The 144179-nt window shown below is 42.9% G+C and overlaps 2 protein-coding genes across 4 annotated transcripts; one reads left to right on the top strand and one right to left on the bottom strand.

The window, feature by feature from the left end:
• Positions 27763–60205, top strand: SDCBP (syndecan binding protein). Of its 2 annotated transcripts, none has more exons than XM_018058483.1 (9): positions 27763–27889; positions 43764–43829; positions 50099–50177; positions 51398–51507; positions 54178–54336; positions 55955–56130; positions 57364–57535; positions 58229–58320; positions 59104–60205. In XM_018058483.1, exons 2-9 carry the CDS (start codon positions 43779–43781, stop codon positions 59156–59158), a joined length of 894 nt encoding a protein of 297 aa, XP_017913972.1. In that variant the 5' UTR covers positions 27763–27889; positions 43764–43778; the 3' UTR covers positions 59159–60205. The 2 variants fall into 2 exon arrangements, with proteins under 2 accessions (XP_017913972.1, XP_017913971.1); XM_018058482.1 differs by having other exon boundaries at positions 54175–54336.
• On the bottom strand, positions 60716–126630 carry NSMAF (neutral sphingomyelinase activation associated factor). Of its 2 annotated transcripts, XM_018058481.1 has the most exons (31): positions 126428–126630; positions 107535–107624; positions 101399–101477; positions 101233–101300; positions 101098–101134; positions 94165–94215; positions 91579–91650; positions 91249–91296; positions 91093–91145; positions 86906–87035; positions 84103–84174; positions 82214–82322; positions 79950–80126; positions 78238–78317; positions 77616–77706; positions 77459–77522; positions 76163–76214; positions 75943–76063; positions 75074–75205; positions 74043–74085; positions 73113–73276; positions 71591–71699; positions 69845–69903; positions 67192–67259; positions 66327–66394; positions 65636–65759; positions 64444–64527; positions 63474–63624; positions 62767–62869; positions 62545–62654; positions 60716–61408 (listed from the first exon to the last, which is right to left on the bottom strand). In XM_018058481.1, the coding sequence occupies exons 1-31, from the start codon at positions 126484–126486 to the stop codon at positions 61314–61316; spliced, it is 2763 nt and encodes a 920-aa protein (XP_017913970.1). In that variant the 5' UTR covers positions 126487–126630; the 3' UTR covers positions 60716–61313. The 2 variants fall into 2 exon arrangements, with proteins under 2 accessions (XP_017913970.1, XP_017913969.1); XM_018058480.1 differs by lacking the exons at positions 101098–101134; positions 101399–101477; positions 107535–107624; positions 126428–126630 and having other exon boundaries at positions 101233–101283.

The following is a 144179-nucleotide window of genomic DNA, read 5'->3' as shown; positions in this document are numbered from 1 at the left end:
CTGTAATACTGGGAGACATGAAATTTTTATAATGATTCATTCATTAGTGTACAAGCTGAGCTACTGTGAAGCTTTCCTATTGAAGCAGTCATATTGGTGCTTCTTCCTTGAATCATTATGCTTGTCAAAAATGTGACAAAGAAACATTTATCTTTTATTTGTGACGTCTAGTGTTAGTGATACATATAACATACAGTGTTTTCTATCATATAAGACAGTGTTGATATAGATACTGGCAGTTGATTCATTTCCTAAGCATAGGACGTAAACTTACTGTACTGATAAATAGAGTGCAGGGTACTTCCCTGGTGGTCCAGTGGTTAAGACTCTGCACTTCCACTACAGGGAGGGCTGGTTCAATCTCTGGTCAGAGAACTAAGATCTTGAATGCCTCGAGGCACAAACAAAAAATATTAAAAAAATAAATGTTAAAAAAGTACAGTTCAGTTCAGTTGCTCAGTCATGTCCAACTCTTTGCAACCCCATGGACCTCTCTGTCTATCACCAACTCCTGGAGTTTACTCAGACTCATCTCCATCGAGTCGGTGATGCCATCCAACCATCATCCTCTGTCGTCCCCTTCTCCTCCTGCCTTCAATCTTTCCTAGCACCAGGGTCTTTTCAAATGAGTCAGCTCTTCACATCAGGTGACCAAAATATTGGAGTTTTAGCTTCAACATCAGTCCTTCCAATGAACACTCAGGTCTGATCTCCTTTACGATGGACTGGTTGGATCTCCTTGCAGTCCAAGGGACTCTCAAGAGTCTTCTCCAACACCACAGTTCAAAAGCATCAATTCTTCTGCACTTAGCTTTCTTTATAGTCCAACTCTCACATCCATACGTGATTACTGGAAAAACCACAGCCTTGACGAGATGGACCTTTGTTGGCAAAGTGATGTCTCTGCTTTTTAATATGCTGTCTAGGTTGGTCATAGCTTTCCTTCCAAGGAGTAAGCGTCTTTTAATTTCATGGCTGCAGTCCCCATCTGCAGTGATTTTGGAGCCCAGAAAAATACAGTACAGCACTATAAGTGTGTTTTTCCTTCCTTATGATTTTCTTAGCATTGTCTCTAGCTTTATTGTAAGAGTACAATATATCAATATGTAACACATACAGAATATAAAACATGTTCATCTACTGTTTATATTACTGGTAAGGCTCCCTGTCCGGAGAAGGCAATAGCACCCCACTCCAGTACTCTTGCCTGGAAAATCCCATGGACAGAAAAGCCTGGTAGGCTGCAGTCCATGGAGTCGTGAAGAGTTGGATATGACTGAACGACTTCACTTTCACTTTTCACTTTCATGCATTGGAGAAGAAAATGGCAACCCACTCCTGTGTTCTTGCCTGGAGGATCCCAGGGATGGTGGAGCCTGGTGGGCTGCCGTCTATGGGGTCGCATAGAGTCAGACACAACTGAAGCGACTTAGCAGCAGCAGCAAGGCTCCCTGTCAATAGCAGGCTATTAGTTGTTAAGTTTTGGGGGTGTCAAAAGTTATATGCAGATTTTTTTAACTCAATGAGGACCCCCCCAACATTGTTCAGAAGGTCAACTGTATTTATAAGGGTGATTGTAAAGTTTCAAATGAAGGAAGTGTGTTTGTTTTTATTATTATTCTGTTGTGAATTTCCACATTTTTGCATTCTGGTCAGAAAATGTGATCGTCTATGAACTCTGCTTTTAGGGCTCTTTCTGAAATTTTCAGTGTGACCTAATAATATATTATCAGTTTTTGGTGAGTACCTCATGTGGATTTCACAATTAAGTACTACATATTTTTACATATTAAGAGTAGGTTTTGGTTTGACAGAAAAACACAAAATTCTGTAAAGCAATTATCCTTCAATTAAAAATAAATAAATTTATAAAAAATAATTTCTGTATACCTTTTTAAGGAAGAATTATTACCTATACAAAATTTTTTAATATCCTTTCTGTTCTTAGTTTGATATTTTCATTTCTGAGTTATAATAAACTTTCCCACTATGGTTGAGGATTTGTCAGTTTCTGCTCATGATTCTGTCAGTTTTTTCCTTTTCTTTGTTGTTCACTGTATGTTTGAGGTTGTGATGATAGGCATACACAGTTAGCCCTCAGTGTCTGCGGGATTTGCAGATACTGTAGAACCAACTAGCCTGGAATAAAAAATATTTGAAAAAAAAAATTTCCAGAAAAGTTCCAAAAAGCAAAACTTGAGTTTGCATGCCTCATATCACTTAGATTGTATTTGCAACTATTTACATATGCAGATGACACCACCCTTATGGCAGAAAGTGAAGAGGAACTAAAAAGCCTCTTGATGGAAGTGAAAGTGGAGAGTGAAAAAGTTGGCTTAAAGCTCAACATTCAGAAAACGAAGATCATGGCATCCAGTCCCATCACTTCATGGGAAATAGACGGGGAAACAGTTGAAACAGTGTCAGACTTTTTTTTTTGGGCTCCAAAATCCCTGCAGATGGTGACTGCAGCCATGAAATTAAAAGACGCTTACTTCTTGGAAGGAAAGTTATGACCAACCTTTATAGCATATTCAAAAGCAGGGACATTACTTTGCCAACTAAGGTCCCTCTAGTCAAGGCTATGGTTTTTCCTGTGGTCATGTATGGATGTGAGAGTTGGACTGTGAAGAAATCTGAGCGCCAAAGAATTGATGGTTTTGAACTGTGGTGTTGGAGAAGACTCTTGAGAGTCCCTTGGACTGCAAGGAGATGCAACCAGTCCATTCTGAAGGAGATCAACCCTGGGATTTCTTTTGAAGGAATGATGCTAAAGCTGAAACTCCAGTACTTTGGCCACCTCATGCGAAGAGTTGACTCATTGGAAAAGACTTTGATGCTGGGAGGGATTGGGGGCAGAAGGAGAAGGGGACGACAGAGGATGAGATGGCTGGATGGCATGACTGACTCGATGGCCGTGAGTCTGAGTGAACTCCGGGAGTTGGTGATGGACAGGGAGGCCTGGCATGCTGTGATTCATGCGGTCGCAAAGAGTTGGACACGATTGAGCAGCTGAACTGAACTGAACTGAACTGAACATAGCATTTATGTTGTATCAGGTATTATAAGTAATTTAGAGGTGATTATGACAACCCACTCTAGTACTCTTGCCTGGAAAATCCCACGGACCGAGGAGCCTGGTAGGCTACAGTCCATGGGGTTGCAGAGAGTCGGACACGACTAAGCGACTTCACTTTCTTTCCACTTTCGATAGTATATAAGGGGTCTTCCAGGTGGCACAGTGGTAAAGGAGTCCACCTGCCAATGCAGGAGATGAGGGTTTGATACCTGGGTTGGGGGTCCCTCCTCCCTGGAGAAGGAATGGGCAATCCACTCCAGCATTCTTGCCTGGTAAATCCCATGGACAGTGGAGCCTGGCAGACTACAGTCCATGGTCTCGCCAAAAAGTCAGATACAGCTGAGCAACTGAGCACACACAAAGTATATTAGAGGAGGTATGTAGGTTATATGCAAATACTATGTCATTTATATGGGACTCGTCATTTTATATGGAATCTACCTCCAATGCAGGAGATCCGGGTTCAATCCCTGGGTGAGGAGTATCCTCTGGAGAAGGAAATGGCAACCCACTCCAGTACTCTTGCCTGGACTCCAGTATTCTTGCATGGACAGAAGAGCCTGGTGGGCTACTGTCCATGGGGTTGCAAAGAGTCAGACACGACTGAGCAACTAAAACACCACATGTCATTTTATATGGGACTTGAGTATCCGCGGATTTGGGCATTTATGAGGGATCTTGGAACCTAGAGGGATAAATGAAGAGCTTCATGATTAAGGAATGACTCTCTCATTAATAAAGCCTTCTGCTGTGCAGTCTAATTAGTTTTATATTTATGTTGTTGTCTTCTATATGTTAGTATCTGTCTTGAATATCTTTTCCATTCTTGTAATTTAAAAATTTTTAGTGTGTAGTTTTTAAATACCAAAGAGCTGAAGTTTTGTTTTTTTTTTTTTATTTCAGTATGAACATGTTTTTTTTATGGAATGAAACTATCCTTTTCATGTTTATTTTGCTTTCTTATATCTGTCCATCCTACTTTTTGTTTTCCAGTTATCATTTTCTTATTTCTCATTTCCTTCATACTTCTGTTGGCTTGAGGTTTCTTTCTCTCTATATTTTATTTTCATTCTCTTGTGGCATAGAAGATACACATGTATATGTGCACATATATGTATTTGAAATTACATATATTTGAAATAATGTATATATTATTCAAATTATATATAAGGAGAATATATACATAGAAGCAAATCTTCTATGTCCTAATAGTTCTGTAGTCCAATTCTTATACCTAGAAATAACCTGTTCTCTCAGATAATCAGTTACATTCCAACAGCTAATATATATTAACTGTTAGCGATTAATGCTTCAGTGTCAGTGTGCTCTTTTGCTTCTTGTATTCACTTATTTGGGCTTGGAGTTGCTGTGAAAATGAACTTGCCTCCTCATCTGCCTGTCTTCAGGGCTAACATCTCCTTCAGGGCTTTTTTTCTGGTGGAGCAAAAACCCACCTCAGCACCTGTGCACATTGTCTAAGTGCTTCTCAGTGGAGGGAGCTGTTCCCCTAGGACCCGCCTCAGTGAGCTCCCAGCAGCAGAGTTGCAAGCTGAATCCCATGAGGCCGTGGGGAGTGTGGTGTCCAAGGCAGGAAGCTAAACAATCTCTTGTTTCTTGAGGCCACGTGTGCTAGGGTGGCGCAGTAGACAGAATAATGACCTCCCAAAGATGTCCATGTTCTAGTTCCCAGAACTTGAAAACATGTTGACTTACATGGCAAAAGGGACTTGGCAGGTGCAATTAACATTGATCATGAGATGCGAAGGCTGTCCCATAATCCCAGAGTCCTTGGAAGAGGGAGGGGAAAAGTAGATGTGGTCCTGGATGCAGAGTTTAGAGGGATGCACTTTGGAGATAAAGGGTCCCTGGGCCAAGAGGAGGAAATGAACTCGCCCCTAGAACCTCTAGGAGGGCCGCAACTTTGCCAACACCTTGACTTCAGCCCATAAAACCCACTTGTGACTGCTGATCTCCAGAACAGCAAGATGATATATTTGTCCTGGGTAAAGTCACTAAGGGCTCCCCTGGCTCAGTGATAACGAATCCACCTGCCAATGCAGGAGACATGGGTTTGATCCTGGGGTTGGAAAGATCCCCTGGAAGAGGAAATGGCAACCCATTCCAGTATTCTTGCCTGGAGAATCCCATGGACAGAGGAGCCTAGTGGGCTACAGTCCATGGGGTCTCAGTCAGACACAACTTAGTGCCTGAACAGTAACAATAACAGTCACTAAGGCTGTTCTACTTTGCTATAGCAGTAGTGGGGGAACAAAGGCAGGTGATGTCTTTCCCCAGCAATAGTGACTGTCAGGTGTGGGTTTCCTTTTCTCCAAGCTATCTTCAGTGAAGGGCCGTCCCAGCCAAGCCCGCCAAAATTCCCTAAGTCTGCCTCTTGCTTCCCTGCCCAGACTCAAGAGAAGGGACAGGCACCAGCAGGGAGTGGGTAGGGAGTGGGTGGGGGGGGGGGGAGGTTTGCACTTCTGTGGCACAATGCTATTGTGTTTTGTTGGCTTCTGGGAAGGCAAAATGGTCCAGGCGTGGAATGGAGACTGGTGAAAAGTGAAATATATATTGTTCAGAAACATGGCGGAAACACAGCAAGGAAAAGAAGGGTCCTCTACCCTGATGGAACTGCGCCTGCGAGCCAGGAGGAAGGCGTGGCTCTACGCCTCACCCCTCTGCTCCAGCTGCTCCCCTCGAGACTCTTGGCTGTGGCTCTCAGGGGAAGGACATCTCTAGGATTATGATACTACAGTTCTGCACCCCAGCTCTTACATCTAGAAGCAACATGCTCTTTCAGATGTTTGAGTACCTCCCAAGCACAAGTTGTTGGCTGGAGACTGGGTGAATTCAGTCTCAGGACTCAAACCTCACCAGCCCCAGATACACTGTCCCTTCGCGTCTCTCTCTGACTCTGTATCCCAGCTGGTCCCCGCTCTAACTTTATAGTGACTCTCTCTGTGTGTGTTAGTCGCTCAGTCATGCCCGACTCTTTGCAACCCCATAGACTATAGCCCACCAGGCTCTTCTGTCCAATGAATTCTCTAAGCAAAAATACTGAAGTGGGTTGCCATGCCTACCTCCAGGGGATCTTCCCAACCCAAGAATCGAATCTGGGTCTTTTGTGTTACAGGAGGATTCTTTACTGTCTGAGCCACCAGGGAAGCCCTAACTATTTGGGTAGCCCCATTTTACATAGCTAGCCCTGAAATTTTATCTACATCATCCTTTTTGATTCTGGAAGATCTCCATAACTTCAAATCTTCGAGAACTAGACTATAGAGTCCTCTCTTCCAAGAAATCTGACTTCTTTAACCAGAACTGGTTCTTCCTCCTCCTTGTGTAAGAAAAATCTGCTTCTTCAAGATGACTTTTACATCCCTGGCTGTGACTGTAAAGCAAGTGGCAATGTCTGTATGTGTAGTCGTTCAGTCTGACTCTTTGTGACCTCACAGATTTTTTACCATCTGAGCCAAAACTTAAACAAATATGGCTTTTGGTGGTGTACCCATATTTGGGCTTGAATCCTTGTCCTGTGACTTACTGTGAATTTATATCACTAACCTTACACATCATTCTTACTATCTCTACTGACAGAAATCAAGCTTTACTTACCTTTGACAGTTTCTGGAGTACTAAAAATTCTCAATACATTTTAAATATTTTGAAATAGTACTGTGAAGAATGCTAATTGCCTGTCAGTATGCATTCTTCCTTCTTCTTTAATATTGAAACCCCAGGAATTGTGCATAGCTAAAGGATGCTATTTCTTAGACCTTTCTTCAACTAGATGTAGCCAATGAGATACAATGTAAGTGATCTCTGAAGCTTCTCACAAGGTCTCTGCTGGGTAAATGTGCCTCAATGGCATACTGACCATTTTGAATTAAAATTATTTAAGAAATGGCCAACACAAGAGGAACACTCTGACCCTCCCTTCTGTCTCCCCAAAAGCAAGAAATAGATCTCTCCTGTGAAAGATCCTCTCCCTACATCTGGAGATCGAAGGATACCCTTGTCCCCAGAGACTGGGAAGTTGGGGCCAAGAAGCCTATGTGAACAAACCTCTTTACTTCTTCAATTCACTACTCGAAGCCTAGACCAGGTTTACAGTCTTCACAAATTGGGCACCCCGAATCAAGTTTTTTTGTCCTGTCAACTCTTCACAGATTTGTTTCTTTGTCTAAAAAGTACAAAAGCTGCCTGCTTTGATGACTTCTTAGGTCCTATTTCTAGGAGGCCTCTGTGCAGATGATTAAAATATCTTTCTTTTTCTCCCATTAATCTGTCTTGTACCAATGTCATTATTGTGCCAAGTTCCAGCCACAAGAGCTTGAAAGGGAAAGAAGGGGAAATATCCCCTCCCCAACACTTCATTAAAAAAAGGGGAGCTTTTCGGCGCATAGGCTGGTCCTCTTCTTGCTGTCTGGGATGGGGTGTGATGGCTAGAGTGCAGTAGGAATTTTATGGTATGAGACACTCTTCTGAATTTCTTTCTTTTTTTAACATATTTTTTTACAACAAAAACATTTTGTTTTGGGGTAAAGCAAATTAACAATGTTGTGGTAGTTTCAGGTGAACAGTGAAGGGACTCAGCCATACATATGTATGTATTCATTCTTGCCCCAACCTCCCTCCCATCCAGGCTGGCATATAACACTGAGCAGAGTTTCATGGGCTATACAGTAGGTCTTTGTTGGTTATCCATTTTAAATACAGGAGTGTGTATACAACCTACCCAGCTATCCCTTCTATCCATAACTATCTATTGATAGTTAGTCCCTAACTATCCCTTCCCCCTGGCAACCATAAGTTCATTTTCTAAAAGTCTGTGAGTCTCTTTCTGTTTTGTAAGTTCATTTGTATCATTTCTTTTTAGATTCCACATATAAGGGATGTCAAATGATACTTCTCCTTCTCTGTCTGACTTACTTCGTTCAGTATGACGTTCTCCAGGTCCATCCATATTGTTGCAAGTGGCATGATTTCCTTCTTTTTAATGACTGAGTAATATTCCATGGTGTACATGTATCACATCTTTATCCATTCCCCTGTTGATAGATGTTCAGGTTGCTTCCATGTCTTGGCTGCTGTAAACAGTCTGCAATGAACATTGGGGTGCATGCATCTTTTCAGGCCAAGTTTTTCTCTGGATATATGCCCAGGAATGGGATTGCAGGGTTATATGGTAGCTCTATTTTTAGTTTTTTGTTTTTTTTTTTTTTAAGGAGCCTCTATACTTTTCTCTATAGTGGCTGTACCAGTTTACATTCCCACCAACAGTGCAGGAGGGTTCCCCTTTCCTCACGCCCTCTCCAGCATTTGTTGTTTGTGGATTCTGGATTTCTTTTATGTGAGAAAAAATTTATGTCTGTCTTATTTAAGCTACTTTATTTTAGATTTCTTTTTACAGCTAAACACAACACTACTAAATCAAGCCCATTTTTTCTTGCTTGTTAGAACAAAGAAGAAAAACATGGAGGATTGAGGAAACAGGGATGAAAAAAGCAAAACAATCTTAGGCTTTTAGGGGTGATGTTTTCCATAAAGTCTTTCAAAGAACAAAATGTTGTGCCATCACATGTGTTTTGTGAATGGGAGTTAGGCCATGCACAGTTGATAAATGGGAGTGATGTCAGTGTAATGATGCTGATATGGGATTTCCAAGAGATTAGGAGCAAACTCTCTCCATAGCTGGAAAGCAAGCCATAGCAGTATACAGAATCCTTATAATATAAAGAAATCCTACTGCAGTACCTTTCCTTAGTGAAAGCGAGGACTGGGTTAGCGGCTTCAAGAACTGCTCTACATTTCCCAATATTAAGCTATCTGGTAAAACCATGAAGACAAACAAGGAAGTTGCAAAAGAATTTTCCTTTGTGTTGGGGGGAAAAAAAAGATAGAGACTCCTAGATCAGATTTCCGATTTTGAGAAACTCATCTCTTAGAAACACATGCCTCTATATCTCAAAGTGGAAAATGCAAGCCCCCAAGTTCAAAGGCTGCCTAAGGGGACTTCGTGGTGCTCGAGTGGTTAAGACTCCATGCTGCCAATACAGGAGGCACAGCTTTGGTCCCTGATTGTGTTAGGGGAAGCACACTGACTGAAACCGCCCACCCTGGCCAGCCACCATAGTAACCATTTGCATGAGTTGTTTTATGACACGAGATCCTGATAAGGAATACAGAACTAATAAGCCACCACCAACGGGAAGAGTTCAGGAAAGGTCGAAAGGAGACACTGCGTGTCCGTCCACTTCCCAGAATCCCTCTTGCTAGCATCCATCTTGGCTGAGCGATGTGTGCACCACCAGGAAAGTCTCTGAATTAGAATGATTAGCCAAAGACCACCTGGAAATTAATCCCATCACCAAAAAACCCAAGACTGCAAGCCATGCAGCAGAGCAGTTCTCCTGGGTTCCCTCACCCTACTGCCCTCATCAAAGGGCACCCGGGTGCCCTTTCCCAATAAAATCTCTTGCTTTGTCAGCACATGTGTCTCCTTGGACAATTCATTTCCGAGTGTTAGACAAGAGCCCAGCTTCGGGCCCTGGAAGGGGTCCTCCTTCCTCCAATTGAGTAAGTAAGATCCTGATGCTGCATGCTGTGGTTAGTCGCTCAGCTGTGTCCGACTCTTTGCAACCCCATGGACTGTAGCCTGCCAGGCTCCTCTGTCCATGGGGATTCTCCAGGCAAGAATACTGGAGTGGGTTTCCATGCCCTCCTCCTGTGTCATACATAGTTCACCCAAAATTCACCTGTAATTGGATAACTGGTAACATCTGTGTTAGCTAATTGCTTTTATCCAAAGGAGAAATAAGATATCTCTTATCTCTGTGACAAGCATGTTGCTACAACTTGGGGCCAGGTGCCTAAGTGAAACTCCCAGAAGACCTGGAGATAGGGATGCTGCATTGGTGTGGCCAAAAATAAAAAACTACTAAGGAGGGGCGGGAACGCTACATAGGGCAGGCTCTAGTGGAGGTTGACTGAGCATTTTTTTTTTAAATAGATGTTTATTGTTTTTCTTGTTGCTCCTGTTACAAAATTGGGTGGTGTGTTCTGCCCTAAATCTATTTATTCCATGTGCCCTGTTATTTTTAGTGTATGGATTTGGAGAATGAAAAGCTTTAAGTGAATGCATATATGACTTTATAAAGAGCTGGTTGTTTAAAGGAAACAGTAAGAATAGCATCAGGGCAAACTAGAAGCAAAAATACACTCCTTTTTCACATCTTAACACCAATGCTTCAGTAAGGGTTGGCTTTCCAAACTGCCTCTTTGCATAATTTTATTTTCTTTTGTCATTGAGAATAAAATCTTGAAAAATGGAAAGCTTTAAATGTTTTTCCTTTCATGCTCTTCTTATCAGGAAGCTTCTCATGTAGCTCTTCCAAAGAGGAGCCTGAGGGGATACAGGAGTTGGGGGTACAGGAGACCAAGCAGGTGAGGACTAGATGATGGGGATGGAGAGTCCCCAGGCTGGCAGAGGAGCAGATTAGTCAGATGGAGCTCAGGAAGGGAGGTTCCAGGGGAAATGGGGTGGAGAGGATATGATGCATGTGGAAAAGTGACGTCAGTAGGTCTGTTGCAGCTCTGTTGGGGAAACCAGGAAGAATTAGCCGTAAGACCATGCAAAGCCAGTTCTAACTTGATTCAGAAACAAGAAACAAGACAGTTCTTGCACCTCCCACAAGGCAGAGCAGGTCACCTATCCTGCATCAGCTCGTGTTATTTAAGAATAAGAAAACAGCTGAGTAATATTCCATCGTGTATATGTAACACATCCTCTTTATCCATACCTCTGCTGATGGACATCTAGGTTGTTTGGCTATCATCAATAGCACTGCAATGAACACTGGGGTGCATATGTCTTTTCGAATTGTAGTTTTCTCCAGGTTTACAGCCAGGAGTGGTACTACTTGATCATATGGTAGGCTGTGGTTTTCATTTTTTTTTTTCTTAAGGAACCTCCATACTGCTCTCCATAATGACTGTATCAATTTACATTCCCACAACTGAACCAAACTGAACAACAGCAAGAGGGTTCCACTTTCTCCACACTCTCTCCAGCATTTATTGTTTGTAGATTTTTTCGATGATGGCCATTCTGACCAGTGTGAAGTGATGCCTTACTGTAGTTTCGATTTGCAATTCTACAAACTAACACAACATTGTAAAGCAACTATGCTCCAATAAAATACTAGATTAATAATAAAAGAATAAGAAAACAGGATGTCATCCTCTTACTTTTCAAGAGTTCTAGTAACAACCCTGAACTTCAAATAGATTTACCTGCGGCGTTATTGTTGTTCAGTCACCCAGTCATGTCCGACTCTTTGAGACCCCATGGACTGCAGCATGTCAGGCCTCTCTGTCCCTCACCATCTCTTGGAGTGTGCCCAAGTTCATGTCCATTGAATTGGTGATGCCATCCACCCATCTCATCCTCTGATGCCCTCTTCTCCTTCTGCTGTCAGTCTTTCCCAGCATCAGGGGCTTGTCCAGTGAGTCTGCTGTTTGCATCAGATGACCAAAATACTGGAGTTTCAACTCCAGCATCAGTCCTTCCAATGAGTATTCAGGATACTGAATTTCCCTTAGGATTGACTGCTTTGATCTCCTTGCTGTCCAAGGGACTCTCAGAAGTCTTCTCCAGCACCATAGTTTGAAGGCATCAATTCTTTGGCACTCTGCCTTCTTTACGGTCCAACTCTCACAACCGTACGTGACCACTGGGAAGACTTGACTGTATGGACCTTTGTTGGCAGAGTAGTGTCCTGCTTTGTCATAGTGTTCCTGCCAAGAAGCAAACATCTGATTCCATGGCTGCAGTCACCATCCACAGTGATGTTAGAGGTCAAAAAGGGAAAATCTGTCACTATTGCCACCTTTTCCACCTCTATTTGCCATGATCTTAGTTTTTTTACTACTTAGTTTTAAGCCAGCTCTTTCACTCTCCTTCTTCACCCTCATTAGGAGGCTCTTTAGTTCCTCTTCCCTTTCTGCCATTAGCATGGTATCATCCACATATCTGAGGTGGTTGTTTCTCCCGCCTATCTTGATTCTAGCTTGTAACTCATCCAGTGTAGCATCTCTGATGATGTGCTCAGTGTATAGATTAAACAGATGACAGCAGACAGCTGTTCTTTCTCAATCTTGAACCAACCAGTTATTCCATATGGGATTCTAACTGTTGCTTCTTGACCCGCATACAGGTTTCTCAGGAGACAGGTGAGATGGTCTGGTATTCCCATCTCTTTAAGAGCTTCCCACAGTTTATTATGATCCACAGAGTCAAAGGGTTTGGCGTAGAGGATGAAACAGGGGTAGATTTTTTTACCTGCAGTAAGCACATGAAATTCTTCCTGCTTTTTTGTTGGTGACCAAGCACAGAGGGCCGCTAGACCTCCCAAAATCCTGGTCGGAGAGCCTCATCATTGTACCTTCCTATGGGCGTAAAATTCCAATCGTTCATGTTGCTCATCTCAGTATCCTTATCCAAACCTTTGGCTTCAGATAACAACAGGGGCTTCCCTGGTGGCTCAGTGGTAAAGAATCTGCCTGCAATTCAGGAGACTCAGGTTCAGTCCCTGGGTCTGGAAGATCCCCGGAGAAGGGAATGGCAACCCACTCCAGTATTCTTGCCTGGAGAATCCCATGGACAGAGAAACCTGGTGCGCTATAGTCCATGAGGTCCTAAAGAGTTGGACACGACTGTGCAAACACACACAACAGCAGAGCACCTGTTTCTCCCAGTTTCCTATGTCAGGTCTGACACCTCAGAGTCCCCTGCTGATTTGATCTACCTCTCTTACAGATGCTAAGTCTACAATCATGTACCTACCTCCCCCTCACTCCACCGGCCCGAGAGGGTGGCCTGCTTAGAGTCAGTCTCTGGAGAAGAGGCTAGTTCTCAGGGAGGAAAGGAGAACTCTTGAAAACCAGGCAGGGCAATGATAAGAAATTCTGTCTCTCCCTGGCCTTGTGATTTTGCCTTTCATTGCACAAGCCATTTGTTTCCTCCCTCGTGGTTTTGAGTTCATTGCATAACTTTCTGAAAGCAGTTTTCAGTAACAACAAGGAATGCAAGCTTAAGATGAAAGTGTAACAGTTGGAGTGCAAATAAACCAGCTAGGTGACCTCTGTTCATGAGGTTGCTGGGGAGCTGAAAGGAACACTGAGCCTGCAAAGAAGACTGTCTCAACTTCCTCTTCTCCTGACAGCTGAAATATTCTACCAAGACCGATTATTATAGAAATCTTTAGTTCTGAGTTGTTAAAATGTGGACAACAACTTGGCTTCTAGAAATAGGAAACTACGGTACATTCTAGAGTTTCATAATACTTTTCTGTTCCTCGGGCATTGTGCCAGGCATCAGAGACCATTTAAAGCATAGCTCCAGCCCTTAGGAAGTAATGATTAACACAGAAGAAACCACAGGGAAGAAAAGCAAAGCCCTCTTCTATAAAATACAGTAAGGTGCCTGTCCAAAGGTCAGATGAATACAATTGCCTATTATTCACACACTCCGGAAGCTAAAGGAGTGATAGAAACTCTGGTAATTTTCCATAGGACCAGGCTTCAGAAGTTATCCATTTTCCTGGCTACGTAAACACAGCTAATTGGGTTGATTCGGATCATCTGGAACACTTTTGGCCACGTGTAACTTGGAACAGAGCATTTGGCATCCTTTCTAAGGGTGTGTGTATTCACAGCTTGGTGAGGAATCTCAAATAGAATTCCACAGTTACAATCTAATACATCTTTTAGCAAACTGAAAAAGTGCTGTCCTGTGTGGAAGAGAAACAGCCAGTGATCAGTGGAACCCAGGGCAACCCAAATGTCCACGTGGCACATCTCCTGTGGAATGTGGGTGTATTCAGAGACTTCAGTGATTTCATGTTCTTAACGCAACCTGAGGTACCTAAGTACTCCAGATACTATTAAAAATTAAGCTGAATAGAAGTGGCCACAAAATATGGTAGTGTTCATATACTAGTTTTGAATACTGATGTGCAAAGAGCTGCATCCTTTCATCAGGATGATTCTTTCAAATCTCTTTAAGTTTTATGTATTATTGATCACTTTTTAATATTTTCTGTTATAAAAATCCTGTATCAATGGGGGTAAGATACATTTAAATTTCTTGCCTTGTAGTTATTAATAATATCATCATGGTCAGTGTAAGAAGGTAGAAAATAGAACCTTGAAAATAACCCAATGGACAATTGAAACTCCCTATTTTTAAAGTCACATGTGATTTTACCTTTGTTTTAAAGTTTTTTAGCAGCCCCACAAATTATTTTGTGGAGGAAAGAAATCTCTAAACATCGTAAAATGTGTTTTAATTTTTAGGAAAGCAGAACTCAACATACACCTTTGAAAGGGGGGCCGAATGCCATACTGTAAGTTAATTTAACTTACATTTGCAAGTTATATTTAACTCAGTGGCATGTCAACCAACTATGTTTTTATCAAATGTTAAGAGACATGGCTCGTGACTGTGATGGAATTTTTGTTACAGATAATCACTTAACTGTGGGCAAAAGAACCTCTGATGAAAGAACTGTAAAAATAGCTTTGTAAAAATGGTAAACACCTAGGGGAAGGTAATTTAGCATCATTTACACAGGAATGTTCTATTATCAGATAACCACTTTCACTAAATGCAAATGTGAAGAGTAATATTTACCAAGGAATAATTATTCACATTTCACCAATGTTTAGGCTTAATTAAATGATTTCTTTCAATGTTCTTTTTATATATGAAGCCCCCCATAGGCATTTAAAAAGTGATCAAGTTGACAAAGTAATCATTTACTTTTTTTTTTTTTTTTTTTGCAAGGACATATTCCCTTTTAAAGTGAGATCGTCTAGAAGGTATACAGACAAATTTGTCCCAGGAAAGTCAGCTGGGGAGTGTGCTGAGTGGCAGTTTCACTCCTCAACAAAGCATTGTTCATAACCTTGTTGATATAATATAAAACCCTGCAAAGGGAAGCGTATCCGGAATGAAGGCTAATGTCACGAGTTTAGAACAGTCTGGTCTGTCATGTGGCTGGGATTTTTAAAAGGAAGAGGAAGTTACATAATTCAGTAGAGCAAGTGGCCTGCAAGGGTTTGACTATTTTTGGTCTTCAGGGTGAGGTTAAATCTTTAGAAATAACAATACTAATTATGATAGTACTATTCATATTTCAGGGACGTTTAAAAAGACAAAATTCTCAATGCTGAAAATTGAATAAAAATGCATAGTAATTATTTGCTTCCTTACTTCTTCCTATGAGCAACATTATCAACCAGAAAGATATCTAAGAGGCATCCTTTTAAGTCAGAGTACTCACTGTACTTTAGGTTTCCACTGTACATGGAATACTAAAGAGATTTTAATGTACGGTAATATCTTTGGGTAGAGTACTCAATTGGCCACATAGTGTTCCAGGACAGTTTCAGAGACAACATTAGAAAACAGAGGCATTACTTTGCCAACAAAGGTCCGTCTAGTCAAGGCTATGGTTTTTCCAATGGTCATGTATGGATGTGAGAGTTGGACTGTGAAGAAAGCTGAGCGCCAAAGAATTGCTGCTTTTGAACTGTGGTGTTGGAGAAGACTCTTGAGAGTCCCTTGGACTGCAAGGAGATCCAACCAGTCCATCCTAAAGCTGAAACTCCAATACTTAGGCCACCTCATGTGAAGAGTTGACTCACTGGAAAAGACCCTGATGTTGGGAGGGATTGTGGGCAGGAGGAGAAGGGGATGACAGAGGATGAGATGGCTGGATGGCATCACTGACTCGATGGACACGAGTTTGAGTAAACTCTGGGAGTTGGTGATGGACAGGGAGGCCTGGTGTGCTGCTATTCATGAGGTTGCAAAGAGTTGGACACGACTGAGAGACTGAACTGAACTGAACTGAATATCTTTGGGTCATACCCTACCAAAAGCATATACTCGTATTTGTGAATCTGTTTTTACATCAGACAACTGAAAGTTCTAAAAAAAAGTAACATGTTCTGGAAAATAGCTATCAATACATTCATGTTATAGCTAACGTATGATCATGGTTTAATCTTAAACCAATGATATTTTGATCTTACTATGTTTTTATAAATATCATTCAAAAAGATAAATCATGTAGAGTAATGTGATTACATTTCTTGGTTAATTTCCCTCACTTCTTTTGCAGTGATTTATACTCTAATTTCTTATCATTTTCACCTCCCCACCTCGAGAAGCAAGAATTCTTCACTATGTTCAAATTACTACCTTTTGAGGAATTCCCTGTGAGGGCCAGTGGCTAAGATTCCATGCTTTCACTGCTGAAGGCATGGGTTCAGTCCTTGGTCAGGGAACTGAGATCCTGTAAGCCACATGGCTCAGCCAAAAAAAAAAAAAAAAGATATGAAAATAAAGCAAGGCAAAACTCCACAGTTAACTACGACTTTTTGTGGAGATATTCATCCTAGAGTGTCTGTCACCCAGTTTTCTCTGGGACCGCATACACCACATCCCAGCGTCTCCTGTCAACATCATCTGTCAGCTCTTTGGGACTCTCTGCGGTGCTGAAGCCTCTTTGTCATGGGAACCTTCTCATCCCATTTTCCTTTCTTCTTGTATTCCTGTTAAGTGCAGCACAGTGCGCCTGTCCTCTGTCATTTACAGGGCTTCCCTGGGGGCTCAGATGGTAAAGAATCAGCCTGCAATGCTGGAGACCTGGTTTCAATCCCTGGGTTGGGAAGATCCCTGGAGGAGGGCATGGCAACCCACTCCAGTATTCTTGCCTGGAGAATCCCCATGGACAGAGGAGCCTGGCAGGCTATAGCCCAAGGGGTCACAAAGTGTGGGACACAACTGAGTGACTAAGCACACAGCACATTTGTCATTTACTTCATGACAAAGGCAGCTTGGGAGAGAAGCTTGTGGATTCTTGCTGGTGTCAGAATGTCTTCATTCTGTCATACAGGAATGATCTAGTTTGGCCCAGTAAGATATCACTTTCCTTTATCATTTTGAAGGCATTGTTCCATTGCTTTCTAGCTTCAGGCATTTCTGTTGAGAAGTCCAGTCTCTTCTGATTCTCAATCATGGGTATATGACCTGTTTCTTCTTCCTGGGAATTTATAGGATCTTATCTTTAACGTTTCAAAATATTGCATTGTGGTGTCTTTCTGATGATGAATTGTTCTGGGTTCCTAGTGGTGCTGGTGGTGGTTTAGTTGCTAAGTTGTGTCCAACTCTTCACAACCCCGTGGACTGTAGCCTGCCAGGCTCCTCTGTCTGTGGAATTCTTCTGGAAAGAATACTGGAGTGGGTTGCCATGCCCTCCTCCAGGGGACTTTCCCAACCCAGGGATCAGACTCGTGTCTTCTGCCTTGGCAGGTGGATTCTTTACCACTGAGCCATCAGCTGCTGCTGCTGCTAAGTCACTTCAGTCATGTCCGACTCTGTGCGACCCCATAGACAGCAGCCCACCAGGCTCCCCCATCCCTGGGATTCTCCAGGCAGGAACACTGGAGTGGGTTTCCATTTCCTCCTCCAATGCATGAAAGTGAAAAGTGAAAGTGAAGTTGCTTAGTCGTGTCCAACTCTTCACGACCCCATGGACTGTAGCCCACCAGGCTCCTCTGTCCATGGGATTTTCCAGGAAAGAGTACTGGAGTGGGGTGCCATCGCCTTCAGGAAGCCCCAAAACAAAGATGGGGCTTGTTAACTGAGGGCCTACATTACAGAGTAATTAGGTCAACTGTGGGTATTTTTAGGTCTTTCCTCCTGAGTTTCTCCTGAGAGGAATCTCTCAATCAACTGCATACTGGAGGACAGGGATGGCTTCAAGTCTGACTGTGGGTGTTCTTGAAGCCAATGGGCAGATGGACAGGGGGCCTGGGGGTTTCACTAGTTGGTATATAGATTTCCATTCCCTCTCCCCTCATTCACTAGAGAGCAGGTCTTCAGTTTCTCCAGACTCAGGTAGTGGACACATCAAGATCTGTGTAATAAGATGTTGACAGGGCTGATTCCTTGTGGAGCCTCCAGGGGAGAATGTGTTCTTTATCTTTTCTGGAGTCTAGAGGCTACCCACATGAGTCCTCTGACCCACAACCACATAGTTTCAATCTTTACTCTCTTCCTTGTATCATCTACTGCCAACTTTGATCCTCTAGCCACTCCCTCACCCCACCAAAGGACCCTTGTGATTATAAGAGACCCAAGTGGATAATAGAGAAAGATCTCCCTATCTCAAAATGCTTAACCTAATCAGCAAAGTCCCTTTACTTTATAAGGTAGCATATTTACAGGTGGGGGGTTAGGACATGGGCATCTTTTGGGAGGGGTCATTATTCAGCCTACCACCACTGGGAGCTCATGTCACTTCAACTTTAATAAGGGCAAAAACAGTCCTCCCATCTTCCCACCTTCTGAGTCTGCTCATCTTACTGTGCCACCTCAGCACATATTTGCTCATCCCACCAACAACTAAGTCTTCCTGAATTTCTTTATCCTAACATTTTTTGGGATTTCTCTGATTTTCTCCATCTCTTCTATAGTTGACATCAGGACTACTGCAATAGTGTCCTAGTGTGACTCTGCACATTCCAGACTTATCCACACATCCTGTCCATCCTCAAGCAGTAAGCAGAGTAGTAGTCATTTAAAAGACCAAAGACCCTGATGCTGGGAAAGATTGAAGGCTGGAGAAGGGGATGACAGAGGACGAGATGGTTGGATGGCATAACCAACTCATTAGACATGAGTTTTAGCAAACTCCAGGAGATAGTGAAGGACAGGGAGGCATGGTGTGATGAAATCCATGGGGTTGCAAAGAGTCTGGCATGGACACGACTGAACATCTGAACAACAACAACAAACAACAACAACAAAATCATTTAAATGCAAATCTAATCACCTCTTTTTCCGGAGCTTCTGAACATCCCTGCCTCCTTCTCCAGCTTCATCATAAGCCATCCTTCTCTTCCTGTTGTGTGATGGCCAAAATGGCCTTTCAGCTCCTGAAATGCATCAAGCTTCATTTTAACCAAAGTGCTTTTTTGATTGATCTTCTCTTTGCCTGAAACACTCCCTCCATTTGTCACTTGGCATACTCTTACTCTTCAGCTTAAGACACATCTTCAAAGATGGCTTCTTTGAACTCTTAAGACTAATTTTTGTTCCCTTATAATATATTTCCTTGACCTTTTTCTTTTCAAAATTTATTGATGTATAGATGATTTACAATGATGCATTAATTTCGAACCTACAGCAAAGTGATTCAGTTCAGTTCAGTTCAGTCGCTCAGTCATGTCTGACTCTTTGTGACCTCATGGACTGCAACACGCCAGGCCTCCCTGTCCATCACCAACTCCCTGAGCTTACTCAAACTCATGTCCATCAAGTCGGTGATGCCATCCAACCATCTCATCCTTATCCCCTTCTCCTCCTTCCTGCAATATTTCCCAACATCAGGGTCTTTTCCAATGAGTCAGTTTTTGGCATCAAGTGGCCAAAGTATTGGAGTTTCAGCTTCATCATCAGTCCTTCCAATGAATATTCAGGACTGATTTCCTTTAGGATGGACTAGTTTTATCTCCTTGCAGTCCAAGGGACTCTCAAGAGTCTTCTCCAACACCACAGTTCAAAAGCATCAATTCTTTGGCTGGTTCCAAATCGAGAAAGGGGTACGTCAAGGCTGTACATTGTCACCCTGCTTATTTAACTTATATGCAGAGTACATCATGCAAAATACCAGGCTGGATGAAGCACAAGCTGGAATCAAGATTGCCAGGAGAAACACCCAATAACCTCAGATATGCAGATGATACCACCCTTATGGCAGAAAGTGAAGAGGAACAAAAGAGCCTCTTGATAAAAGTGAGAGAGGAGATGAAAAAGTTGGCTTAAAACTCAACATTCAGAAAACAAAGATCATGGCATGCAGTCCCATCACTTCATGGCAAATAGATGAAGAAACAATGGGAACAGTGAGAGACTTTATTTTGGTGGGCTTCAAAATCACTGCCAATGGTGACTGCAGCCATTAAATTAAAGACGCTTGCTCCTTGGAAGAAAAACTATGACCAACCTAGACAGCATACTAAAATGCAGAGACATCACTTTGCCAATAAAGGTTCGTCTAGTCAAAGCTGCGGTTTTTCCAGTAGTCATGGATGGATGTGACAGTTGGACTATAAAGAAAACTGAGCAAAGTGATTCAGTTGTACATAAATATATTTTTCATATTCTTTGCCTTTATCATAGGATATTGAATATACTTGCCTATGCTATACAGTAGGACCTTGTTATTTATCATTCTGTATAAACCCTTGAGCTTTTTCTTAAACACTCATCACCATTCTATTTGTGTAATTATTATATTTTAATTTTTTACAACAGTTTTAGGTTTGTGGAAAAATTGAGCAAATAGCACAGATTGTTTTCATGTACTTCCATCTCCCTAATCACAATTTACCCTCTTCCTAACCTATAGAATTAGTGGTGACTGCAGCCATGAAATTAAAAGACGCTTGCTCCTTGGAAGAAAAGCTATGACCAACCTAGACAGCATATTAAAAAGCAGAGACAGAATTTTGTCGACAAAGTCCTGTCTAGTCAAAGCTTTGGTTTTTCCAGTAGTCATGTATGGATGTGAGAGTTGGACTATAAAGAAAGCTGAGCACTGAAGAATTGATACTTTTGAACTGTGGTGTTGGAGAAGACTCTTGAGAGTCCCTTGGACTGCAAGGAGATCCTACCAGTCTATCCTAAAGGGAATCAGTCCTGAGTGTTCATTGGAAGGACTGATGTTGAAGCTGAAACTCCAATACTTTGGCCACCTGATGAGAAAAACTGACTCACTGGAAAAGACTCTGATGCTGGGAAAGACTGAAGGCGGGAGGAGAAGGGGACAACAGAGGATGAGATAGTTGGATGGCATCACTGACTCAATGGACATGAGTTTGCATAAGCTCTAGGAATTGGTGATGGACAGGGAAGCCTGGCATGCTACAGTCCATGGGATCACAAAGAATTGGATGCAACTGAACTGAACTGAACTGAGTATGAGTATTGTACATCTGCCACAAATGATGGGCCGGTACTGATACATCACTGCACATCAGGGTTCTTGGCCATTGTACAGCAAGCTCCATTCCATCAACAATTATTTGACACCAACTGGGTGTCCTGTGGTTTCATCCGACCTGACACTAACTACCCAGAGTTATTGTTAGATCCTACAAGTCAAAGGACAAGATCTCTAACAAGTGCATTCACATCACACAAGAGCCCAAATAGCATCCTCAGGAGGTCGGCACTTACGTCCAGCTGGTTGCACATTCAAATTCCCGCAGTGCACCTTCAAGTTTGATACTTAGCTACTAGTCACTGGAAGCACTGTACTTTGGATTGTGGTTTTATTATAAAGTACACAAATAAATTGCCAGGTAGAGAGATACATAGAGCAAGGTCTGGAAGAGTCCCCAGGGCTGGAGGCTCTAGCTGTAGACTTGGAGGTGCTTCATTCTCCTGGTACTTTGATATGTTCACTAACCAGGAAGCTCCATCAAGCCCTGGTATTTAGGTTTTTTATTTGGGGTTTCGTTACATAGGTAGGATGGATAATGTTACTGGCCCATAGATGAACTCACTCTTCAGCACCCTCCCCTTGCCAAAGGTTGGGGAGTGGTGCTGAAAGCACCAACCCTCTATCTCAGGCTTGGTCTTTCTGGTGATCAGCTTCCACCATGAAGTTTTCCAGGGCCCCTTTTCACCGGAGCCCTGCTCCAATCAGGAGCCACCTTATTAGCATAACAATGACACATTGGTCATGCATGAAACTCCAAGGGTTCTTAATGCTCCAGTCACGGAACTGGGAATGAAGACTTAATATATATACATACATAATTATACTACCTGCTGTCCAGAATGTCATGGATCTACCATTATAGTAGCATACAGGATAGCCTCATCATCCTAAAAAAAAATTTCCCTCTGCTTCACATACCTCATCCTTCTCCTTATTTTCCAAACCACTGGCAATTGCTGATATTTTTACTGCCTTTATCATTCTAGTTTTTTCCGCAACATCGTATAGTTGGAATCATATAGGATGTAACCATTTTAGACTATCTTCTTGCACATACAATGTGCGTTTAAGTGCTTCCCAGGTGGCTCAGAGGTAAAGAACCTGCCTGCCAATGCAGGAGACCTGGGTTTGATCCCTGGATCAGGAAGATCCCCTGGAGAAGGAAATGGCAACATGCATTTAAGATTCCTTCCTGTTCTCCATGGCTTGGTAGTTCATTTTCATTTTGTTGCTGAATAATATTTCATTTATGGATGTAGCATGGTTTATGTATTCCTTTACCTATTGAAGGATATCACACATGCTTCTAATTTTGGATGATTATGAATAAAGCTGCTATGAATATTCCTGTGCAGAGTTTTGCATGGTTTTAAGCTCATTTGAGCAAATATCCATGAGCATGATAATTGGCTGATATGTTGAGAATATGTTGAGCTTTGTGAGAACTTCCAAATTGCCTTCCAACGTGGTTGTACCATTTTGTATTTCCATCAGCAATTGATGAGAGGTCCTGTTGCTCCACATCCTCCTTGGGTTTTGGTGTTGTCAGTGTTGTGGATTGTAGCCATTCTAAAAAGGTGTGCAGTAGTGTATTTCAAAGTGTTGCTTTAATTTGCAATTCCCTAATGTCATGCTGTGGACCCTCTTTTCATACACTCAGTTGCTATCTGTGTGTCATCTATGGTGAAGTGTCTGCTCAGCTCTTTTGCCCAGTTTTAAACTGGGCTCTTATTGTTGAAGTTTAGGTGTTCTTTAAATATTTTAGGTGCAAGTCTTTGATTAGATGTGTAATCAGATTTTTAATTTGCAAATATCTTCTCTGTTTGTGGTTTGTCTTTTCATTCTCTATAAGAGCTTCCTTGGTGATTCAGATGGTAAAAAATCTGCCTGCAATGCAGAAGACCTGGGTTCAATCCCTGGGTCAAGAAGATTCCCTGGAGAAGGAAATGGCAACCCACCCCAGTATTCTTTTTTTTTTTTTCATTTTAAAATCTTTAATTCTTACATGCATTCCCAAACATGAACCCCCCTCCCACCTCCCTCCCCATAACATCTCTCTGGGTCATCCCCATGCACCAGCCCCAAGCATGCTGTATCCTGCGTCAGACATAGACTGGCGATTTGATTCTTACATGATAGTATACATGTTAGAATGCCATTCTCCCAATTCATCCCACCCTCTCCCTCTCCCTCTGAGTCCAAAAGTCCGTTATACACATCTGTGTCTTTTTTGCTGTCTTGCATATAGGGTCGTCATTGCTATCTTTCTAAATTCCATATATATGTGTTAGTGTACTGTATTGGTGTTTTTCTTTCTGGCTTACTTCACTCTGTATAATCGGCTCCAGTTTCATCCATCTCATCAGAACTGATTCAAATGTATTCTTTTTAATGGCTGAGTAATACTCCATTCATGGAGTACATATACCACAGCTTTCTTATCCATTCATCTGCTGATGGACATCTAGGTTGTTTCCATGTCCTGGCTATTATAAACAGTGCTGGGATGAACATTGGGGTGCATGTGTCTTTTTCAATTCTGGTTTCCTCGGTGTGTATGCCCAGCAGTGGGATTGCTGGGTCATAAGGTAGTTCTATTTGCAAGTTTTTAAGGAATCTCCACACTGTTCTCCAAAGTGGCTGTACTAGTTTTCATTCCCACCAACAGTGTAGGAGGGTTCCCTTTTCTCCACACCCTCTCCAGCATTTACTGCTTGCAGATTTTTGGATCGCAGCCATTCTGACTGGTGTGAAGTGGTACCTCATTGTGGTTTTGATTTGCATTTCTCTGATAATGAGTGATGTTGAGCATCTTTTCATGTGTTTGTTAGCCATCCGTATGTCTTCTTTGGAGAAATGTCTATTTAGTTCTTTGGTCCATTTTTTGATTGGGTCGTTTATTTTTCTGGAATTGAGCTGCATAAGTTGCTTGTATATTTTTGAGATTAGTTGTTTGTCAGTTGCTTCATTTGCTATTATTTTCTCCCATTCAGAAGGCTGTCTTTTCACCTTGCTTATAGTTTCCTTTGTTGTGCAGAAGCTTTTAATTTTAATTAGATCCCATTTGTTTATTTTTGCTTTTATTTCCAGAATTCTGGGAGGTGGATCATAGAGGATCCTACTGTGATTTATGTCTGAGAGTGTTTTGCCTATGTTCTCCTCTAGGAGTTTTATAGTTTCTGGTCTTACATTTAGATCTTTAATCTATTTTGAGTTTATTTTTGTGTGCAGTGTTAGAAAGTGATCTAGTTTCATTCTTTTACAAGTGGTTAACCAGTTTTCCCAGCACCACTTGTTAAAGAGATTGTCTTTACTCCATTGTATATTCTTGCCTCCTTTGTCAAAGATAAGGTGTCCATATGTGTGTGGATTTATCTCTGGGCTTTCTATTTTGTTCCATTGATCTATATGTCTGTCTTTGTGCCAGTACCATACTGTTTTGATGACTGTGGCTTTGTAGTAGAGCCTGAAGTCAGGCAAGTTGATTCCTCCAGTTCCATTCTTATTTCTCAAGATTGCTTTGGCAATTCGAGGTTTTTTTGTATTTCCATACAAATCTTGAAATTATTTGTTCTAGTTCTGTGAAAAATATGGCTGGTAGCTTGATAGGGATTGCATTGAATTTGTAAATTGCTTTGGGTAGTATAGTCATTTTCACTATATTGATTCTTCCGATCCATGAACATGGTATATTTCTCCATCTATTAGTGTCCTCTTTGATTTCTTTCATCAGTGTTTTATAGTTTTCTATATATAGGTCTTTAGTTTCTTTAGGTAGATATCCACCCCAGTATTCTTGTCTGGAGAATTCCATGGACAGAGGAGCCTGGCAGGCTACAGTCCATGGGATAGCATAGAGTTGGTGTCTTTTAATTCTCTAAACACTGTCTATCACAAAGAAGAATTTTTAAGTTTTAATGAAGTCTAACTTATTAATTTGTTCTGTCATGGATTGTCCTTTTGGTGTTGTATCTAAAAATTTATGACCAAACCAAATGTCACCTAGATTTTCTCTTATGTTACCTTACAGAAGTTTTATTGTTTTGAGTCATAAATGTAGATCTATGGTCTACTTCAAGTTAATTTTTGTGAATGGTGTAAACTCTCGTCTAGATTAATTTTTTGTATGTGGAGGTCCAGTTGCCCCAGTACCATCTGTTGAAAAGACTACCCTTTGTCTGTTGAATACCTTTGCTCCTTTGTTAAAGATCCATTGAATGTACTTGTGTGAGTCTGTTTCTGGGTTCTGTATTCTGTTCCATTGATCTACATTTTTAGTCTTTTGCTGTTACCATACTGCCTTGATTGAGTGAGTGAATGAGTGAAGTCACTCAGTCGTGTCTGACTCTTTTCCACCCCATGGACTGTAGCCTACCAGGGTCCTCTGTCCATGGGATTTTCCAGGCAAGAGTACTGGAGTGGGTTGCCATTTCCTTCTCCAGGGGATCTTCCCGACCCAGGGATCGAACCCAGGTCTCCATTGTAGGCTTTACCCTCTGAGCCACCAGGGAAGTCACTGCCTTGATTACTGTTGTTGTTGTTCAGTTGCTAAGTCAAGTCCAACTTTTTGTGACACTGTGGATGGCAGCATGCCAGGCTTCTCTGTCCTTCATGATCTCCCAGAGTTTGCTCAAATTCATGACCATTGAGTCAGTGATGCCATCTAACCATCTCTTCCTCTGTCGTCCCCTACTTCTCCTGCCCTCAATCTTCCCCAGATCAGGAACTTTTCCAGTGAGTCATCTCTTTGCATCAGGTGGAGAAAGTATTGGCGCTTCAGCATCAGTCCTTTCAGTGAATATTTGGGGTTGATTTCCTTTAGGATTGACTGGTTTGGTCTCCTTGTTGTCCAAGGGACTCTCAAGAGTCTTCTCCAGCACCGCAATATTAAAGCATCAATTTTTTGGTGCTCAGCCTTCTTTATGGTCCACCTCTCACATCCATACCTGACTACATGATTACTATAGCTTTATAAAACATTTTGATGTTGGCACACACAAACCTATGACTTTGTTGTTTTTCCATTTTGGGTTGGTTCTTCTGAGACTTTTGCCTTCCCAAAGAAACTTCTAGATCATTTTCTTGACATTCAAGAAATACCTTGTTTGGATTTTGACTGAGATTTTGTCAAATCTATCCAGTTGGGGAAAACTGATGTCTTGACACTAGGGATTCTTCATTAGAATTTTAGCTTTTTCCGTATGGATTTTTTACACATTTTGTTAGTTATATCTAAGTATTGTTTCATTCTTTGTGTTGAGTGATATTGTGTCTTTAATTTCAAATTCCAGTTGTTTATTGCTGTCATATAGGAGAACAATTGGCTCTTGTATGTTAACCTTGAATCCTGCAACCCTGCTGTAATTGCTTATGAGTTTTAGGTTATTTTTGTGTGTGGGGGTCAGTTCTTTGGGAGTTTCTAAGTAACTATGTCACCTCTGAACAAAAGCAATTTTCTTTCTTTCTTTCTGTTGCAGTTGTTTTTACATGTCTATTACTCTCTGAAGTCTTAAGTTTTCATCTCATTGTCATTTCTTTTATGCTCAGATTTTTATTTAACCATAGGTTAAATTATCATTGCACTAAATAATTTAGCTAGAAATAAACTGCTTCTAAGTTAATGCTCTTTTTTCAAGTACTGCTACTCCATGGTAAGTATGGGAAACATAGGTAAAATGTGCCTCGGTGTCTTTGCCCCCTAAAGAAGATGGTGTATCTACCTTTGATGTAAGCACCAAATTAAGACTGCAGCAATGACACCCCACTCCAGTACTCTTGCCTGGGAAATCCCATGAACGGAGGAGCCTGGTAGATTACAGTCCATGGGGTCGCTAAGAGTCGGACACGACTGAGCGACTTCACTTTCACCTTTCACTTTCATGCACTGGAGAAGGAAATGGCAACTCACTCCAGTGTTCTTGCCTGGAGAATCCCAAGGACAGAGGAGCCTGGTGGGCTGCCGTCTATGGGGTCGCACAGAGTCGGACATGACTGACGCGACTTGGCAGCAGCAGCATACCTTATGTTCTTAGGACAGTTCCTAATAGTTTTTCAGTTTTTGATTAGGATACAGGTGTTACTTTTTTTTTTTTTTAGTTTTTTATTTTTTAAATTTTAAAATCTTTAATTCTTACATGCGTTCCCAAACATGAACCCCCCCCCACCTCCCTCCCCATAACAGGTGTTACTTTTGTGCACTACGACACATAACCTTCAACAACCAGCAAACTTAGATCAGACAGACAAACAGTAATAAAAACCAAAGAGAAATGTTGTAGCGCCAAGAAGGCAGGAGTCCAGAAGGGTTAGTGGGAGGTATGTTTAACAATCTGTGAGTGTGGTGGAAGTCTAAGGCTGGCCAGGAAATCGCCGAACGACAGGTTCTCAGGACTCTGTGTTGGAGGTGATGGGAACCAAGTGCGTCCCTCTGCCCGCCCGCATGTGCGGAGGTGAACAACAGCAGGCAGGTGGCACAGGGCCGAAGTGCAGGAGCTGTGGGGAGTGAAGAGCAGGTGGGCTAGAGCGGCAGGAGGTGAGAGCCGCCCCCCGCCCTGTTACCATGGGGACCGGGTCACCTGACCGGGCGCCGCGCGCCTGCGCGGGCGGAAGGCGGGGGCGGCGCGGTGACGCGCGGCGCGGGCGGTCCTCGGGAGCGCGCCGCCCTCCCTTTGGGTTTCAGAAGTCCGAGCCAGTGACCGGCGGCGGAGAGCGGGTCTCAGCGGTCTCGGTGAGCAGCCCTGGGGGACACCGGGGGACGCTCACGCGGCGTCCCGGGCGCGGGGACGAGGAGCGGGAAACCTGGGGGACTCGGGGCCGCTGGGCGGAGGGCATTTCGGCGGCGGCCTTTCCTCAGTGGGCTCCGCTCCGCGCCCCTCGCGGCGCCCAGCCGGCCCGGGGGCGTAAGTTTGCGCGACGGCGCCCCTCTGCCCGCCCGCGGCCTTGCGGGATTCGGGGTCCCCGTCCGGAGAGAGGGGCAGGGAGGGAGCCTGAGGCCCGGCCGGGGACGATGCAGGCAGCCCCCCGTCCGCCGCGACTCTTTTTGTTCGTGTTGGGTGGGCCCGCGGCCGGTGCGGGGGCACCCTCCGGCTCTGGTCCCGGGGCCGCGATCCCTGTGTGCGGAGTCGCCCTCGGCGGCGGCGGCGGCGGCGGCCGCGTCCGAACGTCCGGAGTTGGAGGGAGGTGTTCGGCCGGCGCAGCCTTGACTTTCTGGAAGGGGGTGGGGAGGCTGCTCGCGGCGCTAGTTTGTGGAGAAGTTGGAGGAAAGGGAGAAGAGCTCCCGGCTGGGTGAGCGCGGCAGGAAATGTTCCTAGAGGGCTCGCCTTTCAGAGCCTTCCGAGCTTTCCTTGCAGGATTTCCCTATAATCACGGGAAGGCGGAAACTTACAGCTACGGAAAGTTTCCCCTTTCCCCAAAACGGGCTTATTTCATCGTGGAGTCTTGTATGATGCCGATTTTAAAAAGAAATGTCTAGGTTTATCTAGTCTGTGTTGTGTATGTGGTCCGCACACCCATTTACTGTTATTTTTAATATCATGTACATTTACTGTTACTTTAAATATCATGTGCACTTCCTAGGAAGTAGGTTTGGTTTACCAAACTCGTAACATCCAGTGTTTCGAGGAAAAAAAGTCCTGGCTAAAAAGGAAAATTACAGGGAAGAAGAGCCACAGGCTGGTTAGCTGTATCTCAAATGTATATAAATGGTCAGTTTTAAGTTTGTCTTTTCCTTTAAGTTTTTCTGTTTTAGGTTGAGGGCAAACAGTAAAAATGTGTGTTTTCATTTGCTGTGTTACCAACTTAATTCTACAAACTTTTGTTCTTTAAATGGTGTGTAAACATTATAAATCAGATTGTGCTACAGAATTAAAATAAGGGAATGTCTTTTAATAGGTTCAGGAAATAGTCATCCTGTTACAGTACATATTTAACTTTGGCAGCATTAATTTTTCGTTATGTTTGGGCATTTTAAGAAAGGATGTGAAAATCGTGACTAAAAGAGGAAGCATTTACTAATAGTCGGCGGTTGAACCTACTTTTCAATAAACAGTTCCCTAAATTGAGCATGACTCAACTATATTTTTTCCTGTTTTTGCCGGATTTAGGTACTTTTAGATAGCAAATGCCAAAAGTCGCTTTTAGATAGCAAATGCCAAAAGTCTCTAAAAAGATTCCCACCCCTGCAACTGTTATATGTAGTAATAGATACATTCACAATTATTAATGTTTCCAAGTGCTGCCAAGGTTTTTTTTTGTGTATTTAGTCTTTGAGGAAGTAATCAGTTAACGTGACTCAACATTTAAGTAAAGAAAAACAGGGTCCGTAGTGTGTACTGTTCCCTTCCTTCAAGGTCCTCTAGCCAGCCAAATTCTCTTACTGTAGGAAACAGCTGTTTTGCATTTCTTAGGTATCTTTATAGGGATATTTTATACCTTACAAATATATATTTTCCCCCTTCTGTTACTTCTCTTTTTTTAATTGCGGTAAAGGACACAACTTGGTGACTAAACAGCAGGCATCACAAGTGCATGTAACATTACCATCTTAACCATTTTAAAGTGTACAGTTCAGAGGTATTAAATATACTGACGTTGTCATGCAACCATCACCGCTGTCCATTCCCTCAGCTCTTTTCATCTTGTTCTCATTAAACAGTAATGCCCCATTCTCTCCTCCTCTCAGCCCCTGGCAACCATTTTGGTACTTTGTGTCTCTTATGATTTTGACTAGTGCAGCAACCTCATGTAAGTGGGATCAGGGTGTTTGTCTTTTTTATATTTGGTTTATTTCACTTAGTGTAATGTTTTCAAAGTTCATTCATGTTATATATTGCAGAATCTCTTTCCATTTTAAGGCAGGGTAAGATTCCGTTGTGTATGTGTGCGCGGGCATACATTTATACACACAGTTATACCACATTCTGCTATCCATTCATCTGTTGATGGACACTTGGGTTGCCTCCAAGGTCGAGCTAATTTGGGGGGTCTTCTATACTGCTTTTATAGCACCTGTGCCCAGGGGGTGCAGTAGTAAAGAGTCTGCCTGCCAGTGCAGGAGACCTGGGTTCCATCCCTGGGTCGGAAGATCCCCTGGAGTAAGGAAGGGCAGCCCACTCCAGTATTCTGGCCTGGAGGATCCCATGGACGGAGGAGCCTGGTGGGCTACAGTCCATGGGTTGCAAAGAGTCAGACACGACTGAGCAGCTGAACACGCACATGTGAACACGCACCATTTTACATTCCCACAAACAGCAAATTAAGAGTTCTAAATTTTCCACATCCTCACCAAAACTTGTTTGGTTTTTTTGGGTAGTTGTCACTCTTGTGGATGTGAGGTGTATCTCATAGTTTTGATTTGCATTTCTGTAATGATTAGTCCATGGGAAATAGATGGAGAAACAATGGAAACAGTGTCAGACTTTATTTTGGGGGCTCCAAAAATCACTGCGGATGGTGATTGCAGCCATGAAGTTAAAAGACGCTTACTCCTTGGAAGAAACGTTAGGACCAACCTAGATAGCATATTCAAAAGCAGAGACATTACTTTGCGGACTAAGGTCCGTCTAGTCAAGGCTGTGGTTTTTCCAGCAGTCATGGATGGATGTGAGAGTTGGACTGTGAAGAAAGCTGAGCGCCGAAGAATTGAAGCTTTTGAACTGTGGTGTTGGAGAAGACTCTTGAGAGTCCCTTGGACTGCAAGGAGATCCAACCAGTCCATTCTGAAGGAGATCAGCTCTGGGATTTCTTTTGAAGGAATGATGCTAAAGCTGAAACTCCAGTGCTTTGGCCACCTCATGCGGAGAGTTGACTCGTTGGAAAAGACTTTGATGCTGGGAGGGATTGGGGGCAGGAGGAGAAGGGGACGACAGAGGATGAGATGGCTGGATGGCATCACTGACTCGGTGGACGTGAGTCTGAGTGAACTCCGGGAGTTGGTGATGGACAGGGAGGCCTGGTGTGCTGTGATTCATGGGGTTGCAAAGAGTCGGACACGACTGAGCGACTGAACTGAACTGAGCTGAATGATTAGTGATGTTGAGCATCCTTTCTTGTGATTGTTGCCTTTTCCTCTATATTCTTTGGAGGAATGATTATTCATGTTCTTTGCCAATTTTGTTTTTGTTGTTTTAGGACTTCTCTAAATATTCTGGGTATTAGTCCCTTATCAGATATGATTTACAAATATTTTTACCCATTCGATGAGTTACCTTTTTATGCTATTGATAACATTCTTTGACACAAAAAGTTTTTTAGTTTTCATGAAGTCCAGTATGTCAGTTTTTTCTTTTGTGACCTGTTCCTTTGGTGTCACGTCCAAGAAATCATTTTCAAATTGAATGTCAGGAATGTTCTGTCCCTTGTTTTCTTGTAAGAGTTTTATTGTTTTAGGTCTTAGGTGTAGATCTTTCATCCATTTTGAGTTTTTATATATATGTATGCACACACATATATATTTATATGGTGTTAGATAAGGGTCCATCATCATTCTTCTGTGTGTGGCTTTCCAGTTTTCCCAGTGCCATTTGTTGTAAAGATTGTTTTTTTCCATTGGATGGTCTTTAGACCCTTGTCAGAGATCATTTGACCATGTATATGAGGGTTTATTTTAGGCTATCTCTTCCATTGGTCTGTGTTTGTCTTTCTGCCAATACTATACCATTTTGAATACCATAGCTTTATAGTAAGTTTTGAAATCAGGACATGCAAGTTCTCCAGTTTTATTTCTACAATTGGTTTTAATTTCTTTCAGCAGTATTTTGTGGTTTCCATTGTACAAGTTTTTTACTTCCTTGATTAAATAAATTCCTAAGTAGTTTATTATTTTTGATGCTCTTGAAAATGGAATTGTCTCTGTTTTTTCCTGATTGTTCACTATTTATGTGTAGAATTGCAATTGATTTTTGTACCCTGACTATCCTGTTTCATTGGTGAATTTATTAGTTCTAATGCTTTTTTATGGAGTTGTTAAGGTTTGCTAAACTCTAAGCATATAAGGTCATATCTGAAAATGTAGATAATTTTACTTCTTTTCAGAGAAGGAAATGGGAACCCACTCCAGTATCCTTGCCTGGAAAGTCTCATGGACACAGGAGCCTGGTGGGCTGCAGTCCATGGAGTCACAAAGAGTCGGGCACAACTGACCGACTAACACTTAATACTTACTTCTTTTCTAATCTGGATATCTTTTATTTCTTTTTCTTAACCTAATTGCTCTGGCTAGAAGAGTAGTGTGGAAGAGTAGTGTTGAAAGTGGGCATTCTTGCCTTGTTCATGATCCCAGAGGAAAAATAATTAATCTTTCACCTTTGAGTATAACATTTGCTGAGGGTTTTGCATTATATGGCTTTTATTATGTGGCCCTTGCTTTCTTCTATGCCTGTTGTGTCTTTATCATAAAAAGTGCTGAATTTTGCCAAGTGCTTTTTATGTATCAATGAGATGATTGTGTTTTTTTTCCGCTTCATTATCTTGATATGATGTATTGCTTTGAACAGTTCTTATATGTTGAACTTTCTCTCCCGATAATGAATCCCATTTGTTAAGAAGTGTCTAATCGGTTTAATATGCTGTTAAGTTCTGTTTGTTAGTATTTTGTTGAGGATTGCATCAGTGTTCATATTGGTTTGTAGTTGTCTGGCTTTGGTATCAGAGTAATCCTGTCCTCATAGAATGAAAGTGTTCCTTCTTCAACGGTTAGCAAAATTTTGAGGATTTATACCAATCCTCTTTTATGTATTTAGTAGAGTTCACCAAAGACGCCATCAGATCCAGGGTTTTTGTTGAGAGACTTGACTACTGATTCAGTCTCTTCACTAGTTACTGGGCCTATTCAGATTTTCTGCTTCCTTGTGATTCTTAGTAGGTTTTGTGTTTCTAAGAATTTGTCCATTTCGTCTAGGTTATTCAGTTTTTTAGTGTCCGTTTGTTCATAGTGCACTCTTTATATAGTCTGTTTTATTTCTGTAGAAACAGTTCATTTTAACATATATATATTTTTTCTCTTAGTCCATTTAGCTAAAGGTTTGTCAATTTTGTTGATCTTTTTGTAGAACCAAATTTAGGTTTCAGTAATTTTAATTTATTTTTTCTGTTCTCTATTTCATTTATCTCTGTTCTCATCTCTGCTGCTTACTTCTGCTAGCTTTGGTTTTAGTTTGTGTTTTCTTTTCTGGTTGTTTATTCCCCCTTATTTTATCACAAATTTGAGCGTGCTTTACATACTGGCCTAAATAGGGCTGTATTTTTTCCAGTTAGTGATAATATTTTGGATCTCTTTTACTACCTTATCTGTTTAGTACTTCCTCCTTTGTTTCAAGAATTTTGCTATTACAGTTGGTGCTTCAGGGATTAAAATTCTACATATGTTGCTTTTTGTATGTAGATATATTTGTAGACTAAAACCTGAAGTGGTATTTGTGGGTTGGAGAGTATCTGCATTTACAGTTTTGGTAGATACTGCAAACTCACTCTTTATGGAAATTGTACTACTTTATACTTTTACCAGTAATATATGTGTTTCTCAAAGCCTCATTACCAGAGAGCATTGTCAGACTTTGTATTTTTGTCTGTTCAGTGGGTGGGAAATGGGTAAAAAGTTATTCTATTTAGAAGAGATGTCATATGACCATATGTCTCAGTGGCTTATCATAACAATCTCCCTGGATATTTATTGAAAGAATTCCTAAATTCCTAAGCCCTTTCATGAAATCTGTGTCTGTATTTTTAACTAGTGCTCAAATACTTCTGATTTGGTGATTTGCCAGGTTTAGAAACATAGCTGTGGAAGACTTTGCATCAAACTGTGTTCCTTGACACCATCTGGAGTCATCTGGAATGTATGATTGTATGATTCAGTGTATGAATCAACTTGAACATAAGAACCCCAAAATCTTATTCTAAATTTTTGTAGCATTTAAAGGTATATGTAGATGAAATGGCATTGTCTTTGAGGACAACTAATTGCTCATCAGATGTCTTCCATAAAGTTGAGAGAGAACACATTTTATAAATACTCTTCCAGATTTCAGTCACATTTCTAATACAGCTTGTTAGTGCGTTTAGTTCTTCCTGCAGTTGGTTATCAAAACACATTACTGGTTTTAGATTTCATATCCATTTCTAATAGGTTCTAACATTACTGTCTGGTAACTTTTGTACCTGCGTTGTCAAAAAGCAATATTTTTTGTGGGGATGACAATTTATATTTGCAGAGAATTTTTGTTTGTGGAATTTTGTGGGGATGACCGTCTATTTCTGTATTATCAGAGAATTTTCACTTATACTTTTATAAACACCAATTAAAATAGTCAGTGCAACAAAGTTTTAAAAATTTCTCTGCCTTGCTGTTGTAATGCGCATGTGGAGAAAAAGTGAGCCGGGCAGTCAGGCAAGAGAAGGAAATTTATTAGAGGGAAAACAAGAGGGTGACTGGCCTTTAAAGAAGTCCAGTGTCCTCCCTTTCTAATGGGGTCTTTCTTATACCCTGCCAATGAAAAATTCTCTGAAGGGATGGTTAATTTTTAGCCTGTAGCTGAGTCCTGTGATCATGTAGCTGGAGGTCTGGAATCCAGTGGTCTTATAGCCTTGAATAGGTAGGTGCCAATTCCTTTCTCCTTCCCTTATTCTTAAGAAAGAATAAAAATCTTGAAGTAGAACTTTTGAGGAAAAAAATCTTAATTTTAAATTGTATCCATTGGACCCTGATACAGAGGGTTAACGGAGAAGGCAATGGCACCCCACTCCAGTACTCTTGCCTGGAAAATCCCATGGATGGAGGAGCCTGGTGGGCTGCGGTCCATCGGGTCACAAAGAGTCAGACATGACTGAGTGACTTCACTTTCACTTTCCACTTTCATCCATTGGAGAAGGAAATGGCAACTCACTCCAGTGTTCTTCCCTGGAGAATCCTAGGGACGGGGGAGCCTGGTGGGCTGCCGTCTGTGGGGTCGCACAGAGTCAGACACGACTGAAGCGCCTTAGCAGCAGCACAAGAGGGTTAAAGGGCAGATTTCTGGACTCTGTTTCAGGCTTACTGTTTCAGTTTCTGGGTCTAGGACTCAAATCTCTGTTCTTAACAAGATTTCCAGATTATCTTTATGGACTTAGAAATTGAAGATGATAGGGCTTACATGGGGTCTCATTGATGAGATGGCTCATTATGGCTACCTCGCAAACAAAGAATAAAATCACAGTGATCCATGAGACTGACCAAATTGCCCAAATGGCATCTGTTTTCTCGCTGGCACCTATCTTCTCAAAGCTGTGAGACCACCAGATTCCAGACCTTCAGCTGCGTGACCACAGGACTCAACTACAGGCTAACAATTAACCATCCCTTCAGAGAATTTTTCATTGGTGGGGTATAAGAAGGACCCCGTCAGAAAGGGAGGACGCTGGTTCTCCTTAAGAGCCAGTCACCCTCTCTTTTTTCTCTAATTAATTTCCCTTTTATTGCCTAACTGCTTGGCTTGCTCTTTTTCTCTGCACTCGCCTTAAAGCAGACAAGATGTTTGAGGACCTTAAGCAGGTTTTTTACTATGGTAGTACTTTGGGCTACTTTTCTATAGAGCATTTCAATTGTTTCCTGTGCTGTGAGGTGATACCTCGTTGTGGTTTTGATTTGCATTTCCCTGATGGTGTTGAACACCTTTTCATATATCTGTTGGCTGTCTTTGTGAAAATGTCTGTCCAGCCCCTCTGCCCAGTTTTTAATTGGATTCAGTGTACAGGTCTTTCAGCTCCTTATTTAAATTGATACCTCTGTTTGATGCAATTGTAAGTGGAATTGTTTTCTCAATTTCTCTTTCTGATAGTGTATTTTCAGTGTATAGAAATGCCAACAGTTTTGTGTATTGATTTTGTATCTTGCAGCTTTACTGATTTTATTAGTTCTAATAGTTTTTTGGTGAATCTTAGGTTTTCTTCATATTCATAATATAAATAGTAACAGTTTTACTTCTTCCCTTCCTTTTGGAAGGGTGTCTTTTCTAACTTTTGCTTGCCTAGTTGTTCTGGCTAGGACATCTAGTAGTGTATTGAGTAAAAGTGGCAAGGTGGGATTCTTCTCACTGCATTTTACAGCGCCCCCCCCTCCCCCGTTTATGCTTTTGATGTCACAGTTTACATCCTTTTATCTGTGTTGCCCTTAACAAATGAGTGTAGTTATAGGTGTTTTTTGTGTGTGTGTCTTCAGTGGTTATTCTAGCTTTATAAGTAATTAGTCCACTATCTTTATAACTTTAGGCTATTGTGAATTTTCTATATTTACTTTTACCATTGGGATTTAAACTTTGTTTTCCTGTTACTAATTAGCATCTTTTTGTTTCAACTTAAATCTCTTTAAAATTTCTCTTGAGGCTGGTCTAGTGGTGATAAACTCCCTTATTTGCTTGTCTGGGAAATTCTTTACCTCACCTCCAGATCTGAAGGACTTTTCTGGGTGGAGTGTTCTTTCAGCTGTTAGTCCCCTGTCCTGGAGTTTCTGCTGATGAACTGCTTAGAGTCTTTTGGGGGTTCTCCTGTGCATAACAAGTTGTTCTCTTGTTAGTTTCTAAGATTCTTTCCTCGTCTTGACGTTTGAGTTATAACATGTCATGGTGTGGGTGTCTTCATCTCTTTTTGGAACTTCTGAGCTTCTGGATCTGAATGTCTGTTTCCTTCCTCAAGTTAGGAAAACTTTCAGCCATTATTTCTTCAAATTTTTTACCTCTTTTCCTTCCAAAACCCTTACGCTGCGAATGTTGGTGGCATGGTGGTGTCTCGTAAGTCCTCTCAGCTGTTTTCATCCTTTCTTCTTTCTGCTGCTCCGACCTGCACTGCCCTGTCCACTGGTTTGTTTCTTCTCTTCTTCAGGCTCATTTCTTCCTGCGTTCTGCTTCCTCTAGTCTGCTGGTGAACCCTCTGTCATATTTTTTCAGTTTTCATATTTTTTAGTTTTAAGATTTCTGCTTGCTTACATTTTCTGTATCTTTTGAAATTCTTTGTTCATGTATTGTTCTCCTGAACTTAGCCTCTATTGTAACTTAAAACTGTATCGGGTAAATCACTTGTGTGTACTAAGTCCCTTCAGTCATGTCTGACTCTTTGTGACCTCTGTCCATGGGATTCTCCAGGCAAGAATACTGGAGTGGATTGCCAATCCCTCCTCCAGGGGATCTTCCTGACCCAGGGATCAAACCCGGGTTTCTTATGTGTCCTGCATTGGCAGGCAGGTTCTTTACCAGTAGTGTCATCTGGGAAGCCCAATTTTTTTATTGAGGCTTTATCTTGGTCTTTTGTTTGGATTCTGTTATTTTGTTTCTTCATTTTTCTTGACACCCTTTGTTTACATAAAACAGGCAGCCCATCTGATCTTGAATGACTAGTCTCATAGAGGAGATGAACTTTCTCATTTAGCCCTGCACTTATACCTTGTTGTATCTCATACCCTTTTAATTTTCCAAGCAGCCTACTTTATTGCTTTTGGCTCTCAGTAGCTGAGGCTGTGCCAGGGTCTGTCACTGGCCCAAATGGGAGGATCCCAGTCAGCACCTAAATTCAGGTTGGTGCGAAGCCAGACCCAGGCTCTCAGGCAGTAGCTTTTAAAGTATACAAATGTTCCCTCTGCACTGAGCCTGGCAGGAGAGCCCGTTAGCTGTGTCTTTGTTTGCTGCAGTCCTGTTGAGCTGAGGAAGACAAGCCCTGCTGACTTCCAGAGCAAGGCTGTCCAGGGATGTTCCCTGTGGGTGGCAGACAACTGCCTTGGCACTGGGTCCTTTATCAGAGACACTGGCTACCTCGGATGGGGCAGAGGGAGATGCAGAGATGGGGCCTGCTGGCCCTTCCAGTCTTTGGAGAGAATTATAGCCCCTGGGTGTATATTTAATTAGCAGCCTGCTTCCTCTTCAGGCCACAGCTATGAAGATCAGGTAATAGATCTCTTCTGGAGAGTCTGGGGTGTGTTCAGTCTGCTGTCTTTACACTGTGCCCTGGAGAGAGCCTGTGAAGAACTGTTTTCTCAGGAGGCCAGCTGATGGAGCACCAACTTGAAATGGGTTTCACAGTTAGAGCATCACGGGGTTGCACCTGGGTGCAGCCAGGACCAACTGAAAGCCCTGTTGTCCTCCTCATAGACACAGCCCACTCTTGGCTTGTCAGTGATGGGGCACTCAGTTAGGGTCTCCCTGGATACCTGAAGCTGCCTTTGGGGTGAGTGTGTCGTGTGGGTTCCGTCCCTTCCGGGTGTCCATCATGACAGCCGCTCTCCAGCCCGGTTGCCTGCTCCTCGTCCGTAGGAGCACTTGCAGTCCTGTGGGACCCGTGAACGGACGTCTTGCCACCAGAGCCTGGCTCTCAGGATGTCCCTGGTGGCAGCTACAAAAACCGGGACACCTGATGTGTTGTGCTGTTTTTTTTTTTTTTTAAGATAAGTGTTCTGCAGTCCTGAAATTTCATCATCCTAAGATTTCTTGAAAAACAACTTAAGACTAAACAAGTAGACAAGTATTGTTTTAACTTTTAAATGATCGCAAAGTTTAAAAAATTTTATTTTTATTTATTTGGCTGTGCTGGGTCTTAGTTGCAGCACTCAGAATGTTTTAGTTGCTGCTTGTGGAATCTAGTGTCCTGACCAGGCATTGAACCCAGACTGCCTGCATGGGAAGTCAAAGGGGAGACCAGTTATAGTGGGTGATTTGAGGGAAGGAGTGAGTCAGTAACTCAGAAAATGATGAGTACTGCCATTTTAGGCGATGCCAAATAGATGACTTTACCAGCATGTTTCCTACTTCAAGAATCAAAGCATCACAGCTAGAAAGATGATCACAGATAAACCTTGAGGTGTTTGGTCTGTGTGCATATTTAAAGGAAGTTACTACAACATTGCCCTGAGGAGGTAGAGGTCAGAAATCTTAATGCTGAGGCAGAATCGTCAAGTATTTTTTGTCTTTAGATGTTCTGGAAAAACCCTGAGACTATTCCAAGCATTGAGAAGGTTCTTCAGTTCAGTTGCTCAGTCGTGTCCGACTCTTGGCGACCCCATGAATCGCAGCACCCCAGACCTCCCTGTCCATCACCAACTCCCGGAGTTCACTCAGACTCATATCCACTGAATCAGTGATGCCATCCAGCCATCTCATCCTCTGTCGTCCCCTTCTCCTCCTGCCCCCAATCCCTCCCAGCATCAAATTCTTTTCCAATGAGTCAACTCTTCGCATGAGGTGGCCAAAGTATTGGAGTTTCAGCTTTAGCATCATTCCTTCAGAAAAAATCCCAGAGCTGATCTCCTTCAGAATGGACTGGTTGGATCTCCTTGCAGTCCAAGGGACTCTCAAGAGTCTTCTCCAACACCACAGTTCAAAAGCTTCAATTCTTCGGCGCTCAGCTTTCTTCACAGTCCAACTCTCACATCCATACATGACTACTGGAAAAACTATAGCCTTGACTAGACGGACCTTTGTTGGCAAAGTAATGTCTCTGCTTTTGAATATGCTATCTAGGTTGATCATAGCTTTCCTTCCAAGGAGTAAGCGTCTTTTAATTTCATGGCTGCAGTCACCATCTGCAGTGATTTTGGAGCCCCCCAAAATAAAGTCTGACACTGTTTCCACTGTCTCCCCATCTATTTGCCATGAAGTGATGGGACCGGATGCCATGGTCTTCGTTTTCTGAATGTTGAGGTGTAAGCCAACTTTTTCACTCTCATCAAGAGGCTTTTTAGTTCCTTTTCACTTTCTGCCATAAAGGTGGTGTCATCTGCGTATCTGAAGTTATTGATATTTCTCCCAGCAATCTTGATTCCAGCTTGTGTTTCTTCCAGTCCAGCGTTTCTCATGATGTACTCTGCATATAAGTTAAATAAGCAGAGTGACAGTATACAGCCTTGACGTACTCCTTTTCCTATTTGGAACCAGTGTTAGAATCCAAATTGGGGGCCAGTGCTTTAGAAGACTGTCTTGAGAGTCCCTTGGACAGCAAGAAGATCAAACCAGTCAATCCTAAAGGAAATCAACACTCAGTATTCATTGGAAGGGCTGATGCTGAAGCTCCAGTACTTTGGCCACCTGATGTGAAGAGCCAGCTCATTGGAAAAGACCTTGATGCTGGGAAAGATTGAAGGCAGGAGAAGGGGACGACAGAAGATGAGATGGTTGGATGGCATCACCGATTCAATCGACATGAGTTTGAGCAAGCTCTGGGAGATGGTGAAGGACAGGGAAGCCTGGGGTGCTGCAGTCCATGGGGTCGCAAAGAGTTGGACATGACGAACTACGACAGTGGGATGCACAGGGGTACAGAGGCCTTGAACACGGCACGGAGAGATTCAAAGCGGCTGCAGAAAGCACAGGGTGGGCCAGATCTGGGCTGGGGTCAGTGAGGAGCACCAGTTCTTCCAGGAGTTAGACTAGTGAAGCCATGTTGTCACAGCGAGGAATGTTGTGATGGCTGGAGTCGATGCAGAGGGATGTGCCTGCTGATGCCTGGAGCAGTGAGAGCTTAGCTCCCGTCCTCCTCGTTCCCCAGGCAGCTGAAGGGAAGGCCTGGACCCAGACTCCTTTCTTCACTTGGTACAGTGTAGTGTTTATCTGATAGAGTCCTAAGTGAGAGTGAAGTGAGAATTTTGACACTGATGTAATGCAGGTATTTTCAGAATCCTCTTAAATCTCATTAGTGGTCATTCTGAAATTCCAACCATAATTGAAAGGATATACAGTAGCTTTGTGGTTCTTCACAGAGGTCTGAGTGTTTTTCACACTTCGCATTAGGTCAAAGGTCTAAATACGTCATACAAGTGATTCAGAGAAATAGTGCAAGAATTTATTGTTCTCATGGAAAGCTGTTAATAGTGTTGTTCAAAATAGTGGACTTGTTGGGAATTCCCTGCTGGCCTGGTGGTTGGGATCCTGGATTTTCATGGCCGTGGCCCAGATGCAGTCCCTGGTTGGGGAACTGAGATCCTATAAGCTGCATAGCAAAAAACAAAACAAAACAAAACAAAACCCAATGAAGGAGTAGACTTATAAGACAATTATTTTGCTCTCCCTTATTTTGATGATATTGTCTAAAATATTTAATAAACATTTGTTTTTTGTCAGAAGAAGGCATTGTGTTAGACAAATGTGGTCCTTGATCTCAAGTAGCCAGAGTTAAACATAAAAATAGCTATACTGAAAGGCAGAGGGAAACTGCTGAACTGAGAGAAATGTCAGACTTAGGTCATCAAAGGTGACCTCACAGAAGAGGCTCTTGGATAAGACTGTGATGGAAAAGCCCTGGAAGGACATTCCAGGGAGAAGACAAAGCTTTTACAAAGATACCGAGGCACAGAAGCACGTGTCCAGGGTGGGAAATGGAGCATAGTGTGGGACTGGAACATTATAATGCTTGGAATGAAATTGGATGAGATGAGACCACAAAAATCGTTTCAGGTAAAATGATTGAGGAATCCTTTGTATTTTATCAGAATAGTGAGATTTAAGGTCAGCTTACTTAAACTGACTACTTAAAGAGTGTAAGTTGGGGTGATACTTGCTGCTTTTTTTAAAGATGCTGTATCTTTTCTAGGCTTGACTGTGTGTGTGTTGATGGGAGGGGGAGTAACGAGTGACCTCCGAGCTGTTCAAACAACGTCAGTTAATAGTTGAAGAAAATATTCTTCAAATGGGGAAAAAAATTTTAGAAAACTACTCTTGAGTTTTAAACCATTCATCCAGTTCATTTTTCATGGGGGAAAAAAAAAAAAAGGGATCTTGTAGGTGACCAGTGGCAGAACCAAGAATAGAGCTAACGCCTGGATTGCTAGTTAGCATTAGCTTCAGTAAATTTAGAATGATTTTATTTATGATGTTGATACAATGGTGGAAAGTGTCAATAAAATGTGATTAAGGAGAAAACTTCTAGAGAACTGATCTTTGGAGACACAAAAGATAACTGTTTTGTTTTCCTGGATTAATAGAGTTAAGACATATTTGATTGTGCTTTTTCAAGAATTTGCATTTTATTCACAAACCGAGGCCCTATTCTCCTCTTCAAAACTGTATCATGCTACTTCTCTTCAGCGTTTTATTAGAGGTTCTATTCCAGGGCGGCTAGGCAAGAAAAAGGAATACATAGGCAAAGGATTTAAATAGATGTTTCTTCAGAGAAGATATACAGATTGGCCATCTAGGTTTATGAAAGATGCTCAGTATCCTTAGTTATTAATTAAGGAATTAGGAATCAAATCTACAATGAAGTGCTGCTGCACATCCACCCAGATGGCTGTAATTGGAAAGAACGACAATAGCAAGTGTGTATGAGCCCTTTTATATAAAGGGACTTGAGCATCCAAAGAGTTCTGTGTATGCAGGGGAGACTCTTAGAACCAGTGCCCTGCAGAAACTGAGGGACAACGGTATTGTATTGGCCAAGTTAGGGAAAAATTGGAACCCTCACACGTGTTGGTGGGAATGTAAAATAGTGCAGTCACTTCAGAAACCAGTTCCTCAAAAAGTTAAATACAGAGTCACCGTATAATCTAGCAGTTCTACTCTTAGCTGTGTATGAAGACAGTTGAACATTATGTGTTTATATAAAAACTGGGGTGTAAATGCTTGTTAGCATTATTAGCAGCATTATTCATAAGTTAGAAAGTGAACAGTCACCCAAAACATCGACTGAGTGGATCCCAGAAGTGAATGGGGAAGGGCATGGGGAGTGCTGTTGGTGCCCCTGTACTGGGAGCCTGCTCAGCAGTGCTGGGGACTGTCGCTGCTGCTCCCTTCAGTGGCCTGGCTGGAGGAGGACACTGGAAGCTGGGAGAAAGCACCCTTTCTTCTCACTGTACCTCCAGCTTCCCCGTTGACAAAGCTTAGCATCTTCCCAGCTGGAGAAGAGCAGCATTTAAAGGGCCTGTCTCCATCTTCACAGAGCAGCCAATTGTGGGTGGGTTTTCATTGGGAGGCAGTAAGAGTATCAACCCCTATACCAATTTAGAATATGTTCTGTTTTGTTGGGCTTCAAGGAAGTATTCATCTCAAAATACTTAAACAAAGTTTTGGAGTATATATGCCTGTAATACTTTGAGACTTTTGTTTTAAATCACTACAAAAAGCAGTTCATGGTCACTAAAAGTCATTGAACAATATGTTTATAAAAATTCCTTTCCCTTTTATTCCTCCTCTATTTCATTCACGTCTCCTATGGTGTGTATTATTTTATACTTACATAATGTGTGTGTATTTATATATTTTTTGTAATAATGAGGTTTTGTACATAGACAACATGTATCAGCTGTTGCAGATTTTTGTTAGAAGGATATAATTCTCGCTCAGTTGCTAAGCCCTTGTTTGTGTAAACTAGATGAGCCACATAATTGTTCTTTGATTTTCTAAACTATAGAAATGAAGGGATTTTTTATTCAGGGAAGTTTTAACATTTGTAATGGATGTAGCTTGAGAGAAAGGTAGTTGGCAACCATCAGTCAGCAATTTTTAGTATAGCTAGATGGTCATATTTATTGTTTTGCAATTTAAATCTTGTGTTAAACGACTTACATACGTTTATGTGTATGCTGCTGGCTCCATGTACTCTTTAAATTTCAATGAACTTAATCATAGACATTTGTTGTTGTTGTTGTTTTTCTTTAGAAAAATCCTGCAAAAATGTCTCTGTACCCATCTCTTGAAGACCTGAAGGTAGACAAGGTGATTAAGGTATGTTTTAAACACTTTTTTCCTTCCATGTCCTCTGCCATACATTCTGCTTATAGGTGAAGTGAAGCGATAAACTTAAATAGCAGATGTATTTGTTCAACTTTACACTGTATAAACTCAGTTTTTCTAACTAGAACATTAGAAAACTAGAGATTTCTTCATTTCACTGTGAATTAATGGGCGCGAGATATTTTTTCTTTGAAATGGGACTTTAACACACTTCGGAAATAACTTGGTTTCATGACTGGTTTTAATTTAAGTACATTTTAAAGTTGGTAATATATACTCCAAATTCTTAGATGTTCATTGTCTTAAAATTCCTGTGTGCTGTTGGGTTTTCAGGGATGACCAGTCTTTGAAGTAATTGTCTTCTCCAAAGTTAAACATTATTGAAACAGGGGGGCGCAAACTGCTTTAGGAGGAGGAGGAGTGTAAGAAGAGCTCAGTGAAAGCTGAGCAGTGTGTCTTCTTTTAAACGTAAGCAGCAGACAGTCTCTGCTACAGCAACAGAGTCCTGCTCCAAGTGGCTGTGTAAGACAAGTGATTCTAACACTTTGATTAAGTCAGGCATTTTTGTACTCCTTTGAGTATTAGCTTTGAAGATAGTTGCTTCTGCTTAAGAAAGTTTGGGAATGGGATCAAGTCTTGCTGTTTTGTAAATTTTTGTTATTGGTTTTAACTGGAGATAATTGTAGTGTTTAGTGAGCCATCCTGTTTCCAGTTTACTTTCAACTTGGTCTTTTATAAACTGTTTTTATTTCTGAACTTCTTCAGCTGTTATTTGTTTTTCTAACTTGACAAGATAAACTCCCTGTTACACTTTATTCCAGAAATCTTTTTGATATGATAAATGTGATGAAATTCTTTTCTGTTACAAGTTGCTAAAGTACTTCAAAGCTTCTTACCCTAAAGATCATTTTGTTAGAGGTCTTGGTCTCAGTTTACTCTACATGAGATTGACTTCCAAATTAATTAGCATAAAATGTTTATTACAAACTTGTGAGAAGAACACAGGAATACAAGTGTTTTTTAGACAAAATGTTCAAGGGTAGGAAAAAAAGTCAGCAAAAATAGTGGCAAATGTGTGGCTGAAGTTGTTAGCCTCGTGGCAGTGATTGGCTGAATGTGGGGGAGATCATGAGCGAGTATTTCTCATCCTTTCTCTGTGGCTATTCATGGGTGGTTTGTAAAATCTCTGCAGTCTGTTCAGTTGCCTAGGCTTTGATGCCTGACAGTTTTAAGTGGTTTATTCAGTCATCTCAAATCTGTTTTTTCTTTGCTATTGTGTCATTATTTTTCTCATGTGGTTTTTATTTCCACAGAGGTCATCTGAACAAGTATACTTTTTTTAAAAAGCTTTCATTTGAAATATTTACCTTGAAGTATAACAGCTAAGCCATTACTATGACATCAGAGCACTAAGTGATAGGATCTGCAGATGGGTCTGAGAGAATGACTCATTTCCTTTTTGGCCTTTTTTGTTAGTTTTTATGAAATTGAACCTAAACCACCGTAGACAGAGGTTTTTTCATCTTGAAAGCAGCATAAAAAGAAGGAAAGAGTTGATATTGGCAAATGTTGGATCAGAAAATGAAGAAGGCTGCAGTCCACCGCAGGCTGAGCTCTTCAAGGAGCAACTCTTCGTATGGATATTTCCATTTCAAAGCCTTTTATGTTCTGAGCACAAAGCTAGCTGCCTGGAGATGTGACAGAGAGTAAGGAGGGGGGAACACGGATTTTAAATTCTCACTGGATTTAAGAAGATTCCCAGCCTAGCCACTAACATCTTGGACTGCTTCTGTTTTATTTTTTGTTCATTTTCTGTGGTGGTGTTACTTGGGTGTTTGTTTTTGAGGCGCCTCTGTAAAGGTAGTCATTGTCTAATCTCACCTTTCACACCGCAGCAGTGACTCGCAGCTCATATTCTGTAAACTGCTTCACAGGAACCATTAGGCTGTGGCTTTGAGCATCGTGCAGCCCCTGCGCCTCTCTGTCCACCGTGAGTTTCAGACAGGAGCCACACCTGTGCATAGTAGACAGAGAAACAGTCGGCAGCGTCCCGACACAGTGAGCAGAGATTGACTCTGCTGGCTCCACGAGTACGGTGTCTTCTCATGCTTTCTGTAATGGTAGAAACAACACCCCCCCCACCTTTCTTTTTACTAGTTTGAGATTTCAAGTGAGTGTGGAATATTTTGCTGCATTTAAATGGCTTATAGTCCTTAAGCCTTTGTTGTACCATCTTTCTTTTATTTTTACTACAAATTATATAGTAATTAAATATGTAACTTTGTGTTCAGAGAGCTTACTTGAGTATTCCTTGGATAAGAACAAGAGCAATGAATGAAAGAATAGAAATAATAGACCGGTATTAAAAGGATACATTTTTTAAAGTTAGTAAATCCTGTTTTTCAGAGCGGTTTTAGGTTCACAGCAGAAGTGATGCAGGGCAGTTTCCATCGCAGTGGCCCTTCCCTGTGCGCCCTCCCCCACCTGACCTGCACACCACACACCTCTCGCCCGACACCAGCAGCATCTTCGCCAGAGCGGTACACCTGGGACAGTCACTGAGCTGCGCGGACACGCTGCTGCTGCCCCGCGTCCGTCCACAGCTGCACTTGTGTTCGCTCTGTGGGCTTGGACGAGTGTGTGGTGATGGGGAGCCACCATTTGGTGTCATGCAGAGCACTCTCACTCCCTCACAGTCCTCACGCTCTGTCCAGGCCTCCCTCCTCCTCTAGAATCTCAGGGGTGGACTCATACCGTAATTTGCCTTTTCAGATTGCCCTCGCTCTCTTAGTAACGTGCATTTTAGATTCCTCCATGTCTTTCCATGGCTTTGATAGCTCCTTTCTTTTTAGTGAGGGACAGCATTTTTTTTTTTTTCCTCAGAGTTTATCCAGGAAGCAATCCACTGTCCTTTAGTTGATAGTTGGTGAGAGAATTTTCAAAATTCAGCATATTTTGAGTTTGTGGATATATTTAAAATGATAAAGATTTGCGTGTAGCATTTTATTTGAATTTAGATTGTGACATTATGAAACAGTAATAAAGAATGACTCAATAACAGTCATATCAGAACATTTGGAGTCCAAATGAGTGATGTACTTGCAGTGCTTATGTGGACTTCCTTATGTAATTAATCTTCCATCTCTCCAGGCATCTTTGGGACTGCTCTTAGCATCAATTTCAGAGCTTGATGATAAAGAATATAGGTGTAAACTCCTATCACTTAATCAGTATATTTTTGATTAAAAAATCTTATATCTGGATCTTACAGCTTAACTGCCAACAGAAACATATGTCTGCTTGAGGAGCTCAGATGTATCTGTAAGGGAAAAAGGAACACTCCATACTACATGGGCTGTGAAGGCAGCCCTGAGGGGAGCTCCTGGCATACCTGCCCCTGACTAGTATTAAGTATATATGTTTTGAAAGTTTTGGCAAGTTTTAACACCATGATTGTTACGTCAGTGATTAAGTATGCATTTTGCATACTTTGTAATATTTTTGTACTTAGTATAACGTAACACCCTCATCCAACAACGCAGGAGAAGACTCTACACATGGGCATCACCAGATGGTCAACTGAAATCAGATTGATTATATTCTTTGCAGCCAAAGATGGAGAAGCTCTATTACAGTCAGCAGAAACAAGACTGGGAGCTGACTGTGGCTCAGATCATGAACTGTTTATTGCCACATTCAGACTTAAATTGAAGAAAGTAGGGAAAACCATGAGACCATTCAGGTATCACCTAAATCAAATCCCTTATGTTTATACAGTGGAAGCGACAAACAGATTCAAGGGATTAGATCTAATAGAGTGCCTGAAGAACTATGGATGGAGGTTCGTGACATTGTATAGGAGCCAGTGATCAAGAGCATCCCCAAGGGAAAAAGTGCAGAAAGGCAAGATGGTTGTCTGAGGAGACCTTACAAATAGCTGAGAAAAGAAATGAAGCTAAAGGCACAGAAGAAAAGGAATGATACACCCATTGGACCGCAGAGTTCCAAAGAATAGCACTGAGAGATAAGAAAGCCTTCCTCAGTGATCAGTGCAAAGAAATGGAGGAAAACAATAGAATGGGAAAGACTAGGGACCTCTTCAAGAAAATTTGAGTTACTAAGGGAACATTTCATGCAAAGATGGGCACAATAAATGACAGAAATGGTATGGACCTAACAGAAACAGAAAATATTAAGAAAAGGTGGCAAGAATACACAGAAGAACTACATAAAAAAGATCCCCATGACCCAGATAACCAGGATGGTGTGATCACTCACTCAGAGCCAGATATCCTGCAATGCGAAGTCAAGTGAGCCTTAGGAAGCATCGTTATGAACAAAGCTAGTAGAGATGGTGGAATTCCAGGTGAGCTATTTCAAATCCTAAAAGGTGATGCTGTGAAAGTGCTGCCCTCAATAAGCCAGCAAATTTGGAAAACTGAGCAGTGGCCACAGGACTGGAAAAGGTCAGTTTTCATTCCAATCCCAAAGAAAGGCCATGCCAAAGAATGCTCAAACTACCACACAGTTGCACTAATGCTAGCAATGTAATGTTCAAAATTCTCCAAGCCAGGCTTCCACAGTATGTGAATCATGAACTTCAGATGTTCAAGCTGGATTTAGAAAAGACAGAGGAACCAGGGATCAAATTTCCAACACCTGTTGGATCATCGAATAAGCAACAGAATTCCAGAAAAATGTTTCTTCCTGCTTTATTGACTATGCCAAAGCCTTTGACTGTGTGAATCACAACAAACTGGAAAATTCTTAAAGAGATAAGAATAACAGACCACCTGACCTGCCTCCTGAGAAATCTCTGTGCAAGTCAAGAGGCAACAGTTAGAACTGGACATGGAATAACAGACTGGTTCCAAATTGAGAAAGGAGTACAGCAAAACTGTATATTGTCACCCTGCTTATTGAACTTCTATGCAGAGTACATCATGAGAAATACTGGACTGGATGAAGCACAAGCTGGAATCAAGATTGCTGGGAGAAATACCAATAACCTCAGATGTGCAGATGACACCACCATTATGGCAGAAAGTGAAGACGAGCTAAAGAGCCTCTTGATGAAAGTGAAAGAGGAGAGTGTGAAAGTTGGCTTAAAGTCAACATTCAGAAAACTAAGATCATGGCATCTGGTCCCATCACTTCATGGCAAATAGATGGGGAAACAATGGAAACCATAACAGACTTTATTTTGAGGGGCTCCAAAATCACTGCAGATGGTGACTGTAGCCTTGAAATTAAAAGACACTTGCTCCTGGGAAAAAAACCTATGACCAACCTATATAGCATATTAAAAAGCAGAGAAATTACTTTGCCAGCAAAAGTCCGTCTAGTCAAAGCTATGGTTTTTCCAGTAGTCAGTTATGGATGTGAGAGTTGTAATATAAAGAAAGCTGAGCACCGAAGAATTGAAGCTTTTGAACTGTGGTGTTGGAGAAGACTCTTGAGAGTCCCTTGGACTGCAAGGAGATCAAACAAGTCCATCCTAAAGGAAATTAGTCCTGAATATTCATTGGAAGGACTGATGCTGAAGCTGAAACTCCAATACTTTGGCCACTTGATGCGAAGAACTTACTCATTGGAAAAGACCCTGGTGTTAGGAAAGATTAAAGGTGGGAGGAGAAGGGGACGACAGGATGAGATGGTTGGATGGCATTACTGACTCAATGGACATGAGTTTGAGAAAGCTCCTGGAATTGGTGATGGACAGGGAAGCCTGGTGTGCTGCAGTCCATGGGGTCACAAAGAGTCGGACACAACTGAGCAACTGAATTGACTGACTGAACACCTTATACTTCGTAAAACGTAGATAAACATTTCATTGGGATATGCTGAAATGGCAAAATAAATATTAGCAACTTAGGTATTTAAATTTTTAAGTGTTCTCCTGATATATACTTAGGTAAATATGGTTAAGCTTTTTTCTTTATGTAAAGAAGGTACTCTTACTTAGACTAAAGTGTAACTATCATTTCTTAATGCATTGTGAAAATATTTGCAGAAGCACTATGAAATATTAGTTATATGTAGAATGGTGTTTAGTTTTTTAAATAGTGTTAAATATTTATATTTTTTATTTTTCTTTCAAAATATATTGCTAAAGTGTTTGAAATTAGAGTTTCCTAAATAAAAGTAAAGGGTTTTTGGGTTTTTTTAAATTACTGGATTTAAGTTATATGAGAAGTCTTTTTAAGTGAGTCTCTATAGAGTGTTGTCAGAATTTTTTTTTTTTTTTTTTTTTTTTTTAGGCTCAGACTGCCTTTTCTGCAAACCCTGCCAACCCAGCGATTTTATCTGAAGCCTCTGCCCCCGTCTCTCAAGATGGAAGTAGGTTTATTCTTTGGGTTCCTTCTCCTTGAACAGAGATACCTGTTAAGCCTTCTTTTACTATAATAGAGAATCCAGAATATATATATATTCTAACATATACAGCATGAAATTGGCTGTTAAAGCTCTAGTAGTAAGTTTATTTCAAAACAACCTTTTAATCAAGAAAGTGAACTGTGACTATGAAAGTATGTTTATGACTTTATGAAAATTGTTACTTAAATTTCACCCTTTGCAAGTCCTTGACCCACTGAACTGTCCCCCGTCTTAGGGCTGTGGGGCTGATAGCGTTCTCCTTTAGGGGAACTTTCCAAATCCTGGAGTCTCTACTCTGACTCCATACCCTTCTCCTTTGTTCCTTTTCCTTCTCAATTCATAGGAATTCAGGACAGAACTCTTAAATAATATGACTTCAGATACAAAAGGTGTGGCAGTCTCAATGGGAGGGGAGTTGGGAGAGAATGGATGCATGTTATGTGTATGGCTGAGTCCCTTTGCTGTCCACTGCAACCACTACAACATTGTTAATCAGCTCTACTCCAGTATAAAGTGAAAAAAAAATGTTTTTTTTAAATACAAGAGGAGTGTTAAATAGGTTTTTATGGCCTGTCATCTTATAACACTATTTCCTTTAGAAAATCCATAACTCACATAAAGAGCTTTTGGAAATAGTATCTAACTCTACTGTTCAGTTAAATACTGTTAATATTTAAATGTCCTGTTGCAAAGATTTCATTGCTGTGTATTCTTAAACTGATATGATAATAAATTTACAAGCTTTTTTTTTTTTTTCTCACAGTTCATTTTTTTGGCTACATTTTATAGCTGTGTTTACTGAATGAATTAAAATGTAGCTGATTTGAAGTGTACATTTTGGTCAGTTGTTCTTAAGTGGAGAATCAGTGGTATGTGTAGAAAACTCCTAATAGGTTTAAGAGAAAGAAAAGGCAAGATAACTTGGAAAAATTATTTCTAGTCTTGAGTATTTAGAAGTCTGAGGTTTCAGTTAAAATGTCTTCATACTTTCACTTTTATTTTTCTGTTTTCCATTTCTAATTGTCATTACAGAGAAAGGGGTTTTCCAGATTACTAATTTAAATTCACCCTAGATTTTATAAAATCAATGTGATTTTTAAAAATACAAGTAAAAGTCCATAATAACAATGGTTTTTAAAAATATTCTACTAATTTTTTTTCTCTACTCATTCATTTGTTATTAGATCTCTATCCTAAGCTATATCCTGAGCTCTCTCAGTACATGGGCCTGAGTTTAAATGAAGAAGAAATACGTGCAAATATGGCCTTGGTCCCTGGAGCACCAAGTCATGGGGTATGTATAATGTAATTCGTTCTGAATTATATAAAATCATACTTTACACAGAGATATAAGCTAACTCGTCTTTGTGGCAAACTCACAAATTTATAGCCTTAGCATTGATCTTTTCTCAGGATTGCCTTCTAGGTATTGCTTTTTATACAGTCTACTTCCTTCTGTGCTGTTACCACTTTTCTGATTTATTAGGAGTTAAAGATTCAGGTGCCTTTAACTGGTACATTCTCCTTTGTCTTCTGCATTTAGTTATAGACCTAGTGACTCTGCTTCTGGTGTGTTTCTTGTATTCATGTTATGCATTGTAGGCTTGCTGTAGCCCTGTCCATGATTTATACCTCTCACCTAGATGTCACACTTGGCTCTTCTTCCAGTAACTCCTCTAGTAACTTGTTACATCAATGAATGCTGAGCTACTGCTAACTTTAATTCAGGTCTGTTATCGGTTTTTTTTTGCTCATAATCTTTTTAAGTTTAAAGCTTCTTGCAGTTTGACCCCAAATTCTTGGCTTAAATATAGTGTGTCTCAGTCTTTTGTTAAGCTTGTTGCTATAAGACTGTAATACCTTACAGTACTTGTCATAGGTAAATGCATAACTTCATGAAGACAGCCTTTATGTCTCTGTTGTTGCCATGACTCCTATGCTTAGTACAGTACCTGGCTTTCAATTTATTCACCAAATATTTATTGAAAACTTGCTTACATCAGTCAGGGTCCAGGTGGAACAACAGAAATCACACAAGAATTTTAACAGAGATAACAAGAAATCAGAGAGGTTGAAGAATTGAAAAAAGCAAAAGCGGAACCCAGAAAGCTGCTTCTCCTAGAACTGGGGCATACAGGATGGGGGTTACAGTTCGCAGAGCTGACAGTGTTGGTGGAGGTGCCCCGTGAGCTGGTCCTCAGGGGAGGGGCCCCTGTGATGGGTGCTGGTACCTCTGGGGGCTGCAGGGAGGCTGTTCTGCGAGTGTCTGGAATCTGGAGACTGGAGTCACCTGCTGCCAGCAGCATGAAGGGCTGGCCCCAGGCAGTACTGGCAGGAGCAGGAAGCAGACAGGAAGGGGCAGGCCCTGGCACCTCCTTCTCGCGAGGGGTCCTGACCGGAAAGCCATGGCAGAAGAGGGCTCACCACAGAGGGTGGGCTTGGAAGGCATGGACAGTCTGTGACGCTTGCTGGCCTCTCTTCTCTTCAGTGTGTCCACAGGCTTCTTTCTTCATATTTCTTCACATTTGTTGACGCGCAACAAATATTTTCTGGTAAGGGAACCATAGTAAGTACTTCCAGCTTTACTAGCCAGTATATACAGAGACCTTGAGAGGCTTTCGGGCAGAAATGAGCTTGAGAGGCCTGAGAGACAGGACCTCGGTGAGGGCAGATGAGACAGAATGTGGCGGCAGATGCACTGGGGGGTGACATTGGAAGGGCTGTCAGGCCAGGTAGTCTGCGGCCTTGTGGACAGGGTAAGGGGTTGGGGGTCTGAGTTGTGGGATTAACAAAAGGGTTTCAGTGCTTGCTGTGTGGAGGGCAAATAGAAGGGCAAGAGTAGATGGTGGTCATAGTAGCCTTAGCAGGAGGGAGCAGTGGTCATGTGTTGGTCATATGGATCATGGTAAGAACACCGAGTAAGCACTTAACTGTACTTGCTGGAAAAAAATTCTTTTCCAAAAGTTATACTCCAAAGCTCCTCCCTTTTGTCCTATGTTTCAGCTAAACTAAATTCATTTGCTTAATTTTTTCTATCCCATTGCCTGATTTTTATGCTTTTATAGCTGTAATCATTGAATTTTTGTAATTCTTCAAAAGTTGTATTTTCTGGTATTGTGCTTGATTTGTGGTATGGCTCTTTGTGTGTGTGTGGTGTCCTGGTGACTATGATTCTGAACGGAGACATTCGCAGCCTGTGTGTGTGCGGCTGAGGTTTCTCTCCCCCATCATGGCTGCTCTGAGCATCACGGTGTCAGACCAGAGCTTTTCATGACAGGTTCCGGTTAAGACGCCCTGGTAACAAATATGCTCTTCCCTCATTTTCTTTGGTAGAGGAAAGGGTCCACTTAAAACACTAAACTCATTTTGGTCAAGAAGAAAAAATTAGGAATGTGAGGCTTGGTACCTAACGGAGTCCCTAGTACAGCTATTCTCCATACAGTTGGTTAATCCACAGATGTTTACTAAAGGGCCGAAAAATAACGTTTGTCTTGTGTGTGTCAGCACTTGAATAATAGGTGCTTTTAGTCCTCGTAGTGGAGCTGTGAGGTGAGAAGTTTCCCTCTGTAATAAAAACTCTGAAAGGGTAAGTACATTGTTGAAGGCCATATAAAAGAACCCTCAGGAAGATGCTGTGTGAATTTAAAAGTAAAGTACAGCCTTTATAAAGTTCAAGGATAATATATTTGAGTTGAAAACAAGCCAGGGTACACATAAAACAAATGCCAGTGAATTCATCGGGCAACAGAGTCATTGAGTCTGCTGGAGATGGTGTCTGGGGGGGTAGTTACCTGCAGAATTAGTTTTAAAAAACAAAATAGGGTCATTTTTGCAAAACTCATATCTGGAGGAAATAATTGGCAGATTACATTTTAGGAAACCACAACAGAATATGTTCAATTTTGGATTTTCTCAGGGCGCGTGTTTGCGAATACTGACGTGTTGCATGTGTCTTTGTCAGCAGTTGGTGGCACGGCCTTCCAGCATGGACCACATGGTGGCCCCTGTCACTGGTGGCGACACTGGGATCCGCAGAGCGGAGATCAAGCAAGGGATCCGAGAAGTCATCTTGTGTAAGGATCAAGACGGGAAGATCGGGCTCCGGCTGAAATCCATAGACAATGTAAGCGCTTTCAGTACTCTTGTCTGATTAGCTGTTATGTGACCCAGTTACAATTTAAAATGTAAATCCTTTAATGAAGTGTAATGGTGCTCTCTGATCAAGACTACTTTTAATCTGCTTTTCCACGTGAGATGCTACCCTGTTCTGAAGAGGCAGAGCTGGGACTTGAGCATTACCCAAGATGAATTTTTTTTGAGTCCTTTTTCTGGAATAAAGTTCACTAGTCTGAGTGTATTATAACATAGTTCATACAAGGAGAATGCTGGCATTGAAATAGGGTAACGTGTGGAAGTTAAGACTGATAGGTGAGGGTCAGTGGTCTTGTGTATTTTTAAACTAAAAGAGGATCATGTGACTTGTAATGTGGTTTTGGGTTTGTTATTTCCATCCTTGAATTTGACTTTCATGGGGCATTTTCCAGGCAACAGTGACTTTCTAAAGTACATTACTTTACCTCTCACCTTACCAGATGGAAGAAATGAAACCTGGTTACTCTGTGGGGAAGCACTTAGGATCACTAAGGAGGTGCTGAGTCTTTACCCTGATTTGTGGGTTTCCAAGTTATTTATTGGGCTTCTTTTCAGTCTTCGGTCTCATAGCTCAGCGCAGCCAGCCTTTGCATGTAGAAGATGTGGCGCCTGGCGGAAGATGTTTGAGGCCAGTCCCGGGCCCCACCTGCCTCCCCAGAGGCTGAGGGCATTGTGTCTTTGCACACTTGTGGCTTGTGTGAGACCCTCATTGAGTGTGCTGCTCTGGGAAGCTCGCACTTCACTGCCCTCTCTTCATCCTAGAGAGAGACCACACTCTCCCCAGCTCCACCCTTGCAGCAGTTATCCTTGCAGTGGTTTGTCCAGTGGCTGAAGCTTGTAGGTGTGGCCACTCTGCTGGGTGCCACCCTCAAGTACAAGATACGCAGCACCAAATCTGAGGCAGCTCAGGATGGAGAAGGGGTGCAACCTGTGGTTGCTTTCATCTCTTACCTGGCACATGCCTTTTATACTTGGCTTGTTTATAGTGTTCAGCATCTGAAATTTAGTTTACATGAGTAAAAATAGCCTGTGGGTTTAGTTCTCAGTTACCTGTACTTGAGTTCTCTGTATTTACCTCGTAGATTTTTAAGAACGGGGATTGTATTCCGTGTACCCACCTTTTTAGGCTGTTTAATGGTAGTGATTATGCGTAATTTAGCAAGCGGGTAAAGGAATTCTTCAGCTCAAAAGGTAAACTTCTGACCTTAACCTATCACTTTTCTTAAATGAAACTTCCAACACTTTACTGTCTTTCCCCCTAAATAATGACCAGGTGCAGTAATACCTGTTTGGTATTCTATCAGACTCATGGAACCTTACGTTTCTTATAGTAATCTGACTTTATTTTCCTTAGTTTTTTTATTCCAAGGTGGAGGGGGTGATGGAAGTTGGTCAGGTGAGTCATGATGTGAGCTAGAAATTACCACTCAGATCTTCTGTTGCCTTGATAGCATTTCCAGTTTCCTTCTTGGGAGTAATGAAACACTCTTGTGTAGTTTTCCCTTTTTAAAAAAAAAATTACTAGAGTAGCTGCCTAAACAGTTGGTTCCTGATTTTCCAGCACTTACTTAGTGATTTCCATCCTCCAGGGTATATTTGTTCAGCTTGTCCAGGCCAATTCTCCGTCCTCCCTGGTGGGCCTGCGGTTTGGGGACCAGGTACTGCAGATAAACGGCGAGAACTGTGCTGGCTGGAGCTCGGACCGGGCGCACAAGGTGCTCAAACAGGCTTTCGGAGAGAAGATCACCATGACCATTCGGGACAGGTGAGCCAACTAAACGCCACATGTGGACATTCAGGACTAGTTTTCCACTTTCTTAGGATTTTAAGATTCTGGAAATACAGCATTTTGTTGCAGAAAATAATCAAATGTTATTGATTAGTTTTATATTTATACTCTTGTAGTTCTGTGTTGCTTTCACTTTCTTACATAGTTTGACTTTTTAAAAACAGTATTCTGGTTTTGCATACACCTTATTTCAGAGCTTACAGAAATTTGTCCTTTGAGAAGTTCCTTTCCTGTCTTAATCAGTTTCTCTGGAAAATGAAAGGTAACAGCAACAAGTGTCTGGACTTTGCCCCTGGTTTCCTGCTCAGAGTGGATACATGGGGGCCTAGCAGTTCCCAAAACCCAGCCTGGCCTTCTGGGTGGCTGAGGCTCGAGTCCTTGGTGGGAGCATCATCTTTAGCTTGTTTATAATGGAACTTGCGGTACCTATGCTACGGACACCACCACCTTCTTGGCCACGCAGGGGTTGAGGGGCAGACCTTGTAACACATTTTTAGCTTTGGCATTTTTGTTCATATTGGTTCAACTGGCTTTTATCTACCTTTGTGTTTTCGCTTTGAATAATACATGGTAGGTATTAAGTAAACATTTTGCAGACAAATGGCACTTTTGCTCTTATGTGAGCAAAGTTTCAAAAAGTAACTTGGATCACCAGGAAGACATGACTGCTGTGAACTTTATAATGTAAAATTCGTATTTATTTTGCACATGAAACGTGCAGTAACAGGTTGTCAGTGCTCAGAGTGGATGCCATCTTTCTGAAGCTCCTCCCTTTCTAAGGGACTGGGAGCTTCCATCTTACTGCTGCAGCAGCAAAAATACCTTTGTAAAGTTTTCAGAATCAAGATGTGAGAAATATTACAAAGGTTCTAAGTATTTCCTAAGAAAAATTAAGCTCCAGGAAATACTAAAAAGTTAATTCATTTTTAACACTGATTTTTGTTCAAACGTAATGTTAATGTAAAGGAAAAAGCACATTGATAAACTGCATGAAGCGTTGTGTTAATTCTTTGATTCTTAAAAGAAGGAAATCTTGATTAGTCCAGCCATAATGGAGAGAATTTTTAAACTTTTACACAAGATGTACATACCAAGGCAAATAGTTTTGAAATAATTTATGGTAACAAAGTATCCAGTACACCATAATGGAAATCCATTGACATGTTTACCTTGGAATTACAATTTTAATTGAAACTGTTATGCTCACAGGCCCTTTGAACGGACAATTACCATGCATAAGGACAGTACTGGACACGTTGGCTTTGTTTTTAAAAATGGAAAAATCACATCCATTGTGAAAGACAGTTCTGCAGCTAGAAACGGTCTTCTCACGGAACATAACATCTGTGAGGTCAACGGACAGAATGTCATCGGACTGAAGGTCAGAGCAGAACTTACGTCGTGTTGTTTAGTTTTGGAAGTCTCTTTCATTTGTCTGTTGGGGTGGTGCTGTTAGTGACCAAAATGGAGGCATTCTTTGTCGCGCTGGCTGTGCCCTCATGTTACATCTAGAATTGTGGCCTCTGTACCAGGGGTCAGGGTGAGATCTCTGAAGTCCCTTGAACTAGAATTCTGTGAATACCTGGGCAGTGAAGATGTTGATGAGATCCTGAATGAATGGTTGCTTTTTTGTCCAATTGCTTTTTTCAGTCCAGGGGTTGTAGGAAAAATATGAGTAATAGTTTATGGCCAAATTAGTACTTCATTTTTATGGTTTATGCCCTCTACAAATTCCTAAATAGAACTATTTTGAGGTCTAAAGGTTTTCATTTAAGAATTAATGTTAGCAGAGGGGATGTGGTAATATTGTATATGGGGGCAATTATTTAATCTCTAGAAAAAGAATGCTATGTTGGCTAATATATTCAACGTAGTTTACTTAGTTTTGTTGCCACTGATGAAGTTGTGATTCTAATGAATTAAAACTTGGTAAAGAAACTGGAAAAAATTTAAATAGCAGGAGTCAGGATTTTAGAGACATTAGCAAAACCTCAGAACATATATATTTCTTTACCAAGAATAACTTAGTTTTATATTTAATAGAGCCTCTCAGAATTTTCATTGTTTTCCACAGGACTCTCAAATTGCAGACATATTGTCCACAGCTGGAAATATAGTGACTATTACAATCATGCCTGCTTTTATCTTTGAACACATTATTAAACGGTAAGTAGAGAATTCTTTGACTTCATTCTGTGCTCATGTGATTTCATAGAGGCTCTGTACTTCTTGAATTCTCAAGCTTCTCAAACCTTTGGTTTTTTAGTGGATGACATTGGCATTATTTAGAAATTTGAAGTATTTAAATTATTTACATTTTGGAAGTCCTCAGGAGTGAGGGCTGGAAGCTGAGGAGAAAGAAAAAAACAGGGGTGGCTGGGGCTGTCTGCCCGGTAGCATCTTACATTCTGTCCTGGCTCAGCCAGCACAGTCCTTTCAGTATCTACATGAAAGATAAATGATATTTAAAACATTAAAAGATGTAACTCCTGTAATGTAATGTTTGTTTACCCAGAAGCTGGAATAGAATGCAGCTAGCTCCTTTTGAGGGTGGTTGTGGGGAGAATTGTCAGGACTAATCCATGAAGAGCTCACTTGTCTTAAATCAATGATAGCCTCCCCACCCCATCCCACCCCCGCCAAAAAAAAAAAAACCCACACATATTTCCCTCTAGTTCATAGCATTAACAGCATTGTCTTTTTTAACCATTCAGCCTTAACATACAAGGATTGAAGGACTTACCTGTGTCTTACTGGCCAGGATAGATAGCTTATTTGCAATCAGCTAGATTACCTGAGACCCTTAGAGCTGAACTCATTAAAAACCTGCTCTATTCCCACTTGATGCTAACAGTACTGAGTTTGAATTAGAGTTTTCTTGAATCATTGTAGCAGTTTTGAAAAAAGAAACCCAACCCTCAGTATCTAATAAAAGTAACTGTCTTGTAGGATGGCGCCAAGCATTATGAAAAGCTTGATGGATCACACCATTCCTGAGGTTTAGAAGTCACGGCACAGTGGAAACTTCCCGGAAGTTCTTCCGTTTACGTCTTGGGCAACTGACCTTTCTATTATGCACATGAAGCTTTCTAGGAGCCAGCGAGCATATGCTGCATGAGGACTTCCTGTCTTACAGTAGGGCTGGGGATCTTACTGTTCGATCCAGTGTATCTTGTTCAGACATCAAGATAGTTGTAGCCTTACCCTGGTTTTACAGTTGAAAAGACTTTTACAGACTAGCTTCTTTACTGGAAACCTGATGCTTTCACAAGCCTTGTGAGTAGGATGACTGCGACAGGCTCAGCTCTGTTAGAAGCATCACCTTGATAGAGAGCAGTGCTTAGTTCTGTGCTGTGTTTGCATTTTTACTGTGTCACCATAGTGCATTTAGAATTATTTTCCTTCAGTTCTGTAACACCAGCTAAGTAACGCTGGTTTCATTCCATGTAAGCATTATTAGACAGTGTGTAGCTGCAAGAGACTTACCGATTGTCATTACATTTTATCTACCTTCACTTAATATGCTTAAACTGTCGCCTTAACTAAGTTAAGCATCTAGAATAAAAGCCAAAATGTAATGATTGCTGCCTTCCTAAACCCAGACGCAGTTCTGCACTCACCTGAGATGTACACTAGCCCTGCGCAGTCTTGACAGTACATCCCAAGCTAGCACAGCTGCTGACTTGCATTTGAGATTTTCTAGTCTTTCCTTGTGTAATGGGAACTTCTTTCTTCTAAAAGTAACTGATATCACTTTTTGAGAAATGAAGCACTATATATTTAATGTAAAAATTCTTGTACTAAATAGAATGAACCTTGACTCCTCTTTTCATGTGTAGATTGTGGGCTAAGCCCTGATTGTGGCATTTACACAGTATGTAACCTAGCTGCCCCAGGACGGTCTTAGGACACTGTCCTGGTCATATGTTCCATTTCCTGCCTCCTCCCTGCTCACAGAATGACACATTATCCTGATTTTTTTTCCATCTCTTTGGCTTATGCCTATTCTATTTTAATTAAAAATGTATAAATAAAGTTAAGTTCTAGTCTGTCTGTCATTGCATCATTTGAAAATGTCAGGCTTGTAGGAGGGTCCTCTCCCAGAGTGGCCAACACCCAGGAGCCTGGGGCAAGCCTTCTATGCTGAGACGCCCTGCGTGTCCAGAGAAGCACCTTCAGCCTGGAAGCCCAGACACACTGGAGGCCGAGCAGCAGGGCCTCAACGAGCCTATCGATTCTCCTGGCGACACCCAAGCCATGTTTAACATTCAGGATACACCAGTGGTTTTTAAATAACAGAGAAATCTTACCTCGCATGCTTTCTGTGGTTCAGAGGTTGAATACAAAATAATTAGCGCTACTGATTCATGGCTTATCTTGTGTGGAATTCAGAAAAGCCAACCAACTCAGCTTTTTCAGCAATGTTCTTCCTCGTTATTGGCTCTGAAGGTAGTTCCAGAAGTACAGGGTTACATAGTACTAAGGATGGTTTTCTAGAAGGATCGACATTTGAAGTACCTAGTAGTTTGTGCTAAGTCATTTAAATAAAATGAGAATTTCATTACAGAAAAATATTTTTAATGTCATAGAAAAGATGAGCATTTAACAGCCATAATGAAATAAACCGTTCCTATACACAGTAAACTGTTATAAGAACTGCTAATCCTTGCCCAGGTTCTCAGAATCTGGGGCCAGCAGGTTATAGAAAGTGACCACTCCGTGAAAACACACATCCCCAATCCAGCAGGCATGCCGCAAGTGTGTCAATTAGATAGGGTGACTTGGCAACAGCGGAGAATACTCAGGTTTTCTTGCAAAGTCCTTAAACTGTTCAGTGCTTTCGGGAGGTCTCCCCCAGCTGGTTTAGTTATCTTTCAGCTGCTCGCTCTCACCCAGACTTGCTTTCTGATCGTCAGCACCCTGGGACAACCGCCTGCCTCACAGATGTTCCTTCCCCAAATCTCCCACGTCTTCATCCGCCTTAGAGGATGACAACTAACAGCTTTCAATGAAGTCACCATGATTTATAAAGTCTAAAACCACAAATTTCTCATGTGGTGAAACTTGTAATTACTATAATTGCACATTCACCAATTCCTTTAAAAGTTTGGTTTAAAAGTACATTAAATAGAGTTCAAAAACATTCAAGGAAAAGGCACTTAATACTGCAACTTCCAGAACATAATTTGTCTGTCTTCCCCTCCTGTGATGACGTTGCTGCACTGTTCGTTCATCCACATACATGTCACGGCACCTGTGAGGAGAGACACGGGGTTAGGGGTGAGCTGCCCAGCTGGCACCACGTCGTCTTGTCCTATGAAGCAATCTTTGCCTGACCTCAAGTGCTTAGGACAAGGAACTTGGGAAGACTAGGAAACCATGTAGATGTAATGCTACAGCCAGAACAGCTGGGAATCACAGATGTGTAACCGTACAAATACTACACCTACAGCAAGTTAGGAATCAGATGAGAGGGACAAGTGGGGAACTGGTGTGAGAGTGCTGATTTCCGTTTCTATCAGGTGAGCGGAGGAAGGCAGGCATAGACCTCACTTGAATGTACAATGTTGAAATAACCACACACAACAGTGACAATGGGAAGAGGATGGAGGTGGGCTGTCAACAGTTACTTGTAACCATCGACACAACAATTCACTGTCCTCCAAATGCTCAAAGGGAAAACATGGAAATGTAAGAAAACTAAGCAGCCAACAGGCAGAAGGACAGACATACACAAGAACACGTCCTTGGATAACAGGCACCAGGTCACCAGCTGGAGAAGTCCTCCAAGGAGGGGACCTGGGAGGTGGAAGCCACTGGGAGCAAGACTGTTTTCTCTGTAATTTGTTACTTTCTTTTTCTTGGTGACAAGGCATGCAGGATCTTGGTTCCTAGACCAGACATTGAACCTGTGCCCCTATGTGGCAGAACCACCGAGTCCTAACCACTGGACGCCAGGGAAGTTGCTTGTTTTTTAAAAACTTTTGGGTCTTAGTTGCAGCATGTGGGCTCTCATTCCCTGACCAGGAATCGAACCTGGGCCCTCTGTGTTCTCTTAGCCACCGAACCACTAAGAAAGTTGCTTTTATATATATATAATACAATAAAAACTCTATGCATGTGTTAAAATCTACACCTTTTACTTTTTTGTCCTCTATGTAGAAGTTAATGTAAAAACTTTCCATTTTGGAGTCAAATGTCTGCCAACACAGATCTAAATCCTGAAAGAACCAAGAGATTCAGGTGGCCAGGCTGGCCAGGATCTGGAGGGGAATGTTCACAGCACAGAGGCCCCGGGGGCTTGTAACCTGAGAAAAGCATGGCCACTGGTGGGAAAGGAGGTGCTGGAGCATGTAGGGAGAAGAGGCAGGTCAGCAGCAGACAGCTTACCCGCGTGGCCCTGGATCCTCTTGCTGACCCTTCCTCCGAGGAGGTCCCAGACGAGCAGCTCCCCAGACTGACTGCCAGATACGACGGAGTTTCCATCCCAGAGAAAGCACCTGCAAGAAGGATTTGGAAGTCATCCCTCGTCAGGAAGGAAGGACTAGAGCAGGCCCAGTGTGGTGACTGACAGCCTGTCTGTAAAGTCTTCATCGTGAGTAACCCGAGTACCTCTGGGGCTCGTCCGCAGTCAGAGATGAAATGAGCATCCCTGTCTGCACGTCGATGACGTTCAGATGGCTGTCGGCTCCTGTGCTCAGGACGTGGCGACTGTCTGCAACATGGGGCGGGACAGGGTGCAGGTTACAGCTTTAGATCATCTGAGATTTCATTTCTGAGTCCAGGAGCCCAATGTTCACATGAGTTACTTGTATTAACCAATAAGGACCATCCTCTCTGTGAAAAGCTGTGTTTAAGGCACTGGCCTGATGACCCTTTGGTGTGAATTCATAAATTAATTTCTCCAGTGATTTGAGCAATTAACAAGAATATCTGATACAGCTTTTCTAATAGGAACACATGCCATATGCACTGTGTTCTCCCATGAAGCAGCCTTAACCCACAGGCAAAACCCCTTTTATCAGCAAATAGCATTTTTGTCGTTCAGTTGCTCAGTCACTTCTAACTATTTGTGACCCCATGGACTGTAGCCAGCCAGGCTCCTCTGTCCATGGGATTCTCCAGGCAAGAATACTGGAGTGGGTTGCCATTTCCTTCTCCAGTGGAATCTTCCTGACCCAGGGATCAAACCTGCATCTCCTGCATTGGCAGGCTGATTCTTTACCACTGAGCCTCCTGGAAAACTGTTTTTACATTCTTATTTATTTCAAAGTAGTAATTCCAGTTCCCCTGGTATCTGTATTAAAAAAGGATGCTACCTGGGCTGAAAGCACTGTCGCCTACAGTCCCCTCATGACATGGAATCTGGTGTAACAGGGTGGCGGTGGTGAGGTCCCAGATGGTCACTGTGCCTTCCTTGGTGCCTGAGGCCAGCAGTGTGCCGGCAGCGTTCAAACTGATCGTATCCACCTGGAGAAGGAAGCACATGCGGTATTCTGTCAGAACCACGGTCATGAAGCTGTGTTTCTCAGCCCATTCTTTCAGCACCACCTATCGCGCGATGGTTCATTTACAAGTGAAATCTTCATAGGCCAGTGACTACAATGAAGTGTTACTGGAAAACGCTGTTTGACAAAGAGCCTAAAATTGACGGACTCAGAATAGTGACTCCATGTGCGACAAGTGGCAGGGCGTGCCAGGCTGCCTGAAGCACAGGGGCTCTGTGAGGATGGGGGGGGTTTGGGGGGACTGGGGGATCTCAAGGTTGGCTAAACTACATCCTGTATAAATATTCCTCAACCCTGGTTATTCTGCTGACTGTGAAGATCAGGCAACAGTTTTCACAGCCTAGAGGGAAGACAATACCACAGGCACAGTGCCAGATGCAGCCGTGCCCGCGAGGAGACAGACTGAGTGAAGAGGACATGGTGCCAGCTGAGTTCTGCCCCTGCTGCGAGCACCGGGCCGTGTAGACACGTCAGTGTCCTCACACTAGACAGAGTGCTCCTTCCACTTAAGGTGTCAGAAAACACATCCAGCTGCCCAAATAGTTTGAGGGTACCCATATATTCAATGTCACGCTTGGAAATTGGTCTTGTGGAAATCTGGCTGGAGGGCAGCCAATTCTCAAACAGCAAAACAGGGAAAAAGGCACAGTGGACTAGGAAACCCAAAGGGTCAACTTGAAGAACTGACAGCCCCCATGCTCTCCTGCAATGAGCAAACTAAAAGATGAGCAAGCCAAGAACCCGCTTCCCCCGGTGGTTTCCGCTGGGCCCAGGTACTCACGCTGACATCGTGCTCCAGCTCAGCCAGCAGCTCAAAGTGCTGTTTCCTGGCACACGGCATCTCCGCGGGGACCCCGGACCACACCTGGGATGGGACGCATTGCAGAGCACTTCCTTTAAGAGCACTGCTAACACGTGCAGCAAACACTCTCCTGACTGACCAACTCCCACTTAACAGCTCCCAGCAGAACGAAGCGTCTTAAGGCTGTTTCTCTGCCCTATGCCTGCACTCTTAATTCTGCCACCCGTGCTTCCTAAGGGTCCACTGTGCCCAGGTCTGCTCCACCCCTTGCACTTACTGTTGTGACTTAAGTTCTCTGTGAACTAAAACTGAAGTGCAGAAGTGCAGTCATGTCTATTAAGGTTTCGAGTTCTCAGTCGTGTCTGACTCTTTGCAACCCCGTGGACTGCAGCCTGCCAGGCTCCTCTGTCCATGGGATTCTCCAGGCAAGAATGCTGGAGTGGGTTGCCATGCCCTTCTCCAGGGGATCTTCTCGACCCAGGGATCAAACCCACGTCTCATGTCTCCTGCATTGGCAGGTGTATTCTTTACCACTAGCGCCACCTAGGAAGCTCCATTAAGGTTTTGACAAAATTTAAAAAGGCAAGTTGCCAAAAAAATTTACTGACGTTACATGTAGGCAAGAAAATTTACCAACAAAAGTGCCCCCTCTGGGGGAAGCAGAAATGATGAAAAACTTGAAGGAATTCTAATGGCTTGAGGTTCTTGCTTTCTGTTTACATAAAAGCAGACTGGAAACCAAGGATGATGAATGTGTTGTGGTTCATGCAGCAAAGTTGTGCAAGATTTCAGAGAAAAGGCCAAGCGTGGTCCTGCCTCAGTAATGATGAACAGTGTGTCTGTATTTTTCAACGATTCTCCACTTATTTTGATATTTTCTGATTCACTGGTCAACTGCTAGTTCCACAGCTGCATAAGCTCAGATGGGCCACTGAGTGTTTCTCTAATGAACCACTCGACCCCCAGTGGAGCACATAAGGCAAGCTCAGGAAAACATCTTCCCACACTGCACACTAAACACACGAAGGTAATAAACTCCCGTACCCTTCCATATCACTCTCACTTTATGAAAAGCAGTGAAAAAGTGACTGAACACATCAACAGCAGGGAGGTGAATGGCTTATACTATTTATATGATCCAAACATTTTAATCTAGAAATTATATATAAACCTTCACAGTAGAGTCCCACGATGCAGAATACAGCCTGTTGTCATGCCAACAGATCTTACTAACAGCATCGTCATGTCCCATTAATGTGTCCTGGCGTCTTCCAAATGCTATGGAATAAAAATAGCTAAAAGATAATGAGAATTATTAAGACAGCATTCCAGCTCAATGTTAAGATTCTTAAATACATTTTCAAGAAGCATTAGATTGTTTAATTCTACACTCACTAAGGCCCACTGGAATTACAAATCATTTGTTCTCATGTTATCAAACCAAATACTTAAAAAGGAAATTTAAAACTAGAAATTTCTAGGTCTGGCTCATCTGTGTTTTCACCTCAATTTAAAAACTTAAAGATTGACTCCAACTGGAGGAATTATTAGAGTCAAACAATGTCTCACTCTTTTGTGACCCCTTAGACTATCCCACCAGACTCCTCTGTCCATGGGATTCTCCAGGCAAGAATACTGGGGTGGGTTGCCATTTCCTTCTCCAGGGGATCCTCCTGGACCAGGGATTGAACTCACATCTCCTGCATTGCAGGTGGATTCTTTGCCACTGAGCTGCCAAATAATCGCATTCAAATCCAACCATCCTCATCCGTTCCCTTTTGAAAACAGTGAGGGAGTCCGCGCTCCCCTCCAGAGGGAGCTACGCGGCGTGAGGAGTTAGGGAGGGGCCCGCAGATACATACATGTTATTATCCCAGGAAGAGCTTATGACAGTGGCGTCTCCTGGTAAAAGTAAACAGGATGATAAAGCCTGAAATACAAGCGACTCACCATTAATAATTTACAAAAATTAAATGACTCCTTAATGTGATAAAACTATCTGACAAGTTCCCCCCAAAATTAATCCCCAATTCTGGTTATGTTGGCCTTCCTCATATTCATGAAGTTTCTCTTCATTTGGCTAATTCCAGATGCCTCGTTTCCTCCCAAATGTAGAAAAGTGAAAGTGTGTCGAGTGTGCAAGGACCTAGCGTGATGGTTCTCAGGGGGTCCAGGCGCCCTCACTGCCCTGGGCTGAGGGACCCCTACTTACATCAGAGTCGGTGGGGTGCAGGTAGGGACTGTCTTCAAGAATCCCAACACCCACTCTGAGTTACAGACTCAGGTGGGGAAGGAAAACTTCCATAATCTTTAGGGAATTTCAAAATCTTTTGGATGCTTTACATCAACAATAAAAAGTGTGTGTGTGTGTGTTTTTCAGAAGAACTGACTTTCTAGTATTAAATATCAACTTAGAAATGCATTAGAAGTGGCACATATACATTTAGTCTGACAGTTCCAAAAAAGGCATGATCTGTTGAGAATTCTACTGGATAGCAATGTAAGCTTTCTAGGCTACAAATAAAACCACAATAACACGAGAAAGAGGTAACCTGAAAAAATTTCTAATTTACAAGGCATCTACCTAAGGCATTCTGTAGCTACCACACAGAAATAAACCCAATTATCTGGGAAGAAACAAATGTCACGTGTGTGTGTGTGTATAGCAAACTGCTCCATGAATTTCCACCATAACACTGATGCAAAATGGAAATGAACTCAACTCACCATATTTGAGAATGATATGCTTCTCTGTAGCATCCTGGATTCTTTGGAAAACATCTTCAAGGTGGAATCTAATTTAACAGCAACAAAACAAATGCATCAGAAAGGTTTCCTGACCCTTAGACAGGACCAGCACACGCCGAGGTAATGGGCAAGGACTGAGGGCTGGGTCCCCCACGAGGACTCTTTAGTCTGTGAAGTTCTATGACCTATGGCGCCATGACAAGGAGGTCAACTCAGAGCCACGACCAAAGGCAGAGTTAAACCTAATAACTGATAAGACTCTAAAGTTACACATGAGGAAAAGAGGAAAATATTAAAGAAAACCAAACGATCTTGGCAATGTAAGGTTTTTTGTGTTTTTTTTTAAAGTAGCCACCTTATAGAGTGATATACTTGTACTGCAGGCTTCCCAGGTGGCTCAGTGGTAAAGAACCTGCCTGCCAATGCAGGAGACCCCAGTTTAATCCCTGGGTTGGGAAGATCCTCTGGAGGAGGAAATGGCAACCCACTCCAGTATCCTTGTCTGGAGAATTTCATGGACAGAAGGGTCTGGCGGGCTATAGTCCATGGGGGTCACAAGGAGTCAGACACGACCGACCGACTAAACAGCAAGCCTAGTGCTGCATTAACATTTACGGAGGAGAAACACTAACTTTCTTTTTTTTTAGATTCTTTTTTTTTTTTTTTTTAGTTTTTTATTTTTTTAATTTTAAAATCTTTAATTCTTACAGGTGTTCCCAAACATGAACCCCCCTCCCACCTCCCTCCCCATAACATCTCTGTGGGTCATCCCCAGAAACACTAACTTTCTAAATGATAAACTGGGGATTAAAATGCCCAAGCTTTTTAATTTTCTTGCTTAACAGAAGCTTTAGGAGTGCATCAAGATGACCTCTTAAATAAGATTGCAAATTGCAACGTGCTCCAAACACCCTTATTTGAAATATGCAACAATATGTTTTCTAACTTGAAAACATACAACAGGATAAATAAAAGGTGAGATGAGCTTTAAATCATTTCTTCTTTATAGCACAATCTAATATTTCAACCTACTTTTTGCCAACACCAACATGCAGAAGTGTGCTGGGATATCAGACAGAAAATTGTCAGCTAGCCTGGCACGTAAAGATGCTTTCTCAACATCAGAGGATCCCCCTTGTACTGGGGGTGACCACACCAGAAGCTGCTGCAAGTGGGTCTCCCAGATAATGGGATCGCCTGTGGGGTCACCCACATGCACACACACTACACCTCTGAGGAAGAGCTGCAACTACGGGGTGACCATCAGGGTACATGTAAGTCAGTAATACACGTGGAAATATAAATGCACACAGATCAGCAATATGAGCTATTAACAGTGAAGAAACAAACAGAAAATAATAAAAGCTTTTGATTAGAAAGAATGTTGGCAGGTTCACAAAGAAGCCATAGGCTTCATAAGCCTCAGAGGTTTAAAGCCTTGAGGCCTGTAAAACTCATGGTTTACAAGGTCAGACACGTACAAGTAACTGAAGGATTTAACAAACCAACCCAGCTAAGAATGCAGGCTTTGCTAAGAGATAAGGGTTTTTGTCTGGTGTGATGACGGCGGACATGGGGCACGGGAACCCTGGCCGGGCGTGCCGGCTCCCTCCCATGAGTATCGCCGTCTGGCTGCCCCCAGGGCGGCCCGTGCACACTGCAGGCGCACTCCCTCTGGTCCACCGTAGGGTCCTGTTCCGGGCTTTGTGGAAATCCTGTTTTATGAAATCCAAGGTCGTATTTGACAGAGAAAGGAATGACACGCCAAGGAATGAGAGCCATGGTCCCAGGATCTCAGACCAGCAGCTCTGACCTACTGGAGCGCAGCATCTGGCCTCAGCTTAATGGATGAAAAACAGAATTTCCTATGATGAAGAATGAAGCACAGGTAGGCGGTCACTTACAACCACGAGCTCTGTCCAAACCAGGCGTCTCAAAGTCCATGCAGGGCAGCTAAGCTCTTCCCCTCTCATCTCCTATCCCTCCTGAGCACCTGCCACACTTCAAATGGGACGCGGACGAGACGTGTCAGTTAATGGCATGTCGTGTAGACTGCCAAGAAAAGCAATGCTGTGGCTAGCAGGAAAAGCCCAAGGCTGAGCCCCTTTTTAGGATGAAAACAGTGACGTTCTAGTGTGTCATTAAGATGTAGTTACAAGACTATCAACCAGCCAGTGCAGGGCTTCTGCAGGATTTTGACAGTGTACAAGCACATTAACAGTGTTTGAATTAGATTTCTGAACTCAACCCTACAATCAACACCTAATCAAAAAATCGAATTCATACACTACACCCCGAGTGACCGAGTGGAGAACATAATCGCACGTTTGCCTTCCCAAGTGCTGCTGTGCTGCCTCTGGTCAAGCCCTTGCCCCCCAGGGAAGGACAGGCCCACCACACACGCTCTTGCTGCCCTGCCCCTGAAAATTCTAGGAACCTTATCAGCAATAGAAAGGCATTTTCCACTGTTGTTTTTGGCAAATTAACAATGGAATTTTATGCATTATACCACAAGCTAACTGCCCTTTACATGCAGGTGACACAAGCAGGCACAGCCCTGGACTGGGAGACGACGGGACAATGGGGTGCTTGATGACTCGAGACAACCCACCTCTCAGGTAGGAAAACACACCTTGTGAGGTTGTGAAGATGCACGACCCGTTGCGGGACACGGCTATCCCAGTGACTGCCCTGTCGGAAAACAAAGTGTCGTGAATTACCATCAACCATGTGCTTGGATGCCGGTGTCCTACAAAAGGCCCTGATGTGAGTCCACATTCCTGTGACTTTTCACAGGATGTCTGCTGGACCCATCCCACCTTCCACAAAGCATTAGCAAGTCATGGCTCGGCAATTCCTAATTCTGTTCTGGCAACGCCTATGGCTGGAAAACACCCCCACTCATAGCTCCCAGGCCACCCTGCGCGAAGGCTGCCCCACGTCTGCCCACTAGACAACCAGTGACGCTCGCTGACCACCACGGAAACGCTTCCGTGCAGTCACTTCACTTGCTTGGTCACTTAGCATCTGTCCCATGATGATGCTGTTGTCTGGTCCTGAGAAGGGCTGGGACCCGGGACCCTCGGCTGCAATGCCCGCACCTGGACAAACGTCTCCTCCAACATCAAAATGCAAAGAAACTATAAAGGACTGAAAATAACTGCGTGCCTGGGCAGCTGGGGCAAATTATGGACAAGAAGATAGAAAAAGATTTTTAAAAAATGTGATGCTAGTTCTGAAGAGCTGGGAGCAAAAGCAGGGGACTGCGCATGTGCCCTGCACACAGCAGCCAAGGGCTGGGCCAACCACATGTGCCACCCCTCTGGCCCGACCCCTGGATCCACCCCTACCCTCACCCCACTCAAGGAACCAGCTCGCCCCTCCTCGTGGAGCGGGCAAGGGAACGTGCTGTTTGTTCCTGCTCCCTCTGCTGCAGCCGGAGCCCCAACAAAGCCTCGCCAGAATCTCCTGTCTGGCCTCTGGTCAACGTCTACAGATCAAGGGGGTCAAGAAGCCAGGTCAGTATCAGTGCCAGCAGGTCCTCTTCAAGGTTCCCTCTTCATGGCCTCAGGTGTCGAGGCCCCTTTCTACCTGCTGTTTAGAGAGGGTGGTGAGGGACAGCCAGTGTTACAAGGAATAAGGGGAAACACAGGTTTCTTTGCAGGAGGCCGTGCTCTGACTCGGGGCTGTGGATCGGACGGGGACAGGCCTGTTCCGTTCCACCCCAACCAGGTGTACATGGCATCAAACGTGAGACAGGGCATCGGGGGCCCTGGAGCAAGACGTGGGGCCTCCTCCAAGCCTGAGTTTTCTTCTCGGGAGCAGGACGGGTCAGCGAGGTCACTGCTTCCCAACTTTCCCACCGAGTCCATCACCACCCCTGCAGACAGGGGCCTCGGATACTCATGACCCCTCTGGGGCCAAAGCAAGCCTGATTTGAGGGAGGGCATTAAAAAAAAATTCTTATGAACTTTGCAACGCTCTCTCTCTCCACAAATGCACACACGTTTTTCATTTTTTAAAAAGGACACATTTTCCCAGATGATAACAGTAAATGTGACACATGGGGGAGATAATCCTGTTTCTCAAGAACTTCACACCATCAGACTCGAGGGCCGTGAGCCTGTCTGAGGAGCGCCCAGCCACCTGCCATCAGCAGATCCACCTGTGCTCTAGAACAATCGACGGCCGAAATGACACACACCCACCTTCTGTGCCACACTGACCCCGGGTGGCTGGTCCCTGTGGATGGTGTAGGGGGATAAGACCCAACCAAGACAGCTTTGAATGACGACGGCCCCCCATGACTCAGCTTAACCCGGCTTCACCCCAGGCTGAGACCCCACCATGCGCACGGCCAGTGCAGAGATGCTCTTACTCCTTGTGGATTCTGTGTTGCTCCTGGGGCTCTAGTCGGGCGATGTTACTCCAAGCCAGGGTTCTGCTCTCTTCTGTCAGGTCTTCAAAAGACTCTTCACCTGGAGAGACTACATTAAATTGCAACTCAGTCAACTAAGCTTCTAACCAGCACTGGAGACAAGCGTCAGAGTCTTAAAAATTTCCATTAAAATCAAACAACTAAAAGAGCGAAACACCCACTGAAAACGAACTACTTTGAAATGCACTTGTTAGATAGCTCCATGTTAGTCAAGGGAAAAAGAATAAGGAGTATAATCTAAATAAAACATCATTTGAAGATTACGAAGTGTCTTTGACTACTACAGTCTTTGTGCACTTTTAGCAATGTCTGCAGAGTTTTCACTCAACCCTGAAGCTGGGAACTTCAGGAAACATGGCACTGAATAACCATTTCCTTGTCAGCAATCTTTTCAAAAACCTGCCAGTTCCCTAACAACACTGCAGGGTTTTGGTTTTGGTTTTGAGCAGGAGAAAGAATAGATGAAACCAGCTACTACCACTCTCCTGGGCTGGACTAGCTAAGCCATCGCTTTGCTTCTGTTTTGAGAAGGGCTGGAACAATTTCGCTTTTGAGAAAATCCCCGTGGATGGGTCTGGTGATTAAGCTGAGCATGGGTTCAAGGGCATCACGAGATAATCCCATGGTCTTCATGACTCAGCCCGTGGAGCTTTCTCTCTCGGGTCACAAGACTGCGGGCAGCTGGACCACCGAGCTGAGCAGGTCCCAAGTGTATGGCCTGAGAAGCCTGGACGTGCCAGGCTGTAGAACTGTGCCAGGCTGTGCCAGAATGTGGAACTGGGAGATGACAAGCAGTCCCACCACTCTGCTTCCAAGGTCCACACAGGGTCGGATTCCTGGGAACCTGGGGGTCTGAGGCCGCTTTATGTGAAATGTACAACGTGGATAACTGGATGAAGGAGCTCATTCTTTCTTCCCTTTCTAAATACCAGCCGTGAGAACAGGGTCAAGTTCATTTTACCACCTGGCACAGATGCTCTGTAAATGTCTGTCAAATAACTGAATAAAAAACCAGAATCGAATAAACAGAGCACCCTGCACTGAAGATCTGTATGTGGGGGAGGAAAAACAGGGATGTTGGAAGTCATTCCTGGGACAGGGCTAGGTGACACTGTTAACAACAGCCACAGCCAGGACGGATCAACATGAAAACGTGAATGGCTAGGAATCAGAGACCAACTTGGAAAACAACAGAAAAGAAAGAACGTAACAGCAACAAATGCTCCCAGGCTGCATTAAATGACCAGAAACTACAAGTGAGTTAATTTCCTTTACACAGGTACACAAAACAACACAAAGAGGTCTGTTTGTAGGAGCAACTCAGTGAGACAGTAAAACAGAATCATCTCTAAGCTGTTCAGGGTTCTTAACTCGTCTCTTCTCTAGAACCTGCAGAAAACGGCTTAATCAAGAAAGAGAAGTAGAAGGTGCTCATGTTGTTTCTTCTCTTTACAAGATTTACCTGGAGAATCTGCCGTGGAGGCATTGTAACTGGAGGGCTGGGACAAGCTTTTAAACTTTGGGGTGATCCTTCGAGGATGGGGTGTCACAAAGAGCTGTCTGGGTGTCTGTCCAAACTCTAAGATCTGGGTGAGCATGGCGACCTTCTCGTCAGGATCCTCGATGCTTTAGGACAGAACACAAACCCTGTGGTGACCACTGGGGTCAAGCTCCCTGAGTGCATGCATTTCAAATAATTCAGATCAACAGGAGAGAGATTAACCCTCAAATAGTAACAGCAACTATATGCTAGAACTGTCTAGACTGTATTGTTTATTTGTTGTTTAGTTGCTAAGCCGTGTCTGACTCTCTGTGACCCCATGACTGTAGCCCACCAGGATCCTCTGTCCATGGAATTCTCCAGGCAAGAATACTGGAGTGGGTAGCCATCCCCTCCCCTCCAGGGGATTTTCCCAATCCAGAGACGGAACCTGCATCTCCTGCACTGGTAGGTGGGTTCTTTACCACTGAGCCACCAGGGAAGGCCCCCAGACCATATTACATATCTTTAATTTCTGAGGCTCAGTATTTTATATAATGGTAAAAGCGGGCTATATAATTCACTGTAACATTCCCATGCCTTTATATCCTCAGAGAACTGCATTCATCATTTAGACACAGAGCTCATTTGTGGCTCAAGTAGAAAATTCCTTAAGTGAAGTCGCTCAGTCATGTCCGACTCTTTGCGACCCCATGGGCTGTAGCCTACCAGGCTCCTCCGTCCATGGAATTTTCCAGGCAAGAGTACTAAAGTGGGCTGCCACTTCCTTCTCCAGAGGATCTTCCCAACCCAGGGACTGAACCTGGGTCTCCTGCATTGCAGGCAGACACTTTACTATCTGAGCCACCAGGGAAGCCCAAGAAAATTCCTTACAGACACGTAAATAAATACCTGTTCAAGTCCACACCTCCTTCATAGGTCAGCGGATGAAACACTGGAAAAAGAGACACAAAAACACTATTGAAAGCTGTGTTGTTTTCTTCCAATTCACAATGCTCAGAATTTTAAAACAACAAATTTTAACTTGTATTCAAAGAAACTGATTTTCACTTTGCAAAATAGCCTCATACTACCCAGCCTGGGCCAACATCAAAGAGGACTGTTGGTTTTCTGAGCTTCAGTCTAACTGGCGGTGAGACACTCTATCTGGGTGTGTGTCTCGGTCGGCGCCTTCTTCTGGGCTGAGCACAGAGCGCCATGTGTGGAGGACAAGCAAGGGGTCAGACCACCTCCCGCCACCGGTGCCGAGGAGCCTGGAGGAGACGAGAGCTGACCGTGAAGAGGAGAGCTGCAGCTGGCTCCTGTCTGCTCAGTAACAGAGACGGCCCAGGGCCCTTGTAGGAGCTGTGCAATCCTATCCTGATTGAGTTGCAGCAGAAATTACTGGCTGGGATGGCGCGGACATGCTGAAGGTAGGAGTCTTTGGCATAGACCCCTCGGGTCACAGAGAAGTGGGTGTTTTTAGACAAAAGCACTTCCTCCTCCTTCACTCAGGATCGAATCCGGGGCCTCTGAGCCAGGAGACCCCATATGCTGAGACCAGATGCTTTGGCCAAGGAAACAAGCTGGGCTGTGCTGAGCCCGTTGTGGGGGGTTTGCTTTTGCTTCCATCAAATGCCGAATGGAGTTTCCATGGCTGCTGCTGCTAAGTCGATTCAGTCGTGTCCGACTCTGTGCAACCCCACAGATGGCAGCCCACGAGGCTCCCCCGCCCCTGGGATTCTCCAGGCAAGAACACTGGAGTGGGTTGCCATTTCCTTCTCCAATGCATGAAAGTGAAAAGTGAAAGTGAAGTCGCTCAGTCGTGTCCAACTCTTAGCGACCCCATGGACTGTGGCCCACCAGGCTCCTCCGTCCATGGGACTCTCCAGGCAAGAGTGCTAGAGTGGGGTGCCATTGCCTTCTCCAGGGCTGCTACACACCATTATGGGCTCCGACGGCATCCCGGCCCTGCTGCTTGTAGCCAAACACCAGGTCGATCCACTCATGCAGGTGCTCGGACACGTGCTCACTCTCCAGCGCGGCTCTGCTCTTCTGGAGAAAGTCCTCGGGACCTAGGAGGAAGCCACCGTCAGAACACCCGGGGGTGCCACCTGACTTCCTCCCATGCCTTTGTTTTTTCCTTTCGGCCAGGCTGCAGGGCTTGTGGGATCTAGTTCCCCAAGCAGAACTGAACCCTGACCCCTGCCTTGGGAGTGTGCAGTCTTAACCACTGGACCACAGGGACACCTCTCCCATTCCTTCTGTCTATCCACATGTCGACAGACACTGGGGCTTCCCAGGCACACTGGCAGTAATGAACCCGCCTGCAATGCAGGAGACGCAGGTTTGATCCCTGGGTCAGGAAGATCCCCTGGAGGAGGAAATGGCAACGCACTCCAGTATTCTTGCCTGGAGAATTCCATGGACAGAGGAGCCTGGCGGGCTACAGCCCATGGGGTCGCTAACTAAGCAACTAAGCACGCACGCAGACATGCAGGCAGGGCTTCTGGGACAGGCCAGAGGGACGTGTTCCTTAATGAGGCTCACCCACCCCCTCCATCATATAAAATATAAATCTGAGGTGGAGGAAGAGGCAAAAATTCTTTTTATGTTTAGCTCTCTCAAGTACATAATAATGTTTTTACATGAGTCTCACAGAATACTTACAATTTGGAGTAAGATTTTTACCATCTCCTCTAGACAGAGAATTCTACTGTTTTAAAAAATCTAAGCAACTAAATAACAATGCTGAAACTGCATGACTAAGTGGAAGGTTTCTGAGATTCAACACTTCCCAGGTGGTACTCACTCCGTGCCCAAGGGGGGAGCTCTACGTCGTTAACCAGCTGCCCTCCTTGTCTCTTCCCCAAATCCAACTTCAGACTGTTGACTAAAAAGCTGACATCATCACCATAGAATTCTGGGATCAGCTGAAAGTTTTGTGGAAGAAAGAACAGAACAGCAGCAAACATTTTTAAAGCAGTTAGAAGCCACAAGCCCAGTGAATCATTAGCTTGGTAACTGCTTACCTCTTTAAAATCGGTTGCACCATCCAAACAGTTTTTCCAAGTTTCTGCAATACTAAATATGAAAAAAAAATTCAACTGATTTTAAATCGAGGGTATGGAAATAGCAAGAGCAGCACTTCTAGGTGCCAGGGCGCTCTTCTACACTTTACCTAAGTCAGATCATTTCTCTTATTAATTCATAATTCCCAACATTCACATGAGTCCCCCCCCCTCCCCTTTTACAGACAAGAAAACTCTGGGTCCACAGAGTGTGAGCACAGGGTCAGGACATGGACCTGGGATGGGGACATCTGCAAGTCTAAGACAGGAGCCTCCCCCACACATGGCCTCATTGAAGGGCCACTCGGGGCAGGTGCTTAAACATGAAAAACGAGCACACAAAAAATGAGCTTTTAATAGCTCATTTCAAAAAGGGATCATAAATAGACATGTGCAGAGCTCAGAAAAAGACTGGAAAAGACACAGACCAAAAGATGAACGATGAGCTCTATCTCAGTGTGGTCGGATGCCAAGTGAAGTTATTTTCTTCTTTATACTCTGCTTTTCATGGTAAGAAAATATTACTTTTGTAACTAAAAAATATTTAGACATTCAGAGGGAATTGTATTCAATTCACAGCAGGCTTATTTAGAATCATGAAATGTTGGAAACAGCCTAAATGTCCAACAAAGAAACAGTTAAAATAAATTATGTCATACATTAGGAAGAGATACACGCAGTTAAAAAAAAAACAATCACCGTTTTGCAGAACATCTAACAATATGGGGAAAATTTTAAGATCTAATACAAGGCTGCAAAGGGCAGGACAAAACACTGTTTCAGATATGTTCTCATATTTACATACACACACACAACTACACAAAGCCTAAGAGGTATAGATACAACATTACTGCATGTGTATGTCAGTTGCTCTTTGTGATCCCTTGGACTGTAACTTATCAGCTTCCTCTGTCCACTGAATTCTCCAAGGAAGAATACTGGAGTGGGTTGCCATTTCCTTCTCCAGGGATCTTCCCAAGCCACGGATCAAACCCAAGTCTCCCTGTCTGTGGACAGATTCTTTACTGCCTGAGCTACCTGGGAAGTCCAACCATAAATGTATATATAGAAAACGAAAATCTTTTACATACTGGATAAAAGTTTATGGGATAAATGGAAGTGTTTTTAAACTTACACTATATATGTTTTCTTACATGTCCTTCCATTTTTGTTTATATCTAGTTTTTCCAGGTAAACACATTGTGCATGTATAAATGAGAAAGTTTAAAAAGTAGAATGTGAGGCACAGATGTCTACCTGTTAAACATTCTGTCTGCGTTGTCGAACCTTCCATTCTGCAGGCACAGCATGTACTCCGGTGCTGGAGGGGGGGAAACCAGAGTTCATAAGCTCACGGAACCACTGCAGAGCCCACGTGCACATGCGTGTCCCCGGGAGTGATGACGACGCTCACCGATCCGGACCAGGTAGAAGAGCACGTAGCCCGGGGAGGAGTAGTGGCTGCCGTACATGAACCTGGGCTCCGGCATCTCCTGGTAGCGGGTCTGCAGGAGGGAGAGGAGGCCTGTGAGGGCCGGCTGGAGACAGTAACCGATCCGGGAGCAAAGCCGAGGGAAACCATGGCCTGGTCACATCCTAGCCCCCAGTTTCTCTCTCAAATAGGGAAAGGAGCAGATAAAAAGAGGGGGAAACTGAAGAAACACAGCATTCTTGCAACAAGCATCTTGGTTTTCTTGGCTCAGTGGTAACAATGTCTGCTGGGGTGGGATTGAGAAGAAGAAATGTTACCTATCTTTTGTGCCATTCGCCAAAGGGTAATTTCGTCGTGAAAATAAATTGGCAAACCTGTGATGAGCTCAGCTCCTACCCACTGAACTGTAAGCAAATGCTAAGCAGCTAAATTCCTGGGGGAAGGAAGGCAGAAGGCAGAGGGAGGGTAAAGAATATGCTCAGAACCTTTGGTCTCTTCAGATACACCTCCACCAAGTTTTGGGGAAACGAGTGTCAGGAGCTATAAAAACACAGGCCACGGCTCCTGGGTTGCTCAGAAACCAGGAATCCCCAGGTCCACGTACCAGCAGCCTCTCCAGACGCTCCTGGTTGAGGGCCCCTACTGGCTTACTGAGATCCCGGAAGGTCTCTGGATTTGACAGATCTGCAAAAGAAACAGACTGTCAAAAACTAATTAAAATGAAGGACGCAACTAGAGATGATCATACTAAATGAAGTAAGTCAGGAAGAAAAAGACAGATACCGTCTATCAGATCACTCATATGTGGAATCTAAAATGTGGCACAAATGAGCCCCTCTACAAGATAGAAACAGACTCACGGGCACAGAGAACAGGCTCGTGGTTGCCAAGGGGATGGCGGAGGCGAGAGGGATGAGCGACTGTTGGGGGTTAGCAGATGCCAACTGTCATGTTTAGAATGGAAAAACAACAAGGTCCTATTGCATAATGCAGGGAGCTATATTCAAAGTCCTGTGATAAACCATAATGGAAAACAATATAAAAAAATACTGTCTATATGTGTAAACTGAGTCACTTTGCTGTACAGCAGAGATTTGGTACAACACTGTGAACCAATGATAATTCAACAGAGACTGGCACAGCACTGTGAGCCAATGACAATTCAAGAAAAAAGAATAAAGAAAGCCGGCAAGCTTATATTTAATAACATTACCCCCGAACTGATTGACATGCACATATTTATTTCCAAATAATAAACAGCTTTCTAAAAGTTAGGACAGCTCCATTAGAATTACAATATTTCTGGTGTGTGTTTATACAGCTGTAAAGGTTAGAACTTTTGAGTGTTTAGTTAGCTACAGCCACTTAAGAATAAAATCTAATTTGAAAATGTTCAGAATATTTTTTAAAAAAGACCTACTGATTAAGAAAAATTGTATTCCAAGTAAAATGACAGAAAAAAGTAAACAAATTTCAAAACCCATTATTCTATCAAAATTTACTTTTTAGGTTTGAGTTACTGTGAATATTATCAATGATAGTAGCATAACTGGAGAACTGGGGACCTTAAAATTATCAGATAAATAATATTCCTAGAAAATCTGTCACCTGTTTCAAGTAAAAGGGAGCAATCAGTGAACTGTCAAAAGTAATTTAATCTTCATAATATCTAATTTTAAGCCATTATAAAATTACAATGCAATCACAATAATTTTGGTAAAATAATTTGAGAGAAAGAAATATACTCTCTCAGTAATGTGATCATTGATGATTCTTATTTCCTTGAGTATTTCAGTAGTTTCTAAGTGCTCTACATGAGTCTGAGTAAACTCGGAGCTGGTGATGCACGGAGGCCTGGCGTGCTGCAGTCCATGGGTTCGCAAAGGGGACACGACTGAGCGACTGAACTGAACTAAGTGCTCTATAATTAATAGTTATTACTTTTGATAATCACATTTTTGAATATGAATTGACAGTTAATATGATAACCTGAGGTGCGATTTTCCAAGTGAACTCTTCAGTATTTGAAGACAATACTTGTTGGTAATTACGGTAACACTGGCTAAAGATCACATGCATGTTTTCTGGGTATGGCTTTTAAGACGTATGCGAGTAGTTTCTTTAGGATTAAAAAAAATTCACAGACAGTAGAGAGAACACACGTAATTCACGTGACATGTGTTATCCAGCATCATGGCGCAGAAACTGGCCACCTAGAGTCACGAGGTGGAGCGGGTTTTATTCTGCTCACGAATCACAATGTGGTCCTAGAACGGAGCGAGCTCTTTGCTCTGAAAGCCCGGCCCACGCACGCACCCAGCTCGGAGCTGCTGTAGTCGCCGATGACCCAGGGGAACACGGGGTACTGCGAGAGGTCGCTGCAGCTGCGGTCGGCCAGCGAGTTGAGGTGCAGCAGGTACTGGTAGTTGGACAGGAGGCCGCGCTGCCACTGCAGCGTGTAGCCCTCGGCCGTGCGCTCAGGCACGTGGTGCTCTGCGGGGACAGGGGACAGGCCCGGGTCACACCATGCTCAGCGCACGTGGGCCACGGCCTCTCAGCACGTGACGGTCCTACAGGGGCTTGCAGTGTAGACCCTTCAACCCACTGTTGAAAAGCACATTTCAAAAAAAGAAAAGTAGGCTAATCTGTTTTCACAAAAGAGTTGTCTGGTCAAGGATGAGCATCCCTAAGATCCAGGAGGGAAAATGATCAAATATGTGATATGAAACATCATATCTATGAGATATATGACAGAAAACATACTGTATCTATTAAATACATAAAACATCATATCTGTGAGATATGACATAGACATATCACATCTATAAAATATAGGATATTAAACATCACATCTTAAATAGATATGACATAAACATGAAAATATAAAGCAAATACATCAATATTACATGGCAATATATAATGTTTACTATATTTATCTGTAGTCCACAATATGTATTTACTAACAAAGAATCGTTCCCAATGTGCTTGAATTTCAATGCCTTTAAGAAGCCATTACCATTTGAAAAAGCTCATTTCCTCCATTTCCTACGAAATCAAAACAAAACCATCTTTTCTTTCTCTTTTAGATCTGGAAGACAGGCACACGGCTGATTTGTCAATGACTGTGTATTATTTATGCAAGTGAGGAATACAGAAAAGAACAGAAACTGCAGAAGGAGAAATCAGGTGTCTGTCAGGAGGATGTGATTTCTCAACTAGAAGGCCCAGAGAGACCACCCGGAAATAACCTCAGAAAAGAAGGAACACACAGATTGACACCAGTGAAAACCTTCCTGCGAAATGAGTCCACTTTTCTATTATGTTTAGAAAATTCTGCTTTTAACTTTTTATTGGCAGCATGAAACAACTTTCCTCATTTGCTGATTCAATATTTATTCTTAAGTAATTTGCCAAGCTTCTTCTCTAACTGGCTACCCGGAAAGGGCTTAAAAAAAAAAAAAAAGATCAGAACACTTATCCCCTGATTTTCCATTCTTAGAACATCACAGAGGAAGTCTGAACAATCTCAGGAATAAACTCAGAAAGGACACTTCACAGAAGCGACCTTCTAGACCATGGCAGGATTAAGATTTTAGGACTCACTATGAGAGTTGAGTTTTTTGTTGCAATCTTGTTACAGTTAGAAAAATTAAATGAAGAAATTAAATTGGGAGGCAGGAGATAACAGTAAACCTGTAGCGAAGCTATAGTTATGGACTGAGTTAAACTGAATAGCTTAATGTGAGAATAAACAAATATGAACTTCAGTAAAGTTCACTTATAAACTTTAAAATATAAAGTTCTTCATGTGAAAACAAACTATTCCTCCTTGAGAGAAAATTTCTTTTCTAAGGGAATTAACTCACTACTTCCTAAATGGGTTCACTGCACACTGGAACAGCAAACAAAACTGAGATGGTATTAACACAATTCTCACATGTACTTAAACCCATCCCATTCCAGTCATTGACAACTCTGAAAACATGAAAAACTTAACTCAACCATACAACTCAATATGTTTGTGCTCAGAAAGGAAAATACAGGTGTCCTCTCTGAAAAAAGTGGGAAAACTCGCATTTCCCATGGAAGACTGAGGAAGTAGTAGTTAGAGGCAAACTACGCTCCACGGTACCATAAGAGCATAGAAGGTCCACGCGTCCCTTTTGCACCATCTCCCAGTTTTGTGATTAGGACCACAATTAATGATCACAAACACATGACTGCATACCCCACTGTCTCACATGAGGAAGCCCAGTCCTGGCATTCATAAACTAACATAAGACAGGATTGGACATAAAAAATGACCATGTGTATTCTTTATAACCCTTTCAACTGGGGTGTCGTTAAGATACAGAAAAACATACAGATGCATTCACCAAGAGTTTTTAAAATACAGAATTTGAGTGAACTACTACCAAATTTCATTTATATTTCCCTTTGTTTCTAAAATGCCACTCTGCTAATGATGGTTACCGATGAGAACAGATAAAGGGGACCCCGGAGAGGCGACAGTGGACACGGCAACTGTTCCACTGCTGAGCCACCTCCACGTGAGCATACAGGACGGGTGAGCACCAAACCTAGATATGTAGCGATGTAAAAATAGAGGTCGTCTCGGTCCTGACGTTCATAGAACTTCAGGTAGATGTCGGAACACAGGTCATCTTCTGTGCAAAACACTTCCAAGCCCTACAGATACAGGGAGGATAGAACAAATGGCACCTCAATGTGAGTGACTCAAGTACAAAAGCCTTTCAATTCAACACCTGCATTTTTTTATTTGTAGGTCTTGTATGCATATTCCCCAGCTATTCATTTAATTTATAAACATGAGAACAAGACATGTATTTCAGCTAAACTTTATAAAATCCCTTTTAGTGCTGAGTATTTTTATTGGTAATCTCATTTGTGAATTTGTGCCAAATCAAAATTGGCAATTTGTGTCTTCACATGTTTTTCAAACACAAATGTTTAGCTTTCCTTTATAAATTCAATCATAATTCTGATTTTTATATTTAGAACTCTCATGCATACTTTTTATACTTTTAAGTACATTTTTATGTGCCTCTAAATATATGTAGCATTTTTGTTTATTAAAAAATACATACTTTTCTGATTAGGTTTTTGTGATTTGTGTATGTTGATTTATACATGGTTGGTTTATATTTTAATGACAGTGTAATATTTCACTGAATGAATATAATTCACTTTGTGTGCTGTCATATCTGATTCTGTGTGTTCTCATGGACTGTAGCCCACCAGGCTCCTCTGTTAATGGAATTTTCCAGGCAAGAATACTGGAATGGGTTGCCATTTCCTTCTCCAGGAGATCTTTCCGACCCAGGGATCAACCTGTCTCTCCTGCATCTCCTGCATTGGCAGACAGATGCTTTACCACAAGCGCCATATGGGAAACTGATAAATTACTTGAGTGATCCTCTTATTGATGAAAAACTAATTCAACCATAACTATGTCAATTTAACAAATTGATAATTGAACTCATTCAAATAGGAGCTTGCAATTATTCTTAAGAAAACTATTGAGCTGTATAGATGACGTGTTGGTGAGGCCAAGAAGGGACAGGAACAGAAAGGATGAAAGCAGAGCATTTTCCTCAGTTCAAACACAGACTTTCACGCTACTAGTTAACTCCTGGAGCCTTAATTTCTTTGTAAAATGAGGTATCTTGAAATCTCAGAGAGGCTGTGCTGGTGAATGGACCTTCTACATAAACTGCCCAGTACACACAAAATACTTAATCAATGCCAATTTCTAACAAAACAAGCTGCTTCAATATCCACAATGCTTTTGTAACGCCACCAGCTCACTGGTTAGTCTTCAAAGGAGAACAAATACATTGATATTGACATCAAATGACAAGCCCTTGGAGTCACACCCTTTGTGGGGACTGGTTTCTAGATTATAAGCGTGTGACTCGCAGGAGGGTGGACTTGGGTTTATCCCTGAGATAAGAGGCACGGCAGGCAGGACAGCCCTGGTGGCTGAAATGGTTACCTTATCCATTTCTCCCTCTCCCCAGGCCTGGGGGCAGAAGTAATCTAAGTCCACAGTGACTATGCTACAGTTCCACTGAGGGCTGGCTCTGTAAGAGCTTCTAAGCTCTGCCTGGAGACCTTGCTGGGCTGTAACAGGGTGGCGGCAAGGAGCCCTGGGCCGGTTCTGCAGGCGCAAACCCAGAGCCCTGAGCACCTGGGAGGGAGAAACAGAGGGTGTTCGAGCCCTCTCGCTCTGAGAGCCAAGAACATGTTCCCAGCAGCCCTCCCACCTACCAAAACAGCTGCTCCTTTAAAAACTGCCAGCTCACCCAGAAGAAGGAGCTGTGGGATTCAGAGCCCACCTGCTTACAACACAACACGCCGGCTCCTTCCACAGTGGCCCCGGGCGCTTTAAGTCAATGAACCACTGACCAACCCGAAGACGAGACGCCCATCCTCCAGGGGAACTCACCAGAGGCATGAGGCCATGTCTCCTCTTGTATATGCGGCGGATGTCCTGGAGCATTATCTGGACCACGGGTTTCTTTAAAAGTAGAGAGAGACAGGATGAGCTGGTTGGATGGCATCACCGACTCAATGGACATGAGTCTGAGCAAACTCTGGGAGATGGTGAAGGACAGGGAAGCCTGGCATGCTGCAGTCCATGGGGTTGCAAAGAGTTGGACACGACTGAACAACAAAAGAGAGATCTCAAACTGCAACATTCTGACGCAGCTAGAAGCTGCCCTTCGGTATCAGAAAGGGAAAGATGAGCCCACCTTAACTTCCCAACAGGTCACAAGTGAACAGCTAGAAAGGGGGCTCTTAGGACAGGGCACACCCCGCTCTATGTGCCAGCCTGCCCTTTCCACTAGCTCTGTGACCGTGGACATGTCCCCCTACTCACTCCGCTTTGGTACTCAACTTCTCAGAATGACAGTGCACCCATCTTTAAGATTTTTTTTTTTTTATGTGGGCCATTTTTAAAGTCTTTATTGAATTTGTAACGACACTGCAGAAGCAGTTTTACATTTCAGTTTTTTGGCCGCAAGGCATATGGGATCTTATAGCTCCCCTACCAGAGAGTGAACCCGTACTCCCTGCACTGGAAGCTGAAGTCTCAACCCCTGGACCACCAGGGGATCCCTAGGCATCTATCTTTCAGGTTTTTGGAAAGTTGTTGAGTGATAAAGAGCATTAAAGGATTGGTGTATACAACCTCACAGGAATTTTGCTTTTTATAGACCTATAGTTTGCTCAGAAACTAATATGCATCTTTTTTAGAGTCTTGTCTTTTATCACCTTAAACTACAGTGTTGTTGTTCGTCCGACTCTTTGCGACCCTATGGACTGCAGCCTGCCAAGCATCTATGTCCATGGGATTTCCCAGGCAAGAACACTGGAGGGGGTTGCCATTTCTTCCTCCAGAGGCTCTGACTGACCCAGGGATTGAACCCGCATCTCCTGCACTAGCAGGGCGGGTTGTTTACAACTGAGACACCAGGGAAGCCCAAACCTCAGTGTAATGAAGCTCATAAACTATAGTATAAACTAGAGCCTCTAAACTTTATGAGGAGAGAAATTTTCTTGCTTCTCTGGAGCCTTGAAATGCTAGTAAGAGAGGAACAAGGTTACAAAAGGCTACAGGTCCACCCTCCTCTCCACATGAGAGGGAGGAGGAGCCCACAGAGGCAGGGTATGCAGCGGTAGAAGCTGCCAGAAGACCAGCCAAGGCCCCCAGCCCAGACACCTGGGACCCTGAAGCTATGGCACATACTCAGATATTTTCGCAGAAGTACTGACTCAAGCCACAGCAACTGTCGTGGCCCACACAATTTATCACACCACACAGAAGGCCAGCAGTGATATGCACTGGGTCCACTGAAGGGCCCGGTAGGTGTGCTGCACCACCTGGTGGACGGACTCATTATAGCATCAGGTAGAAAAGGGCTTCCCTGGGGTCTCAGATGGTAAAGGATCTGCCTGCAATGTGGGAGACCTGGGTTCAATCCCTGGGTTGAGAAGATCCCCTGGAGGAGGGCATGGCAACCCACTCCAGTATTCTTGCCTGGAGAATCCTCATGGTGGGCTACAGTCCATGGGGTTGGAAAGAGTCGGACGTGACTAAGCACAGCACAGAAAAGGATATATTTGTGTTTCAGTGACACTGTGTGCGGTGTGTGCGGGGGTGTGTGCGGTGTGTGCGGGGGTGTGTGCGGTGTGTGCGGGGGTGTGTGTGTGCGGGTGTGTGTGTGTGCGTGTCCGCGTGCGCGTGCGCGTGCGTGTGTCATGCTCAGTTGCATCTGACTCTTTGCGACCCCATGGACTGTAGCCCACCAGGCTCCTCTGTCCATGGGAATTCTCCAGGCAAGAATACTAGAGTGGGTTGCCATTTCCTTCTCCAGGGGATCTTCCCGACTCAGGGATGGAACCCGTGTCTATCACATCTCCTGCATTAGCAGGTGGATTCTTTACCTCTAGCAACACCAGGGAAGCACATACAATGACGGACCAACTGGGAGAACTTCTTCCACGGCAGAAAACATTTCTGTTCTTAAAGCTACCGGCCAAAAGGACCAACTGTACGAGCAGAGTACTGGGATTTCTGCTTTTTCAATGAACCGCTCTGAAAAGGGGCCAGATCTAGATAAAGCCTCTAACCTTAACAAGTCTTAGTGTAGAAATCTGAGTCTCTACTGTCTGGCCAAATGAGTCTAAAGGCATCGTGGAAAAGAAGCCTGCTTCCAGCACCACCCCTGCAACTGCCCAGTGACAGCATCTCAACATGCACCTCTGCCCCAGGCTGGAGAGGACCACTTTCTACCACTTCTCTGGGCAAGACTCAGACCTACTGATTGTGTTTATAATTAAGGAATAACGAGAAATACGACTCAGGTGTACAGATAAGCAGGTACACAGGAAACATTCATTTTCCTTAACCTTAGTAGATTTCACTGCTCGCTTGCAGAAGTGCTTCCAGGTAGAAAGGTATAAATCTCTAAGGACCCTTTACTAAAATTGGGAGAAGCGGGGTTTCTTCTCGCATCGCTGAGAGCAAGTGATCCCAAAGTCACAGAAAACAAGTTAGGGGAGCTCAAATGTCAAGGTCACACGGGGAGCCTGTTAAATACCAGATGCTGGGTGAGCAGGGGGCGGCCATTCTGACTCTCACCGAAATGTGCGAACACAGTAAGGTCAAGCTCACGGAATGAAAAGTTCACTGAAGACGAAAACTGCAATGCAAAGGAGCTCTCCCTGGCCTGCAGTCTGCTTACCGGGTACCCGTTGAGAGGCTGGAAATAGAGGGTGGTGTCAGTGACGCAGGCGTGGCCAGGGTTCGTCACCAGAGGTGTCACCATTTCTGCTTTGCATTCCATGTGCAGCTTTTCAGAAACACTTTGGAATCTGAAAATACGTTTTCCAACAAAAGCAAGAAAAATCAGAAATCAATCTACTTTCTCGGCTCAACTTTATCTGAGGGAGCTCCAGGGTGACTCTGCAGAACAGGTATCTAAACACAACACTTAATATAAGAAAAGCGGTGATATAAGCTAGTCACCTAAATAAAACTGCCTTTTTTTTTAATGTGCACAATGAGTACTTCGTTTCGAAAAAGCAGATGAGGTTATGTATCACAGAAGAGAAGGCAGACAAGTAAAAAACTTGTCAAACAGGCACAAGAAGAAACAGACAACCCAAGTAGTCATACGTCGTGTGAATAAATTGAATCAGAACATTTCCGAGTAAATAAATTGAATAAGAACACTTCAGGCCTGTATGGCTTTACCAATAAATTCTATTAAAAATTTAAGGAAGAAATACAATTCTGCACACGTTCTTGGCAAACAGACTAAAGGGGCATTTCTAAACTCATGTTATATAGCGAGTATAACCCTGATAGCAAAACCTCACAAATACACTAAGATTTACAGAGCAATATCCATGAACAGAGATGTAAAATCCTTTATAGCCGCAACTACTGAAGCTCGTGTACCCTACTAGAGCCAGCACAGGCTTCCCAACCAGGGAAGCCACCGCAACGAGAAGCCGTGCACTGATATGAAGAGTGACTCCGCTCGCCACAACCAGACAAAGCCTGAGCACAGCAACAGAGACCTGGCACAGCCACACATGAAAAGGAACTTTAAAAAGTCCTTTATGAAGAAAAAGGACTTCTTCTTCTAGCAAAGAAAATCCAGTAATATGTAAACAAAAAAAGCAATACATCATAAGCAAGTTGGATTTACCCCACAAATACAAGGTTGTTTTAACAATGAAAAACCAATCAATCAACATAATTCATAGTATCAACAGAATGAAAGAAAAAAGATGATCTCTATAAATGCACAAGAAGCACTTCACAAAATTCTACATTCATTTTTGAGAATACTCTCAGCAAACCACGAATAATAAGAAACTTCCTCATCCTGATTAAAGGACAGCTGTGAAAATCCTAAGGACAGCTGGCATGCTGACATCATTCTTTCGTGGTGAAACATTAAACCTCTTTCCTGTAATACCAAGAACAAGGCAAGAATGTCTGCTCTCACCGCATCTATTAATCAAACTGTGCAATGAGGCAAGAAGCAGAAATAAAAGCGTTAAGAATTTTTGTGAAACTGTCATTATTCACAGATTAAATAATAATGGACAGATAAAACACTATAGAATCTACAAAAAAACCCCAAAGCACAGATGGCTTTACCAGCAAATTCTGTAACATTTTAAAAGGTAGTATAAGACACACATCTCACAAAAGGTAGCAATAAAACAGAATATTACAAACTAATTTCATTTATACACAGAAGCTTCTAGCCAAAACCAACTAATGAGTGAATTTTGAATTTGGAAAAGCCATAGGATACAAGGTCATTGTTTAAAAAAAATGAAAAAAAAAAAAAAAAACCAACCAACCACCCTATTTTCTACATACCATAAGAAATAATTGGAAAATAAAATTTTGATAGCATCAAAAAAAATCTAGGATTGTGCTCAAAAGACAGCAGCATAATATAGACATATTATATATAAACATATAACTTGTATATGTACAAAACATGTTATATATAAACATATAACAGTGCGGGGAACTGGATGAGGAGATAGAACTCTTTGTCCTGTCCTTACATCTTTCAATCTAAAATTAATACCAAGTATTTTAATGACGACATTTCGGGGTATAAATGGGGAAACCTGACTGGAGTTATGAGCTGCCTGGCATGCAGACTATTGCTGCGTGAGTTATCATAACAGTATGGAGGGCGGCAGAGATCTTCCTGTAACAGAGAAATGTTGAAGCAGTCGCGGGTGAAGTGTGAGGGAGTCTTGCAGTGTCATTTCAAATTGCTCAGGAAAAATACTCATATTTTAAATATATCATACAAGCATACATATGCACATCAGCTATGCATGTATACCTATGTATATAACATATAGACATACATGTGTTACTTATGTACACACACAGCAAGCAACAGCATGAGCATGCAAGGACCAAAGCAAATGGAGCAAAATGTTGACAAATTAATACCTCGTGACTCACACGGAATCTGTGTTCACTATTACCTTTTCGACTTGTGAGGATTTGAAATTTTTCAGAATGAACAGTAGGGAAAAAAAATATACTTCAATTAAAAAAAAGTATTTCCTTGGAAGTATGATGAAAATTGTACTTATTTAGCAAAAGTTTATTTTCTTTTGTTTAGAGGAATTATATAATCTTGCAACATTTCACTTTATGTTGTAAATATTTCTCCCCCAAATTCTTTAGCCTAACACTCTGGAGACTGGATAAGTTAAAACTTTCATGGTGAACCATTTTAAAAATTAATGTCACGCTGAAGCCCAGGATTAAAGTCTAAATTGCTAATTAGAAAATTTATCCATTCTAAGTAGGTCAAAAGAAGCTAATTCTCATTATATAATTCTTATTCTTTTCCTTCCTAAAATGAATGCTATACTTGCCCCTCTGCAACATATTTAACTGGTACATCCTACAAATACAAAAATGAAAAGTAATGCTATGTAGGTGAAACAGAGAAAGAACAAACATAACCATAGAAAAGACATTCTTGGCAAGATGACTTTACCAGCAAACTCTCTAACATTTTCAAACACAGTTTAAGGCTCACAAACCTCATAAAGGTAGCACTAAAACAGAATATTACCAACTACTCTCAAGTATACACATAAGCTTTCAGCCAAAGCCGACACGTAATAATCTATTCAACCAATATGTTCTGCTTTGTCCTAAGCTGCAAAGATACCGCAAAACACAAAAATCTAAAGTAAAAATGACATCTCATGACTAGAGACTGCAATAATCCATACCTAAGATTTTATACACATTAGACAATCTGTACATATATATTAAGTAAATGGAATTGCACAAAGTTTAGCAGGGTTGCTAAAAACAAAATGAATACACAAAAATATACTTCATTCTACTTGTCAACAATAAAGAGAAAATGACATATTTTAGGATACCATTTAAAACACCACTAAAATATGAAATACTTGGAATAAATCTAGCATAAGAGAAGAAAGACTTTTACAAAGAAAACTGTAAAAAAGACACTACTGCTGCTGCTAAGTCACTTTAGTCGTGTCTGACTCTGGGCGACCCCATAGACAGCAGCCCACCAGGCTCCACCGTCCCTGGGATTCTCCAGGCAAAAAAGACACTAAGGAAGACTTAAACAGAGTTTCACTGCAATCAGAGTCAAAATCCCAGTAGGCTTTTCTTCTATGGAACTTGACAAGCTGATTCTAACTTTACGCAGAATGTGTAAGACCAAAACACTGAAGACATAAATTAGAAAGGAAATGCTGGGGCAGATACTAAGACACAGTGATTAACACAGTGGTACTGCAGACAGAGACACAGACAAACAGCCCAAATCTACTTAACAGAAGGAAATCTACTTAAAATATGGGGAGAAAGAAATCAGAGAACAGGTTAATACGAAAGTATAGTTACTTGCAGAAAATATATTGGATACTTAGAAAAGTGAATACTTTACCCTCTGGAGGAGTATCAAACAGACAAGTGATATAAACAAGTAAGTTCTTTAGAAAGAAAGTATTTTAAAAGCGCATTCAGAAGAGTAGAGAAAGGGGACTGCAGAAGGAAAGGCGCGGGAGTGTAGGGGTGATGAGCTAAATGCTGTCACAGCAACCTGAGCAATGGGGGCTGGTGGCCTGAACGGAAGGGGTAACGTGTGAAAGGACAGAAGCTCACAGACTGGGAGGCTCTGCGGGGGCACCATTCCCCAGGCCTTCAAGAGGCCAGGAGCCCCCAGACTTCGCGCTGGCATTGAGGCCGGGGCCATTGCCCCAGGTCAGCAGCTTTGGGGCGAGGCAGACGCCAGCACCCATCATCAATGGCAGACACATTGAATGAGGCCTGAGATGACAACGCCGCTGCTTTCACCACCAGGAATCAAAATCATGGAAAACTTACCTGTTTTTGTCAAATGACGTCCTAGCCAAACGGGACTGCAAGATAGCTGTTATCTGTTAAGACAAAATCATTTTAAAAATAAGGCTGTATGTATCTGTAAATGACACATCAACGCAGGCTCATTCACAATAAAGACACAGGTCTTTAGAAACTCACCATGGCAGTTTGGTCCCCCAGTTTGTCCAGACAGGATGCTCTGTGAAGCTACAAGTACAGAAATAGACATGGATTTATTTCTCTCTCTGATGATAAGAAGATAGTTCCTTAGAAGCAATGAAACACAACCACCATTCTGTTACTCAGTAACAGTTAAGAGCCATTCTAAAACACCTATGACTTATTCCTAATGTAGAGTTTAAGTTCAACACATTCAAGTAAATCTCATTCAGATTCATAGAAGGGGTTATGGTTTCGGCGAGATGTACGAATATGAAATTCTTTTCAAAAAAGTTTGCCAGTGAGTATCTGAGAAGAGCGCTGACTTACCTGAAGCAGTGTCTCCACAACATCTTCTACTTTCCCTGAAACATCCAGCTCGAAGACATACTCCATCGTGCCCTGAAAGAGGAAGAGGAACTGAATCAGAGGAGAACACATCAGGCACATCAGGACCTGCCATTTTTAAGAACATCTGCAACCCCTGCTGTCGGCTGCAGGGGACTCCCTCAGCCCACCTGGGAGATTTACTTCTGTGTTTGCTATTTCCTTCCTTCCACTGCCTTTGGGCTTAATTTGCTCTTCTTTTTCTAGTTCCTTGAGCTATCTAATTAGGTTTTTCAATTTGAGATCGTCCTCTTTTCTTAAGGTAAGTGTTTAACCCTCTAAACTTCCTTCTTAGGATTGCTTTTGCGGCATCCTCGGAGTTTAGGTATGTTTTCGTTTTGATCATCTTGAAGTATTTTTAAATTTCCCTTTTTATTTCTTCTTGACCCACTGTGTGCACAAGAAGGTTGTTTAATTTCTGCGTACGTATGAATCTTCCTGCTGCTATGGATTTCTGGTTTCACTCCACGGTGGTTGTTAAAGATACTTGGAATGACATCAGTCTTATTAGATTTACTGACTTGTTTTGTGACCTGACATGTGATCTGGAGAATGTCCCCTGTGCACGTGAGGAGAGCGTGTCCCATTGTCATCGGGCAGGATGTTCTGCATGTGTCTATGAAGCTCATCTGGCTAGAGTACTGGTCGAGTCCTGTTTCCCGAGTGACCTTCTGCCTGGATGACCTGCCCATTATTGAAGGTGGGCACGGGAGTCTCCTCTGTTCGGCGCAGCTGTCAGTCTCTCCCTCATCCTGTCAGTGCTGGCTTCACACACTCACGTGCTCTGAGGCTGGGTGCACACATGTTGTGACGGTTACTTTTTATGTGTCACAAACTGTGCTCTTCTCCTCCCCACGAGGGTGAGTGTGCTGGGCTGCATCTGCCTTTCTCTGGCTCAAAGTCCCCTGGAGCAGCTGCACAAGCCCAGCTCTTCCCTGTTTTGGGAGGAGGATCCCCAGACATCTAGAGCATTATGGGTCCATCAGAGCTCCAGGACAGGTGAGAAGGTGGGGACTGGGCATCCCCTGCAATCACGTGCACTGTGCCAGGGGAGGGACTATGGTGAGACGATGCCCCAATGTTCCCACACCTTCAGTGTGGCTCACTGCACTCTCACCTGGGCACAGGGCACTCTGAACTGGTTTCTGGATTTCTCAAAAAGGGAATCATCCATGTACTGTTTCTGAACCAGTCTCCCCATCAGAGCAATAAGGGTCTTCCCAGTCTATCATCTCTCATCACCATCGTCAATGTCATCATTCTCCCCCTTAAACCTGAGAATCTTCTGGTGTCCACATTCACACTGGAACAAAAGAGCTTTTCTTTGCTTCAGACAACCTGACCCACTTCCTTTGACGTCACTTTTCAGCATATTTGTGCCTTGAGGAGGCGTCAGGAGAACCTCTGCAGTGAGGGTGCAACGACCAGTGGTTCTCAGCTTGGAGGGAGGTGGTCCTGCCACCCCTGCAGGGCATTTGTCGACATGTGGAGGTGCCACACAGCAGGAGGGGACAGTGTTGGGGGGAGCACTCAGTGGGTGGGGCAGCCTGTAACATAAGGGACAGCCCCTCACGGTGAAGAAGCATCCTTCCCAGATGCCAATGGCACTGCCTGTGAGCAACAAGAGCTCAGGGCTCACTGCTCCTGACTGACTGGCGTGCACAAATGTTTCCTGCACATAAAACCTGGAGGTGGCTACTAGTGGCCAGCTGTCCCAGCTGCTGCCGAGGACTTGCATGCCAGGCCGGCCTGTGACCAGGACTGCCATCCAGCCTGCAGCAGTCTGCTCAGAGGTGGGGCTTTTCCTAATTCAGAGGAGTCGTGACAGGAGCAGTAGGCCCATCTCTAGGTCCTGTAAGGTCTCCTCTGCTAGGAGTTATCCCTTTACTACATGCGAAACCGCAGCATGGGTCTGTGCTCAGGCTCCTCTGTCCAGGGTATTCTCAAGGCAAGAATACTGGAGTGGGTTGCCATTTCTTCCTTCAGCGGATCTTCCTTGCCCAGGGATCGAACCCACATCTCCTGCCTTGGCAGGCGGGTTCTTTACCACTGAGCCACTTGGGAAGTCACAACATTAAGTAAAGCACAGAGTGGTTGGATGTGATGTCTAGTTATGAGTCCTGTGTTCATGGTCCTTCAGAGCTTCTACCCAATCAGGAGAACTTATACACTTGTTACTGAGCTCTTAAATAAGGGTATCTTATAACCTATAAATATTTCTGTAACATTTAAAAGAAGTTCTCAGTGATACCCAGTAAATATGATGCATCTTCTGATTTCAACTTTTAACCCAATAATTTAAGCCTTTTCCCCCACTAATAGACCCACTTATTTTTAAGCTAAAAAGTTAACTGAAATCTTTTGAACTGAAGTCTGTGGCTCCCTTGGATAATTTTGTTATAACTGCTAAGTAACAAGCCTTTAAATACCTGTTGTCATTATACCATCAAAGAAGTTAACATAGACACAGAACGTTATTGCTCAAAATCACTAGGAAATTGTTGGGGATGAAGGAAAAACCTTACTTACCCTTTCTATTTTATACGGTGCAACAATGTTGTGTTCTTTAATGAAATACACCTGAAAAAGACAAATCAATATTTGTAAAATAATTAAACGTTTTCAGTGATGAGCTGATGGATGTTATGAATCAAATTTAAATCATTGTTATTTAACCTCTATTTCCAAAAGCACTTGCATTAATATTAGTATGGCTTTAAAGTTCTGATGTTAAAATAACAAACATTAAGTTAAAAAGAGATTCATTAAGGAAACGAGGTAGCAACCACTGCAAGACGGATACAATGTCTAAGATGGCTTGTCAATGTCATCACTTGAGCCCAGTAACCACATAGGTGAAGGGTGCTAACCTAAGTGCTCATTGTCTAAGAAAGGATTAAGACAGTCACTGTGGTATGAAATCCATTCATCAACATAGAGAAACCTCTCTTTTCTAGAGGTGCAGTTTTCACATGCACCAGGCCACTTGTCCTCACATGGGACACTAGCAATCACATATCACACACACACACACACACACACACAAGCAACCACATATCACACACGCCCCAGAGCATCAACCTCCTCGCACATGCGCCCTAATCCCGCCCTCCCTCCAGTTAGGACAGAAAGTCTGCTTCCCCCACATCCGTCAGCTGTTCAAAAACGTAGCTCCTAGGATCACACGATGCATCTTGTCCCGTTTAAAACAAACTACAGATTAAAAAACGCTCCTTTGGTCTCACATCTTTTTACCCCTTTTCTGTTCGTCTTAGTGGTACAACTCTTTGCCAGAGCTGACATACTTTCCAGGGCCCAAAGTAGGTTTTCCTCCGATCCGTGTTACTGCAACCATTCCTGACGAGGTCAGCGAGGACACTCAAGGTCGGGGAGGATGCACAAGGTTACTGTTCTCGGGACTTGGACTCTGTTTCTCGGATGAGACATAGCTGGGCTCTTCCTGGAGCAGGTTTCTAGCCGGCTGCGCGGCACCTGCTCCAGGTTCTCCCGACCTCACCAGCTACGGTTCACCTTCCCAGGGTCCCTGCTTTCCTCCCAACCTCCCGAGAACGCACCCAGCCCCGGGGCTGACAAGTGTCTGCAAACGGTGGCTCCTCAGTCTGTCATTCCAGGCCCAGCCTCCTCCCGAAGCCCAGACAGAGACCCCCAGACGGCGGCGGCGCCTCCTCCAGGTCATGATCTACAGAGCCTGCTCCCACATCGAGCCTCACCACGAGCCCAGCAGCACCTCTGTCAGGGTCTCTTCAGAGCACACCGGACGCCAACCCCTCTCACCTTCCCGCCGCCACCAGCCTGGGCCACACGGCTGAGTCAGCAGCCCCAGATGCTCGCCTGGTGTGCCCCGCTGTCCTGGGCGCTGGGGAGACCCACAGGCAGAGACCAATCAGACCGGGGCCCTTCCCAGCGAGGCGTCCGCCGCTGCTGCGCTACCGCAGCTCGCGCGTGCCTTCTCACGTTTTGGCCTCTGTCCTGGTGCATCTTCCTCATGGCGGCTGTCTCTGCCTGACGTCAGAGAAGACGTCTGCTCACTGTCTGCCGCCCCACTGAGAGGTTACGTTCTTGGAGAGAGGGGCTTCACGTATTTTATTCTTCCCTCTACCTTCCTCCTCTCTCTTGGGCTTCTCTGGTGGCTCAGAGGGTAAAGCGTCTGCCTGCAATGCGGGAGAACTGGGTTCAATCCCCGGGTCGGGAAGATCCCCTGGAGAAGGAAATGGCAACCCACTCCAACACTCTTGCCTGGAAAATTCCATGGACGGAGGAGCCTGGCGGGCTGAAGTCCATGGGACTGCACATAGTCACACGTGACTGAGCAACTTCACGTCCATCTCTAAAACCGTGACTGTGATACTTACAGGATGCATGAAGAAAGTGAAAAGTGTTAGTCGCTCAGTCCTGTCTGACTCTTTATGACCCCAAGGACTGTAACCTGCCAGGCTCCTCTGTCCATGGAATGCTCCAGGCAAAAATACTGCAGTGGGTTGGATGCCCTTCTCTGGGGGATCTTCCCGACCCTGGGACTGAACCCAGGTCTTCTGCATTGCAGCAGATTCTTTACCGTCTGAGTCACTGAGGAAACCCAGGATGCATGACTACTATTGTTGACACACACACACACACCTTCCTCTTTATTTTACCAGCAAAAGAGTATATAGAAGCAAAGCTCTCTAAAGCCCAAAGAACCATAACATATTTCTGAAGCACTGTGACCTAGTAAGTAATGAAAACAAACAAACAACAACACACACACACACACTGTTTTCTTGGTTGTGCAGTTAACCCAGGAAACTTAATACTTGAAAGAGTAGCTTATGTCTAGTTGCCCCTTGATATAATATAGCTGATTATGAGCTTGATATGAGACATCTTACATAAACTATTGAAAGGCAATAGAAAGATTTTGCTTCTAGGTTTATTAAAATTATATTAAAATGGATACTTTTATAACAGAAACCACACTTCCAATTTAAAACGTACCCACTCCTTTCAAGATATGGACTTTCCAGAATAAAGCCACAGTGTAGAATGATACTGTAGTAATTATGAGAATACAGCTGTGGGCCAGAATTATCAATAATGGTGTTCCTTCCCCAAAGTAAGAGATGGCAGTAACCGCTTTCATTTATGCCAGTTAAAACTAACAGACATTCTAAAATTAATAGAACCATGGAAGGCAGACCTAGAATATCACGTACCCTGATATCTCCCAGCTTTCATAAAATAATTTTCAACATATGCTAAAAAGGGCCATGAACAAGAGGGCTGCATGATCTGAACAACACCAGGAGGCTCTCTGTTCCAGACTATTCACCCCGTGAGACTCACAAGGCTTTGAGTCAAGTCCTGAAGTGAAGAAACCTCTATATCTGTTTCCCATGGCTTTTCCAACATTTCACAGAAAGATACTTTTCTTTGAACACTTCAAGGATCTGGGGCTCTGCAGAGGGGAGGCAACCCTGATCTCCTCTCTCCCTTTCATTTGCAAGGTGAAGAAGGTGAGATTCACAGCACAAAGACAGGGCTAATGGGCGTCCCAGATGGCTCAGTGGTAAAGAATCCACCTGACAATGCAGAGGATCCCTGGGTTGGGAAGATCCTCAGAGAAGGAAACGGCAACCCACTCCAGTATTCTTGCCAAGAGAATCTCACGGGCAGAGGAGCCTGGCGGCCTACCATCTATGGGGTCACAAACAGTCAGACATGACTTAGCGACTAAACAACAAAAATTAGCTCTACTCATAATTTTTTAAAGATCTGCAGGTGAATTAAGTACAGCTGACCCCTGAACAACATGGGCATGAACCACCTGGGTCCACTTACATGTGGACTGTTTTCAATAAATACACTGGAAAATTTTGTGGAGATTTCAGACAATTGGAAAGAAGATGAACTGCATTGCCTAGAAATGTCAGAAAAATTAAGACATAAGGATGTCATGAGTACATAAATGTATGTAGATACTAGTCTATCATATCATTTACAACCATAAAACAAACATGATAAATTTTTTATCACAACATGCAAACTTCTGGACCAGACGGGGCACCAACTGAAGTGGAGAGAAAATGTAAATAACTATATAGAGATGCAGCGTGAAGCCACAGTGTTCCCTCCCTGCAGCTCACACTGTACCACGGCCATAGCTTCCTAGCCACCCCCTGTGCTGAGGTCAAGTGCTGAGAGTAACCTCAAAAGGCCACAGGACACCACTCATCTCCCTATGAACAGCCATCTCTACAGTAGACTGCATTGCAGTAAAAAGTGGTTTCTCCTGGTTCTTGTGCATCTTTCATCGTGCTCAGTGTCAGATCGTAAACCTTGAACACCACGGGACCCATACGAAGTGCCGCTAGTGATGCTGGCAGTGCTCCAGAGAAGCCGAGGCAAGTCACGACACTACAAGCAACAGCTGAGCTGCTTGACGTGCGCCACTGATTGAGCTGAAGTCCACAGCTGTGGCTGCCACCGTGTCACGATAAATGTATCCTGCATTAAGGACCATTGTAGAAAGGAAAAGGACATTCATGAAGTGGTCACGCAGCTACCCCGCAGGCAGGAGAACCCGGCACTTTCTGTGAAACACTTCATCTCATGTTTAACATGCAGCTTTTATGTGGGTTCAGGATTGCTATAAGAAAGCCACACCTATAGATGAGTATGAAGTCATCACATGACAACTTAAAGCCAAAGGAAGGTGAAGGAGCTAAAGCTGGAGAACTAAACACCAGCAAAGGATGGTTTGATAATTTTAGAAAGAGGTTTGGCTTTAGAAATGTCAAGATAACAGGAAAAGCAGCTTCTGCCAACCAAGAGGCAGCGGATGAGCTTCCAGACAGCATGAAAAATATCTCTGAGGAGAAAAGAGTATCTGCCTGGACAGGTTTTTACTGCAGATGAAAGTGCCCTCTTCTGCAGGTGGCTGGGGTGGGTGAGCAGGGAATCCACAAAGGACATTCATTAGGAAGAGAAGTGAGGACCAGGAGTTAATACGGCAGGCTGAGATAGGCTACGTCTGCTGTTTCACACAAGTGCAGTGGAGTTGATGAGCAGGACTGCCCTGATCTACAAAGTTGCTGATCTCTAGCCTTGAAGAGCGGAGAAGGCAATGGTGACTCACTCCAGTACTCTTGCCTGGAAATTCCCATGGATGGAGGAGCCTGGTGGGCTGCAGTCCATGGGGTCACTAAGAGTCAGACACAACTGAGCGATTTCACTTTCACTCTTCACTTTCATGCATTGGAGAAGGACATGGCAACCCACTCCAGTGTTCTTGCCTGGAGAATCCCAGGGATGGAGGAGCCTGGTGGGCTGCCATCTATGGGGTCACACAGAGTTGGACATGACTGAAGCAACTTAGCAGCAGCAGCAGCCTTGAAGAGAAGAGATGATCACAGCTGCCATCTTTAGGTTGCGCAGCAAGAGGGCCTGGGCAGCAAGAACCCTTTTCCTGGATTGGTTCTATCGATGCTTTGTCCCATCGATGCAGTCAGGAAGTATTTTGCCAGTAAGGGACTACCCTTTAACATTTTTTTAAATTGGACAATACCCCTGGCCACCTAGAATGATGAGTTCAACACCAAAGCTGTCAAAGCAGTCTACTTGCCCCAAAACAGTGTCTCTAATTGAGACTCCAGATCAAGGGGTCATAAGAACCTTTAAGGTTTAGTGCACACAGTGCTCTATGGAAAGGGCTGTCAGTGCTGACAGCCGGAATATCTTCAGAGTCTGTAAGGACCGCACCACTGAAGATGCCCAGGTTGTTCAAGAAAAAGCCATGAAAGCCACCAAGCTGAAAACCATACATTCCTGCTAGAGAAAACTGTTTGGATGCTGTGCACGACCACATGGCATTTATGACAGAGCCAATCAGATTATGGATATGGCCAAAAAAGAAGGGGGCTGAAACATTTCGAGACCTGGATCTCAGAGAGATCCAAGCACTAACGGACAACTGCACCTGAGGACAGAAGATGACCTGATGCAGACGAGCACTCCCAAACCAGAGCCAGACTGGAGGGAGGAGACGCAGCAAGCGCCGGGGAATAAACTGACATTGGACAACCTAGCAGAAGTGCCTGGTTTTTTTATTTTTTCCTGCTTGTTGACTTCTTTTTACAACATGGACTCTTCTTTGACACAGGCGCTGAAACTAAAGCAAACTGTGGAAGAAGGATGGGTACGTGGAGAAACACTTTTAGAGAAATAAAAAAGCAGAAAAAGACAGAAATTATAACGTATTTCTATAAATTTAAACTGAATGTGTCTGCCTTTCCTGCACCCCCACCCACCCACCTCCTCCTCCTCTGCCCCCCTGAGACAGCAAGACTCTCTTCCTCCTCAGCACGAAGAGATGACAAGGATGAAGACCTCTGCGATGATCCATTTCTACTTAATAACTAGCAGTCACCCTGCTGTGCAGTTACTAAACTTGTAAACAGATGAGAAACTTATAGTATTAATAAACCTAGTACATACTGCAAACGTGTCTTCTCTTCCTTATGATTTTCTTATAACCTTTTCTCTCTAACTCACTGTACTGTATGACTACATAATATAATACATACAACATACAAAATGTGTTAATCAACCATGTATGATCCCCTACAGGATGAAATGGCAACCCACTCCAGTATTCTTGTCTGAAAATTCCCATGGACAGAAGAGCCTGGCGGGCTATAGCTCATGGGGTCACAAAGAGTGGGACGCAACTAAGCACGTGTCATCAGTAAGGCACCAGTAGGCTATTCGTAGTAGTTAAGCTTTGGGGGAGTCAAAAGTTATACAGGAATTTTTAACTGTGTTGGAGGTTGTCAGTGCCCTGAACTTTTGCTTTACTCAAGGGTCAGTCGTGTATGTTAGGAGAAAACACATGTTATAATTTATCTCTGTACTGCCAGTGGCGACACAGTGCTGGATGCAAAAATCTATACTGAGTAAACATGAAATGAATAAAAAGTCATGACTCCAAGGCTTTATAATTCGACAAGGCTACACAACCCGAGTCATGCCCGGGTTGCCATCACGAGTCACCTTGAGCTCACTGAAGCGGTGGGCACTGGCCTCCCCCCTCCTAAATGGTGACGAGGCTACAGGAGATCCTGCAGTCCTTTACCTCAACCTCACACACCGTCAGGACTCCTAAGGGCGAACCCACAGCCGGCAGGTAACACACACACACCCCCACTCACCTACCTACCTGAGGAATGTTAAGGATCTCAGCAGGGATCACACCTTCTAAAACATATTTCCCAGTGACTAAATTTTAAAAGAATTTAAACATCTTTTCCAGCGGTCTTCATTTGAGACTTGTACAAATAATTTCATTATGCTAAAAAAGTATGTATACGGAAGCCCATACATAAACACACATATACATATATATAATGTATTTATTCATTTAAATGTTCATTCAGGTTAGAAAAAATATTTACCAAGTCTCCTTACCTGGCTGAAAATGAGTGAAATCGCCCCAGATACTGTCCTAAAAATGCAGATAAAAGTCATTCAATATATATATATACATACACATATACATACAGTTTTTTGGTAGAAGTAAAGTCAGTCATGACAGTGACATACTTTGCAAAGTGTCTATTGGCTTCATTTTCTCCATGTTTTCCTATTTTTATACAATCCCTCAAAGGAATCTGTATAAAATTGAGAGAGAGAGAGGTTATAAAAATAAGACAAGGTAAAATGTACACAAATATAGGGCTATTTCTCTTCACATTGAAAGTGTGTTTACCTTAATGATGGGTTGGGATATTGCATCCGGTTCAAAAATAACTGATTTTGAACATATTTTTAAGGAGCCTCTGATTTTCCTAGAGATAAAGTACAAAGGGATATTATTAATGAACATAACAGAAGTCACAGAAGAATTATAACACATTTTAACTAGCATGTAGATGACTAAAGCATCAACTAATAAAAGATCAAAGACAAAGGTATGAAAGGTTGGACAACATAGCAAAATAGCAAAATAATTGTCCTCACCTCCTAAAGGAAATCAACCCTGAATATTCACTGGAAGGACTGATGCTGAAGCTCCAATACTTTGGCCACCTGATATGAAGAACCTACTCACTGGAAAAGACTCTGATGCTGGGAAAGATTGAAGGCAAAAGGAGAAGAGGGCAGCAGAGGATGGTTAGATGGCATCACCGACTCAATGGACAGGAATGTGAGCAGACTCTGGGGGATAGTGGAGGACAGAAGAGTTCACTGTGCTACATAGAGTCCATGAGGTTGCCAAGAGTCAGACACGACTTAGCAACTAAGCAACAACCATCACCTCCTCCCTAGAGGTTAAAGAAACTCCACATGTTGTAATACAGTCTTGCTGGCTGAGGACTGTCCTGGGTATTTTACCCATTATCACTTCACTTGGTCCTCACAACTACATGAATGTGAAGCAGTTTTCTGATCCTTAAGAAACACTGATTCCATCCTGTCTGTGGTTAATTCTTTTGACTTTGAATTTCCTACATCTTAAATACCTATTCAGAAGACCATACTGTAACCCTAATCCTTTTTAAACCTGACATTGATTAGGTAAGGGATTTTTTTCCTTATTTATAACCATGGGAAAATAACAGTTTGAATTTAGCACATAAAATGCTTTTAGCAGTGATTCTGGGGTACATAGGAATTCAGGGTAAAATTGCTTCTATGAGAATAAGCAATTTTAAAGACGATCTGCCTACTACTATAATACCAAATAGATCAGCTGTCGACCATTTTTCTCCTTTCCTGGGACATGGTTAAGGCTCTAGTAAGTCTAGGGGGATGCCTGCCGAGGCATGCCAGAGGCCAGTGTGCCTCACTAGGCTGAAGCCAATAAAAAGCTACACTTTATTGTCTTTTACTGACTGAATGACTTTTATCAATGATCAGACCAAGGCAATATATGTAATTGCAAATATGCAAAAAATTACATATTTATTATGTAATCAGAACACAGGTTAAGAAAAGCTGGGGAAAAAGAAACCTTAAAAAAAAAAATCACCTTAGTTTCTAAGACTCTATTTTGTCTACAAGGAAAGCTCCATGGATTTTTTTTTTAATTACTTGTATGACACTTGGGCCTTTTCTCTAGCCATTCCTTGGTGTCCTAGTGAACCCTTCTCACTCTGCCCATCCCACGGGTCGCTTAATTGAAGCAATTATTTTACTTGGACTCTAGAAAGACCCACCTGCTCTCCCTGTCCCTGTGTCCCCTCCCTGAGTCAATTATTCTGCCAAAAAATCTCACATCCTTCCTGGCTTACAAAAATGCCAGTGGCTTCCTAGCCCACAGGATAAAGTCCCATCGCAATCTGAGAAAGGTCTGCCTCTGAGTACACATGTATATGTACCAAATGGATGAGAAGCATCACGATAAAAGCCATGATATAGTCTATAATTCTTCCTCAAAGGATCTTTTAAATGTTGATTTTTATATCATTTTTTCCATGCTGTTAATTGCATTTACTTCTCTAACACCCTAAATTACCTAATAATAACTTAAGTACTTTTAAGCCAAAAGCTAAAGAAATACAAATAGAACAGAAAACTCCCAAGTACCAATCCACTAGTTCCTGCAGCTGTTAACATGCAGTCATTCCTGTTTTGTGTCTAACACCCCAGAACCCTACTGGATTTTAGATAAATTCCCAGACCTCCTATACTTCATCTGCTGTGTTGTGCTCAGTCACGTCCACCTCTTTGTGACCCCATGGACTGTAGCCCACCAGGTTCCTCTGTCCATGGGATTCTCCAGGCAAGAACACTGGAGTGGGTTGCCATTTCCTTCTCCAGTACTTCATCTAAACATACTTTAACATGAATCTCTCAAGTCCTTCGATAAATGACCATCATTACACATCTACAAAAAATAATAATTCCTTAATGTCATCCAGGATAAAGCCAGGGTTCGAATCTATTTTATAACTGTTTTTTATAGTTGCTTTGTTCAAAGCCCACCTTTCCTTTAGCCGATATGTCTCCTAATCTCTCTTAATCTAAGACAGTGTTCATATCCCCAGTTTATGGACTTTGCTAAACACGTCTCTGTGGTTTTCATCTATCCCACTTCCTTTATGTCAGAGGCAGTGCACATGTACTGCCCTCACATCAGGAGGCCCCAGTGGGTTCAGATAGTACCCACCTTGACACGTGCATTAAAATATTTCTTAGCAGCTTTTCACCTGCTAGTTTAGCAGCCACTGAAGAGTATGTCTAGGTCAGGGGTTAGCAAACCTTTTCAGTAAAGAGCCAGACAGCAATTATTTTTGATTTTGTGGGCCATTTGGTATCTGTCTCTATTCAGCTCTGTTTCCCTGTTGTTACAGAAAACCAACCAGATACAAGATGTAAACAAGTGGCTGTGACTGCATTCCAATAAAACTTTATTTAAAAAACACAAGTGGCAGCCAGATATGACCATAGTCTGTCGATCCCTGATTCACTAGGGACTGAAATTTTTAACAGTCCTTCAATGTTTGTTATCTGCTGCCGCTAAGTCGCTTCAGTTATGTCTGACTCTGTGCGACCCCATAGACAGACCCCACCAGGCTCGCCTGTCCTTGGGATTCTCCAGGCAAGAACACTGGAGTGTGTTGCCATTTCCTTCTCCAATGCATGAAAGTGAAAAGTGAAAGTGAAGCCCCTCAGTCGTGTCTGACTCTTAGCAACCCCATGGGCCCACCAGGCCCTCCGTCCATGGGATTTTCCAGGCGAGAGTACTGGAATGGGGTACCATTGCCTTCTCCAGTTTGTTATCTAGAATTTATCAAAGAACAGCTTTAATTAACTATGATTTGATCACCCTGAAATACAATTGGTACAAGGAAAGCAGGGAAAATGCTTGATCTTTTTATCAAGTTTTAGAAAAATGAGTCGGTATACAATCCTTTGAAGGTAAATGATACACACATATATATATATACATATGAATTTATGTTATATATATATCATTATGAACTCATGGAGTTGAGTCCTTATGATACATTCCAATCCCCTATAGTCATTCTTTTTTGATGCTCAATCTGCTCCATTTTTTTTCTTTTTTTTGCCCAACTTTTCAGGATGGCCTTGTGCCCTTTTAATTCAGTATGCAATCGTTTTTTATATTTTTCCTTACCTGCCAGGAAAACAAGATGTTACAGGCTTGCCTCCCTCACATTTCCTGCCCCTCACTTAGACTCAGGCACTTCTCCAAAGAGCCCTCATTCCTTTTACTGGAGAGAGGCATTCACAGAGTAGCTCATTGCTACTGAGCTGTTTCTAGGTCTTTTCAGAAGGCAGAGCTAGAAACCACTTTCTTTTAAAAGAAAAGCATATGACTCCATATAAGCATTACCAATTCAAATCAAAGATCCCAAGGTTTTTACTTAACTCCTTTAATATTAGATCTGTATCTCCTTTATACTGGAAATCTCGATCTTGGCATTTTGCTTTATCTAACTATATAAAATTGTGTGCATAAAACAGTTCCAAAATAATACAAAAATACTTAATATTACTACTAAAACAATTTACAACATTTTTTGCAATTCTTCCTTAACTGAAAATATATCTCACCAGAGACACAAATTATTGCGTTGTGAAGTTGATTAAAACAATTCTTTTCCGTGATTAATCCTCCAGCTTTATATATAGTTAGGTTCATTTGTTTCATTTTCTTTTTAATTTTTAGAATTTTCTGCTTCTCCTGAGATTTAATAAAGAAATAAATTCTATATTGCAAATAAATATTCCTATGGTTCCAAAAACAGAGCTATAAAAACAGGTACATTCAGAGGCATCTAGTTGTCATCTCAGTATTATCCCCTGATCCCTCCTTTTTCTCTGTAGATACCCATTTCCATTAGCTTTTTGCTTATGCTTTAAAATATGTATATATATTTAACTTTTAAAAATATAGTCAATATAACTGTCCCATTCTTATATGAAAGATGGCATCCAACACAAAATATTCTTCCCTTGCATTTTTCACTTGTTATGTATTGGAGTACAGTAACATACAGAACTTCTTCATTCCTCTGTTACAGTTTCATAATACTCCAGTATGTGGTCATTCTGTAAGTTATTCAGTCACGCACTAAACTGCTTCCAGCATCTTGCTATTACAAATAGTACTACAATAAATAATCTAGGGCATATGTCCATTTATATACTTTCTAGTGCATCTCTGCACCTCTGAGGTAGTTTCCTACAAGTAGCATTGCTAGATCAATAGGATAATTTACATGCAATCTTGCTAAATATTGCCAAATTCACTTCCATGGAACAGTACCATTTCAACGTAATAATAACTTGAAAATTACAAAAACAGGTTTCAGTTTGCTTGCTTATATTTGTGCTTCAATAATGTATTCAATTTTAGGCAGGACATTATTATCACAGAGAGCAGAGGAGCATTGGGAGAGTAAAAGATATGAAATTAGGAGAAAAAAATATGTTCAAAATTCTAGAGGTAAAAAGCCAAGGTTCTACTTTCAATTAGAAAAATAATTATATAATATGATTGAATGCCAAGGAAACAGATATGCCCAAACCTATCAAACAAAAAGCTGAGTTTTACTTTGGTTTATATTTAAACAAATATTACACAGTTTTGATTTAAACAAAAACTACACGAAGAATTAATGCTTTTGAACAGTAGTAATGGAGAAGACTCTTGAGAGTCCCTTGGACTTCAAGGAGATCCAACCAGTCCATCCTAAAGGAAATCAGTCCTGGATATTCATTGGAAGGACGGATGATAAAGCTGAAACTCCAATACTTTTGGCCACCTGATGCAAAGAACTGACTCATTTGAAAAACCCTGATGCTGGGAAAGATTGAAGGCAGGAGGAGAAGGGGACAACAGAGGATGAGATGGTTGGATGGCATCACTGACTCACTGAGTAAACTCTGGGAGTTGGTGTTGGACAGGGAAGCCTGGCGTGCTGCAGTCCATGGGGTCACAAAGAGTTGGACATGACTGAGCAACTGGACTGGACTGAACACGGTTTTGATCCTTTCAGGATTAAAGGATATTTCATTTTTAAAATGGTAAAAAGTGTTTATCTAATACTAAAGCATGTTCTAAATTGTAGCCCATAGTTGTTAAGTGACAAACCAAGAGAATTAACAGATACATTTTAGTTAATACAAAGTTGACATTTTAAACCAAAAAAAAAAAAAAACTTCATTATATACTTTTGCAAATAGCTTTCAAATGGTATGGCCAAAGAAACAATCTACTTTTACAGTAATAAACAATAATAATTAAAATACAGAGTATTTTGCTTCTAGAGATTTTGCTTCTAGCTCAAATCAAATTATTCGTTTGAAAGTACTGATTTTTACACCACATGCACTGATGTTTTATGATCATTACTCTAAAACACCATAACCCAAATAATTGAGCACACAAGGACAAAAGTGATGCAAGAAAAAAGTGATGGAATGAATTAGGGCCCCATCGGGTGGATTTAAGAACCAGACACAACCTTTGAGGAATTAGTACACATTAAGCTTTAGAAAGGGCTTCCCTGATAGCTCAATTGGTAAAGAATTTGCCTGCAATGCAGGAGACCCCAGTTCGATTCCTGGGTTTGGAAGATCCCCTGGAGAAGGATAAATCTACCCACTCCAATATTCTGGCCTGGAGAATTCCATGGACTCTATAGTCCACGGAGTTGCAAAGAGTCAGACACAACTGAGCAACTTTCACGTTCAGCTTTAGAAAATATCTTAAGTTATGACAATCCATACGTTGGATTTATAAATCCCTTTCTTCTCATTAGTTTCCCAATATAAAAGAAGGGAAAAACTGTATGATCATACATTTAATTTTAAAACAGACAACAGAAAAGTCTGTAAGTCTGCAGAGATCTAAAACTCCTCCTTACCTTTCCTTCTGGCTGCCCTTGTGCTGAATGTGATGAGCCGTGTGCTGTTCAAAGTAGTACTCCTCCAAGTTAAGCAGGAGCAAGGAAAATCTACAATTGGGAGAAAAAAAAATGTCAGGTTAATTTTTTTAACATATTAAGAAAGCAGAATATTTTACATGTGTTCCCAAAGTGCTTTTCCATCTATTACATCAAAAAATACTTATTAAGAGTGTATTATATGCCAGGCATGCCTCTCCATCCAGAAAGACCTGTCTAGCTATGCCAAAAATAAAACCATTTTGTTGCTCAGTCAGTAAGTCACCTCTGACTCTCTGCGATCCCATGGACTGTAGCCCACTAGGCTCCTCTCTCCATGGAATTTCCCAAGCAAGAATACTGGAGTGGGTTGCTATTTCCTTCTCCAAATCTGTTAACCAAGTGGATCTATTCTTTCTTTACAGAAACTCCAAATTTCAATAAACAAAACTTATTCTTGCCTGAACAAAGCTTGGAGCCTTCCCACCTACAGGGTTCTCGTCCTCTGTTCCTTGTGACCGCACCCTAGGCTTCTGTACCACACACACCGCGCCAGCATCATGGCTCGTGGGTGGGCGAGTGCCTCTTGCTACACTCACAAGAGCACAGCCTCTGAGAGGTAGATCTTTAGATATTCCTCTGTACTCACTGGAACAGACCCTGGTGCTGGGAAAGACTGAGGACAGGAGAAGGGGACGACAGACGATGGGATGGTTGGATGGCATCACCGACTCAATGGACATGAGTTTGAGCAGACTCTGGGAGATGGTGAAGGTCAGGGAAGCCTGGCATGCTGCAGCCCACGGGGTTGCAAAGAGTCAGACATGACTGACTCACTCAACAACCAACCCAATGCTTGCACACAATGACTATGTCATAGATAAACTAAGCAAGTTGAAACTGAATGGGATTGAAAAATAGTTCCTTCTAAAGTTTCAAGTGCTTTTTTAAAAACAAAGCGTTAAAGAAAAGTATTATTTAGTTGTATGGCCACAGAAGGAAACACATGGCAAAGAACTAGAAGCAACTGTTTGTTTTGTGGTAAGGACCTGGAAACACAGATAGCACCCAGAGTTACAGGGAGGGAGAGGTTTTCATGAAAAACGTGGCACTTGAGCTGGGTCTTGAAGTTCCTGTGTAAGAGGGAAAGACATCTAGATTAAATACGGCAGAACAGACCTCTAGATTAAATATGGCAGAACAGATCTCTAGATTAAATACGGCAGAATAGACCTCTAGATTAAATACAGCAGAATAAATATGTATGGTTCATTTCTGCTCCCTCTGGAAACAACAACACAATGTAAACAAAAGTGTTTTTTAAATAGTAAAAAGCCACAGACTAAAGAAAACTGGAGAGGCATACCAGCAAGTGAGAAATAACAGTAAGTTTGTGAGCAAGACAGTGAAAGTGAACAGACAGTTGATGGAGGAATTAGCAGTGACCAGAAACCAGAAGAGCTGATGCCTCCAGAGAAGGCACCAGTCAGGAGAAAACCAGAAGTTCCATGACTGCAGGAATAAGGCAGCAAGAAGGCAGGGATGAAGTCAAGATGATGCTGAAAGTCCAAATGAGGCTAGTCACCCAGATTCCTCCCCTGGTAGTTCTCCCAACACAGTTTTTCAATAACAAAATTAAACAGGAGGCTCCAAACTAGACATCAAGCACAGTGCAGAGCATGAGAAGGAGGTGGTTACACAAAAATCAGGAGGACATATCACACTCCAAGTAGCAGTCTGGTGATTTTCTTTGGAGAAAACTAGTGCTAGAGAAAAGACCCATGGCTGCCAGCATTTGAAAGAACATCATCCCACACTCAAGCCCAGCAGAAGAGGCCTGCCCACAAGAATTGCATGCTTCACCCTTAAATATAAGACACCCCAGGATTACCAGCTTCCAGTGTGAAAGAAATAGACCAAGCAAGCAGAAGAACACAACTTGAAGGACTAGAAACGTGTACAGAAAAAAAGGTCCAAAGACTATAATTAACATCCTTACAAAGAAGAAATTATATCCATAAACCAAGATATGGCTCACTTAAAAGTTTTGAACCAACAGAAAAATAACTCATAAAGTAAGAATAATGACAGCAGGAACCAGCTCTACCATCACAACAGGCAACTTTTATTGGCCTGTTCTACACTGTAAAATCCATGAACAAGAATTAATCATAGGCTAAACTGCCAGAGCTCAGTATAAAATGCTCACCATTAGTACCTACTGTGAATTTCAATACAATCACAAAAGTTAGGATTGTTAGGAACATCCTTTGATGCATCAGATAATTTCCAGGAAGGTATAAATCAGAGAGATAGTTACTAAGTACCTTGCCCTTTATCTTTAGCTTGTATTAATATCTTAATAAGCTGAAATACTTTGCTTGGGCTGGAGCTAGGCAACCCTTCCTCCTTCTCCTTCATCTCCCCACTTCTCTTAGAGTGAGGGTAAAATAAAGTATTTGTCAATAAGACAATGGCACAATTTTGTTGCTATGCAGCACAAGTAGCCTTCATAAACAGCCAGCTCTTCCATATAAATAAGATATAATCGTATCTTTAATATTGTTAAAATGTCATACTAGCCAAAGCATAATATTGTTAAAATGTATATACCATCCAAAGCAATCTATATATTCAGTGTTATCCCTAGCAAACTCTCAATGGCAATTACTGCAGAAATAGAAAAGAAAAATCCTAAAATTCATACAGAATCAGAAAGCTAAAATAATTGAGAATAAAAAACAAAGCTGGAAGTCTCACAGTGCCTGTATCAAAAGATATTACAAAGAGTATTTAAACAATGCGGTGCCGACATGTAGACCAAAGGAAAAGAATGGAGAGCTCAGAAATACTCTAGTATCGATCGGATCTTCGACAAGGGACCCAAAGTCACACAATAGGGAAAGAACTGTCTCTTCAACAAATGGAAATCTGGGTATTGACATACAAAAGAATGATCCTGAACCCTTCATAATATATATAAAAATTAACTCAAAATGAATTAAAGGCCTAATTTTAAGACCTGAAACTATAAAGCTCCAGGAGAAAAAATAAGGGGAAACCTTCATGACACTGGATTTGGCAATGATTTCGTGGCTATGACACAGCAAGCACAACAAAAGCAAAAATAGATAAGTGTAACCACATCCGACTTCTATGACACGGAAGTATGACTACTACTCTGCAGCAAAGAAAACAATCAGCAAAGTGAGATGGAGGGATTTCCCTGGTGGTCCAGTGGCTAAGACTCCATGCTCCCAATGCAGGGGGCCTGGGTTCAATCCCCAGTCAGGGAACTAGATTTCACGTGCTGCAACTAAGACCCAATGCAGCCAAATATTAACAAAGTGAGAAGGCAACCTACAAAACTGGGGAGAATATTTGCAAACCATGTATCTCATAACGAGTTAATATTGAGAACATATAAAGAACTGCTGCCGCTGCTGCTGCTGCTGCTAAGTCACCTCAGTCATGTCCAACTCTGTGTGACCCCATAGATGGCAGCCCACCAGGCTCCCCCACCCCTGGGATTCTCCAGGCAAGAACACTGGAGTGGGTTGCTATTTCCTTCTCCAGTACATGAAAGAACTGCTATAACTCAACAAAAATTAAACTAAAAAATGGGCAAAGGTCCACTTGTCCAAAGATATGCAAATAGCCAGAGAGTGTATAAAAAAGATACTGAACATCACTAATCATGAGGACGCTGCAAATCAATCTCATACATTATTACAAAACAACAAACATTGGTGAGGATGTGGAGAAATTCTGGTGGAATTGTGAAATGATGTAGCTGCTCTGGAAAACAGCACAGAGGTTCCTCAAAAAATTAAAGCTACAACTATCATATCCAGGTTCCCTCTGGCGGGCAGATGGCTCCTATCCTCCTTCACAGCCCCACAGATTCACGCATCTCTCACCACCTGCTTCTCCGTTGTTGTTTAGTCCCTCAGTCGTGTCCGACTCTCTGTGACCCCACAGACTGTAGCCCACCAGGCTCCTCTGTCCGTGGGATTTCCCAGCCAAGAATACTGGAGTGGGTTGCCACTTCCTTCTCCACCTGCTTCTTTAGCTACTCTTTAGTCCTTCCAAGTCATCTAATTGCTCTAGCAACCAGGATATGTTTATCGACTTCTATTCATTAAAAGGCTTGGCTTGTAATGCTCCATGCCTAGAGCCAGAATCAAAAGCACGATGAGGTTATCACCTCACGTGGCTCAGAATGGCCATCATCAAAAAGTCTATAGACAACAAATGCAGGAGAGAGAGTGTGGAGAAAAGGGAACCCTCCTGCACTGTTGGTGGGAATGTAAACTGGTACTACTACTACTACAGAGAACAGTATGGAAGTTCCTTACAAAACTAAAAATAGAACTACCATCAGTTCAGTTCAGTCGCTCAGTCATGTCCTACTCTTTGCGACCCCATGAATTGCAGCACGCCAGGCCTCCCCATCCATCACCATCTCCCGGAGTTCACTCAGGCTCATGGCCATCGAGTCCGTGATGCCATCCAGCCATCTCATCCTGAGTCGTCCCCTTCTCCTCCTGCCCCCAATCCCTCCCAGCATCAGAGTCTTTTCCAATGAGTCAACTCATGAGGTGGCCCAAGTACTGGAGTTTCAGCTTCAGTATCATTCCCTCCAAAGAAATCCCAGGGCTAATCTCCTTCAGAATGGACTGGTTGGATCTCCTTGCAGTCCAAGGGACTCTCAAGAGTCTTCTCCAACACCACAGCTCAAAAGCATCAATTCTTCAGCACTCAGATTTCTTCACAGTCCAACTCTCACATCCATACATGACTACTGGAAAAAACCTAGCCTTGACTAGACGGACCTTTGTTAGCAAAGTAATGTCTCTGCTTTTGAATATGCTATGTAGGTTGGTCATAACTTTTCTTCCAAGGAGTAAGTGTCTTTTAATTTCATGGCTGCAGTCACCATCTGCAGTGATTTTGGAGGCCAGAAAAAAAAAGTCTGACACTGTTTCTACTGTTTCCCCATCTATTTCCCATGAAGTGATGGGACCAGATGCCTTGATCTTCATTTTTTGAATGTTGAGCTTTAAGCCAACTTTTTCACTCTCCTCTTTTACTTTCATCAAGAGGCTTTTGAGTTCCTCTTCACTTTCTGCCATAAGGGTGGTGTCATCTGCATATCTGAGGTTATTGATATTTCTCCCAGGAATCTTGATTCCAGCTTGTGCTTCTTTCAGTCCAGCGTTTCTCATGATGTACTCTGCATAGAAGTTAAATAAGCAGGGTGACAATATGCAGCCTTGACATACTCCTTTTCCTATTTGGAACCAGTCTGTTGTTCCATGTCCAGTTCTAACTGTTGCTTCCTGACCTGCATATAGGTTTCTCAAGAGGCAGGTTAGGTTGTCTGGTATTCCCATCACTTTTAGAATTTTCCACAGTTTATTGTGATCCACACAAAGGCTTTGGCATAGTCAATAAAGCAGAAATAGATGTTTTTCTGGAATTCTCTTGCTTTTTCCATGATCCAGCGGACGTTGGAAATTTGATCTCTTGTTCCTCTGCCTTTTCTAAAACCAGCTTGAACATCTAGAAGTTCACGGTTCACGTATTGCTGAAGCCTGGCTTGGAGAATTTTGAGCATTACTTTACTAGCGTGAGATGAGTGCAATTGTGCGGTAGTTTGAGCATTCTTTGGCATTGACTTTCTTTGGGATTGGAATGAAAATGGACCTTTTCCAGTCCTGTGGCCACTGCTGAGTTTTCCAAATTTGCTGGCACATTGAGTGCAGCACTTTCACAGCATCATCTTTCAGGATTTGAAATAGCTCAACTGGAATTCCATCACCTCTACTAGCTTTGTTCGTAGTGATGCTTTCTAAGGCCCATTTGACTTCACATTCCAGGATGTCTGGCTCTAGGTGAGTGATCACACCATCATGATTATTTTGGTCGTGAAGATATTTTTTTATAGTTCTTCTGTGTATTCCTGCCACCTCTTCTTAATATCTTCTGATTCTGTTAGGTCCATACCATTTCTGTCCTTTGTCAAGGCCATCTTTTCATGAAATCTTCCCTTGGTATCTCTAACTTTCTTGAAGAGATCTCTAGTCTTTCCCATTCTGTTGTTTTCCTCTATTTCTTTGCATTGATCACTGAAGAAGGCTTTCTTCTCTCTTCTTGCTATTCTTTGGAACTCTGTATTCAGATGCTTGTATCTTTCCTTTTCTCCTTTGCTTTTCGCTTCTCTTCTTTTCACAGCTATTTGTAAGGCCTCCTCAAACAGCCATTTTGCTTTTTTTGCATTTCTTTTCCATGGGGATGGTCTTAATCCCTGTCTCCTGAACAATGTCACGAACCTCTGTCCATAGTTCATCAGGCACTCGATCTATAAGACCCAGCAATACCATGCCTGGCAATATATCTGGAGAAAACTAATAGAAAAGATACACACACACCAATGTTCATTGCAGCACTATTTACAAGAGCCAAGACATAGAAGCAACCTGAACATCCATCAACAAGAAGGACGGATAAAGAAGATCTGGTACATACATACAGTGGAACATAAATCAGCCATAAAAAGGAATGAAAAGCCATTTGCAGCAATATGGACAGACCTAGAGACTGTCATACCAAGTCAGAAAGAGAAAGACAAATATCATATGTGGAATTTAGTTTCTTAAACTGATATAAATAAACTTATTTACAAAGTAGGAACAGACACTCAGATTTTGAAAACAAGCTTACGGTAACCAAAGGGGAAAGGCTGGCTGGGAGCTTGGGATTAACATACACACAACTATATAGAAAATAGATAACCAACAAGGACCTGACATATAGCACAGGAACTCTACTCAGTAACCTATATGGGAAAAGAATCTGAAAAAGAAGGAAGATATCTTTATGAATAATTGAATCACTTAGCTGTACACTTGAAACTAATATAACACTGTAAGTCAACTATATTCCAATAACATTTAAAAAATAAAAAAAGAACTACCCTCTGACCCAACAGTCACACTTATGAATATATATCCAAAAGCACGGAAAATGTATCAGAGATATTTGCATATCCATGTTCACTGCACCGTTATTCACAACAGCTAAGAGACAGAAGCAATCTAAGTATCTGCTGATGGATGGGTAAAGAAAATGAGGCATACACATACAGTGAAATATTTTTCAGCCTTAAAAGAAAGAAGAAGGAAGTCTTGTCACATGCTACAACATGCAGGAACCTTGAAGGCACTGCTCCAGGTGAAATAGATCAGTTCCCAAAAGACAAATACCACACTGTTCCACTTATCTAAGACTCTAGCATAGTCAGACTCTTACTAAGAGAAAACAAAATGGTGGTTGCCAAGAGAGCTGGGGGAAGGACAGAGCTTCAGTTTTGCAAGATTTGAAGTTCTAGAGATGAGTTTGGGTGACCTCCGGGAGTTGGTGATGGACAGGGAGGCCTGGCATGCTGCAATTCATGGGGTTGCAAAGAGTTGGACGCGACTGAACTGAACTGAAAGTTCTAGAGATTTGCCACACAACATGTGAACATACTTAATACTACTATACTGTGATTTAAAACCGTAAATACTTAAGTAAAAAATAGTGAATCTTGAGTGCTTTTTTTTTAAATAAAAGGGTTAAAAACTTTTTTTTAATTTTGTTGAAGTATGTGGGTTTTTTGGCCAATCAAATATCACATCAGGTAGTATAGAACTAAAGGCATTATTTTGGTAAATGATTTATATCCTCCATGATGTACCAATATGCCTATTTTGTAAGAAATGTACAACACATAATGAAGGGATATAACTAAATCGCATTATTCAAAGTTAAAGGATTAAGACACCTTTCAGAGTTTTTTCCTTTTTACTGAAATGTTCAATTATACCTGCTTGAGAATTTTTTGTATGTAAAAATTATCATAAATTTACACTGTGTTTTGAACAATGATTTTCAAACTGCATTCCATGGAGTAAAAGTTTCCACACTTTAAAAAGAACCTAAAAACCCTTTTATAATTTTATGATCTCAGCCATTAGTGTTACATCAGTATAACAGACTATAAATTCTTTCTTTAGGAGACCCTGGGTCTGCTCCTGGGTATTCCTTAGTTCAACCCATGTTTACAGAGCTGTAGTGGCATTTTCTGTAGATAAATGACTCATTCGGCAACTGAACTTTCCTGAAAAAGATTCTGGCCCATTCTCATAAAGCATCTTGCTCAACACTTAACCAACAACGTGAAACAAGTTCACTGCGGGCAGTCCTCAGAGCTAAGGCTGCATTCACAGCTGCTCAATGATTGTTCAACACTCCACTGGCAAACAGTATTCAGAATGGAGCCCGAAGGTTTTGCCAGTCAGTCGATTTTCTAGGTTGGAGATGCTGAGGAGATTGAGAGAAGGGAAAACGTGCCAGTTCATGTTAGGAGTGTGTTCACGGCCGGCTGTCCTCTCTCTGCATCTTTACTCTGAATACTTCAATACGATCTGGATTTAGCCAGACTGTAGGGGCCCCCTACCTACCTGGAGAGCTGGTTTAACTAACGAGCATTTCTTAAAATGGCCTCTGAAACAAGATATGAAATTAAGGGGAATTCCCTGGTGATCCAGTGGTTAGGGCTCTGGAATTCCACTGCAGGGACTGAAATGAATGAAAGGAATGAAATGAAGAAAATGCTGAACGGACAAGGGCGAGAACACAGTTCTGTGACCCGCTGTTAGAAATGTGCCCCCAATAATGTACAGTTGACAGCAACCTCTGAAAAAATGAATCTTACTCCACCTAACTCTGTGAACATCAATTTCTCCTTTCTCCATTCTGCTGTTAACACAAAAGGATAGCTTACTCTCTGCCAAAATTCAGCTGAACTGAATCTACTCCATTTTCCCAACCCACCAGTCAGAACTCTGTCAAAAGAGATTAGATTAGCATTGGATGACTTCACAGTGAGTTTATGCTGCAGATGGGTGACAACTTCCTCTTCGGTTTATAAATAATCTGTCTAATCTAGAATGAGCACTAAACCTGTGTTTCTCAAGGTCTTTCAGTTTCTTCACCAAGAGTCACAGCCCTGGGAGCAGGCTTCCTTCCAGAAGGGTTCTCTACACCATCGAGAAGATAAAGGTAGAGACAGTTTGAAGGAACGAACAATAGGAAATCCAGATGAATGCTTGATTAGTGTTATCTCCAGCAGGGCTTCTCATGCTTTAATTACCCAGGGATCTTGTTAACATGCAGATTCTGATGCAGAAGATCTGATAGGAGCCTGAGATTTTGCATTTGCTAACAGGCTCCCAGACAGAGCTGATAGGATAGCCACAGAGCACACTTAGTGTAACAAGGTACCAAGTCTCCATGAACCAGGCTTGGAGCATTCCTGAATTGTTCTAAATGTCAAAGATACCATCAAAACAAGCACTGACCCAGGATGTAAAACAGGAGCAGCATGCTGCGGTAGAAAGGGGGCTGGACTGGATCAGAGGACATCTGTTTTAGGCTCAGCACAGCCATGTCTTGGCTACTGGACTCTTGGTCAAACCACTTTGCTTTCTCAGGCTTCCAACTACAAAGTGAGGGGCAGGGAGCTATAGCTTAGATGACCTCAAAAGTCCTGTCTTAACCAGTGTCTGAGCCACCAGGGAAGTACCAGTGGGTTTATAGATTAATAAAATAAACTTGGGTTTAAAGAATCAGCAGGAATTCCATTTTGGGCATCATGGCAGATTAAATTTCCAAAGAAACAATCTCAATACACAGCCTCTAAAACTGCTGGATTACTGAAAACTTCACATGCTTGGCTGAGGTGATGGAAAAGTAAGGGAAGGTCTTGGAAGAGAGAAACCAAGAAGTCAGCAAGTCACTGGAGGACGCTTTCCCCAACTGTCTGAGCAGCAGAGCCTGAATTCAGGAGGCGACTGAGACGGGGAGACGGAAGGAGCAGAAAAAGCTAGGGTCCCTAAAGTAACAGCCTCTAAGGGTGAACATCTGTTGGATCACAGAAAAAGCAAGAGAATACCAGAAAAACATCTGCTTTACTGATTATGTGAAAGCATTTGACTGTGTAGATCACAACCAACTGTGGAAAATTCTTCAAGAAATGGGAATACCAGACCACCTGACCTGCCTCCTGAGAAATCTGTATGTAGGTCAAGAAGCAACAGTTAGAACCAGACATGGAACAACAGACTGATTCCAAATTGGGAAAGGAGTACGTCAAGGCTGTATATTGTCACCCTGCTTATTTAATTTATATGCAGAGTACATCTGTGCTCAATGGAGCACAAGCTGGAATCAAGACTGCCAGAAGAAATATCAATAACCTCAGATATGTAGATGATGCCACCCTTATGGCAGAAATGAGAAGGAACTAAAGAGCCTCTTGATGAAAATGAAAGAGGAGAGTGAAAAAGCTGGCTTAAAACTCAACATTCAAAAAAAACTACGATCATGGCATCTGGTCCCATCACTCAATTGTTTCCTTATTTGTTTGCCATGAAAACAATGAGAGACTTTATTTTGGGGGGGCTCCAAAATCACTGCAGATGGTAATTGCAGTCATGAAATTAAAAGACACTTGCCCCTTAGAAGAAAACCTATGACCAACCTAGACAGCATATTAAAAAGCAGAGACATTACTTGGCCAACAAAGGTCCGTCTAGTCAAGGCTACGGTTTTTCCAGTAGTCATGTATGGATGTGAGAGTTGGATTATAAAGAAAGTTGAGCCCCAAAGAACAGATGCTTTTGAACTGTGGTTTTGGAGAAGGCTCTTAAGAGTCCCTTAGACTGCAAGCGGATCAAACCAGGCAACCCTAAAGGAAATCAGTCCTGAATATTCATTGGAAGGATTGATGCTGAAGCTGAAACTCCAATACTTTGTCTAACCTGATGTGAAGAACTGACTCATTTGAAAAGACCCTGATGCTGGGAAAGATTGAAGGCGGGAGGAGAAGGGGATGAGAGAGGATGAGATGGTTGGATGGCATCACTGATTTGATGGACATGAGTTTGAGCAAGCTCTGGGAGCTAGTGGGAAGCCTGGACAGGGAAGCCTGGCGTGCTGCAGTTCATGGGGTCGCAAAGAGTTGGACACAACTGAGTGACTGAACTGAACTGAGGATGAAAATAAAAAACCACCCACCCTACATTTCCAGAGGGATATGGCAGGACCTTGGCCCTGGGCAGGGAACAACGTAAGTCTCCTTTACAGCCTGAGACTACAAGCCTGCCTTAACACACTTTAGGGTTAGAATTAACACTACCTACTTAGCCCAATAACACTCAGAGCAAACCAGTGTTGTCTCTCCACCAATCCCAGGCACATACACATGCAAACACTTGCTGGGAAAAACACTCATTAAACCGAAATCTCCAAGAATAAATTCAAAGAGGCCACCATCAAAAACCATTAAACAAATGAAGAAGTAAAACGACTGAATGAAGGTCAGTACAAGCAGCAGACCACTCGTCGAACCTGTAAAGTCCACAGTTAATTTATTTTCTGCATCTGTTCATTACAAGGATAGTTTCTCAGTCGTGTCTGACTCTACAACCCATGGATTGTAGCCCACCAGGCTCCTTTGTTCATGGAATTTCCCAGGCAAGAATACTGGGGTAGGTTGCCATTTCCTTCTCCAGGGGAACTTTCCAAGCCAGAGATTGAACCTGGGTCTCCTGCATTATAGGCACATTCTTTACCATCTGATGGGCTTCCCTGGTAGCTCAGACAGTAAAGCATCTGCCTACAATGCGGGAGATCTGGGTTCGATCCCTCCAGTCCTCTTGCCTGGAAAATCCCATAGACCAAGCAGCCTGGTAGGCTACAGTCCATGGGGTCGCAGAGTCAGACACCACGGAGCGACTTCATTTAACATCTGAGCCACCAGGGAAGCCCAATCATTACAAGAATAAGTTAAAAGAAATAGGACATCAAAAACACAAAAGATCAGACTTTTATAAAAAATGACCAGCAGCTGTGAGTGAACCAAATGAAATTAGGAATTTACAAATATAGTTAGTGAAATTAGGGAATTCCTTGGGTGTCCAGTGGTTAGGACTCGGCACTTTTACCGCCGAGGGCCTGAGTTCAACCACTAGTTGGGGAACTAAGATCCCATAAGCCACGCAGGGAAGCCAAAAACAGAAAAAAAAAAAAAAAAGTGAAATTAAAACCTTAGTGCAAATTAGGCAACTAGTGAAAAAGTTGTAAGATGCATTTAAATAACCTACATGCAACACAGAAGAATCAAGATACATAGTCAACAGCTGCTATGAGAGATTAGGGGCTTAAGGAGTGACGAGAAGCAATATTCCCTGAGCTGAAGATTTAGCTACAAATTTTCCAAAACTATCCCAGCTTGAGGAGCCCCAACTAGCAGAGATGAACTGAAGGACGTGTCTATGCATGCAAACAGCAAAACAGTACAAAGAAAAGACCTTACAAGCAGCCAGAGAAAGGGCAGATTCCTAACAAATAATGAGACTTGAACAACAGGGGTGTGTCGCAGGCTAATCTCCCCAGATAGAAGGTGGCCCCCTGCAAAGCTCCAGGGAAACCTGTTCTGGTCTTGTGTTACTGGCAACAGTCTGGGTCAACAAGGCTTGGACCCCAGTGTCTTAATCATGCCAGAGAAAGTGCTGGCAAGCCCCTAACCATGTTTACAGATACACGAACCCTGCCCTCATCCACTGTGTCATGCAGACTCAAGTTCCGGGCTGACACAGCCCCTGAGCAAGCCAGGGGAGGGGCCAGGCCAACCCACAGCCCCAAAAGTTGCATGGGACTGGAGAGCAAGGCTCCATCACGGCATAAGAACCCCTCTGTATCCTGGCCCTCGGTCACCCCACGGGGCCCAGGCTCTTCCTGAAGTGTGAAATCTGACCCTGCTGGGGGCTAAGAGCCACACCCAGAGGTCAGGGCACACAGGTTACTGATCTATCTGTACTTTGCTGGGTCTTCCCTCCCCCATCCAATGTTACTCCAACAAGTCACATGTCTATTACGGGATCTTCAAAATGCTAAGAGAATTTAACAACCAGCAAAATTGATTTTCAAAACAAGGGCCATATAGGGACATGTTCAGGCAGACAAATACAAACGTAGTTTACTATCATCAGACCCCCATCAGGGGAACTTCTCAAGGACATTCTTGAGGAGAGAGAAAATTCTGTAGGGAAGAAATGCCTGAAGGAATGCCAAGACAATGAAAAATATGCATGTAAACTATACACGTATTAATGAGACAATGATACTGTCTGATTAAAATATAGACTGCAAATACTGGACAATAACAGACTATAATTTAAAATGGGACAAAAGGAGCTAAGTGTCCCAAGGTCCTTATATTGCTAGGAAGGAGGGTAAAGAGAATGATTGGCCTCAGACCTTAGTTCAGTTCAGTCGCTCAGTGATCTTAATTTTCTGAATGTTGAGCTTTAAGCCAACTTTTTCACTCTCCTCTTTTACTTTCATCAAGAGGCTCTTTAGTTCTTCTTCACTTTCTGCCATAAGGGTGGTGTCATCTGCATATCTGAGGTTATTGATATTTCTCCCGGCAATCTTGATTCCAGCTTGTGCTTCTTCCAATCCAGCGTTTCTCATGATGTACTCTGCATAAAAGTTAAATAAGCAGGGTGACAATATACAGCCTTGACATACTCCTTTTCCTATTTGGAACCAGTCTGTTGTTCCATGTCCAGTTCTAACTGTTGCTTCCTGACCTGCATATAGGTTTCTCAAGAGGCAGGTCAGGTGGTCTGCTATTCCCATCTCTTTCAGAATTTTCCACAGTTTATTGTGATCCACACAGTCAAAGGCTTTGGCAGACCATAAGTTAAACATAAATGTTAAAATTTCAAGGAAAAGCACTAGTAAAACCAGAAACAGAATATATAGCTTCCACATTCTTCAGGAAAAATGAAAGGGAACAAGGGGATCTTGCTAGTTAATCCAAGAAAAGGAAAAAATAAGATAAAATAAAAAAGTAAAAATGATTCCAAATATATCTGCAATATTAACAAAAGTGGGCCAATCTGTGAAGAAATATCAGAAAGAATAAAAAGTTCAACTACAAACTGTAAGAAATAAGCTTAAAATCTAAGGATAAGAAAAGTTGGAAGTAAAAGAATGAAAACATATATAATGCAAACAACCCAAAGAAAATATAGCTATATTAATATCAGACAAAATAGAAAAAAATTATTACCAGAAGTTCACTGTATGTCGATGAAAAATTTAATTTGCTAAGAAGACATCAATTCTAAGGTTAAATGACTTAATAACATACCCTGAAAATAGTTACAGTGAAGTTGATAGAAATACAAAGTGAAGTTAGCATCATGAACCCTCTCTCAATCAGAAAAAAAAATTCATTAAGGAAATAAAAGATCTAAACAATTGATAAGCTTAATGTTAATCCATATACAGGATATTGTAACAATATTAATATAAATCTATCTTCAACATCCTATTGAACATTAAACTGACTACATATTGTTATAATACAAAATTTCAAACTATTATACAGACCTTATTCACTGAGCACAGATAAACAAATTAAAAGAAGATAATTTCAAAATCCATCAGTTGGAAATGTTAAATATCTGATGAGTAAAAAATGATACCACAACAGTATTTAGGAAAAAAACAAGCAACGAATTCATTAAATGATCATTTCCATTTTACATTATTTTTAAAAACATATAGCAAACACACTAAAAATCCATTTGTGTGTAGATTCTGGTGTCTTTTTAAATGGTAACCACTTTGGAGGAAGTTAATTTGAGACAGTAATAAGGAAATAAGGTGACAGGTATTTCCAGTAAAGCCAGTGTAAATTTTAAGTTAATCAAAAAATTTGCAACATTTATTTTTACTCTGTGTTTTGGTTATGTAAGAAAAATAAATCCTATTTCTTTACATCATAGTTATGTCAATTTCCCTCAGCCCATCAGTGTTCCTGGCGGCTGAGTGCTGATTCTGAGTTTATTTTCGACACCTGGCAAACTCCACAGAGGTATGAAAGGAACAGGATGAACAGTCTTTAAAACGAATGATTAAACCAGACTATAACAAATCAGTTTTCCCTCTCAGCAATTATTTTTAGTATAACAAATACAGACACAATTGGCAAACATATTAAGTGAAAGATTTTATATCAGGCAAGAAATTTAACATTAGCATAGCCAAGAGAATTATGCACAGATAGAATGGTTGAAGCAAAGCTCAAGTCTGAGACATGCCTGAAGAATGATGAATGTAATTTGTGAACCCAATATAGTATTCACGATCGTCATGTTTTAGCCTGGAAGGACAGCTTTCAAGCCACAGCTAAGTAATTTGTTCTGAAACTGTAGACAGAAAACTGACTCTCTCCCAGTAGGGAAAAGCCTCAATTGTCTCCATTTCTCTATCACCTTAAAAGAAAACAGCTGTGGTCCCACCACACCACTCCTAGACCTGAAGATAAAAAATATGTAACAATTAGCTTACTCCATCCTAAAGGAGATCAGTCCTGGGTGTTCACTGGTAGGACTGATGTTGAAGCTGAAACTCCAATACTTCGGCCACCTGATGCAAAGAGCTGACTCATTTGAAAAGACCCTGATACTGGAAAAGATTGAGGGCAGGAGGAGAAGGGGATGACAGAGGATGAGATGGCTGGATGGCATCACCAACTCAATGGACATGGGTTTGGGTGATCTCCGGGAGTTGGTGAGGGACAGGGAGGCCTGGCATGCTGTGGTTCATGGGGTCACAGAGAGTCGGACACAACTGAGCGACTGAACTGAACTGAAATCCTGAAACAGAAATATCTAAATAGCGGTAGTTTATAGAATTCTCTCATATGTTAACCCACTGTACACATCTACCGTTCCCAACAATTCCAAGACGTGAACTGTCTTTAGATTTTTACATTTATCTTCATTAACACGTGCAAAAGGCATTTCAGAACACCAGTGAGATCAATATGGTTTCTTCCATCTAAGTCTTATCCAGAAGAACAGTATTTAATTTGAATAGCCAATTAGCTCTTTGTTTTCTAATAGTGAAAACTACCCAAAGTTTCACTTTAAAGCATCATCAATATTGATACCACTCTGCAGCTGTTTAAACCAGAAACTTGAGAGTAGGACTGCTGCTTAGCAAGTAAAAATACAGGACAACTAGTTAAGCTGGAACTTCAGATAAGTTCCGAAAATTTTTTAGTACAAATATGTACCACATATCACATGCGACATACTAGATTTTTCACTGTTCACCTGAAATTCAAGTTTAACTGGGCGTCCTGTATTTTATCAGACAACTCTAAGCTAGAATTCTCCCTCTGTTACCTCCCACATGCAGTCCATCCCAACAAGGCCTATCAATTCTACCTCCTAAAAACATCTAAAATCCGTCCACTTTTCTTCATTTCTTCTGCCATCACATTGGTCTAAGCCACCAATCTAAGAATTTCTCAACTGCCTCTCTGCTTCTACTTTTGTAGAAATACCACTTTCTCTAAATGTATCAGCATTAACTTTATAGTAAGAGAAATAAAAGCTAACTTCAAGTTTCCCCTTTCTAGGTCATTATTGAGTAGCTGAATAGCAGCAACCTAAACTCTCTTATGGAGAAGGCAATGGCACCCCACTCCAGTACTCTTGCCTGGAAAATCCCATGGACAGAGGAGCCTGGTGGGCTGCAGTCCATAGGGTCGCTAAGAGTCGGACACGACTGAGCAACTTCACTTTCACTTTTCACTTTCATGCATTGGAGAAGGCAATGGCAACCCACTCCAGTGTTCTTGCCTGGAGAATCCCAGGGATGGTGGGAGCCTGGTGGGCTGCTGTCTATGGGGTCACACTGAGTCGGACACGACTGAAGCGACTTAGCAGCAGCAGCAGCAAACTCTCTTAAGCAGCATCAGAGGGACCCATGAAATCGCAACTCTGAAGAGTAAGGACTTTTCAGGAGTGACTTCTGAAACAGCTCCAAGGAAACTAACAGTTCTCTTGGGTGTGTCCAAGTCAATGACCTCTATCAATCATTTTGCTAAATGGTGTTTATTGCTACAAAGAGATAAGCTAAGAAAATCTGTGCAGCCATAAGTAAATCAGTAGTTCAATAAAGTTGGTTTAAAACACTCTTGTCTTTCAGAAAGAATTCCAAGATTTAGAAAAAGACTGATTGTGAGATATTCCTGTCCTTCAATCTGCTATTCTAAGAAACCATCCTGGTTAGTGTGCCCATCAATCCAAGGCTGCAAAGCCACAGAGCAGAGCACTAGAGAATTTAGGTAGTTGGTAAGTTTAAGAGGCAAGTGAAAAAAATGTGGCATTGACTTTTTCAGATTACCGATGCTCAAAAACAGCTGCCACCTCCTGACTAATGAATAATAAGTATTTTGGTTGTGAAAGCTACAGAGAGCACAGCTAACCTGTCATGCTGTGTGATCAATGGATAGCAACAGAGCAGATTATACAGAGAAATGCCAGTGCAGACTTTAAAGATTTGTGTGACACTGCAGAGCTGTACCAGCTAACCAAATTAAACACAAATTACTGCCATGGAAGTAACTGGCAGAAAACAGGTTTCCCTGTATATCAAAGAGGCCCCTGGAATTGTTACAAATGACTCTTAGATCATAGAACACAATGGCAATTCAAGTGTTTCAAAGTTCTTACAATGTAAATTTGAACATTCATCTATTTAATACAGAATACCCAGTCTTAATGTAGTTGGCACTGAACAAAGAAACTATTCGAGCTGTCTCCACATGAAACAAGCATTCAAAGGGGAAGTCAGAACAGCCTCTTATGAGAGTGAGTTCCTTTATTGAGGATCCAGTTATTAGTCAATAAACAAGCCTTTCTGTGGATAAAACCTAATGATGCCACCAAAATCGTTCTTGGAAGCCCCATCCAAGATACAGCTTTTGGTATGTCTTCTTCTCTACAGTGGAAAATAGAATTTCAGCCTCTGGACACCCTGGCAGAGGCCAGTATTAGCGACTGGAAAGAGGTATGAATGGGTGCACCAGGTCCAGTTAATCTCTATAAAAAGAAGCATGGATGCTGCAAGAACAGGCAACCCTTAACGCCTGCACTTGTATTTCCTGTATAATCTGTTTTGTGGGTCTCCCCTGATCACACAAAGTGACAAGCTGGCAGCACTCCGAGATGGCTGGCTCCACAACCAAAATACGTGTAAAATGATTCATTCCCAGTTTCTGTCGGCACCTGGGACTACAGATCTGAGGACCAGCAAGCTGTTTCAGTAACACAAAATACACTGGAAACTGACTTACAGCAGAAGTGAGCTTATAAAGGGCTTCCCTTGGAGAAACTGAGGATCAGAAACTCTGAATCCTTACTGCTCTGAGACCATTTCAGCCTCCGCCCGCGGGACCCCGAATCCCCCCGGGATGCGCTTTCACATGCACTGCTAAGAAGGTCCACTGCTCGGCGGAGGAAGTCTGGGGAGTGGGGGGCTGGACCCCGGCTTTTCTCTGAATAAGGCCGCTCTTTGAGGCTCTCTCCCGGCCCAGGAGGGCAGAGAGCGGCCCAGGCGTATGCTTTGGGGCTGAACTTGGGATGGGAGCACCTGCGTCTGCCCCGCGGGCGGGTGGTCGCCAACCCGCGCGGTGTCGCCCGAGCGAACAGCCGGGGACCGAGTGCGGGGACCCGATGCCCGGGACCGGGGGGAGGGGGCCCGCCGAGCCCGCTTACAGCCCGCTCCCACCCACCCCCCGACCCCTGACGGCTTCCGGGTGAGCCGGGCCTCGGCGGCGGGACCCGCGTGGCCGCCCGGGCTCGGGGCTCCGGCGCGGGCTGGGCCCAGCCCGGCGCCACTCCTGCCCCGCGGTCCCGGCGGCGGCCCGGCCTCTGCGCTCCCCGGCGGGCGCTCACCTCTCCCTGGAGTAGAGCTGCAGCTGCTGCTCGCGCTGCCTCTTCCGGGTGAACGCCATGGAGGGCGGGCGGGGCGCGCGGCTCCAGCTCGGGTTCCGCGGCGCCGCCGCCGGCCGAGAGGTCCGGAACCCGGGAGGCGGGCCGGGCACAGCGGGCCTGCGGGCCCCACGAGGAGCGCGCGCCTGCGGCCTGGCGTCCCGAGCCCGCGCTCAGCGCCGCATCCCCGCCGCGTGGGGCCTCGGCCGTGACTCAGGTCGGAGGAGGGGCGGGCGCTCGCCCGAGGCGCCCGGGACCCAGGGCCCGGCCTGGGGTCCGGCCCTCCGCCTCAAACCGCCGCCCCGCGGCTCCATTTCACTGCTTTTCCGCATGAAAACGGAAGCCCACCCTGAACTAAGACAGCATGTGGGCCACGGAGGTTCTAAATAACATTTGAGTCTTTAATTGAAATAACTAGTCACATGACTCTCTTTTTGCTAACAGCTGTGTTTGAGATGTAACTTACACGCGAAACAATTCAGCCATTTAGTACCAATCAGTTGGTTTTAGTATATTCATAGATAAGTCCAACTATTGGTGCAGCTGAGATCCAGCAGGACCCTGGAGGGGGTGAGGGGGTGGCTCCTGGGTACAGAAGCCTTTCTGGGTCCCTGTTTATGTTTGAAGAAAAATGCTTTAGTCTCCCAGGCCTCCCCTGAGTTCCCAAGGGCAGCTTCAGGCCGTTACTAACCAGGGCAGAGGGAAGGAGAGACGAAGGGAAAGCAGTCCAACAGTGCAGAGCAGAGTCCTAGCTCCTCCTCAGGATGAAGGCAGTGCGACTGAGCTCTGCTACCCGGATAAGGCCCCCCGGGCAGGGGGAGGATGCTGACTTCTGGCTGCCCACACGACTTCATCCTCTTCCCTCGCCACAGAGCAATGAGAAGAAAGGCAAACACCCTTCCTCCCTCAGCCCACATTTTGCCTATGAACACTCTTCCCTGAAACCCACTTGGTCTAGCAATAGATGCTCTGAGTTCAGAAGAGAGTCACCTCGGCTGGAAAAGAGGCCAGAAAACAGCTTGCAAGTTTTCTTCATTCAAACATTAGCGACTGATGTGACCCTGCTGATGGAGAGTGACAACGATTCCCTGATGGAGAGAGCTCCAGCCTCACCACTTTGAGCCTTCCTCTCCACCAGGCCTTGGCCTAGAAAACCAGACTCTCAGCACATATCATTTTTGCCTGCCAGAGTACAAGACCTGTACAAACAGGAGCAGTTTCTGACTACCCAGGCCTCATCCCTGGATATCCCCAGCTCCCCTTAAGTGCCTGTCTGAGGAGGCTTAAGGCTTCCCAGAGGGTTTACTATTTATTATAGCCAACACCTGGGGCTTCCCCGGTGGCTCAGTGGTTAAGAATCTGCCTTCAAGGCAGAAGTGGGTTCGATCCCTCGGTAGGGAAGGTCCCCAGAAGGAGGAAATGGCAACCCACTCCAGTATTCTTGCCTGGAGAATATCTTGGACAGAGGAGCCTGGCAGGCTACAGTCCGGGGTCACAAAGAGTCAGGCACAGTTGAGTACCTACATACCCAACATCTGACATGGGCCCTGACTGCTGTTTCTTAGGGCATTTACAAAAAGGGCTTACAGCTGTGAATTCTTTCTCTGAACCCTTGAGATGTATCTCCCACAAGCCAGGATTGGCTTCCTAAAGCACTCGAAAGCCATTTGAAATATCATCAGGAAGTTGAGGGCGTCTGGCTCCTACTCTCCCTGGGAAGGCAGCTGCCAGCCAGTAGATAAAGACTCGCATTTACAGCTAACCACTCTCAGATTTTTCACTTCCTAGCTTACCTTTGACAGGAGAAGGGAAAAAACTCTCTCAAAAGGACTTTCTTGAACAACAGCTCAGATATACTTCTGCTGTTATGGGGGTTATGTTCCCCGAGAATGAAAAGAGGACTGTGGGGGAGGGGCAGTTCCCTCCTCCTCCCACCCCAAACCACCAGCCCCCCAACACCTGCACCCTTCACTTCATTCTGCCATTTCCAAGTGTATTTTCCCAACGTCAGCCTCTCTTTCCTACTCAGCCAGCTCAGCCTCTGTAATTATCCCTTCTCTCTTCCCTCTTTCTCTTGCTTTGTCTTTTTCTCCCTCACTACTATGTCATTCCTATCCAAATATATAGTTTTGAACAATGTTCCCCTTACCCCCGCATCTCCTTCCATCTCCCCATTCTTAGCCAGACTTCTGGAAACACTTGCTTCCCAGAGCGTCTCTGCTTCCTCACCCTGCCTGTCTTTAGTCTGTCCTGCCTGGACTTCTGTTTCCACTCTGTGGTGGTGGTGTTTAGTCGCTAAGTTGTGTCTGACTTTTTGTGACCCCCATGGACTGGGGTCAGGCTCTTTGGTCCATCGGATTCTCCAGGCAAGAATACTGGAGTGGGTTGCCATTTTGTTCTCCAAGGGATCTTCCTGACCCAGGGATTACAGCCAGGTCTCCTGCATTGCAGGCAGATTCTTAACCATCTGAGCCACCCGGGAAGCAAGGAGATTTAGAACATTGAATTTCCGAAGCTCAGGTTCTTTATGTCTCATCACAGAAAGGATTCAGTTAAAAATGGTGGTAAAGAATCTGGTAAAGAATCAGATTCTTGGTAAAGAATCTGCCTGCAATTTTTAAAGAATAATAATCCTTATTTATTTTTCTTAAGGAAAAATTATTCTTACCCTTCCTTGATATTCCCTTAGCAGTACTCAAGACCTCTGTGGGAGTGATCTGATTACTGAAATGTTATTACCATGGCCTGTGTGTAAGCTGGTTCTCTGTTCTAACTCATGTGAGAATGCCTCTCAGTCATGTCCCACTCTTTGTGACCCCATGAACTGTATAGCCTGCCAGGCTTCTCTATCCATGGGATTCTCCAGGGAAGACGGGGAGCCAGTCCCTTCTCCAGGGGATATCTTCCTGACCCAGGGATCGAACTCAGATTCCTTACCAGGCAGATTCTTTACCATCTGAGCAACCTGGGAAGCCCACTCCAGCCCATTGATTTATAGATAAAATTGGCTCAAAGCTCACAGAATTCAACACCCTTTCCAACATGTTGCTTCCTTTCTCTGAAGGCTTCCATCATCATGACTCTCTCTGCCTCCTGAGATCTTGCTTTTTGACACGTGTCTTTGCTTTCACCATGGGAGAATTTTATTTGCCCGCCTCCCCACCGCATTAATGGAGAGTTGTGAATCCTGGTAGCAGTAATATCAGTGCAAATTGCTGTTAAAAACCCATGTTAGAGACCCTGGGTTGGATCCCTGGTCAGGGAACTAGATCCCACATGCAGCAACTAAGAGTTTGAATGCCACAGCTAAGACTTAGTGCAGCCAAATGAGTAAACATTAAAAAAAAAAAAAACCCTATGAATATTTTCTTAGCTGTTTTAAGTCTACCACCTCTGAGGATCCCTCACATTTTTCTTCCACAGAGAGTCCAGGCTTACAAATTCCTTACCCCTCCCCACCCCACAGCCCTTCTAGGGCTAAGGAGTCTGGCCCCAGGATCTGGGGTCTTGTTAGAAACACAGATTGCTGGCCCCACCCTGGTGTTTCTGATCTACTAGATGGCTTCCCCGGTGGCTCATCATGTAAAAAATCCGCCTGCATAGTGGGAGACATGGGAGACGCGGGTTCTATCCCTGGGTCGGGAAGATCCCCTGGAAAAGGGCATGACAACGCACTCCAGTTTTCCTGCCTGGGAAATCCCAAAGACAGAGGAGCTCGGCGGGTTACAGTCCATGAGGTCACAAAGAGTCAGACATGACTGTGACTGAGCACACAGATCTGAGGTGGGAACCAAGAGTCCTGAGCCCCCAGGTAGTACTGATGCTTGTCTAGAGACCACTCTGCGAAACTTGGCTTTAGAACAAATTCCGTCCCAGTCTTAAAGACAGCAGCACCTCCACTTTCCCCCACCCCACCCCTTCTCTTCATCCTGGCATCAGCAAATATGCAGCCTCAGGTTGGGGAGTGGTATGCTCACATTTTACTGCAAGCACTTATCAGCACATTTCCCCCAATAAGCAGTTTCCTTTCTAAGAGGCATGAGATGCCAGGTTTAAAGAAAATAAGCCTTATTTTTCTCCCACTGTGTTGCCTCATCATTGTAATTGTCAATATTATTGCTATCTGAATTTATGATGCAATTACTTTGTAGAAAACACTATGCTGAGTACTTTGCATGCATTTTATGTTTCAATCCCATTGGGAGCTAATTCTCCACAAATCTTTCACATTTCTCCATGTTAGGCACCATCAGTCAATTTGCTCCGATTTATTTCCATTCTGGGAGAGTAGAGATCAAGAGTATCCTCTGCCCAGAGACACCCTGGGGATGATGAGGACCACACCCTCCCTGCCCCAGGGAAGACTTGCCAACCTCTCAGGATAATTAATGTAATAGTTCTCTCCAGAGGACAGAGGGCACAGGTTTGCCAGCAGCCTCTGAATAAGGCTGTGGCTTCCCTGGTGGCTCAAACAGTAAAGAATCTGCCTGTAATGTGGGAGACTTGGGTTCGAGCCCTGGGTTGGGAAGATCCCCTGGAGGAGGGAATAGCAACCCACTCCAGTATTCTTGCTTGGAGAATCCCCAGGGACAGAGGAGGCTGGTGGGTTATAATCCATGGGGTCACAAAGAGTCAGACAAGACTGAGTGACTTTCACTTTCCTGGAGAAGGCTGGGGATTTCCAAAGATGCTAATTCCTGAGCTGTGATGCAGGACCACGGTGCGTCTACATCTAGTGACTGCCTCATCGCTCCAGTGGGATGTGAGAGTCAAGCAGCTCATGTTGCCTGCTCCTCGGTAAGTGACACACTCTCCAAATCCATGTGAGTACACTGTCCCCGTACCTGCTAAATCAAGAGGCATTTGCCAGGCCCATCTAGCAGCTGTCACCTGCCACTCCAGAGGAACTACTTGACTTCCTTCTTGGCAAATCTCTAAGACTGTTCTATTATTCCCATTCTTCGGAAGAGAACAGCTAAAGCTTTATGCAGTTTAATAATATGTCCAATAGTACATAACAATGCCAGTTGATAAGTGACAGTGACTAGATCTGATCCCGTGTCTGCCTGACTCAAATCTACTTTCTTTGCAATTATACATTTCTAGTGGCAATTCCGAGACCTTAAAGAAAAAAAAAAAACAAAACTAAGAATCAGAAGTCCTCATTATTGTATTAAAGCTCTAAGTAACTTCACAGGACGAAAACAAAATTTCCCACTGTCAGTGTGCCCAAGGGGGCCCCAGCATACCTACCAGTGGCAGTTGCTCCTGGACAGTCTTCCTTGAAGGCAGGGCGGGGGAAGGGTCAACTCAATGTTTCTGACATCCCCTTCCAAAAAAATGTCTGTTTCTATTTCCTTGGCCACACTGGGTCTCAGTTGCAGCATGCAGGTTCTCTTAGCAGCAGCACGTGGCCTCCTAGCTGCAGCATGTGGGACCCAGCTCCCTGAACCCAGCCCCCAGGGTCTTAGCCATTGGACCATCAGGGGCACCCTGACATCCTCACAAACTCTGCTTTTCCTTAGTTTCTCTTAGTAATTTATAGTATTTGTACATCTACATACCCATCTTCAGTCAGGTTTACTGAGGTGTAACTTACATACAATAACGTTCCTCAGTTGTAAGCGTGCCATGGGATGTGTTAGGACACGTGTGGAGTCATGTGACCACCACCACGCTTGTGATGTAGGAATTTCCATCCCCCTAAAATGCTTTCTTGTGCCCAGTTGTCAGGAATCCCAGTGCCCCTTCCTGATTCCTGGCAACCACTGACCTGCTTTTCGTCTGTTTATTCCTCTTTCCTAGACTTTCCTATAAATGAAGTTATGAAGCACGTCTGACTTCCCTCCTTCAGCCCAGAGCCCTTAAGGTACATCCATGTGGTTACCTGGAACACGACTTCATTCTTTTTTTTTTTTTTTTTTGGCTCAACAGTAAGCTTTGTATGAATAAACCACAATGAGTTTGTCTTTTCAACAGTTGATGGAAATCTGGGATGTGTTCAGTGTTTTGGGCTAATATGGATAAAGCTGCTATTAACATTTGAACACATCTTTGTTTGCCTTGAATTAGCAAACTAAAATGGAATGGAATGGGTGAGTTTAACAGATGCCCATTTTATCTACTACTGTGGCAGTAATCCCTTAGAAGAAATGGAGTAGCCATCATAGTCAACAAAAGAGTCCGAAATGCAATACTTGGATGCAATCTCAAAAACGACAGAATGATAAGTTTTCTTTCCAATCCCAACGAAAGGAAATGCCAAAGAATGCTCAAACTACCGCACAGTTGCACTCATCTCACACGCTAGTATAGTAATGCTCAAAATTCTCCAAGCCAGGCTTTAGCAATATGTGAACTGTGAATTTCCAGATGTTCAAGCTGCTTTTAGAAAAGGCAGAGGAACCAGAGATCAAATTGACAACATCCGCTGGATCATGGAAAAAGCAAGAGAGTTCCAGAAAAACATCTATTTCTGCTTTATTGACTATGCCAAAGCCTTTGACTGTGTGGATCACAATAAACTGTGGAAAATTCAGAAAAAGATGGAATACCAGACCACCTGACCTGCCTCTTGAGAAATCTGTATGCAGGTCAGGAAGCAACAGTTAGAACTGGACATGGAACAACAGACTGGTTCCAAATAGGAAAAGGAGTCTGTCAAGGCTGTATATGGTCACCCTGCTTATTTAACTTCTATGCATAGTACATCATGAGAAATGCTGGTCTGGAAGAAACACAAGCTGGAATCAAGATTGCCGGGAGAAATATCAATAACTTCAGATATGCAGATGACACCACCTTTATGGCAGAAAATGAAAAAGAACTAAAGAGCCTCTTGCTGAAAGTGAAAGAAGAGAGTGAAAAAGTTGGCTTAAAGCTCAACACTCAGAAAACTAAGATCAAGGCATCTGGTCCCATCAATTCAGTTCAGTTCAGTCACTCAGTCGTGTCCAACTCTTTGCAATCCCATGAATCGCAGCACACCAGGCCTCCCTGTCCATCACCAACTCCCAGAGTTCACTCAGACTGGCATCCAACGAGTCAGTGATGCCATCCAGCCATCTCATCCTCTGTCGTCCCCTTCTCCTGCCCCCAACCCCTCCCAGCATCAGAGTCTTTTCCAATGAGTCAACTCTTCTCATGAGGTGGCCAAAGTACTGGAGTTTCAGCTTCAGCATCATTCCTTCCAAAGAAATCCCAGGGTTGATCTCCTTCAGAATGGACTGGTTGGATCTCCTTGCAGTCCAAGGGACTCTCAAGAGTCTTCTCCAACACCACAGTTCAAAAGCATTAATTCTTCAGCACTCAGCCTTCTTCACAGTCCAACTCTCACATCCATACATGACTACTGGAAAAACCAAAGCCTTGACTAGACGGACCTTAGTTGGCAAAGTAATGTCTCTGCTTTTCAATATACTGTCTAGGTTGGTCATAACTTTTCTGCCAAGGAGTAAGTGTCTTTTAATTTCATGGCTGCAATCACCATCTGCAGTGATTTGGAGCCCCCCAAAATAAAGTCTGACAATGCTTTCACTGTTTCTCCATCTATTTCCCATGGAGTGATGGGACCAGATGTCATGATCTTTGTTTTCTGAATGTTGAGCTTCAAGCCAACTTTTTCACTCTCCTCTTTCACTTTCATCAAGAGGCTTTTGAGTTCCTCTTCACTTTCTGCCATAAGGGTGGTGTCATCTGCATATCTGAGGTTATTGATATTTCTCCCGGCAATCTTGATTCCAGCTTGTGTTTCTTCCAGACCAGCATTTCTCATGATGTACTCTGCATAGAAGTTAAATAAGCAGGGTGACGATATTCAGCCTTGACGTACTCCTTTTCCTATTTGGAACCAGTCTGTTGTTCCATGTCCAGTTCTAACTGTTGCTTCCTGACCTGCATACAGATTTCTCAAGAGGCAGGTCAGGTGGTCTGGTATTCCCATCTCTTTCAGAATTTTCCACAGTTTATTGTGATCCACACAGTCAAAGGCTTTGGCATAGTCAATAAAGCAGAAATAGATGTTTTTGGAACTCTCTTGCTTTTTCCATGATCTAGCAGATGTTGGCAATTTGATCTCTGGTTCCTCTGCCTTTTCTAAAACCAGCTTGAACATCAGGAAGTTCACGGTTCATGTATTGCTGAAGCCTGGCTTGGAGAATTTTTAGCATTACTTTACTAGTGTGTGAGATGAGTGCAATTGTGCGGTAGTTTGAGCATTCTTTGGCATTGCCTTTCTTTGGGATTGGAATGAAAACTGACTTTTCCAGTCCTGTGGCCACTGCTGAGTTTTCCAAATTTGCTGGCATATTGAGTGCAGCACTTTCACAGCATCATCTTTCAGGATTTGAAATAGCTCTACTAGAATTCCATCCTCCACTAGCTTTGTTCATAGTGATGCTTTCTAAGGCCCACTTGACCTCACATTCCAAGATGTCTGGTTCTAGATGAGTGATCACACTATCATGATTATTTTCGTCGTGAAGATCTTTTTTGTACAGTTCTTCTGTGTATTCTTGCCACCTCTTCTTAATACCTTCTGCTTCTGTTAGGTCCATACCATTTCTGTCCTTTATCAAGCCCATCTTCGCATGAAATGTTCCCTTGATATCTCTAATTTTCTTGAAGAGATCTCTAGTCTTTCCCATTCTGTTCTTTTCCTCTATTTCTTTGCATTGATCACTGAAGAAGGCTTTCTTATCTCTTCTTGCTATTCTTTGGAACTCTGCATTCAGATGCTTATATCTTTCCTTTTCTCCCTGGCTTTTCGCTTCTCTTCTTTTCACAGCTATTTGTAAGGCTTCCCCAGACAGCCATTTTGCTTTTTTGCATTTCTTTTCCATGGGGATGGTCTTGATCCCTGTCTCCTGTACAGTGTGACCAACCTCATTTCATAGTTCATCAGGCACTCTATCTATCAGATCTAGGCCCTTAAATCTATTTCTCACTTCCACTGTATAATCATAAGGGATTTGATTTAGGTCATACCTGAATGGTCTAGCAGTTTTCCCTACTTTCTTCAATTTAAGTCTGAATTGGTAATAAGGAGTTCATGAACTGAGCCACAGTCAGCTCTTGGTCTTGTTTTTGTTGACTGTATAGAGCTTCTCCATCTTTGGCTGCAGAGAATATAATCAATCTGATTTTGGTGTTGACCATCTGGTGATGTCCATGTGTAGAGTCTTCTCTTGTGTTGTTGGAAGAGGGTGTTTGCTATGACCAGTGCATTATCTTGGCAAAACTCTATTAGTCTTTGCCCTGTTTCATTCCACATTCCAAGGCCAAATTTGCCTGTTACTCCAGGTGTTTCTTGACTTCCTCCTTTTGCATTCCAGTCCCCTATAATGAAAAGGACATCTTTTTTGGATGTTAGTTCTACAAGGTCTTGTAGGTCTTCATAGAACCGTTCAACTTCAGCTTCTTCAGCATTACTGGTTGGGGCATAGACTTGGATTACTGTGATATTGAATGGTTTGCCTTGGAAACGAACAGAGATCATTCTGTCGTTTTTGAGATTGAATCCAAGTACTGCATTTCGGACTCTTCTGTTGACCATGATGGCTACTCCATTTCTTCTGAGGGATTCCTGCCTGCAGTAGTAGATATAATGGTCATCTGAGTTAAATTCACCCATTCCAGTCCATTTTAGTTTGCTGATTCTTAGAATGTCGACATTCACTCTTGCTATCTCCTGTTTGACCACTTCCAATTTGCCTTGATTCATAGACCTGACATTCCAGGTTCCTATGCAATATTGCTCTTTACAGCATTGGACCTTGCTTCACCAGTCACATCCACAGCTGGATATTGTGTTTGCTTTAGCTCCATCCCTTCTTTCTTTCTGGATTTATTTCTCCACTGACCTCCAGTAGCATATTGGGCACCTACTGACCTGGGGAGTTCCTCTTTCAGTATCCTATCATTTTGCCTTTTCATACTGTTCATGGGGTTCTCAAGGCAAGAATACTGAAGTGTCTGGCCATTCCCTTCTCCAGTGGACCACAGATGGGGAAACAGTTGAAACAGTGAGAGACTTTATTTGGGGGGGCTACAAAATCACTGCAGATGGTGATTGCAGCTATGAAATTAAAAGATGCTTACTCCTTGGAAGGAAAGTTATGACCAACCTCGATAGCATACTCAAAAGCAGAGACATTACTTTGCCAACAAAGGTCTGTCTAGGCAAGGCTATGGTTTTTCCAGTGGTCATGTATGGATGGGAAAGTTGGACTATAAAGAAAGTTGAGCACTGAAGAATTGATGCTTTTGAACTGTGGTGTTGGAGACGACTGTTGAGAGTCCCTTAGACTGCAAGGAGATCCAACCAGTCCATTCTGAAGGAGATCAGTCCTGGGTGTTCATTGGAAGGACTGATGTTGAAGCTGAAACTCTAATACTTTGGCCTCCTGATGAGAAGAGCTGACTCATTTGAAAATACCCTGATGCTGGGGAAGTTTGAGGGCAGGAGGAGAAGAATATGGCAGAGGATGAGATGTTTAGATGGGATCACCAACTCAATGGACATGAGTTTGAGTAGGCTCTGGGAGTTGGTGATGGACAGAGAGGCCTGGCATGCTGCAGCTCATGGGGTCGCAAAGAGTCGGACATGACTGAACGACTGAACTGAACACATCTTTTTTAGAATATACATATTCTCCCATGTCCTAGGGGCCATCTCCTGGAGGCTCCCATGTGTTCCCAAGGCAAAGCCCGGCTCCTAGCATGGCACTGATACTTTTTAGGAGCCTTTCTTTGTCTTTCCCACTGTATATTTCTAAAAATATTTTCTGACACAAATTTGTGTCTATGCACCCAAACAGTGGTAAGAGCTAGGGATAAATAGGAACAAAGCAGAGAAGATTCCAGTCTTTACAGAGCATTATAGTGGGTAAAACTGACTATAAACAAACCAAAATATAAAATAATTGCAGGGAATTCCCTGGAAGTTCAGTGGTTAGGACTCTGTACTTCCACTGTGGAGGGCCCAGACTCAATTCCTGTTTCGGGAAGTAAGATACAAGATACTGCAAGCCACATGGTGCAGCCAAAAAAAAAAAAAAGATTGCAAACCATGAGTGCTACAGAGAGATGAGATGACACTACTAGCTGCCATATGGCACAGGAAAACTTGGCTGGAGGTGAGAAGGTCACAGAACAACAGGCTGGTAGATCAACTGGGTCAGGCACATGGGCACAGATGCCATCAAGGTTAATGATGGGCTAGGGAAGAGGGACTCGGTGAGCCCAGAGTCAAAGCCTTTCATGAATCAGGTGGATTCCCAACAGGATAGTAGATGATAAAGCCTGATGTCATTAACTTCTCAGGAATTCTGGATCCGAAGGACAAAAAATAAATCATGTGAATATAGCAAAAGGAAGCAAAGAAGATGCTTATCTCTTGGTCCTAAGGTGCACAGGTTTAAGAACCCAGGATTACACAGGGCAAAGGACTGAGTTGCTATGATTGCTACAGATCAGAAATGAGTAACATAGTCTCCATCTTGAAGGGGCTGTTACATTAACTCCCAAAGAGTTGGGAGGAGAGGGGTGGAGAGGAGATGAAGTTCAGGGTGAGTGTCCTGTGCTAGTCAACAGCTGGAGAAGCTGGGCTACTAATGATAACAGAAGTAAATACGTGAGAAATGGGAGGACAGATCATGAAAATTGTAGTTTGGGTCCTGAATATATGGTTCCCTGGCTTCCGGCTTCTGCTCACTTGTAATTGCTCTGAGCTTCAGAAGCCTGAAAGGGATGCTTGACAAGGCGTTAACAATGTGCTTGTCCACACACTCAGGCCTTTGCAAAGCTGTTCTGACTCAGTAATTTCCCTGTCCTCTGACCTCCCATTCATGATACAAGTCAAATTTCACTTCCTCTTTGAGCTCCCCAGTCACCAATTTGTACCTACCCACACCCTAAGTGAAAAAGAGCAGATACTTGAATCACCCGGATTCTCACAGCTTCCTGTTCAGAGTCTAATTTTAGCTCATACCTTCATGTGATTATCTGTTTACATTTCTGTTTACCTTACTCTCATAACAGCCCCTTCAGGACAGAGATTATGTTACTCATTTCTGATCTATAGCAGTCATAGCAATTGATGGTGTAAGTCCCATGCGTATCTTACCAACACAAGCTGACAGAAAGCATTAGAAAATCAACTCCATTGGCCTGCTACCTGTTTCATGAGACATACTTCCTCTTATTTATTGTACTTATCTTGTTCAAGTTTCACAGCATGCTCTTTCCATTAATACTTTGAGCATAGCTAACAAATCCATGTCATCTTGTTCATGCAGTTTAGAATCCTGTGTGCTGTGTGAGTCTATATCCTGATAAACTCAAGCGTCCACACTTGGTGGCTTGTTCTTTCAATGAAGCTTCTTGCCTCCATTGTTTTGATCACTTCAACTGCCCTGCTTTGCCCGAGTGAGTATAGACTCCCTTTGTTTCAATATTCAGAAAGCATTCCTTGCTTCACCCTGCTTTTATTTCTTAATTTCTTCACTGGGGCTTAAGATCAACTTGGAATGTTGACTGAAAATGGGCCTGGTTGTCACTGCGTGAATGAGTGGAGGATATCACTCCATATGTGGTCTTAATATTCAAGAGATTTTAGTTACAAAGTAGACTAGATTTATGATCACTGTTGTGTTGCTTGCCACCTTTAACATATATATCCATTTATTTAGAGGGTATTGACAAATGACAAGGTGTAGACAATTTGTCTACCTCTTTCTAGATACATAAAGAGTGTGGAAATTAGAACACAGTCATGGTTAGGACAACACAAAACATCCAAATCTACTTTAGCACAGATTAATGGATAAGATATCTGATGAAGAGTATGCATATATAGCATGAAAAAAAAGTGTTAGTCACTCAGTTGAGTCTGACTCTTTTGTGACCCCTTGGACTGTAGCCTGCTAGACTCCTCTGTCCGTGGAACTCTCTAGGCAAGAATACTGGAGTGCGCTGCCATTTCCTACTCCAGGGAATCTTACTGATCCAGGGATTGAACCCTGGTCTGCATTGCAGGCAGATTCTTTATTGTCTGAGCCACCAGGAAATACCCATTATATAGCATATTGCTTTTTAAAAAATATATATTTATTTATTTGGTTTTACCAGGTCTTAGTTGCGGCATGTGAGATCCATCCAGTTCCCTGACCAGGGATCAAACCTGGGCCCCCTGCATTGGGAGCATGAGTCTTAGCCAGGCTAAGCGTCCCAGCGTATTGCTTTATAAATGATATAAACTGCTTTAGAAAATAATGAAACCTCATCAGAATGCTCCCCAAAGATGTTCACAACTTCACCTCGAAAAGGATGAATATTAACTTACACGGAAAAAAGATTCTGATTTAAGGACCTTGAAAGGGCAAGATTATCCTGGATCATGTAGATGTGCCCACTCTAATCACATGAGTCCTTTCCAAGCTGTAGTCACAGGGAGGTGTGAGTGAAAAAGACAGAACCCGAGACAGCAGTGGGAGACTCAAGTCACACTTGCTAACCTGGAAGACAGAGGCCGTGAACTAGGGGATGAAGGCACCCTCAATAGATTGGAAAAAGCAGAGAACCAGATTCTCCCCCGAAGCCTCCAGACAGGAGCAGGGCCTCACTGACACCTTGGTTTTAGCTCAGTGAGATTCCAACTCTGTTGGAAGCCGCAGAGTTCATAGTAATTTGACACCACAGCCATAGGAAACCAAAACAAGGACAGGACGGTAAGGCGGATGGAATGGCTTTCCAGAAAGAAAAACAAACCAACTAGCCTAGTGAAACCCTGGCTGAGAGCTGTATATAATTTAGATGGAAATGGGGAACGTGACTGCAGAACATGAATTATCTTTGATCATTATTTTCCAGACAGGCCTGATGATCACTTAAAACAGAGAAAAAGAACAGCACAATATCCACCAAGATGTTCACAGTATTGCTTCAATGGTGGGATTATGGGTAGAGCAGTCCCCCCTTATCTGAAGTTTCACTTTCCGTGGTTTCAGTACCCCACAGTCAACTTCAGCCTGGAAATACTAAATGGAAAATTCCAGAAATAAACAATTCATAAGTTTTAAATTGCACACCATTCTCAGTAGTGTTGTCGGGGGAGTGTGTAATTTCCTTGGTTCTGTCTTGCCACAGCAAAAATTTGAAGTAACGGACGGACCAGTGTTACAGCTTAGTTTTATTGGCAGGTAAAGAAAATACATCCTCGAGGCGTGAGGGCAAGCAGTCCCAAAAGAGGTGAAGAGAAGAGAAGTCCTGGGCTCAATTTTGGCTCCTCTTTTTATATGTTTTTTCTCCTCCCCCTGAGCCTGCCCTGTGTAAATTGGCCTGGCCAAGAGGGCTGTTTGTTTTACCTGAGGTCCTCACTCCGGTGCTTGGACCTTCCTTTATTCTATTTTTGTGGGCTTTTAGCCACCACCTTTTGGACTCCCTATGTAAACTGGGCTAGCCAGGAGGGCTATTTGTTTTACCTGAGTTCCTCACTCCCATCCTTGGACCTTCCTTTGTTCTATTTTGTGGACTTTTAGCCACCATCATTTTAGACTCCTTTTTCCTATTCTAACTACCTAACATTCCCCTCCTTAAGAGATGGGAGGCCCAATTCTATGGGAATAAGGGCACAGAAGTCTTTCTGGCTACTTCCTGCTGAACTGGGATGGTGAGGGGCATTGGGCCTCCCCCCTCTTGCTAGTCTCAAGCCTCAGAGTCCTTATAGCGGTGTCCATCTAAGGGGGGTGATAGTCTCTGCGGTCAGCTGGAGTTTTATATATCCTTGCTGAACTGGCACTGCATGTTGTAGCTGGTTGACCTGGGCAGAGACAAAACAGGTTAGACAGTTGAAAAGATATGGAGCAATCATAAGCAGCATCAATATGGTGATAATAGGAATTGGTAGGGGCATTAGTTAACTCCAAATTCCCCTCGCCAGGAGAAGGATCCCCCAAAGAGAGCCTGTAGCCACCCCAAGGACTCTCCAGCACATTCTTTGAGATCCTGTAGGATCTGAATGTTTTCCTTGAGGACTGTGAGGCTTTCTTTAACTTAGATGGAGGTATTTACTCAGAAACATCACGTCTCATTCAAGATGACTCAAGCCCCTCCTTATTCAGGGATCAGGAGATCTATCTCCTGTCTGTTTTAGAGTACAACCCCTGCAAAGCTGTGTGGCTTTTCAGCACTATCCTGAGAAATCTTATCCCCAGAAACTTAATTTGGGGGGTGTTCATTAGACTGGCACTCATTTGCAGTCCTGAATAGGTATCTGAGATCTCCCAGGGGCTCACGGGTGTATTGCGTGTCCTCTTCTGTTTTCTTTCATGGCTTGACTCGTGAGTAGTGAATCCAGGAGTTATGTCCTGGTATCTTCACTGCTGTGGGGGTAGAAAGTATTACAGGGTAGAAGCCCTCACATGTGGGATGGAGTTGAGACTTTGGGGACCCATCCTTCCAGACTTTATTTAGGACTTGAGTCCTTGGAGCTTTTTAGAATCTTTTGGGTCCTGGTTGACACCCCAAAGTGTATACCTTGTTGGAACTGTCCAATGGCCATGGTATAAGACTGAAGGGTCTGAGCCTCTGGATCTAGGACGAGGTTATTGACGTAAACAAAAGGTCTCCCACAAAGCATCTCAGAAGTCTAAAACCAACCTGTTCCTTAGGGGCAATATGGGTGTGTGGAGGACAGCTATTGGTAAAGCCTCCTTCCATCCCAGGGAGGCCTCCTGGGTTATCATTTTTATTTGCCAATTTTAATAATTGGCTGGCTCTTTCTACTTTTCCTGAAGACTGAGGCCTCCAGGCCCAATGGAGATGATAAGTAATACTCAATGCTTTAGAGATCCCTTGGGTGACCTTAGAAGTAAATGATGTTCCATTGTCAGTTTGTAATGACCTGGGCAGACAAAATCTTGGAATGATTTCCTGGAGCACTTTTTTTTTTAATCACCTCCTCAGCCTTCTCAGTCCAGGTGGGAAAGCCTTATCCATCTTGTGAATATATCTATCATGACTAATAGGTATTTATACCCTTGAGAAACTGGCATCTAGGTGAAGTCCATCTGCCAGTCCTCTCCTGGGTAGGTCCCACGTCATTGGACAGGCTGGGCCAGCTGGGGTCTTTGAGCTCCTTGGCGGTTAATTGGCAAGTGGGACAAGAGGAGACCACTTGCCTTACAGTCGTTTGGAGGCCTGTTCCTCTGAAGGACCTTTCTAGTAATCTTTGGAGGGCCTTCTCCCCTAAATAAGTAGTGACAAGTAAGGAGTTAACCAACTTCCATTGGAGGTTCCCAGGTAGAAAAAGGAGTCCTTCCTTGTGGAACCACCCCATACGATCTTCTTGAAAGCCCTCTCTCATAGCTTTAAGAGTCTCACCTTCAGGATATGAAGGAGTTTCTGGCAAATTAGTCTGTGGAACTAAGGTGGCAACCCCTATTAGGTCATTGTTCTGTAATGCTGCTCTCTTAGCTGCCTGATCAGCTGCAAAAATCTGAAGTGACGGACGGACTAGTGTTACAGCTCAGGTTTACTGGCAAGTAAAGGAAAATACATCCTTGAGGCATGAGGGCAAGTCGACCCAAAAGATGTGAATAGAAGTCCCTGGCTCAATTTTGGCTCCTCTTTTTATGTGTTTTTTCTCCTTCATCCTGCCTGATGTAAAGTGGGCTAGCCAGGAGGGCTGTTTGTTTTACTTGAGGTCTTCACTCCAGTCCTCAGACCTTCCTTTGTTCTATTTTTGCGGGCTTTTCCTTTGTCTTTTAGCCACCGCCATTTTGGACTCCTTTTTCCTATTCTAACTACCTAACAGTGTGATGAAATCTTCCTGTCCAGTTCCATGCCCCCAAACGGGGTCCCAGCCACAGACATGATCGGCTCCTGACAGTCAACCCAAAGTTTAAGGTCCTCCTCCTGACCTACCAACAGAAGGTCAGTAGTAACCTAACACACTGCCTACACCACTGATTTATCTCCTTTTCATCACATACGCATTGCATCTTCTCACACTGTCACAAGAAGGGTGAGAATAGTACAATAAAATATTTTCAGTGAGACCACATTCATGTAACTTTTATTACAGCATACTTTTCTGTTTTATTATGAGTCATTATTGTTAATCTCTTACTATGCCTATTCCCATTTCCTACTATGCCTAATTTATAACCTAAACTTTATCATAGGTATGCATGTCTAAGAGAAAAACAGTATCTGTGGAGTTTGCTCCTACATATGATTTCAGGCACCCGCTGGCAGCTTGGAACATATTCCCCACAGATGGCAGTCGGCACTGTACATATGTATATATATTTCCCCTATCCATTTATCCATATGTTGCAGGAAGAGGGACCCCTTCCAGGGCCTGAAACTGGGCTCTTGTCTAACACTCGGAAATGAATTGTCCGAGGAGACACATGTGCTGACAAAGCAAGAGATTTTATTGGAAAGGGCACCCGGGTGGAGAGCAGTAGGGTAAGAGAACCCAGGAGAACTGCTCTGCCACGTGCTCGCAGTCTCAGGTTTTATGGTGATGGGATTAGTTTCCGGGTGGTCTTTGGCCAATCACTCTAATTCAGAGTCTTTCCTGGTGGCACACGCATCGCTCAGCCAAGATGGATGCTAGCGAGAGGGATTCTGGGAAGTGGACGGACACATGGTGTCTCCTCTAGACCTTTCCTGAGCTCTTCCGGTTGGTGGTGGCTTATTAGTTCCGTAT

Source organism: Capra hircus, chromosome 14, assembly GCF_001704415.2.
Source record: "Capra hircus breed San Clemente chromosome 14, ASM170441v1, whole genome shotgun sequence".
Classification (NCBI taxonomy): Eukaryota; Metazoa; Chordata; class Mammalia; order Artiodactyla; family Bovidae; genus Capra; species Capra hircus.
The sequence above is the reverse complement of the archived record's forward strand: the minus strand, read 5'-3'. Positions and strand labels throughout refer to the sequence as shown.

Coding starts and splice junctions, on each gene's coding strand:
- SDCBP (XM_018058482.1), top strand. CDS start 43,779: ATGTCTCTGTACCCATCTCTTGAAGACCTGAAGGTAGACAAGGTGATT. Junction 51,508..54,174: donor CTGGAGCACCAAGTCATGGG/GTATGTATAATG, acceptor TGTCTTTGTCAG/CAGTTGGTGGCACGGCCTTC. Junction 58,321..59,103: donor TTTGAACACATTATTAAACG/GTAAGTAGAGAA, acceptor ACTGTCTTGTAG/GATGGCGCCAAGCATTATGA.
- NSMAF (XM_018058481.1), bottom strand. CDS start 126,486: ATGGCGTTCACCCGGAAGAGGCAGCGCGAGCAGCAGCTGCAGCTCTAC. Junction 107,625..126,427: donor CAGCTCTACTCCAGGGAGAG/GTGAGCGCCCGC, acceptor TCCCAATTGTAG/ATTTTCCTTGCTCCTGCTTA. Junction 77,523..77,615: donor CTTCTACCTGGTCCGGATCG/GTGAGCGTCGTC, acceptor CCCCCCCTCCAG/CACCGGAGTACATGCTGTGC.